General features: G+C 46.6%; 2 protein-coding genes and 1 long non-coding RNA gene across 8 annotated transcripts; 2 read left to right on the top strand and 1 right to left on the bottom strand.

Moving 5' to 3' along the window:
* Positions 1–25,771: 25,771 nt before the first annotated feature.
* Positions 25,772–30,048, bottom strand: LOC310696971 (uncharacterized protein). The gene is made up of 3 exons (XM_083483211.1): positions 29,809–30,048; positions 29,653–29,692; positions 25,772–28,614 (listed from the first exon to the last, which is right to left on the bottom strand). The coding sequence occupies exons 1-3, from the start codon at positions 30,028–30,030 to the stop codon at positions 28,109–28,111; spliced, it is 768 nt and encodes a 255-aa protein (XP_083339337.1). The 5' UTR covers positions 30,031–30,048; the 3' UTR covers positions 25,772–28,108.
* Positions 30,049–42,233: 12,185 nt separating this feature from the next.
* On the top strand, positions 42,234–76,996 carry LOC310697015. Of its 6 annotated transcripts, none has more exons than XR_014520844.1 (2): positions 42,234–42,425; positions 74,727–76,996. It is a non-coding gene; the product is annotated as an uncharacterized lncRNA (long non-coding RNA). The 6 variants fall into 6 exon arrangements; XR_014520845.1 differs by lacking the exon at positions 42,234–42,425 and adding an exon at positions 68,637–68,664; XR_014520846.1 differs by lacking the exon at positions 42,234–42,425 and adding an exon at positions 71,497–71,819.
* Positions 76,997–101,904: 24,908 nt separating this feature from the next.
* LOC310696956 (phospholipid phosphatase 3-like) lies at positions 101,905–142,592 on the top strand. The gene is made up of 6 exons (XM_083483188.1): positions 101,905–103,128; positions 125,344–125,501; positions 127,227–127,507; positions 131,305–131,362; positions 138,338–138,514; positions 141,685–142,592. The coding sequence occupies exons 1-6, from the start codon at positions 102,930–102,932 to the stop codon at positions 141,784–141,786; spliced, it is 975 nt and encodes a 324-aa protein (XP_083339314.1). The 5' UTR covers positions 101,905–102,929; the 3' UTR covers positions 141,787–142,592.
* The last annotated feature ends 891 nt before the right edge of the window (positions 142,593–143,483 follow it).

Raw genomic sequence — 143,483 nt, 5'->3', positions numbered from 1 at the left:
TTCGGAGTCGCAGCAGGAGCATGACGGACACGTCAAGGAAGTGCTGAGCAGGCTAAAGCAACATAGGCTCTACGCCAAGCTGGAGAAGTGCCAATTTGACGTGCCGGAGGTGGATTTTCTGGGCTACAAGCTGTCTGACAAGGGGCTCGCCATGGACAGCGCCAAGGTTCGAGCGGTGTTGGATTGGAAGAGTCCGCGCAACCGGAAGGAGGTCCAACGGTTTGTCGGCTTTGCGAACTTCTATCGCAAGTTTATCAAGGGCTTCGCGATGCAGACAGCGGCCATCACTGACACGCTTAGCTCCAAGAAGAAGAAGTTCGTTTGGACAGCGCAGGCGGAGCAGTCCTTTCAGGCACTCAAGCGTCTCTTCGCGTCGGAAGAGCAGCTGCTTCATGTCAACCCCAGCAAGCCGATGAGGGTGGAGACAGACGCCTCGGACAGAGCCGTGGGGGCGGTCCTGTTGCAGAAAGACCCGCAGGGGGTGTGGCGACCGGGAGCGTTTTACTCCAGGAAGCTCAGCAAGTCCGAACAGAACTACACCATCTGGGACAGGGAGTTGCTGGCCATTCACGCAGCGTTCAAGGCGTGGAGGCACTTTCTGATCGGCGCCAAGCACACGGTGCAGGTTTGCACGGACCACAAGAATCTAGAGCACTGGCGCACGGCACAGTTCCTGAACCAGAGGCAGATACGTTGGGCTGAGTTCTTTGCAAACTTCGACTTCCGAATAGAGTATGTCCCGGGGGACACCAACATCATGGCAGACGCTCTCTCCCGTAAGCCACAGTATCTGGAGGACGCAACGCCAGCGGCCGCCATGCACATCTTCGCACCAGCAGTGTGGGCGTGCGCCGCGGCGACCATGGACCTAGAGGCGGTGCGACGTGCGTTGCAGGAGGACTCCTTCGCACAAGCAAAGATGGCAGAGGTGCAAAGGGGCAAGGCAGCGGCCGACGGTTTCCGGCTACGAGATGGATTGCTCATCCGAAAAGGGGCCATCTACGTGCCGGGAGACGAACTTCGAGCCAAGGTGCTGCAGCAGCTGCACGACGCGCCCACGGCCGGGCACTTTGGCAAGGAGAAGACGGTGGAATTAGTAGCCAGGGATTTCTGGTGGCCTGGAATGAGAGGGGAGGTCGCAGACTACGTGGCGAGGTGCGACACCTGCCAGAGGGCCAAACCAGTGCACAAACCGCCGGCCGGACTGTTGGAACCGCTGCAAACTCCGGTCGAACCTTGGGAAAGGGTGGCTCTGGACTTTGTCACGGATCTGCCCAGCTCAAGGGGCAAGACGGCAGTGCTGGTGGTGGTGGACCTGTTTTCCAAGATGGCGCATTTCATTCCGTGTGCGAAGGTGGCCACGGCGGAGCAAACCGCCAAACTGTTCATAGACCACGTGTTCAAGGTTCATGGTCTGCCACGGTCTATTCTGTCCGACCGGGGGCGGCAGTTCATCTCGAATTTCTGGCAGAAGCTGATGGGCTTCCTGAACGTCAAGATCAACCTGGCGTCGGCGAGACACCCGCAGACCAACGGGCAAGCGGAGCGGGTCAATGCCATCATGCAGCAGTACCTGAGATGTTATGCAAATCAACAGCCTGCGACGTGGGTGGATTACCTACCGCTTGCCGAGTTCGCCTACAACAACACGAAGCACGTGTCCACGGGGGTCACGCCGTTCTTCGCCAACAACGGGAGGCACCCCAGAACCTTCCCGGGACTGGAAAGAATGGGGGAGGGGGAGCCGCAGACAGCAGATGCGTTCGCGTCGGAGCTGCAGGAGGTCCACGATCAGCTGAGGCGCCACCTGGAGCTGGCCAAGCACGCATACAAGGTACAAGCAGACAAGCACAGAAGGGTTGGAGAAGAGCTCCACGTGGGAGACTGGGTTTGGTTAGCAGCCCACGCAGTGCCGGCCAGGTCGTTGGCCAAGAAGAAACTAGGGCATAAGCAACTGGGGCCCTACCAAGTCGAAGAGCAGGTCAACCCGGTAGCTTTCAGACTGGCACTTCCGGAGGGTTCCAGAATGCATCCGGTATTCCACAGATCGGTGCTCACTCCCTACAAGGCACCGCACAGGTTCCAGGAACCCGGAACAGCGCCGAGTCCGGTCAGAGACAGAACAGGGCACGCGGAAGTGGCACAGAAGGAGCGCATCAACGAAGTCACTGAGATTTTGGACTCCAGATGGGGGGAAGAGGGGGTAGAATACTTTCTCGCCAAGGAGGGCACCCCGGCCAGTGCGAACAGCTGGGTGCCGGGCTACGCCTTGGACGAACCTCTCCTCAAAGACGAGTTTCATGCCCTCTTTCCCCATAGACCTATGCCAGCAGAATATTTTGACGACTGGCTTTTCACGCCCACACTTTCGGCCAGCACTTTCCGGGGGTTCGACTCGGACGAGGACCCGACACAAGACGTCCGTTCCCCGGAGGGGTCACCCTCGGGATCTGCATCAGAACCCTCGTATTGGTGGGACGATAGGCCAGAGGAGCAGTGGCGCAGACGGTGGCTGGAAGGCCCAGGACGAGCAACACCGACAGGAGGAAGTGAGGGAGAGACGGACATGGACGTTTTCGGGGACGACCCTGGTTTCGAGCACGGCGGCACAGAGATGGAAGCGGAGGTGACTGTCGTCGACGAGAGCGGGGAGGAAGACCCGGGAGACTTCAGATGGAGGCCTGCCACGGGAAGCGACCGATACCCGACGTTCGTCCCTTTGCAACAGCAGCCCCCAGCTCCAGCACCGGAAGGAGGGGAGGGGGGAATGGGGGGCTTCGAGGGGGGGATGGATGTCAGGGGTTTAGGAGCAGAAGCACGGGCAAGGGAGGAAACAGAGAGCGAAGGGGAGGAGGCAGAAGAAAAGATGAGTGACGACGACGACCCGAGATCTCCTAGTCTTTCCAGTGAATCAGAGGATTCACAGAAAGGAGCACCAGTGGCGAGGGCAAGGGGGGAGTCTAGGGGGGCACCCCAGGAAGACAGAGCCAGAGAGGACTCAGGGGGGAGCAGCTGGAAATCGGGACCAGCGTCACCGCCAGGAAGCAGGGAAGAGGAAGGGAGCCAGGGGGGAAGCGCTGGCAGCTCACCACAGGAGGGAGGACATGAGTCAGGAGTGGCCACACCTCCACAGGAGGGAGGACATGAGTCGGGGATGGCCACACCTCCATCGGGGAGCGAAGAAACGGTTGAGAGGAAAGTGGAAGGTTGGGCGCGCGCGCCAAGTTCAAATGCAGAGGAAGGCGGCGCAGTAAGCAGCCCCGAAAGAGAGCCAGGTCCTAAAGCCCGGCGCAAGGAGGCAGGAGGGTCTGGGTCAGCGTCAGAAGAATCCCGGAAGGAAGAAGCCCCGGGGGGTAGAGGGACCCAGAGGAGGACAGTCAGGAGGAAAAGGTGGAGCAAGGCTAGGATATTAAGTTGGTGCACACAGGGCGGAGACTCAGACGGAGCTTCGCCGACCTAGCTACTAGGCGTAGAGTTGCGCGCAGCAGCGTGAGAATGGAAACTGTAATTCAATAAAGACTTTTACTTAATGACCGCTGGCTAGCGTGATCCTCTGTGAGCTAGGATCTTCAAGCAGCTCTGACAATTATTATTATTATTATCCAAACAATGGGCATCATAATGCTAAGGGTCCGTTCTTCACCTGGAGCTTAGACTGGAGGAGGATGAACAAGGGTATAAAAGCCACCAGTAGGTCCTGGGGCTCACATCCCTGCTGGGCTGAGCAGAACAAATCATCATGAAAGATCTCTTCAGCCATCACAGCTCATAATAATAATAATAATAATAATAATAATAATAATAATAATAATTTATTATTTGTACCCAGCCCATCTGGCTGGGTTTCCCCAGCCACTCTGGGCGGCTTCCAACAAAGATGAAAAATACACTAAAATGTCACATATTAAAAACTTCCCTGAACAGGGCTGCCTTCAGATGTCTTCTGAATGTCAGGTAGTTGTTTATCGCTTTGACATCTGATGGGAGGGCGTTCCACAGGGCGGGTGCCACTACCGAGAAGGCCCTCTGCCTGGTTCCCTGTAACTTGGCCTCTCGCAGTGAGGGAACCGCCAGAAGGCTCTGGGAGCTGGACCTCAGTGTCCGGGCAGAACGATGGGGGTGGAGATGCTCCTTCAGGTATACTGGACCGAGGCCGTTTAGGGCTTTAAAGGTCAGCACCAACACTTTGAATTGTGCTCGGAAATGTACTGGGAGCCAATGTAGGTCTTTCAAGACCGGTGTTATATGGTCTTGGCGGCTCATAGTTTGCAGTGGGCAGCAAGCCAGGGCAGAAACTAGTCACCAAAACCAAGACTGCATCCTGGAATCCTTTGCAATGCGAGACAAGTTTCCCTCGCCGAATTTGGGGGCTGCCGCTCCAGTTTCCACCAGCAGGTGATAGATTAGTGGTCACAGCAAAGAAGAGCAAGAGGATGTGGGGAAAGCCACCAACTTTCAGCCCGTCTCCTTTCACCATCATACACCCACTAAGAAAAAGAAAAGAAAAGAAAACGGTGCGGTTTGAGCACAGAAAACTTTGTTCCTCTTCTTTGTCATGGGATTTACTAAAGACGGATTCTTTTCTTGATTTAGAGCAGCTGGGAAGTTCCACTAAGCAAAGATGGGTCAGTCACATTCCTCATGAGGTTGGTTTTTTTTTTGGGGGGGGGTCACCAGAATATTCCTGCAAATAATTCCCGTGACCAAATAAAATAAAACAAATGAGATGATAAAGTTAAATCTGGGCTATATTGTTTGATGCTACAGGTGCAGGTTCATATAACTAAATGTTCCTTCCAAATAAAAAATAAGTAATATCCCTGCCACCCCCCCCCCCCGCAAAAGAATGTGCATATCAGAGACAGTGCAGTTTTATCCTAAGCTTTTTCCTGACGAGCTGGTTTTATATTTGCAGTGAACTTCTTGTCTCTGGAGGAACATTTCCTCATGTGAGCTTCCGCCGGCAATCTGAAGTGGTACGGTCCTGTCACAAAGCTGGGCCTGTTGTCTTATAGCTGTCAACTTACAGATTTGAAAATAAGGGACCAGCAGCCTTGAAAATAAGGGACCAGCAGCCAAAATAAGGGAGACCTGCAGCCTCACCTTTTCCAGGCATTCCAGTCTTCCTGTCCTCCTGCAGTCTGGTCAAACTCTTGCTGGTAGCTTCAAGAACACTGTCCAACCAACTTTGTAACCAGAGGTTCAACTGAATCACATGCACCACAAGGCCTATGCAGCCTCAACTTAAGATGGCTCCCCAGCCTGGCTTTGCACTGCAAAGTTTGCAGCAGCACAGGCAACAAAATGGCGTAGAGCATTCAAACCCCCCCTCAGCTTGCATTAACTAGCCACACACAAGTCATGCAAGCTCCACCCCACAGTCGTTCTTAAACTTCTTATTGGGTGAGCAACACAGTTGGAGCCTCCCTCCTCTCTGGCCGGCAGGGAGGGAGGGAGCGGAGCTGCTTCCTTTGAAAATTAAGGGACATCATTTAAGGGACATCCATCAATAAGGGACAGCAGGGGGACATGGCGCTGGAATAAGGGATTGTCCCTTCAAATAAGGGACACTTGACAGCTATGTGTTGTCTCCTAGCAGGGCAGGTGTGGATATTATAGAAATTATGGAACTAATCCTGAGTTCACGGCAGGTAAGCCAGAGGTCTATAGTTGCCACGATGGTGATTCTGGTCTTGAGATTGACTTTTGAAAGTCCTCCAGCAAACAAAAGTTTAAAATGCTAGGAAGCAGCCTTGAGAGGCTCCATCAGGCTTATGGCAGTGGTGGTGAGTTTATCCCTGTGTGCACATTAATGTTTTACTTGCATTCATGAAAGCTATATTAGGTATTATAATGAGAGCAATGATCAGTATTACTGTTACTAGTGCAGACCCTGTGGCAGCAATAGGCCAGGTGGGATTCTGTTCTTTTTTTAATAAATTTTATTTTAAAAGTTTTCGCATACATTATTATTTGCATTAGTCCACAAACAATGTCAGCACAGTAGTACATCAGGTTAAGAACTTAATTCGTTCTGGAGGTCCGTTCTTAACCTGAAACTGTTCTTAACCTGAGGTACCTCTTTAATGGGGCCTCCCACTGCGCCGCCACTACACGATTTCTGTTCTCATCCTGAAGCAATGTTCTTAACCTGAGGTACTAATTCTGGGTTTGCGGAGTCTGTAACCTGAAGTGTCTGCAACCCGAGGTACCACTGCTCACATGAGGAAATGTTCCTCCAGAGACAAGAAGTTCTTCCAACCCCCAGGCTTCCCCCCCCCACCTGTCTCCCCGGTTTCCAATAATTATGTCTTCTCTTTTCTGCGTCTAAATACCTTAATCCAAACTATTAAATTTCCTTTTGAATTTCCTTTGTCATATTATATTACAAGTGCCAGTCCAATCCTGCTAACGTTTTTAGATGTTTGCAGTGCTCCTTCACATATTCTATAAAGTTAATCCATTCTTTTTTAAATTTATTGTCCTCTTGGCGTTTAATCTTCCCGGTCAATTTTGCCATTTCAGCATAATCCATCAGTTTCAATACCATTCTTCTTTTGATGGTGTTCTTTCTTCTTTCCATCCCTGGGCATACAACATTTTTGCTGCTGTCGTTGCATACGTTCGACTTCCAAGGTACGACTGTATTTGATTGAAATGCCTCCTGGAACAACAACCCCCCAAAAAGGTCTTCAGTACTGAGAGCAGAACACATGGCCATCGACATCAGTGACAGGCAACTGACTCACCGCAGACAAACAAAAGTGTTTCTTCGAATAGCAGATAACTTGTGGTGTTCACTCCTGCGTGATATAGTGATGGTCATCAGCTTAGATGCCTTTACAAGCTGATTAGACAGATTTGTGGATCCATGACTCATGGCTAAGTGTCACGAGGGCTATATGAAATCTCCAGCATCAATGGCAGTAAGCCAGTAAATAACATCTGTTGGGGAGAAGTAACTGCGGGTGGCTGCTATATTGCCTTAATGCTCTACTTCTTGGAAGCATCCGCTTGGGAACTGTGGGCAAGAGGAGGCTGAACAACATGGAATTGACCCAGAAGGTTTATTGCTTTTACTTTTTTTTTTTACCTTTTACCTTATTGCTTAGCAGTCTGGTCACTGCATTTGGGTGGATCCACTCTGGGTGGATCTCAACATATTATAAAGAAAATAATAAAACATTAAACATTAGAAAACTTTCCTATACAGGGCTGCCTTCAGATGGCATGAGGGTTGGATAACTCCATACCCTTCAACATTTCTCTGATAAAAATAGGGACGCGGGTGGCACTGTGGTCTAAACCAGTGTTTCCCAACCGGTGTTCCGCGGCACACTAGTGTGCCGTGAGAGGTTGGCTGGTGTGCCGTGGGAGGGAGGCGGGCGAGTCGGGCGGTGAGAGGCGGCGGCGGCGAGGATCCGCGTCGAGCCGGGGGCGGCTCCGCGGTGGTGGTGCCGAGGTTTCTCTCTCCATTCTCCCCTCACACACACACACACAGGAAGATCAGCTGACAGGACCCAGCCAATGGGGCGGCGGCGGGGCAGCGCGTGCAAAAGGGAGGAGCGCGAGACAGCGGACGAGGAGGAGGCCGGCATGTCCGGGCAGCAGCAGCAACAACAGCAGCAGCAACTCCCGGCGACGGCTCCTCAAGCCCCGGGCAACCCTACTCCCTCACCGGCCTCGGCCGCCCTCCTGCTCCACCCGCCGCCGCCTCCCCCGCCGCCGCCGGCCACCTCGGCCCCGCCGCCGCCCCCTCCTCCGCCCGCTATCGCCGCCACCACCACAACAGCCGCCGCCGCCTCAGCTGCCGCCGTCCCTCAGTCCCTCGCTTTGCTGCGCTGCCTCCTCCCCCCCCACCCCCAAAGCTTGGAGGTTCCCCGGCAAGGGGGAGGGGGAAAAAATGAAAACTTTCACTTTCGTGCGTCCCTCCCGGCGTGACGCTGCGCGCTGACGTCACGGGGCTGTAATGGTGGTGTGCCGCGAGATTTTTTTCATCAAACAAGTGTGCCTTTGCCCAAAAAAGGTTGGGAAACACTGGTCTAAACCACTGAGCCTTGGGCTTGCCGATTAAAAGTTCGGCGGTTCGAATCCTCACGACGGGGTGAGCTCCCGTTGCTCAGTCCCAGCTCCTGCCAACCTAGCAGTTCGAAAGCTCATCAAAGTGCAAGTAGATTAATAGGTACCGCTCTGGTGGGAGGGTAAACGGTGTTTCCGTGTGCTGCTCTGGTTTGCCAGAAGTGGCTTGGTCATGCTGGCTACATGACCCAGAAGCTGTCTGCGGACAAACACCGGCTCCCTCAGCCTATAGAGCGAGATGAGCGCCGCAACCGCAGAGTCAGTCACGACTGGACCTAATGGTCAGGGGTCCCTTTACCTTTACCTTTACCTAAGGAAAAGCGGGGCATTCTGGGATCAAGTCAGAAACTGGGGCTGCTTCTGTAAATCTGAGACTATCCCTGGAAAATCAGGACATTTGGAGGGTCTGCTGGAGTTCCTGGTCACTTTTTAAAGGCAGCCCCACGTTTAATACATTATGACCAAAGGCTGTGTCCTCAGGCATGCCATGGTCAACATCAGCATTTGGGGCAGGTGGGGTCAGCTAACCCACCCTGTCCCCATTATACCACCTCTCACATAAGGCCAGTCTGAGACATGCCACTTATTCCACCAAATTCAAGGCTAGGGTTTTCTGAAGCAAAAGATGCCAGAGGTTCACGGGTGCTGGAGCCCCAAAACCTTTAAAAACAAAAAACACAAAAACTCAGTCCCTGAAATGGGTGGGGCAAAGTGGCAGTTAGGTGGCTTTAACCCTTTATGTGGTAGCTCAGTACACTGTGGTCTCCACAAAATGAGCCAGGTGGGTTCGGGTTTTCTCCAACTCGAAGCTAAATACAGTGGTACCTTGGTTCTCAAATTTAATCTGTTCCAGAAGTCCGTTCCAAAACCAAAGCATTCCAAAACCAAGGCATGCTTTCCCATAGAAAGTACAAAACAGATTAATCTATTCCAGACTTTTAAAAACAACCCTTAAAACAGCAATTTAACATGAATTTTACTATCTAACAAGACAACTGATTGATAAAATGAAAGCAATAATCAATTTACTGTACTAGAAAATAAATAAGACAGTATCGTAGATGATAAAAATTAAAATTATTATTTTTCCTTACCAGCGCTGGTGATAGTCATTGTTTGGATGGGGGGCTTTTATCCATTTCCACAGTCACACAGTCAATCAATCAGTAGCTGAACTGGGTTCCACACAGTCACAAAAACGAATGAACCGAAAAAGCCTCAAAAACAGAAAAGTAAAATAAATAGCAAAAACAAAAGTGCCAAACTTAATCCATTCCAGAAGCCCTTTTGACTTCTGAAATGTTTGAAAACCAAGGCGCAGCTTCTGATTGGTGCAGGCGCCCTGGAAACAATCGATGACAGTCGCATCGGACATTCGGCTTCTGAAAAACATTCGAAAACCAGAACACTTACTTCCGGGTTTTTGGCGTTTGAAAACCAAGGCATTTGAGTATCAAGGCGTTTGAGAATCAAGGTACCACTGTATTGAATTTGCAAAACAAAAGTAGCACAGCCGCCATAAAGTGCTTCACTTTTACGTTGTGGCACGGGTGTGTTTGTAGGTTTAGTGCAATGTATTGTGAACATCACTATTGGGACCAATTCCTCCTTTCCTTATGGCTAACATGCCTTGCCCAAGTGCTAAATCATAAGAGGTAAATACAACGTGCACACTGATAGTTTGTGGTAGGATTCATATGAAACCAGCAGTTTATTTTAAGTGCAATTCTGCAACGAGACACTAGAGGGGCTCTTAGCTGCACAGCAGCCATAGGAGTTTGGCACTAAGAAATCCACTCCAAATGGACAAGGCCGGAGCTTCATGCTCTGGCGCCGGGGGCAGAGAGCAGGCGGGGGCGTGGCTGGCGCGTGTCCCGGGGCGTGGCACCCAGCACGGGGGGGGGCAGCTGGGGGCGGTATGCTCCCCCGCCCCCCTTCTTCCACCAGTGCAAACAGATCTCCCCTTGGGCTGCAATTGCATTTACTGGGTCCAAAACCCTATCTAAACAGTTATGGGAGAACAGTGTTATAAGAAGAAGAAAAACTGCTTCTTTATCCCTTATGAGGTATCCAAGAGCCCTCATAGATTCTTTATGTAGGTTTGCTATCGGTAGGAGGAAACAACAGAGGCCAACCAGAAAATATTGAGAAGCAAAGCAGCTAGTAAGCCTAATCTTTGGCCACCTCATGAGAAGAGAAGGCTCCCTGGAAAAGACCCTGATGTTGGGAAAGATGGAGGGCACAAGGAGAAGGGGACGACAGAGGACGAGATGGTTGGACAGTGTTCTCGAAGCTACTGACATGAGTTTGACCAAACTGTGGGAGGCAGTGGAAGACAGGAGTGCCTGGCGTGCTCTGGTCCATGGGGTCACGAAGAGTCGGACACGACTAAACAGCTAAACAACAAATCCCTTAAAGAGGGCACATATTGCGGTGAGACCTGGCAAACCGACACCCCGGGTGGGTACGATTGGTCAGCCACAACACCCGATTGGTAGGTCCCTCCGAAGCTGGGTACAATCTGGCCAATGGGAGGCAGTCCAAATGGTTCAAGGGACCTATTTATGCCCATGCGCGTGACCCAGAGCTTCCTCTTTCGGCGCTTGCATTCAGAACACCCGCCCACCTCTCCCTACTTTTAGGGCTTTGCGCTTGACCTTGCTGTCATTGGGACAGGGGCATGGCAGGAATTTTCCCCAACTGGCTGATTGGCTGTTGCCATTTGGGTTTCGCCTGCAACGTAGCAAATCATCACAACTTGTAAGGTTGCGGATAGAATCTGGTTCAGGTGATAGGGATGGGAGAACGCTCTCGCCATCCCTATGTGAAGGGTATTCCATTAAAGGAATCCAGGGATGGTGTGGTCAACCCCTGAGAGGGGGTTGTGCCCGTGCCTGAGTCCAGGGGGACATTTGGTTGGCGGAGTTAGCCCATTCCCGGCTTTCCACTTTTCCAGGTGTTCACCCTTGGCTGACCTATGCTGGAACCCTGGGTCAGCGCTACCTGTATGGCAGGGAGCTAGTAGAACCAGAGCCTATGCAACCAGTCACTTTCTGTAATCAATAAAGTTGTGGCCTAAATTCTGCCAAAATCCAAACCAAAATTTTGAGTCATGTGTCAATTTATTTAGGGGGGAGGTTTCAGGGTCTGAACATGCAAAAGCCTGATCTTTATTAAACTGTTGCAACAGGGAAGGAGGAGAGGAGCCCAGAACATTGGTGTGCAAGCTCCTATATAGACTTTTGAAATTGCCTACCCTGTAGCTCAAGACCACCCCCCAAAACATCATACATACATCACAGAAAGAGGTGGTCCCCAGCAGAAATTTGAGTGTGTTGCTTCTCTCCTGTCTGCTAGGATACCTGATAATGCCATATTTGATTGCCTTTTCTGTGTAGCCTGGCCATTCCTTTGAGATGGTTAATAGCTCCCTGAATCTCTTGTGCATATTGATAGTGTGCTCAGTTTAACAGATACTTGCCAGACTGTATTTACAGAGAAGTGTAAGCCCCTACAGTCCAAAGACAACTGGAAAGCTTTTCCCATTTCCTTCCTTCTCGCAGAGAAATATTTGAGGTTGATTTGAGAGAGTCTAAATGGCTTCAGGATTGTTCTCCTGTACTGTTTCAGACACGTGGTTTATATACTTATGTCTGTGTTTGCCTTGTACATTTATGAACATTTATTTTTTATATACAAGATCTTAGAATTCCTATAACAACAGGAAATTTTCATTTCACAAATCACTCCTCCTGAATGCTGAAATACAAATATTCATAAAAGAATCTTGTGGTGTTTCAAAGACACACACACACACACACACACACACACACGTCTGCTACCTGGGGAGAGCAGTTCATGCACCAGATGAAGTGGGTACTAGTTCGCAAAAGCGCATGCTACAATAAATATGCTTGTCTTTGTGAGTGTATGCACAGTGATGGCCAAACTTGGCCCTCCAGCTGTTTTGGGACTACAATTCCTATCATCCCTGACCACGGGTCCTGTTAGCTAGGGATGATGGGAGTTATAATCCCAAAACAGCTGGAAGGCCAAGTTTGGCCATCACTGGTATGCATGCTTATTTAAGAGACTGGCATGGCTAGCACTCTGTAAAATATATATTAGGGTCTTCAAATGCCCAAATGTTTGATATCTATATTGTTCTCTTTGTCACTGAATGCTAAGGAAATTTTACGGGAGAATAATTCATCTCTCTCAGAGACTATTGTTCTCCCTTCTCCCCAAGCAACTTTATAATTATTACAGTAGGCGTTTTTTCTTTCCCCCCGTCTGTGGACCTGTGATGCAATAATAATATTTTTGCACCACACCACGTGCTGGGAAAGAAAAACCTCAGTGCTTTTTCTTTTCCTAAACTCAGTGGGTGTCTAATGGTAAGAGGGGACTGGCTGAAAGTCGCTGGCCTCTCCACATCCTCTTTCTATTCTTTGACACGACCAAAGACTAAATATATTGCCTGCTGGTGGAAACCAGAGCAGCAGAAAAGAAGCGGCAAGTCAGACCCGTCTGATACACATACACACTGCCAAATGATGAACACAAAAGCTGTTGTTGTTGTGTTGTTGTGTTACTGTTTTTATTTTGATTTTATATATTGTGATCTTTTCTGTGAACCGCCCTGAGACCTCCAGGTATGGGGTGGTATATATGGTAAATTAAATTACAAAGAATAAGAATAAGGATTTAATCTCTTGGTCCCTAAGTGGCTTTCTGGCAGGATGGACTGAACTCAGATGCACAACAAAGGACTATTGAGTGCATCCTGGATTTAGATGGAGAAACAGCAAAGCCTCTTTTGTCCTGGATGATGCCCCATCCATGCAAACCAAAGGGCTGGGTGATTTTCTTCGCCCCTGCCCACCAGGGAAGCAGTGGCGTAGCGTGGGTTGTCAGCACCCGGGGCAAGGCAAGTAATTTGCGCCCCCTAACCCGTGGATTTGCGCCCCCTAACCCTAACCCCCAGATGTTGCGCCCGGTGCGGCCGGGGCCCCCCCTGCACCCCCCACGCTACGCCACTGCAGGGAAGTGAGCTCCAGGACCTCTCAGCAACTGGGATTTAGGTGAGCTATTCTCACTCCTCATAAGATGGGCCCAGAAAATCCAACTGGCTGCTGAAGCCATATAACGGAGTCTGTGGTGGGCATTTAGAGGCAGCGAGCCTGCAGTCCTCACATGGCCGGTTCTGACTGACAGCGCCAAAATGCTGGTGCATTGCATTCTAGCCCCACAAACTGGATCCCAGGGCGTGTGTTGCCACTATTTTGCTTGAGCCCGAAGTGGCATTTCAGATATTGCTCACGGTGATCCAAAACATGTGCTGAATTGGAGCAGATGTCAGTCAGGTTTTCAGTGGACTGTCCACAACCTGAAAAAACGCAAGCTGTAGCGGACGCAACATAAGGTATGACTGAACTGCTCAAGGAGCCATGCCTAGGAAGCATGAGATAAGCAGAAAACATCTTGGCCTCGTGCTTTCTAGGCGTGGGAGAAGTCTCTGTGGATCATTTATAATCTTGCATTTGCGATCTTCCATGTGTTTGATGTTTTGAGTTTTGCTATATGGTCTGCTTGTCAAATGCTTTCCAAACATCTATGCAAGTAGACGAGAGAAGCGCGCATATGCACACATGCCGTGCTGCTGAACAGAATCAATGCGCTGGGGGGGGGGGGAACACGCCTATCTCTGCAACTGTTTTTGACCAGATTAGTTTATCCTGTTGTTGTTGTTGGCATCTGACCACTTATGAATCTGGAAATGTCTTGGAAGGAAAAACCCATCAGAATGATTGAAAATCTTTGCTGAGATCCCCCACCACAAATACCAAGCCGATTCCTCACATTTTTCAGCCCACCCATTTCCAGTGAAGTGCTGTACTAAAAACAATCAATTTACAACAGATGGTCAAGCATTTAAACAAATTAGTTAAATGAAGAGCTCATCTTTCTTTATTTCTTTATTGCATAACTTGAAGCCATTGTTTCCTGGGGTTCCTATGCCCTTTTAAAATGTGGGGTTTTTTGGGGGGTGTTATTGGGTTGTTGTTTTCATTTTAATTACGTATTTATATATGATTTTATATTTTGATTGTGTTCTGTGAGCCATCATGAGACCTCCGGGTATAGGTTGGCATACAAATTCAATAAATAATAATAAATAAATAATATAATTACTTTTTATTTTTGAGTGACAGGTTGCTAAAGTTTAAAGCCATGTGTTTTAGATCAGGCATGTCCAGTTCCCGAGAGACTGTGATCTACTCCCACTATGAAAAAACTGGCAGTGATCTACCCATTGGATTGACCAAAGTTGTTGAGCTTTTTGGGGGAAGCCAAACTTGTTGAGATATTTTTTTGTTAGTTTGTTTTTGAGAGATTGATCAGGATCACGCAATCGACCAGGATCGACTGGGTCCCCCAGTAGATCACAACCAGTCCCCCCAGTAGATCACAACCAGTAGATCACAACCCTGGTCCCCCAGTAGATCGCAACCAGTAGATCGCAATCGACCTGTTGGACATGCCTGTTTTAGGGAATGGTTCTCAACACCTTTCCAGAACGTTGGGAGCATAGCTGTCAACTTACAGATTTGAAAATAAGGGACCAGCAGCCTCGAAAATAAGGGATCAGCAGCCAAAATAAGGGATCAACAATTACTTGGATAAAATACATATTTTGTTGTGTGCAAATGGCTTTAGATACCTATTAGGTCCATAAATTACCATATAGCATATATGGTACAAAAAAAGCAACAATTTGTTGTTGACAAAGGACAGCTGGACATAGAAAGGGCCCCATTACCTTCAGGAGCTTATTTAAGGGACATCATCAATAAGGGACAGCAGCGGGACATGGCACTGGGATAAGGGACTGTCCCGCCAAATAAGGGACGCTTGACAGCTATGGTTGGGAGGTGGGTGGTAACAGTGTTAACCAAGGTGGGATTTCCCCCAGATTTGCTTACCTCCCTTGCAAGTTATCTCTGCCTGGATATTATGGTGGGAGTGCTACAGGCACTGGGCAATCTGAGCATCTCTCACTCCTGTTTTTCAGCAGCCCCATTTTGGCTACAATCCTGTAGGCATTCACCATCTGAGTTTGGGGACGACAGAGCAAAAGTGGTACATTGATCTTTTCTGTCAGTTTACACGTGAACTAGGCAGTTATAATGGAACTGCCATGCTATGCATCTTTCAGTCCACATACCGTAATGGGGTTTCTGAAAAAAATTGAACTGGAAAACAATCTCAGTTTTTTTAAAAAATATATGCAACTAATGCGCTAGTAAGTTTTCAGTTTACATTGGAACATTTTTCTGGTGCTCTAGACAATGATCTAATTTAGCATGCTTATTCTGCTTGTTTATTCTTGACAAGAAAGCTGCCAAGCTTGCTTAATATTGTATTTGCAATAAGCATCTATTCATTGTCACTAATGGATTGATGAAATGGATTTTTTTCCACAGAAACACAAAGCACTAAAAAACCTCTTGCACATAAACTCACCACCACTATGGCCCATATGATAACTTCATCCATTTGTAACCCTCCCATGATCTGCCACTGCTTATTTGTATTTTTTTTTAATTGTAGGTAAGAGAAAGATGGAAGAGCAGCACAATCTCAACAGATGTAGTTACAGATAGGTAGCCGTGTTGGTCTGCCATAGTCAAAATAAAAAAATTCCTTCCAGTAGCACCTTCAAGACCAACTAAGTTAGTTCTTGGTATGAGCTTTCGTGTGCATGCACAAGTATGCATGCACACGAAAGCTCATACCAAGAACTAACTTAGTTGGTCTTTAAGGTGCTACTGGAAGGAATTTTTTTATTTCAACAGATGTAAACACTCTTAGTTCTTCATGTCCATCTTTTTGAAGAGGCATGGTTTTGATATGGGCAGTGAACAAAGTGGGGAATGAACTTATCTCGGCTCAGCACAGATTCACTAGAACCTTTATGGTGGGCACCTGTTTTTTAAAAATAAAAAAATTGATGTTTTCATTGGTGCTAAAACACATTGCTACATATTTCTAATACTAAAATTTTGACAAAATAGTACATAAGTGAAATGCTGATTTTTCAAAACAAAAACAAGAACACTTGTTAGGCACTATCCAATGTTTGCCCTGCTCCTACAAGAAGTTTCGACCTGCAGTTCTGATCCAAAGCAAACATTAAACATTCCGGACTGGATTTAACTAAGGAGCTGTGCTAGTAGGTGAAGCGTCAGTGGGTTCCCACGAGGCAAGACACAGTGATAACAGCAATAACTTTTGTTGAACTAACAGAACTGGACAACAGGGGCAAAGCAACTGCTTATATACATTTCTGCAAGCCTGGGCCATTCCCACTCCCAACGTAATTGGCTGTCTAAACTTCCAAACTGTGAATCATGGGCCCAAATCCTGAAATGTTCTGTGATTGGATCTCATGTATTGAATCAGAACATAGGAGCTCAAAATTCTTAGTCCAGACTCAAGCTCAGGCAAACACAGACCACTGAATACATAACAGTAGGGGCCAGAGATTTCCCTCCCTCTCTTCTCCCAAGTCCTAGCTAATCAATGGTGGGCCAGGGGGTGTCCTGGAGAAGCCCTAGAAAAGTTTGCAGTGGGAGAAGAGATCATACAGTCAGGTAAGCCAAAACGCTTCTACAGGCGAAACAATAAACAGTGTCATGTGGACTCCACCCTGTTTTTCACATTTTGTGGGTAGCGTTTGGCAATCACACTTAAATGAATAAATGCATAGCACCAAAGAAATGATTTTTAAAAAATGATCTCATTAATCCACGCTCCCTTTTCTTTTCAAAGGGTAGCTCGGATTAATGGGGCCTCCCCCACCCACAGCAGCTCTGTCACGCGAAATATAGCGAGGTGGCCCTGCAGAAATAGCCCTGATCATGTGGAAAGTTCGTTGCAACTCCACTTGCAGCTTATAGCAGAACGACTATTTATTTGTCCAGAAACAGCCCACTATGCAGGTGTGCCAGCCTTAACTTTTAGAGACAAGGGGCTGAAACCTGACACACTTCAGGGCACGACTATTGCGTGTTAACACGTTGCAAAAAGTGTGTGTGTGTGTGTGTGTGTGTGTGTGTGAAATCCCCAGCATTTCCCCACAAGGCAAAATAGGGACAAAATAATGACACTGTTTTATAACAGGTTGAAACCAGAAAGCAGGGGGACTCCCCCTAGATAAGCTCCAAATAGAAAGCACCAGCAAAAACTAGAGTTTTTGGTTCGGCTCACTGTCATCCAAGCTGAAACCCTAAACTTTTTCTTTCCTTGCCCACCAACACAGAGCTGGAGGAAAAGCTCACCCCTCCCTGTCTTCCACAGGCTTGCCCTATGAATGGCTTCCCGGATGAGTTGGTGATTGGCCATCACCAACCTTGGTTCCCCTTAACAGCTTGTTGTTGTTTAGTCATGTCCAACTCTTTGTGACCCCACGGACCAGAGCACGCCAGGCACTCCTGTCTTCCCCTGCCTCCCGCAGTTTGGTCAAACTCATGCTGGTAGCTTCGAGAACACCATCCAACCATCTCGTCCTCTTCTCCTTGTGCTCTCCATCTTTCCCAACATCAGGGTCTTTTCCAGGGAGTCTTCTCTTCTCATGAAGTGGCCAAAGTATTGGAGCCTCAGCTTCACGATCTGTCCTTCCAGTGAGCCCTAAGGGCTGATTTCCTTCAGAATGGATAAGTTTAATCTTCTTGCAGTCCATGGGACTCTCAAGAGTCTCCACCAGCACCATAATTCAAAAGTATCAGTTCTTCAGCGATCAGCCTTCTTTATGGCCCAGCTCTCACTTCCATACAGCACTACTGGGAGAACCATAGCTTTAACTATGGTTTATCTCTAATGGCTTATCTCCTGGCAATGCCCTGGTGCAGAAAAAGGTGGGCCTACTTTCTTTACACTGCAGGACCCAATGCCCGTCATCTTAATGCTCACAGCACTTATCAAACCCTGGCACCCAAGAATCTAGAGAGGAGCAGGGCACCTGCAACCGAGGGAAGTCAGGGCAGCCACAAACCCGTAGCAATATTATTTATGACGACCATTTGTTATTCCCACCTTTCATAAGGGCATAAGGATAGTTCTGCTGGATCAGACCAGTGCCCCATCTAGCCCAGCAGCCTCTTATTCTCACAGTTACCAATCAGACGCTCTTGGGAAGCCTGCAAGCTGGATGCAAGGGCAACAGCAATCTCCCCTCCTGTGTTTCCAGAAACTGGAATTCAGACATCTAGCACCTCTGGCTGTGAAAGCAGTCACCATGCCTTGTCCTCCATGATTTTGTCTAAACTTCTTTTAAAGCCACCCAAATTGCTGCCCGTTGGTGCCTCCTGCAACAGTGAGTTTCATAGTGTGATGGCCTGGGATTCGGATTCAGATGCTGAATCTGAGGAATCCCAGCCTGCGCAGGATCCCCCGCCTCCAGAACCAGCTGAGCCGGGGTTGGGGCATGAGCCTGAAGGGCCCTCACCTGTGCTGGATCCTCAGGTGCAGGCACCAGCTGAGTCTGCTCTGGCTCCCGAGTTGATGGAGGACCCATTGCCTGCAGGTGCTCCACTCTCAGCCCTGTCAGGGGAAGCTGAGGTTGCCTCTGGGTCCAGTAACCCTCCAGCCTCTCCTGAGCTGCCGAGGCTCAGGACAGAGAGGCGGAGGGAACTAAGTTCCCGCAGAAGGAGTGCTCGCCTCCAGGCCAGGAGAGGCGAGTCACCTGAGGATCAGGGCCGCCCTATGCCTCGGGGCAGGTAAAAGCCAGCCAGCTCCAGTCCCAAGTTGCAGGAGCAACGTTGGTGGTTGTCAGTTCCTGCCTGCACCCAGCTTCGACTTTTACGGATTACCTTCATATTGCTTCATCGACCGTGGACTGGACTTGGACCTTGCCTCTTGTTTAACCCCCGGGACCAGCACACATAGTTTCACTAGGCACTGTGTGAAAAACCTCTTTCTTTGGTCTGGCCTGAATCTTCCAACCTTCAACTTCCTTATATGTCTCCAAGCTCTGATGTTATGAGAGAGGGAGAAAAACTTCTCTTTATCTAGTTCTGTCTAAAAAGGTAAAGGACCCCTGGATGGTTAAGTGTGGCACTCATCTCGCTTTCAGGCTGAGGGAGCCTGCGTTTGTCCACAGACAGCTTTCCAGGTCATGTGGCCAGCATGACTAAACTGCTTCTGGCGCAACGGAACACCGTGACAGAAACCAGAGCGCACGGAAACGCCATTTACCTTCCTACCGGAGCGGTACCTATTTATCTACTTGTGCTGGCATGCTTTTGAACTGCTAGGTTGGCAGGAGCTGGGACCAAGCAACGGGATCTCACCCCGTCATGGGGATTCGGACCGCCAACCTTCCAATTGGCAAGCCCTATCTGTTTATCACATCACCTCTTTCTTATTTTTTCTCTAAACTAAAAAGCCCCAGGCGCTGTAATCTTTCCCCATAGGGAAGTCCTTGATCATTTTCGTTCCTCTTTTCCAAACCTTTTCCAACTCTGCAATATCCTTTTTGAGGTGAGGTGACCAGAAATGTATGTGGTTGCATTATAGATTTGTGCAACGGCATTATGATATCAGCGGTTTCACTTTCACTTCCTTTCCGAATGATTCCTAGCATGAAATAGGTCTTTTCCCACAGCTGCCACACACCAGATTGACATCTCTATTGACCTATCAAGAAGGTCTGCAGCCATCACATCTGGTTTGACCTCGAGGAAGTAAACCTCAATTGGAGCTGAAAATTGATTTGCTTCCAATAAGTCACTTCCAAATTTGCTTCTCTCAATTCTGAAGTCAAATACACTCAAGGGATCCCCCCCCCTGACCATTTCCCAAATATTGCAGAGTATCTGATATTTGACTTCAGTATTTGGGGGTCTATATGCAACTGATATGCAGCAGCTGTCTGGGACTGTATTTAATATCTGACAGCATTTGATACAGTGCTGTGGCACTGGGCATTTGATAACTGACAACTTAAAACATTGCATATTTGTTTTTTTGGTTCTCTCTTTCCCCTTCTCTCCATTTCCTTTCCTGCATTTACAGAGACATGACAAGGAATTGGGTGTGTGTGGCTGAATATATTGTTCCTAATTTGTTGGGGGTTAGCCTGCATGCCTGAGCCCCCTTCTAATTCCTGGCTGCAGCACAGAATCAATGCCTGGAACAGCCAGGCTAGCTTCTTAGTGCGGTAATGGCCCTCAGAGTTTGGGCCATTAAGGTAAGAAAGGAAGTGGCTCTGTGGCAGACTACAAATGGGTGAGCCCCCTCTCCCTTTCTCATAGTTAGAAAGACAAAGGCCAGAGCTGAGAGTTGAGTTATGTGAGCTAGAAGCTGGCAGGCTGCAGGCTGGGCAGCTGGGAGGCAGAGTGATGCCTGATTTCTGCTGGAATCCAAGGCTGTGGCTATGGAAGAAGCAAGACCCTCTTGAGATGTTAATGGTGGGACCTCCCTCCGTCATAGGCTCAGGTGGTATATATATGAAAATAAACCATATACAGTGGTACCTCGGGTTACATACGCTTCAGGTTACATACGCTTCAGGTTACAGACTCTGCTAACCCAGAAATAGTGCTTCAGGTTAAGAACTTTGCTTCAGGATGAGAACAGAGATGGTGCTCCGGCGGCGCGGCAGCAGCAGGAGGCCCCATTAGCTAAAGTGGTGCTTCAGGTTAAGAACAGTTTCAGGTTAAGTACGGACCTCCGGAAAGAATTAAGTACTTAACCTGAGGTACCACTGTATCATAAAGACATCCTGGGTAAGTCTTGGGGTGTTTAAAATGGAAACTCTGAATTTTCATTTATGGTTTTCAATCTTGCAAGGGGACCCCAGTGGCGCTGTGGTCTAAACCACTGAGCCTCTTGGGCTTGCCGATCAGAAGGTCAGTGGTTGAATCCCCGCGACAGGCTGAGCTCCTGTTGCTCTGTCCCAGCTTCTGGGAAGGTAAATGGCGTTTCCGTGCACTCTGGTTTCCGTCCTGGTGTTCCATTGCACCAGAAGCGGTTTAGTCCTGCTGGCCACATGGCCCGGAAAGCTTTCTGTGGACAAACGCCGGCTCCCTTGGCCTGAAAAGCGAGATGAGCGCTGCACCCCATTGTTGCCTTTGACTGGACTTAACCTTCCAGGGGTCCTTTACCTTTTTTATATGTGAAAATAAACCATATATCACAAAGACACCCTGGGTAAGTCTTGGAATGTTTAAAATGGAAACTCTAAATTTTCATTTCCGGCTTTCAATTGTGCAAGCCACTGACACATAAGACTCAAGCTTCTACATTGGTCGGCAAGGAAAAACAATGAAATTCACTTTCCAAATGGACAAACAGATGCAGAGATGAACGGAAACGGAGTCGGTGGCTAGGCAGAGAGCTGCACTGTGTGGTGGCAGCTCAGGGGCTTTAACATGTGAGCAACCTTCCAAGCATCACTGCTGGCTGCAGCAACGCAGAGGAAATAATAATAGGCTTCTGAGCTCGAGAAAAAAACAGCAGCTGCTGAATGATAAGGTGGCCAAGATGCTTTTTCAAAATGATCCCCAGCAGGGATGTGGTTTTCTCAGTTTCATTATGCTACACCGACTTTCCTCCCTATTGTTTGTGAGTGGGGAGTTGGCAGCAGTGATGCAGACTGAAGCATCAATTTCCACTGTAGTGGATGGAAGCACTGGCCTAATCCTTCCACCCTCTCTGTGCAAGTTTGCAGCTGCAGAGGAGCAAACGCAGCGGCTTTTTCCAAACAGTTGCCACTAAATGAAGAAACAAATCGTCAAGCGATGATCTCAGACTTGGTGGTGCACAAGCTGTAATGACTTACGCGGCAAACCTTCAAAAGGCATTTATTGTGAATTATACTGAGGCAATTAAGCAACCGTGCCAGACTTTTACTGTTAAATGCTTCAGAAATATTGCTGAGTGCACATTTTCAGATATGCAGCCCATTCCTGTGAATGCTTACTTGGAAGTAAGTTCCTCTGAGTCCAATAAGGCTTGCTATCAAGTAAGTACAAAGGATCACAATGTGAAGCATTAAGATACACCCCCATACATTGTTATGATGGTAGTATTCTTTTTTTAAATGCCCATTGATCTGTTCTGTGTGTCTGTCTTGGGACACAGCAACATCAGTAAACCCCCCCAAAAAAACGCCCCCCCAACTGCTTTAAGTGAAACCAGGTGGCGCTGTAGTGTTTTGTCTTTCAGCAACGTGATTTCCCATTAGGAGGTTTACAACGCGTTTTCCTGAAACATTTTCCTGATGTGTCTAGATCCAGCCTTGATTATGATTTTTATCTATGCATTGTTTTATCTTTATTAGCAAAGTGTCTGGATAATCTTACTGAGGGATGAAACCAGCCAATGTACTGGGGGTTTTGGCCTTAAATAATAATAATAATAATAATAATAATAATAATAATAATAATAATAATTATTATTATTATTATTATTATTATTATTATTATTATTATTATTACCCCACCCTTCCCAGTTCAGAAAACCGGGCTCAGGGCGGCTAACAACAAATTTAAAACACTTAATTGTGAGACAAAAAGACCAGCATAAAATACAGTATAAAAGCACATTTTTGCACATTTATTGCAACCTGGTAGCTGACAGGCTGAAGGAAGCCCCCAAACCCACTTTATCCAGCCTCTGGCATTCCTACCAAAAATATTTTGCAGTGTAGAGATTCTACTTCAATGTTCACACTTGTGAACATTGTTCACACTTGTTCTCTATTGGATTTTTGACATAATATGTTTGTGTGTAACACTTTGCCTGAACACATGTTCTCTAAAACGGCAGCCCCATGACACCAAATTCTTTGGGGAACTGAGACTTCCTAGCCCCCACTGAATGGACTCTGGAGAATAGAGTGGTCCTTGGAATAAAGACATTGGCCATACCTTTCTTACATACAACCTTGACCATCCATTTTCTGTGACAGATTGCAGCTTTTCACACACATTTTTCAAATAAAAAATAGCTATTTCTAGCAGACGGCTTTATAAACACAAAGGCAGTGATGGCATGCAAAGTTAGGAATTTATCGCAAAATAAGGAAAGCGGCTCCAAACACTTGATTCATAGCACATCAGTAAAGGTTCCTTTGCATTGAGTCTTTGAGAAAGCCAGGTAAGTACTAACAGAAGCAGCCTTGTATCTTTGATACTTCTGTGGTTGTGGCGATCACAGTGGTTCTTTTATTTTAGCATTTCCCTGCCATGTGCTATCAGGGCAGGAATACAGGGGTGCTGATGTTGCTCTGAAATTGCTTGCTTCTTCAGGTAAAGTTGATGCATCTGCCAGCTGTTCTGGTCTATTTCCAAGTTTAATGAGAAAATCAGTTTATGCCAAACATGACTTTAATACTGGCAGCAAAGTATTGATTTGAGGCCTTAGCAGGATACACATTCTGCTACAGCTGCAGCAAACAGGCTGAGGTCTAATCCTTTATCCGGCCCGCACATGTCAGAGCAGATGAGCAATGAGAAACAATACTAGATGAGGGTTTCATTTTTGTTAGATAATGCTAGGTAATTCTTCTGCCACTGCCACCGACTCAGGCTAAGCTCACACTACTGTTTACTGTGTACCCACTGCATTTCTGGTGTGGGGTTTATAATCCATGTCCCCAGGAAGTTATCCAAAATGCATGCATACACTGTACCTCATTATGAAATACTGTTTGGTGTGTTGTTTCTTAAACCAGCTTCACATCAACTGGAGTCCTTAAGCCATTCCTAATTCATCTCTAGCCAAGGTATGCACACCTTTGCAAAGGGTGAAGACAACTTCACCCCATCAATTCCCCCTGGTGTGTACACTAATAGGACTGAATCTGACACTAATGAAGCCATGCGGATTTGAGCAGATGGGGTGGGGGAAGCGCTGTGAAATATATACAAAAACAAATTCACCAGCACTCTAAGGCAGCAATGTGAGCACATCCTCACTCTCCCTCCTCCAGGAGTGTGTAGTTGGCAAGGTTGTCAAACAGGAGGAGGAGGAGCTGTCCATTTGCTCACCTGTGTATCCTCACAGTTTAAGGGTGCCCATTCTGGGCATCTTGTCCAAGGGTTTCCAGTGCCCTAAGCTTTGCACTGAGATGATATGTGAAGCAAAAGAAGAGGGTGACTAACTGTGAAACAGACTGAGGTTTTGATCTATGGTTTTGGGTTATCAAACTGAGTAAGAGTTGAGTGTAGGAAATGCTATTGTCAGCACTTGGTAAGGGGAAAAGTGGTTTAGATTAGGGACTCAGTAAAACTGAATACACACAAGGGACATTTTCAAAGCCCCCAAATCGCCCTCGCAAGCTGTTATCTCTGATGGTGATTATTAACACCTCTAACCCAACCATAGCTGTCAACCTTCCCTTTTTTTGTGGGAAATTCCCTTATTCCAGCGCCGTTTCCCGCTGCTTCCCACTGCTATCCCGGATTGTTAGATATCCCGTAGACTGTCCCCGGGGCAGGTGAGGCTGCTGATCCCTTATTTTTGAGGCTGCTGATCCCTTATTTTCAAATCTGAAAGTTGACAGCTATGAACACAACACGTCTCCCCAAATGTTTCCGTGGGTCTGGGGACATTGCCTTGACTGATTGTTACGTCTCCTGTAGGAAATGAATGGATGCCAGGAGTTGTAAAAGGATGAAGGACTCATTTTGCTTCTGGTGTCAATTTCCTGGACCACACCTGAGCAGAGCGTGAATCGATGGACAGGCCTATTGCATAATGCCAACTTTTAGCCTTTTCTAAATGAGCAGTAACAAACAAAAACGTCAACATCTCCCGATGCGTTACACGTTGCAGAGTTACAGAGATTTTAAATTCACAGGTTTCTAAATTTCTTCTGTTGTCAAATGAGCCTCCCCAACTTGGGGAAAACTCATGTAATGTGTGAGAACTCAAGAGATTGGTGCTGCCTTGTTAGACATAAACTGGGTGAAACTTCAAGAAGCATGCAGTGGACCAGTGAAATTTTGTGTATACGCTCCCCTGTTGCACCTAGAAAGGTGAAAAGTTCTGTTGAGCCTTACATCCCTTTGAATGCGCACATCTGTGCCCATGTGTGCATGAATAGTCCCTCTAGTGCAGAGATGGGGAACCAGTGGCCCTCCAGATGTTGCTGAAGTGGCTTGCATCAAAGCTGGCCATGGGGCTGATGGAACACGAAGTTCCACCGTATGCTGGGGAGAGAGAAGAATACACCCTCTGCTCCATTTTGTGTGTTTTTTCTTTTGTATTTTATACCATATGAACTTCAGAAGCAGTTAAGCACTCTTGAAATCAGTGGTCTTCAGAATACTTGTGCGGCCATATTCTGGAATTGCTCAGGCACAAGAAAATTTTGCATTAATACTTTAGATATTCCAAGGGAAATGGGTGGCTATGAAATAGCATTAGATCAAAATCTAGTGTTAGCAATTTTTACAGGAAACCTGTGACCTGGAATTTTGAATGTTACCAACTGGTCCAAAAGGTATTGTCACAAAATGGTCATTTACTGAATGAAATGCTAGCCATATTAATGAAAATATATAGGTACAACAATGAAACTGAGAAAACTATGTAAGATGTAAAGAAAAAGACAAAAATGATAAATTAACCAGTTTTTATTTATTCAATACCCAAGGGATAAATAAAATTTAAAAATACAAACTTTTTCTCTATGTTCCTTAATATACATTTGAATGGTAATAATAACAATAATAATAATCAGAGTTTATTTGATATGCAGTTTCAAAGAAATGAGGGGCTTTAAAAATAGCACCTTGAAATGGTCTTAACTTCACCATTTATTTATGTATTTACAAAATGCACAGCTAACTTCTCTATTAAAAAGATAGCCCTCTTTTTAAATAATAAAAAGGAATTGCACTAAAACAGGCAAAAAAAATCCTATTAAAAAGAAAAGGCTGCCCAATTGGCCCTAAAAAAAGCCTGCCAGAAATAAAAACACTTGAACCAGCTCAAGGAAAACAAAACAAAACAAAATACTGTATACAGCAGCAACATCAAACATACCTCAGCAGAAATGAAATGTTAACGTTCAATAGTCTCATGTAAGCCAGGCTCTGACTGTTAAGTGCAGGAATTTATTAATTTTATTAATTTATTTAATTTGTATACCACCCTATATCTGCAGGTCTCAGGGCAATTCACAGGATAAAATGAGAAATGAAGAACCTATGGCCCTCTAGATGCTAAATTCTTGGTGCATTTTACAACCCTTGATCCTAATATAGGATCAAGACAGACAGATCATATCCCTTCAACAGAGTTTCCTAAAAAAAATATTATAACAGGATTTTCTCAGAATTACTACTGGCAGTACATTTGACTCATGTATCTGAGATGTGGGTGTTTATCCACAGCAGCCTTGAAAACACACATACAATAGTTGTGATTTTTCTTTCTAAACTAGCCAGCTAAAATGCATGTATCCTGCATTTTCAAGCCGGCCATGAAGAAATCTACTCTCCTCCCTCCTCCCATGGCCTAGCACAGAGACCATGATGCTGGCCTGATCTGTCTCTCCTCTGTCAGCCCACTCAGCTGCTTGAGAGGAATTCTGTGTACTTGCTTACCTGAAACATCTAGTTGCCTGTGGCCTCTGGAGACTGATAAGCAGAGATGCTTTGGAGAGAAGAGTATTGGGCAAGTAGAAAGGCAGGAAAGCAAGCCTTCAAGACTGCAGAGGTATATCCAGATACACTCTTACAGGTGTGCAGGCTTAAGACACTGGTGTATGCAACTACTTTGCCATATATTAAATACAATTCAAAATAAAATACAAAGATTAAATATGTCAATAAAATACACTGTTGCAACATCAAGAAACATAAATAAAATATAAATTAGGTATGTTTCCCACCCCCCATTTTCTAGTCTGGATCTGGGCTATTAATTAGTGCTGGATATTTTCAGGGTGTTTTGTGGGATGGAAGAGAAAGCAAATCACTAATGTGCTCCTTTAGTACTTTTGTTTTCAGTGCTTTCACTGTCCAGAACACAGGTGAATGCAAAAATTCATCAAAGAAGAGATCTAAGTCACTAACTAGGAAGGAATGGGCAAAATGGACTGGGAACAGAAAGCGCAGTCATTAACATGCAGGCAGCAAGGGTCTCCGTGAACCTCAGCATCTCTTTGGAAGCTGGGCAGAGACTAAGCAGAGGGTGTGGAGCCAGCCACCCAAGCAAACAAACAACCAACCAACCAACCAAACAAACAAACAAACGGATGTATAAAGGTTTTGATAGTGTTTTCAGGAGCAACTTGTCAGAGATCCACCCATACCGTCTGAGGCAGAAGGAAAGGGAATGGTTTGTTTGGGATCTCCTGGAAGCCAGCATGCAACAAACTGAGTGACCAGCACCAGAGGCAACCAGGACCGCTGCAACCTCCAAATGAGAAGAATCACAGAACTGTAGAGCTGAAAGGGACCTCCAAAGGTCATCTAGTCCCACCCCATGAAGGAATCACAGCTAAAGACATGTCACTCTGGAAAGCAATATCAGGATGGGGTAAAGACAGGCACACATCTGCTGGTGTAGATCTCATGAGTTGCATAATATTATTCCGGAATTGCTGCCTGACTGAAATCTGTCACATATTCAACATGATTTTAGCTACTTCGTACAGTAGATTAAGATATAAATCTAATAAGAATGAAAGGATCTTCAAGGGTCAGCAAGCCCAACCTCATTCTCAGGAGCGGATTCCCAAAACCAGTGCTAGCAGCAAAGCTTGCCCCCTTTTCTTCCCAATCACACATAGTGATTGCCCCACAGTGAAACACAGGCACGACATGTGCCAATTATCCACACATTGTCCCAGTTACCACACAGATCCATGCATTTCACAGCAGCACTTGGAACAGTCTTGAATGTCAAGTTTCCCACTGAAGTTCTGGTCCTGGTTCTCTCCAGACCCTGTAATCTGCATGAGCCTGCACACAGTTACAGCTGTCATTTTTGATCCAGAGGAATTGTCTCAAGCGTTGTCTGAAAGTTCTTGAGCACCCTTCTCCATTCCACACACCGAAGAACGGCATTTGATTCCAGTTTCTTCTGAAATAGGCTCTGCAGGAACCTGGGAGATACCAAAAAAGTTACCCTTGGGACTAAGGGTCCAGCTCTTGTATATGTTACTTGCCATTAATTCCACGGAAAGTTTATCATTCTCTTTCAGTTGATAAGATGAGACATCCATGAAAACTGTGACTGCAGTTTCCTTTGTATGTGCTGTAGCAGGGTAACTCAACGGGAGGGTCAGAATACGGAAAGAGTGTCCGTCACGATGGCCATGGATGATGAGGCTGATATTCACCTTCTCTTTAACATTAGATAACTGGTGTGAAATATTCATCTGGGCATAGATGCTGTACAAGCCATCATACTTAATTCCCAGTCTTGAAGAATTGTATTCAAATATTGAGCTACATATTGTTCCGTCAACTTTACAATCCCACCAGTTCAGTTGCCTGTTCCTTAAGCGTGCTGTAAAAAGAGAGGAATCAAGTGGGAACATCTGTCACACCACAGCAACCAGTTCCTTTGCATCATCCCAGCAGGAACTCAAGAGACCCACCCACCAGTTTCCTTGGAGTCTCATAGAAGACTTATTTCTTGTATTTATAAGATTCTTTATCAACCTTTCACCTGTACAAAGCTTCCTGGGCAAGTTACATGAATGCAGTAACCAGAATAGTATAAATTCAGCAGAAGAGGCAATTCCCTCAACACAAAATACCTTATGGAGCTGTACAATGTACACATTCAACGCTGTACGATGAAGGCAGTGCCGGATTTACGTATAAGCTAACCAAGCTATAGCTTAGGGCCCTACTCTTTTGGGGGCCCAAAAAAATTTAAAGGGGAAAAAATTGGATCCACACTTCCAAAATATAAGATAAACAACAAATAAAATAAAACCTACATACACCAACAGTGTTTTGTGTTGTGTAGGCTCTGATTTGTTATGTGCAAATGACTTTAGATAATTAGGTCCATAAATGACCATATAGCATATATTCAACACAAAAACAGCAACAATTTGTTGTTGACAAAGGACAGCTGGACATATAAAGGGCCCCATTATCTTCAGTAGCTTAGGACCTCATCAAACCGAAATCTGGCCCTGGATGAAGGTGCTAGGCGCACCATTTAGGGGCTGCCACAGAGAAAACTCTCTCCCAGGCTGCCGTTCTCTGTACTTCTGAGAACTGCAGAGCCTCCTTTGCAGATCTTTGTAGCTAAGAAGGTTGGTAGGAATGAAGGCAGTCTTTCAGATGTTTGGAGCCCCAAATAATCAAGGGCTTCAAACACTCCTGTGAACACATTAAATCAGGCCTGGAAACAAAACTGGCAACCAGTGTAGCTGTTCTAAAACAGGGGTTATTCTATGCGCTCCAAAGGGATCCCTGGCCCCTGCATTTTGAACCACCTTCTCTACAGTCCTAGTGTGTGACCCCGATCCCACAAGGCCTTCTTTCTGGACTCCAAGTGAGCACTCGTGTTCCGGGAAGGGATACTTACTTGTACCTTCGCTGATCTTAAAGACGAGGCGAGTACAATTCTGAAAAAGAAAAGAGAAGTCTGGCGTTAGATGCGACGGAGCAGCAGAAATGGGGAAAGGCTTGTTTTAGCGTTGGCCGCCTCGCGCGGGGTTGGAAGAGATGAGCTTAAGGGTACCTTCCCATGTTGCGATTTCTCAGAGCCAGAAGGCACTGGCGTCGGCGGCATCGGGGCCTGCAGCGCCCGCGGCGGCTCCTGCGCCCGACGCGCCAGGACCGTGGCGAGCGCCGCCAGCGAGGCAACCAGGGCGCACACGGCCAGCAGCAGAGCGCACCGCACGGCGAGCGAAGCGCGCCACACGCCGCGCCGACAGCTCTCGCTCTCCCCGGGGACATCCATCGCGCCGACCGCTGCCCAATTCCCTCGCCTGCCGGCCCGGCTCTGTTTAAGTATAGCCGCCTGCCCGCTCCGCCCCGCGCTGTCGACGGGACATCCCTGAAAAGGGGCCGGCACAGCTTGTCAGCAGCGACGAGGAGAAAACCTGTTCCTGTTGGAATTCCCTCAGCTATTAAGAGTGAAAGAGCTTTTTTGGGTACTCTTTTTTTTTTTAGTTTAGTTTAGTTTTTTTTTTGGTACTCTATTAGTTTAGTAGGGGGACGCGGGTGGCGCTGTGATTAAAACCACTATGCTGCTTGGACTTGCCGATCGGAAGGTCGGCGGTTCGAATCCCTGCGACGGGGTGAGCTCCCGTTGCCCAGTCCCTGCTCCTGCTAACCTAGCAGTTCGAAAGCACGTCAAAGTGCAAGTAGATAAATAGGTACCACTCCGGCGGGAAGGTAAGCGGCTTTTCCGTGCGCTGCTCTGGTTTCGCCAGAAGCGGCTTAGTCATGCTGGCCACATGACCCGGAAGCTGTATGCTGGCTCCCTTGGCCAATAAAACGAGATGAGCACCGCAACCCCAGAGTCCGTCACGACTGGACCTAATGGTCAGGGGTCCCTTTACCTTTACCTATTAGTTTAGTTTAGTTGTCGGGGTTGGAGTAGAGAACCCTGAGGGCTCCTCCAACGATTACGATGCTACGATTTTTTTGCATTTTGTTTCTCTCCTTCCTGGTTTGTTATCTCCGCCCCCTCCTCGCCCCATTGTTTGTTAAATGTTGGTCGCTCTCAGTGCCAGATTTACATATAAGCTAAACAAGCTATAGTTTAGGGCCCCACTCTCTTGGGGGCCCCACAAAAAATTAAAGGTGAAGAAAAATGGATGTACAGTGGTACCTCCAGTTGCGAAAGGGATCTGTTCCGAAGTCCTGTTTGCAACGTGAAAAGCCCGCAACCTGAAGTGCCATATCTGCGCATGGGCATGGCACGATTTGGCTCTTGTGCGCAAGCGCGAAGCGCGATTTAGCGCTACTGCACATGCATGAGCGGCGAAACCTGGAAGTAACCCTTTCTGGTACTTCTGGGTCGCCGCAGGACGCAACCTGAAAAAACGTAACATGAAGCAGATGTAACATGAGATATGACTGTACATTTCCAAAATATAAGATAAAAAACAAATAAAATAAAACTTACATACAGCAACAGTGTTTTGTGTTGTGTAGGCTTCTATTTGTTATGTGCAAATGGCTTTAGATACCTATTAGGTCCATAAATTACCATGTAGCATATATTCAACACAAAAAACGTCAACAATTTGTTGTTGACAAAGGACAGCTGGACATATAAAGGGCCTCATTACCTTCAGTAGCTTAGGGCCTCATCAAGCCTAAATTCAGCCCTAGTTACTCGCCTGATTCAAACCCACCTGTAGCCAGAGTGGGACCCCATGTTAATTCACAAAGGATCACTTTGATCTTCCTTGGTTGAAGCACGATACAGCCAGCCGGATATATTGTTGCCCTCACCCCAGGGGTTTGGTTTCCTTGCAAAGAAGGTCACTGGAGATTGTGGTGTCTTTAGGATGTACTGTATGGTTCCACCAGGGCTGGTGCCAGGCTAGTTTGTGCATTAGGCATGGCTACCTACTTGCATACATACCCCCCAACCCCCGCTAACTTCAGTTTTTAAAAGTTGACAGAATGGATTGCGTAAACTATCAAGGCATCTCTCTATTAGCTGCGACCAGCAAAATTCTTGTAAGAATCTTAGCAAACCATCTCTTAACAATATCTGAGGCGACCCTTCCTGAATTCCAAAATGGTTTTAGACCTTCTGGGGGACAGTGGACATGATTTTCACCGCTCAACAGCTTCATGAAAAATGTAGAGAGCAATACCAACCCCTGTATATGGCATTCAATAAGGCTTTGTCACTGTAAATCATAATGCCCTGTGGACTGTCCTTCTGAAAATTGGCTGCCCAGATAAATTTGTGAGCGTCATTTGGATCCTCCATGATAATATGACAGCAACCATCGCAGATAACAATGGCTCTCAAAATGAACTATTCACATGGGGATCAGGTGTTAAACAAGCAGTGTTATCACCCCAACTCTATTCATTATTTTCATTGCCATGATCCTACACTTTGTTGAAGGGAAACTCCCACTAGAGTAGAAATGACGTATCGAACAGATGGAAAACTCTTTAATCTGAGCAGGCTGAAAGCAAAGAGTAAGGTTACCGTAATTCTGTCATAGATCATCAGTATGCTGATGACAGCGTAGTGTGCGCACACTCAGAGGATGACCTCCAAACCATCCTAAATATCTTCGCAGAAACTTATGAAAAGCTTGACCTATCACCCAACATCCAAAAAAACCCAAAGTGCTGCACCAACAAGTACAAAATAACCCCTCTGCAGTACCACAAATCCAACTCAACAGTGTAACGTTGGAAAATGCACATGACGTCTCCTACCTGGACAGCTATCTTTACACAAGGGCCAACATTGATGCCGAAATATACGGGGACTTCCGGGTTGGCGCCTCCGGTAATGGCGGAATTCCTCTGATCGGGAGAAATTTGCCCCGTGGGAATCTGGGTCTGGCCGCCACGGCGAAGGCGGAGACCCGCAAAAAATCACAGGCGGGAGAAGCCTGTGAGCGTGGGATTCGGCGGGCACCCTTTGCGCCTCCCCTACTCGCGGGGAAACCCGGTTTCGAGCGATGTGGGGTGAGCGGCGCGGTGCTTCGAATCGTCTGCTTCTTCCACGGAGCAAAGCCGCATAGCTGTTGCCGGAGAGCGCTGACTTTTTCCTGTGGACAATTTGACTTTAAAGTAATTACCCGTGAGTAGAGCTGATGTGGGAGAATTGGATTTTTAAACGTTTAATTTGGTATCGAAACGGGGAGGTTCAACACAGGAAGTCCGCCTTCCCCTTTTGTAAATAGACTGAAGCAAGAAGGCTGCAAGCTGAAGTCTTGGAAAGCCTTTTGTAAAAGATTAAATTTCCATCGGTAAAGAACATTAAACTCCCCCTTGGAGGCAGGAGAAGAGGGGGAGAAGTTGTGGACTGAGTACGCCTGCAGGAGAGAGTGAAGAGAGCTAAAATACCGCTGCTCTGACCCTGGAAACGGGCTGCCAGCAGGACTGATGTTTTTTGGAATGTTCATTGACAGCGTTTAAAATGTTCATTGACAGCTAGTTAAATAAGAGAAATACATTGTTTCCACTGTCTCCGGCTGCTGTTATAAAGGAGTAAAAGTAACTGAAAACTGAAACTAACTTTCGATTGTTTAAACTGTGTTTAAAAGAGGACATTATTGACTAATATAAATAGAAACTGTTTCCCCCTAGTGGAAGTCTTTGAAACTGGTTGCTTTATAAGAGCTGGGCTAGGGGAATTTCCAGCTGTAAGATAAAAAACTGTGAGACTCTGGGACTGACCTTGAATCCTTTAAGTGTTATGGCAAATGGAAAGGAAAAAACAGACCAGTCAACTGCTGAAAAAACATTAAGGTCTGGGAGGACTTGGCAGCAACCCAGGAGAGGCTCAACAACAGGCCTCCCTGCTTCTTCTGCTGCTGCTTCTGCACCAGTACACTCAAAACCAAGAGGAATGTCGACAGAAGAGGCCTTAGCGGTTGCATTAAATAAGATAAATGACTCACTGGAACAGCTTAACAAGAAAGTGGATGTTACAACTATTAAAATATTAAAATCGACTTAAATACAGAAAGTATGAATAATCTGAGACAAAAGGTGAACACCAATACAGAAACCATCCAGAAATTGATACAGGAATCTACTTTGACACGGCAGACTGCGGAGGAAGCCAGGGAGAAAGCAGCTGCTGCTGAATGTCCAGCCCTACAGAGGCAACTTGATGAACATAAGTTGACGCTTGCTATGATTGAACCTAGAGAAAAACAGATGAATCTGAGGATTAGAGCCCTACCTGAATTGGAGAAAAGCTTGACAGACTTTCGCACACAGGAATTTGCTGACTTTTGGATTTGGGTCAAGAAGAGTTTAGAATTGTGAGGGCCTTCAGACTTGGAAGAGGAGGGAGAAAAGAGAAGAATAGATTCTTTCACCTTTGGTGGACATGCCCAAGGATTAAGATCTTCTGGGAGATGATATATAACGAAATGAAAAAGGTATTTAAATATACCTTCCTGAAGAAACCAGAGGCCTTTCTCCTGGGCATGGTCGGCCAACTGGTGTCAAAGAAGGATAGAACCTTTTTTGTTTGTTTTCATTTATGTATGCAACAACAGCAGCAAGAATACTCATCGCGAAGTATGGGAAGACACAAGATTTACCCACCCGGGAAGAATGGCAGATGAAGTTGATGGGCTATATGGAACTGGCGGAAATGACTGGCAAAATCTGAGACCAGGGAGAAGAGTCGGTGGAAGAAAACCGGAAAAAGTTTAAAGACTATTGACAGAAATACTGTAAAATTAATGAATGTTAGGAAAATGTTGGAATGAAGTTATATGGCTTTAGTAGAAATGTTATAAGGAATTAAGTATAAATAGATTAATAGGGTATTAAAGGAAAAAATAAGGTTAGAATGTGTTAAGATAATTATAGGATAGAAAACAGAGGAAGATGGAAAGGAATTGCTGAAACAAATTAACAGAAGTGGAATACAAAAAGGGAGACGTGAGGAGGTCGTTGAAATAAGTGAATGAAAGATAAGATATTGAAACTGTTTGATGTGTTTTAAACTGTTTTTGTTTTGTTTTGTTAGTCTAATGTGTTAGTGTTATGTGTCAGTGTTAGTTATGTAGTGTTTTTGTATTGTATTGTTATTGTATTGTCAATTTTTTTTGGTAGTGTTTAAATTGTTGGAAAAGTAATAAATATTATTTTTAAAAACAACAACATTGATGCCGAAATTCAGCATCATCTGAGCTCTGTGAGTGCAGCTTTTTCTGGACTGAAGTGCAGAGTGTTTGAAGATCAGAACATTCACAGGGAAACCAAAATGCTTGTTTACAAAGCTATTGTACTACCAACCTTACTGTATGCTTGTGAAACATGGATCACTTATAAACACCATCTCCAACTCCTTGAAAGATTCCATCAACAGTTTCTCCAAAAAAATTTACACATCACTTGGGAAGACAGGCAAACTAATGCCAGTGTACTGGAAGAAGCAAAGATCACCAGTGTCGAAGCAGTGATTCTTCAACATCAACTTTGTTGGACTGGCCATGTTGTTCAGATGCCCAATTATTGCCTTCCAAAGCAACTACTCTATTCTGAACTTAAAAATGGAAAGTGTAATGCTGGTGGTCAACAAAAGAGGTTTAAAGGCTTTTTCAATGCAAATCTTAAAAAAAAATGTAGTATAAACCCTGACAACTGGGAAACACTGGCCTGCGAGCAAGCCAATTGGAGAACAGCATTTGGCAAACTGTGGAAGGACGTGTGGATCCAGAACTGGTCTTCACAGTCACTTATGGACTCACTGTTAAAACCGTGTTCTTGAAAGACACTCTTACTTGTCTATGAGTGATCACCAGAGAAGAAGGTAAGCAAAGGGGTGGGGGCTGCAGTATAGGACAGGAGGTGGCGTGAAAATGCAGGGGTGGTCTGTGTGCAATGGAGGGTTGAGCAAGGTTTGGAGGAGGATAGAGTGAAGGTGAAAATGCAGGAGCAAAGCGGGTTGCAGAAAAGGAGGGAGTAGGAAGCATGGGAATGTGGGCAGAGATGAAAGCAAGGGCATGAAAGGATCTGAAGAAGAGGGAATGGCATCTTCAGAGTTGCACAGAAACTGGAAAGGGTGCTTACTATTTGCAATGTGTAGAAGAAGATGCAAGAAGTTATCAGGAGAGTGGTTTGAGGGAGCGAGGGTGGCACAAAAGGAGTGGGGAGGCCTGGATGCGGAAGTGAAAACAGGGCAGAGCAGGACTGGAGAACAGAAAGAAGTAGTGTTGGCAAGGTCAGGAGTGAGCTTAGTGGTTGCATCGGGTGGGAAGGGGAACTGCAGGAGGTTAATGCGGGAAGAAGAATGGCAGGCGTTGCAGCAGTTCAGGGTTCGCAGAAGCACAGTCCTGACTAAGTAAAACCAGGACTGGTGCTATCATGAGGTCTACTAGACCTTGGATGCAGACCTCAGAGGGGTGCAGTACTGACCTTTGAGGGGCACAGTTTTATACAGAATAGTTTTTGTTATATCTGTGCTGTGGACTTAAAGCAGTAGCTCAAAGATTTCCAAAGTCCATGCCACCACCAGAGGTACTTATCCTTATACTATATAAATACTATGACATAAACTCTTGGATAGTGTCAGTGGCCAGTGGCTAAGTGCTGGATCTCTTGAGCTTTTTTCTATCCACCAGGTGTTCTTTAGTTCTCTGGTTCTTCTTTGAACCTCAGCCTTAGCGTTGGCATAGGTTTTTTTCTTAGTGGCACAGTTTTGCCAGATCTGAAAGGCCTTCCTTTCTTGTCAATAATGCATCCAATCTCACTGTCATTCTCATCAAACCAGTCCTGGTGTTTCTTGGTTCGGTATCCAATAGTTTGTTCACAGGCTGCAATAATGGATGTTTTTAGCTTGGTCCAGTGTTCTCTGACGTTATCAGGAAATTCCGGAAGCAGATGGTCCTTAAGAGTTGTTTGGAAGCGGATTGGACTCCTGCCGATCGAGAAGCATGGGTACCCCCACAAAAAGAATTTATAATTTGGCAAACAATTGGATTATATGATATGTATTGTTATAATTTGTATTACTTGGTTTGATGTTTAATTTGGTAATACGAAACTTAATAAAAATTATTTGGGGGGGGGGAGAGTTGTTTGGAAGCAATTCCGCTTAATAGGATCTTGAAGGGCTTGAGTGTTCATTTTGTGCCTTGGTTTCATACCTTGAAGCCTCTGTTGAGGTTTAATCTTGATAGCCATCATGGAGCATATTAATCAGTGATCTATCCAGCAGTCAGGAGCACTTGTCATAGCTCTGGTAAGGAGCACATCACAGCAAATCCACTCCACTTCCCAGTGGGGAGGAGTTGCAGTGGACCACGTGGCCACCCACTCCCCTCCAGGGGCAGGGGACGAAGTCCTGCGTCCCCTAGAGGTCCCAGCCATGTCATTCGCCTGCCAGCCAATCCACTGGCGTGAGCCGGAGAGCTTCCTCTGTATACAGATTTCAAATGGAAAGGCTCAATAAATGATAATGACGGGGGGAAGCTATCCAAAAGAACAAGAAGTTTGCAACCTACACCCATCACCCCCCCCCCACAATTTTTCTCTTAACAGGAAAGCCACAAATTCTCCAGAGGGAAGCCAGAGCACAGGTAAGGTGAGTTTACATCCTGGGACCCATTGCCAGGTTTCCACCATCTCTTTACGTAGGAAGCTGAGGAAAGTAGTGAGACTCTTTTTCGGCCAGACAGATAAGGAATTCACCACAGAGCAGGGGTGGGGAGATTGTGGCCCTTCACAGGCGCCCATTCCTCCTGACCATTGACAGTGCTGGCTGGGTCCGATGGGAGTTGCAGTTCAAAGCGCGGTATGGTTGTTCAGGTGCTGTCGCAGAACATTTGAAGAAAAAGGAGGTGAACTGTGGAGGGACAGAAATCCTCGGTGCATAGCAAGCTTCACCAACCGTTTTGGACCAGTGGGCACACTTTGTCGGAATCTCCGCTATGACCGAGCTGGAAAAGCTCATCCTCCGGTCGAGTCCTTCGGAATTGCCTCCGATGATGATTAAAGACCTGAGCCTCTGATAAGGCTCCAGGCGCGTTCCCTCATTACGCAGAGTAGCCAGCATCAGGGAAGGACGAGAAATGTATGAGCTACATTGCTACGTTTTATTTCTAACTACGCAGACAGAAAAGAAATATACGTGCTCTCTCTGTGAAAGCAGAGAGCAACTGAAAACAAAGGAACAGGAAACCAGTAAAACATCACGCCCGTCTCCTGTCTTCCGTGAGACTTCCAACAGCCTGGAATCTCTGGAATGCAAAACAGAGTCTTGTGACTCCGAGCGCTGCACAGGGGCACAAACAGAAACCAACACACTTCAGATTTTGAGAGAGCGTTGTGGGCACCTGTCACAAAATGGCTGTCCTGGCGGCATAGCATAACACAACATTGGAGAGAGTGCTCACATTGCTGCATCTCCTTCCCACACCTGGAGACAACTTCCGGGAAAGTTAACATGGGAAGCTGGCTGTGTCTTGCCAGTCCTGATGGCGGGGATACAGCTGTTAATGGCAGAAGTACCCTGTTTCCCCCAATGCCAACCCTAAACTAAAGCATTGGCTGCATTCAAAGATGTGTCTGTTATGAGTATGCATTTACCCCATAGCTGTCAACATTTCCCTTTTTGTAAGGGAAATTCCCTTATTCCAAATAGGATTCTTTGCAAGAAAAGGGAAAAGTTGACAGCTATGGTTTACCCTCAGCCTACAAGAAGTATGCACAGCAGAGGAATAAAGAAAGGTTGGTTTATTGCAAGAAATGAAGGCGGCAGAGCATAGCAATGCTGCTTTCAGTCAGTCAAGTTACAATCCAATCAGGCAGCAAATTACACAATATACACACCTTGATCAAAAGAGTAAAAAGGATCCCTGTCTAGCCCCAAAAAGACAATTGAGCATGACAGTTTGCCACAGACCCTCACTGAAAGACAAGTGAGAGAGGGAGGGGGAAAGTGGTATACACAGGGCCTTTTTTCAGTCAGAATTCACCCAAATTCAGTTCCAGCACCTCTCAGGTGGACGCCATTGCCATTAGAAGGGAACAAGGGAGGTGTTCATGGTGACTTCTGGCAGTAGTTTTTCTAGACAAAAATAGCACTGGGAAGCTCAAAATCAAAAAAATGAAGATCATGGCCACTGGTCCCATCACCTCCTGGCAAATAGCAGGGGAAGAAATGGAGGCAGTGAGAGATTTTACTTTCTTGGGCTCCATGATCACTGCAGATGGTGACAGCAGTCACGAAATTAAAAGGGCCTGCTTCTTGGGAGAAAAGCAATGGCAAACCTAAACAGCATCTTAAAAAGCAGAGACATCACCTTGCCAACAAAGGTCCGTATAGTTAAAGCTATGGTTTTCCCAGTAGTGATGTGTGGAAGTGAGAGCTGGACCATAAAGAAGGCTGATCGCCGAAGAATTGATGCTTTTGAATTATGGTGCTGGAGGAGACTTTTGAGAGTCCCATGGATTCCCATGATTTCTGAAGAAAATCAGCCCTGAGTGCTCACTGGAAGGACAGATCCTGAAGCTGAGGCTCCAGTACTTTGGCCACCTCATGAGAAGAGAAGACTCCCTGGAAAAGACCCTGATGTTGGGAAAGAGAAGGGGACGACAGAGGACGAGATGGTTGGATATAGTTCTCGAAGCTACCAGCATGAGTTTGACCAAACTGTGGGAGGCAGTAGAAGACAGGAGTGTCTGGCATGCTCTGGTCCATGGGGTCACGAAGAGTCGGACACGACTAAACGACTAAACAACAACAATACCTGTCCTGAAGCAAACAGTGACACTGCTTCCTTGTGAGTGTCAAGGAAATAAACAACAATCTGACTTTTAGAAGACATCTGAAGGCAGCCCTGTTTAGGGGAGTTTTTAATGTCTGAAGTTTTATTGTATTTTTAATATTTGGTTGGAAGCCTCCCAGAGTGGCTGGGAAAACCCAGTCAGATGGGCGGGCTATAATTTAGTAGTAGTAGTAGTAGTAGTAGTAGTAGTAGTAGTAGTATTGGAGTGAAAAGGGATCCATTGTTGGAGCTTTGAGAGCTACAGAGTTTAATAGTTTAATAACTATTATGAATCAATATTACGAATCCCCTTTCCCCTGGGGAAAGGGGAGAGGTTCTTTTTGAATGAATAAGTGGGATACTGTAACACCTTTATTTCATTGTTTATTTTCTACAAGTTCTTATCTGTTTGCTATTTTATTGACCTTACCCAGTTTGTCGTTGAATCAATGTGACCCTAGTGAGACATGACTCAGGTTCCTAAGTTCTGAGTTTACCTTCAGAGGAAGATTTTATTGTCTATGCAGACCCTCTACAGCAGGCATAGGCAAACTCGGCCCTCCAGATATTTTGGAACTACAACTCCCATCATCCCTAGCTAACAGGACCAGTGGTCAGGGATGATGGGAGCTGTAGTCCCAAAACATCTGGAGGGCCGAATTTGCCTATGCCTGCTCTACAGGATGTGGTAATTAAAGTTTGCATATAACATTGGATTACTGTTCTGATCTTTAAGCATTGAGTTTTTAATTCGTGTCTTCCAGAATATATTTAAGATCCGGGTAAGCACCAGGGTCAAGAGAGTTCATTGAGGGGCTCTATTTTATTCCAAGTTATGCCAGCTTTACTTATCCCATGATCTACAGATGTAAACCACAAAAAAATCAGATTGGCAGTCACTTTTGTAGTAGTATTTGCAGAAAATAACTTCTAAGCAGTACCTGATCTCAGATGAATCTACCACAGGAAAGGTGCATTCTGAGTTATATCCATCTCTTTGCGGAGGTAATATCAGCTTGGCATATACCGTATTCACTGGATGTGACAATAAATTATAGGGAGATTTGCAAGAAAGATAAAGCAGTGCCTAAAGTGCAATAGAAAATGGTGACACTTTTGTGATGGGAATGTTGACTATCCATCTGATGCAAGGTTTGCAGAGTTAGAAAGATATATATGCTTGATTTACAAATCAATTACCGAGCTTGTGTTTAGATGAACTGTGCTGCTTCCTGTATGCAAAACAAGAAGCTCAAGCCGAGCAACTTCCTTCTTTGTTGGAATTACGATTCAAAGTAGGACTTTAACTTCAATCTACCCACAAGCGTAGATCAAACAACAGAGATAATATCTCCTACTATACTTTTCAAGTATGAGCTTTGCATTTTGCTATATTGCACTTCAGATATTTCCAATGTTTCTTTGAATATGAAGCTTATATAGCCACAGAGCTTTAAAAAAAACTTGCTGCACAGTTTAATAATTTAAAGCACTAATGTCAGCATTAGCAAACAACTTGAATGCAACCCACGTCTCTGTCTGCACTTATATTTTATTGTCACCAAGAGCCTGAGCTCAACATGCAAACTGCACCTGGTTTCACCATAAAGTATTATAGTAATAAATAATCGTAATACTTAGCCTTTGAACTTTTAGGACGTTCACAGTGTTTCGCACCCACTACCTTGCAGTCCTTGCATCAATCCTGCAAGGCAGCTCAGTATTATTATTTCCAATGTGAGATGAACTGAGAATAAGAAATAATAATTCAGTGATTAAGGCCACCTATTGAATTCCTGTTAGTGGTGAGATTTCTACCAGGAACTTCCTGATTTATAGTTCAGTCTTTTACCCCCTTTAGGCTACCGTATTTTGCGCCCTATAGGACACTCCGGCCCATAGGACGCACCTAGTTTTTTGGGGGGGAAATAAAGAAAAAAAAATTATTTCCCCCCCAGGTGCGGGGCTGGAAGAACCAGGTCGGGGAACAGTGGGAAGGCACGCTCTGCCTCCCCGCTGTCCCCCGAGCTTGTGGGGCTGGCGATGGGGAGAAGTGCGCTGATCCCGGGACTGCAGGCAGCTCTGCGCCGCCATCCCGAGTGGGGCGGGACTTAGCGCCCCGCTCAGGATGGCGGCGCAGATCTGCCTGCAGTCCCGGCACGGCAGGCAGCTCTGTGCCGCCATCCCGAGCGGGGCGGGCTTCGCCTCCGGCTCCCGGTGGCCGCGCAGAGCTGCGCTGATCCCCGGACGGCAGGCAGCTCTGCACCGCCATCCGGAGCGGGGCGGGACTTAGCGCCCCGCTCCCGATGGCCGCGCAGAGCTGCGCTGAGCCGGGGACTGCAGGCAGCTCTGCGCAACCCTCGGAGCCGGTCTCCCGAGGGTTGCGTAGAGCTTCCTGAAGCCTGGAGAGCGAGAGGGGTCGGTGCGCACCGACCCCTCTCGCTCTCCAGGCTTCAGCAAAAGCCTGCATTCGCCCCATAGGACGCACCCAGATTTCCCCTTCATTTTTGGAGGGGAAAAAGTGCGTCCTATAGGGCGAAAAATACAGTATATTACTGTGCTATCACTGCACCTCTTGCCCAGTACTTGTGGATGCCAAAATAGCCTTCCTTTTCTTGCTATTTTTTCAAAAGATGCCTCAGCATCATAGTTTGGGAATCACTGATATAGAGACTTTTTCTGTATCTTCTACCCTCCTAATCTTTGCTGGGAACTAACTTCCTTTTGGGGCTTCCTTTTTAGAGTCACGTTGTCTCTGAATCTCCTAAGATCTCACCACAACAGATCTCTGAAGATGCACAGAAAACAGAGGAGAGGCAGCAAGTGAGTAATCCTATTATAGTATGGAATGGATATACAGTGGTACCTTAACTCTCAAACAACTTGGAACCCAAATACTGCAAACCCAGAAGTAAGTGTTCCGGTTTGCAAACTTTTTTTTGAAGCCGAACGTGCTCCGTTTCGAGTGTTACGCTTCCAGTTTGAGTGCTACACTTCTGTTTTGAGTGTTACACTGAGGTCTGCCTGTTTTTGCTATTTATTTTGCCTCCATCCATTCTTCTCTGACTGATCATGGACTTAGGGGGACTCAGAGTCCCATGGGGAGTTGGGCAGCGAAAGCTAAACCCCAATTTTGACATCAGGGCCATGGACAGGCCACCTCTGCTTTGACGTTTTGTTGGTTTTGGTGAAGTTAGTAAAGGTAAAGGGACCCCTGACCATTAGGTCCAGTCGTGACCGACTCTGGGGTTGTGGCGCTCCTCTCGCTTTATTGGCTGAGGGAGCCAGTGTACAGCTTCCAAGTCATGTGGCCAGCATGACTAAGCCGCTTCTGGCAAACCAGAGCAGCGCACGGAAACGCCATTTACCTTCCCGCCGGAGTGGTACCTATTTATCTACTTGCACTTTGACGTGCTTTTGAACTGCTAGGTTGGCAGGAGCAGGGACCGAGCAACGGGAGCTCACCCCATTGCGGGGATTCGAACTGCTGACTTTCTGATCGGCAAGTCCTAGACTGTGTGGTTTAACCCACAGCGCCACCCATGTCCCTTTATTTGCTGAAGTTAAGTGCATGCTAATCTGTCTCACTGTGAGTTTTCAAGGTGCTTTAAAGCAACTAAGGTGGCAACGAGAGAATTATCAATGAGAGTAGGCAGGTTGGTGAGCAGAGCAAATGGGGGCATAGCTGTCAACTTTTCCCTTTTCTTGTGAGGAATCCTATTCAGAATAAGGGAATTTCCCTTAAAAAAAGGGAAACGTTGACAGCTATGATTGGGGGCCGGGGGGCGGGGCAGAGCCTCCCTAGATGGAAATCAAAGATTCAGTTTTGTTTATATGAACTGTGCTGCTTCCTGTATGCAAGTCAAAACACTCCAGCTTATTACTCATGATCGAAAATGCTGAGTATGTAACAAGATTTCAGTCTACTCACAAACACGACCAGCCCGCCCCGAGGTGGATTGAGGCAGTGGAATTCAGTGGGGTGAATTCCCCTACCCAGCGGTGGAGCGTGTCTTCATGTGACGCCGCTTTGTGAGGCTGCAATGATCCCAGCCTTGCAGAGCAGCTCGGGGCAGGTGGTGTGAGAAGGAAGCAAAGCGGGTTCTCCTTCAGGGAAAGCACATGTTGTGGTGGGGGCAACCATGACACCCCCTGTTGCTGGGCGGGTTAGTATGGATGGCCACAATTTTAATAGGGCACCTCCAATTGTTGCTGGGGAGAATTTAATGTTGCAAAATTGTTTGATTGATGGGGTTGCTATTTATTCCCCATGCGGAGCGTTGAGCTCCCTCTTTTCACTGCACACATCGGATTACCCGCCCACCCTCCCTATATTTAGGGTTTGTTTGTGCGGACCTTGCTATACCTGTCATGGGGTCGTCTGCTTCGGAGCAGGGGCCTGGTAGGAATTTTTACCATTTGGCTGATTGGCTGGTACCATGTGGTTTTTGCTTACTGCGTAACAAATCGTCACAACTTGTAAGGTTGCGGTTAAAGGTAAAAGTAAAGGGACCCCTGACCATTAGGTCCAGTCGTGACCGACTCTGGGATTGCGGCGCTCATCTCGCTTTATTGGCCGGGGGGGCCGGCGTACAGCTTCCGGGTCACGTGGCCAGCATGACTAAGCCGCTTCTGGCGAACCAGAGCAGTGCACGGAAACGCTGTTTACCTTCCCGCTGGAACGGTACCTATTTATCTACTTGCACTGGTGTGCTTTTGAACTGCTAGGTTGGCAGGAGCTGGGACCGAACAACGGGAGCTCACCCCGTTGCGGGGATTCGAACTGCCGACCTTCTGATCGGCAAGCCCTAGGCTCTGTGGTTTAACCCACATTGGTTAATTTTGTTTGGTGGAGGGGATGTGGTTGGCTGTGCCTGCCCCTCCAGTCCTGCTGCTGCAAGGGTATTCCAGTAAAGGAATCCAGGGGCTCGCCATGCTCTTGTCCAAGCCCCTGGCAAGGGGCTAGGGCCACGCAAGAGCCTCTGGGAGCATTTGGGGAGTGGAGAGAGCCTGGTGCCCAGCTCAATTTTCTCCCCAGAAATGTTTACCCTTACTGACTTCCACAGGCTTGCGGTTGTCAGTTCTGTTCCTACCTCTATGTGGAACAAATAGTCGCTAACCAATGCCTAAGCAACCACTCACATACTGTAATTCAATAAAGTGCCTGGGGTCATAGACCTGGCAGTCCCACGCCCCACGCTACACCCCTAACCCCCCACCCAGCCCCTGCTGGAGAAGTGAGGAGAATCAGTAATGGCAGCAGATTCCGGGGAGGTCTCCTGGAAATTTTGCGATACAGTGGTACCCTGGGTTAAGTACTTAATCCGTTTCGGAGGTCCGTTCTTAACCTGAAACTGTTCTTAACCTGAAGCACCACTTCAGCTAATGGGGCCTCCTGCTGCCACTGCGCCGCCGGAGCATGATTTCTGTTCTCATCCTGAAGCAAAGTTCTTAACCTGAGGTACTATTTCTGGGTTAGCGGAGTCTGTAACCTGAAGTGTCTTTAACCTGAAGCGTCTGTAACCCGAGGTACCACTGTACTTAACAATGGCAGTGCTCACTGTCAAGCATCGTTCCATACTTTTGTCCAAATTGAAACAATCTCTCCCAAAGTGTTTGCCTTCTAGGAGTAAAACACAGCGGAATTAATACTGCAAGTTGCATACCCAGGACTGCCTGAATTGTCCTCGTGGTGCCTTTCTTTCTGCTCCCCAACTGCATGCAGGTAGAGGACTTTCTTTACAGAGACTGCAAAATGGGCTTAGTCGACGGTGTTGAAATCTACAGAAGGCATCAATGGAGGGGAAATGAATCCTGGAGACCCCATCTAATGAGCTTCATGTAAATGAAAGGTTGCTGGGGAAAATATTTCACAATGTGGGTGACATGTGGGGAGGCAATGGACATTATTTAAAAAAATGTTACTTTTTTTAAAAAAGACAAGCAAGACTGCCATTTCTTCCCTAATGCTTTCGGTGCAGTGAGTGGTGGTTGGTAATTTCCAACGGACCCCCTTTCCTCCCTCTTGTGTCTCTGCACGTGTCTTCATATCTAGTGAATGAATGAATGAATGAATGAATTTACTTTATTACGGTCACAGACCAGCATAAGCAAAGCATCTAAATAAATAGTATAACAGTATGAGTCTAAGCAAATAATTACTAAATAAATGGGAGCAAGAACCAAACGTAGCTTAAAGCATATACATAGAATACTTAATTAAGCATAAATAAAGGATGGATAAAAACTGATAAGAAATTTTTAAAAGACCAATTAAAACAGCTATATGGGGTGCGGATCTAACAATATCGGCCTTCAATTTAGGACTGCATTGTAGCATAGACCATCCTTCAACAAATATCAATCATGGCAACGACTAAATATGTGACTTCTGGCTTTCGTCCTATAGTAACAGGGAGATGTTGTGTTTTTTCTGAACGCCCAGGAAACTTACCGTATTTTTTGCTCTATAAGACGCACTTTTCCCCTCCTAAAAAGTAAGGGGAAATGTGTGTGTGTCTTATGGAGCAAATGCAGGCTGTGCGGCTATCCCAGAAGCCAGAACAGCAAGAGGCTATCCCATAAGCCAGATCCCTCTTGCTGTTCTAGCTTCTGGCTTAGCCACGCGAAGCCTCCTCAGGACAGCGGGGAGCCTTCATCCCGCTGCCTTGCGGAGGCTTCGCACGGCTATCCCTGGCTTTTGCGGGAGGTGGGGGAAGGGACAGAGCACACACCTCTGTCCCTTCCCCACCCTCCCAGAAAAGCCCCCAAGAGCTGCGCTCCCTTTAAAGAGCGTACGGCTCTTGGCTGGCTTTTGTGGGTAGCGGCCCATCAGTCCCTTCTCCCTCCTCGGGGAAAAGCCCCCAAGAGCTGCAAACACACTCCGCGCGCTCTTTAAAGGGAGCGTGGCTCTTGGCTGGCTTTTGCGGGGGGAAGGGACAGAGGGCAGCTTAGCCACGCGCAGCCTCTTCCGGGCAGGGGGAGCTTTCATCCCACTGCCAGCGGCTATCCCAGAAGCCAGAACAGCAAGAGGCTGTTGTGACGTGGGGTTTGTGATTTCAGCTCTCTTGACATAATATGCTGGAGACAGTTCTCTAGTAACACTTCTTTATTAAAGCAAACAAGACTGAAGACTGAGGAGGGAAAAGTCACATCTACAGGGACAGGGGACCAGCCAGAAAGGATACATCTTGGAGGGAACAATATCAGGCAATCACAGCCCTGCCTCCTGGAGGAAACCAACAAGACAGAGGATCCAAATACAGCAGCTCAAATGAACCAACAGCAGCTGCACCCCTCGAAACCAAAAGGCAGCTACCCCACCCTAATGCAAATACAGACAATAATAATACAGATATAAAATCCTTTGACTCAATACACAACAGAGGCTATCCCAGAAGCCAGATCCCTCTTGCTGTTCTGGCTTCTGGGATTCAGAATAATTTTTTTTCTTGTTTTCCATCTCCAAAAACAAGGCGCGTCTTATGGTCTGGTGCGTCTTATAGAGCGGAAAATACAATATATAAGATGGGTTGGATAAACCTAGTTCAAATGTCTATATAATACTGGCAATGAAGAAGGGCAGGCTCTGTTGTTTCCTGGTGCCCAGAGCCACAAGGGCGTTTCCTCTCCTCGTAAGGTATCTTCCCATATCGGCTTCCTGAATGGCTGAAGGGAGGGCCTGACAACGGGCCAAAGTGGAAGCCCTTCATTGTTTTGGTATTTCGAGGTTAGCTGTGTATGGCATTTGGGAAGTCAGGTATCTTCTAGTTTCGCTAATTAAAAATTTTGGGGACCTGGCTAGGTCTGCCTGTCTCTCTGTATCTACCACACACTGTTTAATGTTGTTTTTTGCTTGTTTGCGCCCCGTGCTAAGTAAGATCTGTGGATTGAATCCTAGAGTTGTTGTTATATTTTCCACAGCTCGTTTCCATGTCAACTGAAATTCGTCTTCAGTTGTCAGGGAAGCAAGGCTGCTCGGAAGGAAGGCTAGCCTCAGCCAGTAATTAAGAGTGGTGAGCCACACTCTGGGCTTGATTCTTATGAATCAAGTTTTGAGGTGTCTCTGCCCCTCCTCAGTTTTTTGTGTTCCAGAACTGCCTTTGCTAACGCCACTTTCATTGTCATCTATCACAGCTGTAATGACAGAACAGTTGCTCTCTCGGGACTATGTGTTCCGATAAGATGGATGACTGATCATTTATTTTGATGCAAAGCAGCTGTGGGTGATTTCAGGCGGTGCAGAGAAACAGTGGAAGGAAAAAGGAAGGGGATTGTTGTTTAGTTGTTTAGTCGTGTCCAACCCTTCGTGACCCCATGGACCAGAGCACGCCAGGCACTTCTGTCCTCCACTGCCTCCTGCAGTTTGGTCCAACTCATGCTGGTAGCTTCGAGAACACCATCCATCCATCTCGTCCTCTGTCGTCCCCTTCTCCTTGTGCCCTCCATCTTTCCCAACATCAGGGTCTTTTCCAGGGAGTCTTCTCTTCTCATGAGGTGGCCAAAGTATTGGAGCCTCAGCTTCAGGATCTGTCCTTCCAGTGAGCACTCAGGGCTGATTTCCTTCAGAATGGAGAGGTTTGTTCTTCTTGCAGTCCATGGGACTCTCAAGAGTCTCCTCCAGCACCATAATTCAAAAAGGAAGGGGATATCGACAACTATTTCCCTGCTTAGAGTTGCCCCACTCAAGCTGTTTTTCTCTCTAATGGGAAAGAGATACAGAGGTCCCGAACCAATTTCCCTCATCAGTGGGAAGGCAAAATGGTGGGAGATTTTGAGCAGAGAAACACAGGCAGAAAAGATTTCCCTCAATCTGAAACCATCAGTGTTTCTGCTTGCCATTTTAAGCATAAAAAATGGGAAAACTATTGCATGCCAAGGCACCCGAGCCACAAAGTGTCAAGCAGAACAATGGAACACACTGACCCAAAGTATTTTGGTTTATGGGTTCAAATAGGCCACAACTTTATTGGTTACAGATGTGAGCGGTTTGGCTTAGGCGTTGGGGTGAAGCCAGGCTACACAGTGGTACCTCAGGTTAAGTACTTAATTTGTTCTGGAGGTCCGTACTTAACCTGAAATTGTTCTTAACCTGAAGCACCACTTCAGGCTAATGGGGCCTCCCGCTGCTGCCACGCCGCCGGAGCACAATTTCTGTTCTCATCCTGAAGCAAAGTTCTTAACCTGAAGCACTATTTCTGGGTTAGCGGAGTCTGTAAGCTGAAGCGTATGTAACATGAAGCGCATGTAACCCAAGGTACCACTGTATCTTGACTCCTGTTTGTCTTCAGGGAGTCCCCTTAAGGGTAAACCACCAATAGGGGTTGCCCTATGACATACATCAAATAGGGGCACCCCGAGAGGTCCCCGTAGGGGCTGTGACATGACCATAGCCCACGTCCAGGCTTCGGACAGGAGTCACACCCCGGAACCCTTTAACACAGTGATGGCCAAACTTGGCCCTCCAGCTGTTTTGGGACTACAACTTCCATCATCCCTAGCTAACCAGTGGTCAGGGGTGATGGGAATTGTAGTCCCAAAACAGGTGGAGGGCCAAGTTTGGCCATCACTGCTTTAACAGGATACCCTTACCGAGGAGGGATAGGCAAAGGCTACAACCTCCCCTCCATCCAAACAAAGACCTAACCTCACAAAAGTTATGATGATTGCACAAGGTAGGCGAAAACCAAATGGCAGGTGCCAATTTGCCAAGTGGGAAAATTCCTACCTGGCCCCAACAATATGGCGACCAACAAGTGTCCATTTCAAGGCCATATCAGAGCAAAGTATGGAAAGACGGTGGTTGGGTTGGGTGATCTGGCAATGGAGTGAGAGAGTGGGTACCGGCCGGCCGTGCCATGGTTAAATTGCCCGTGGCCACACCCACCCTGACCGCTGATTGGCTGGGACTGTCCTACAGAGGGCAGAACCCCAGCGACGATGGATGACGATGCAGCTGGCGTGACGCAGGGGAGAGGCTCCGCCCCTTTGGCTGGTAAACTGTTGAGACCCGGCTGCCCAGCCGCAACTCTGCCTGCCAGGAAAAGGTGAGCGGACTTACAAGACAGTGTAGTGTGATTGACAATATTGAATTAAATCTTATGGCCATAAATGCAATTTATTTTTTGGCTGCAACAGGCTAACATGGCTTCACCTCTTGGTAATAAGGTACCGGTAATTAATAAATTATCACCTAACCAACAGTATTAAATTTTTTAACAATTCAAATAATTTTAAATATTTTATACTATGTGGCTGAGCAAGTGAGTTTAGCAAAGTTTGTTACACACACAATTTATTTTGGTTTCAGGCTAGCAATTCTCGTTAAACAGAACGGGACTTGCTTTTGAGAAAAACATGTGGAGGATTGTCATTGCCATGAACGCCATTCCTATTTTACTGCTGTATTTTAGCCACAAACCCACCCAGAAGGGTGATGCAAACTGATGTAACCCGTTGCAAGATCCACATTTGGCTCAGGCCCCTGTCTAAGAACAAGATTTGAGAAAGGGTTTTCGTAATCTTGCGTCCCACGATGAATGCGGTTTTGTCTTTCTTATAAGTTCATTCCCACTATCATAGCTTGTGGTCAGTGAATATCCCGTATGCATAAACGCAAAGGTTTCATTGCGCAATTGCTTTGTGTTCCAGCCGCCTTCTTTGTTTTTCTCCACTGTGGAAAGCTAAATTCTTATGTCAAAATCAATATCGCAATAGTTCTGTCAATGTAAGCGTTTCAGTTTGTGTGATGAAATGGCTTGCGACTCCTTCCCCTGTGTTCTGTTCTGGGTGTTCTGCAGATCCGAACCCCCCGGCACAGCTGATTTTGGAGGTAGGGTGAGGAGAAGGGAATGTTCTATTGTGCTAGTGGGACTTGGTGCGCTGGCTCCCTCTATCTCAGGGGTCAGCAAACTTTCAGCAGGGGGCCGGTCCACTGTCCCTCAGACCTTGTGGGGGGCCGCAAATATTTTTTCGGGGGGAAATGAACAAATTCCTATGTCCCACAAATAACGCAGAGATGCATTTTAAATAAAAGGACACATTCCACTCTTGTAAAAACACACTGGTTCCCGGAAGGTCTGTGGGCCAGATTTAGAAGGTGATTGGGCCAAATCCGGCCCCTGGGCCTTAAATTGCCTACCTATGCCCTATCTAGTAGTTGAAAGCAGCAGGGAGTGGGATTGCCTTCACACACGAGCTCCATCTATTGCAGGGGTTGGCAACCTAAGGCCCATGGGCCACAAGCAGCCCATGGGGATCGTTTAACTGGCCCATGGACCCCCGCTGCCCACTCCCGTGCGCTGCACTAAACTGGCACAGAGCAGAGCGGGGACCGCTTTTCGCGATGCTGGCCGGCTTCCCATAAACTGCAGGAAGCTCCTGCAGCCCATGGGAAGCTGCACACGCCTCCTCCATGCTGGAAGGAGCGCCGGAAATAGCATTTGCGCATGTATGCGCGTGCACACACACACTCCAGCCACCTCGGCATCTGCGGGACCATGAACCGGCCCAAGCCACAAAACCTTTGCCAGCCCCTGGTCTATTGCAATAGTTTAGGGAAGCTTTTAATGTTTGATGCATTACTGTCTTTTAATATTTTGTTGGAAGCCGCCCAGAGTGGCTGGGGAATAAATATTAGTAGTAGTAGTAGTAATATTACTCTATGAATCACAATGTACCCTCCATTCTCCTGGGATTCCAGTGCAAGAAAGGATTTAATTTTGAGAAGTACTTTCTAGGAAGAATGACATTAGGGGAAAGAGGGTTTTCCTTCTGTTCCCAGCCCTGCCCTGTCTGGCTAGCAGGCAGCCAGTTACTGGCATTGCTCTCATCTGAGCTATTGCTTGAGACTCCCATTGGAATTCTACATCAGGGGCTTGTTTCAGCTGTGGGAGAGAGATGCCATCTCAGGACATACTAAACCCTAAGGAAACCATTCCTGGGGAGAGGCAGTCTTCTGCTGGTGCTGCTTCTCCTTCTCATCCCACAGAGAGTGGGAAAGAGTGTACATTCTTTCATATGTGGTGGACCTGAAAAGGGCAAAAGAATATTGGGAAATAATTCATAATGAATTGAAAAAAGTGTTTAAAAGCACTTTTCAAAAAACAACAACCCTGAGTCCTTTTTGTTGGGGATAATTCAGACGGAAATTCCCAGGTGTCAAAAAAGGTTATTTATGTATGCCACTACTGCGGCCCATGTTTTGTTTGAAGCTGTTGAGCAGTGAAAATCATGTCCACTGTCCCACTAGAAGGTCGGAAACCATTTTGGAATTCAGGAAAGGTATCCTCGGCCTCCACTATGGACACACTGTTAAGACCATATTCATGGAAGACAATCTTACTCGGCTATGAGTGATTGCCAAAGAAGAAAAGAAACTAGAAAGGTCCATGTGTGCCACTTGCTCTGATGCTGGTGCTGCGATTGATGTTCATGAAAACGATAATATCCTAGAACAGGGTAGCCACCAGGACCGGCAAGGGGAAGAACAGGTGTTGTGACACAGCTGCTGATTTGAAATTGCTTCCCAGAGAGGCAGCTAGTCAGAGCAGAGGTTTTCAACCTTTCTGAATCCTTGGCTCCCTTGACTAACCACATTCTTTCTGTGACCCCCCCCCCCCGGTGGGATACTTACGTGGGGATTCTATTCCAGGTGACCATGTGCATCACCAGGCCCCCGGCCTTATTCAACTTATATATAAATGACATGGTCAAATACCTAACATCCCCGGAGTTTCATGCCCCCAAACTGGCCGAAAAACCAATTTCAGTACTCCTCTATGCGGACGATGCGGTTCTCTTATCACGAACTAAAGTAGGCCTCAAAAGGCTACTAAGAGAATTCTCAGCCTACTGCAGGAGAGGTTAACTGGTGGTTAATCACCAAAAAACCAAAGTCATGGTCTTCGCTGGGAGACACAGACATCATAGATAGGAGATGGACAATCAGCGAATAGAACAGGTCAAAATCTTCAAATACCTCGGAGTAGTTTTCCAGTCAACAGGGGCCTGGGAGGCCCATCATAAATATGCTAGGGAAAAAGCATCTCAAAGCGCCAAAATACTGTCTCGTTTTTACTTTACGAAAGGGGACAGACATATCCCAGCAGCTCTGGAGGTCTTTCAAGCAAAACCCTTGGCGCAGTTACTCTACGGGGCCCAAATCTGGATGGGAAATCATTGCCGCACACTTGAAACGGTCCAAGTCTAAATTCTTAAGACAGATTCTAGCCGTTCCATCATGTGCACCAAATGCGGCCCTACGGCTGGAGACTGGCCTCCTCTCCGTCGAAACCCGAACCTGGTTAAGAACATTTAACTATTGGCTTTGCTTAAATTTAAACCCATCCGGACTACTACCTCTAGTAGCACGAGATGCTCATAGAGGTCGGTGCTCCAAAGTAGTGCATCAAAAACTACTTATATGTGGCCTCCAAGCACAGCATCTCCTGAAAATGGGTCTCCCCAAGGCAAAAACTATTATTGATCAGCGCATGAAGGATATTGAGCAGCAGAATAATCTGGCCTATATTAAGAAATTTAGTGCTTGGGGTACGCTTATCTGCCCCCCTCCCACTTTGATTTTCGGGCACCTTATTTGTCTACCTTAACCATTCCAAAATTCAGACGGGCCTTTACACTGGCAAGACTAAATATGTTACCCTCAGCTGTTCTTGAAGGTAGATATCAAAAAAATTCATTCAAGAACTGGCTCTGCCCCTGTGGAGCTGGCTACGTAGAGACTGTGTCACACGTTCTCTTGTCTTGCTCCCTATATAAAGATCTCAGGGACGAGACCATCACGCCACTCCTATCTGCCATCCCGGGCCACTCTTGTGAAGCCAAACTGTTCTCACTCCTAGCCGACCAGAACAGCTCGACAACAGAGAAGGTTGCCAAATTTATCGAGAGAGCAATGAGACTGAGAGCTGCTATCTGAATGACATTAGTGTTGTCACCCGGATTCCTCGCCTAGGATCTTATTATTATTATCATTATGTTTTACTACTATTATTTTATTACCTCTGCCAAGTTTTAAGTATTGAGATTATTAATTTATCTGCATCTGGTTATTATTATCTTTCTCCCTGTCCTGACCATCCCTCCGAGGTTATATTTAATATTTATAATCTTGCAATTGGGCTGGTCTATTTACTTAACCGACCTGGAACAATCTACCAGAGAAAAGGCCGCCGCCCATGGGACAGAGGGTCATTGATGAATGATAATCCAGTTTTTACCTAAGGTTTTAATAGGTCATAAGATTTTATGGTATCTATATTTGTAATGTATTCTTGTCGATGTTTGTCCTTCGATGCTTTGGCCTGTCGGCTACGCAAATTAAGTCTATTGAAATCTATTGCATCACCAGGATGCGTGTAAGTGGGGACTCCCCCTGTCTTGCCTAATTCCACCCAGGTTTTCAGTATGTGTGCAAGTGGAACACATATTCTAATTGTGCAGGAGTGGGAATTTCCCTGTTTCGCTTTTTACTAGTGCTTGACAAACTAAAGTATCTTTCCATATCACTGTGTTTCAAATTTAAGTGTGGGACCTGGGTGCAAGAAATTATAGAAGCAGAAGGAATAAAATAGCAGGCAACGTCAGGCCAAAACAGACATCAGTTGGTCATGGTTTCCGGCAGTCAGAGGAGAATGTCATCAGCGTTGACACCTGCCTTGATTTTACAGTTTTATATCTTATTTTTTTAATCCAAATTGTTTTATTTATTGCAAAGTCTTTTGTTAGGGAGCATGCAAATAATGGCAGCAAATAAATGTTTATTATTTGGTAATCCTGAATCAAATCCTTTGGTATGTTTCCTTTGATCCTTGATACAGATGCTGAAAGCTTATACCAAGAACAAGCGTAGTTGGTCTCTAAGGTGCTACTGGACAATTTTTATTTTTTTTAATATATTTTGACAGATGCTGAAGTTATTTGGCAGGAAATGAAGAGAGGGCAGGTAGCACTGAATCATTATATTTTCCTTCATGCTTACCTGACCAGGTGTCTGACTATGACTCTGAAGCATGTATCCTTCAAGGAAGATGCTGAAGCATATGTAACCTGAAGTGTATATAACCCGAGGTACCACTGTAAAAAAAAAAATCCAATTTAAATCCAAAAAAATCTGATTTAAATAAAAGAAGATCCGATTATTATTTTTTTAAATCACTGATTTTTATCCACCCTGATCATGTATAACACTGTTAACATTTATGAGGAAGCAGGTTGTTTAGCCATGTCAATTGCTCAGAGCCAGAGGCTCCAGCCCACAGCATGCAAATGGTGCCAGCTGGCCACTCCATGCCTCCTAGGGCAAAAAAGCATCTCTCCTCTCCTCCATTGGCATGCATTAATGTTGACCTCAAGGCAGCTTTCCCTTGTAATGCCCTCTTCAAAGCAGAACTGGATGAAGGATGTTTGGCTTTATAAGTTTTTGATTTGAGTTTCTACTGAAATGAGGCTGCATTTTAATGTTGCATTTTAATGTTGTTTTTAAGTTGTATTTTAATCAATTGTTTTTATATCTGGTGTTAGCTGCCCTGAGCCCGGTCTTGGCTGCGGAGGGTGGGGTATAAATAAAATTTATTATTATTATTATTATTATTATTATTATTATTATTATTATTATTATTGCTTGGCTTTATAAAAACAAATGAGCACTTCAGAAGAGGACGGATGGCCCCTCGGTCTGGAAAGGAGGGATTCTTGGTAGGTTGTCCACAACACTTTTGGCTTTGAGTTGCTCTTCCTTACATTCTGTGGAGCCATCCTCTTACCTGTCTTGCTGTGGGCCCATGTTAGTCTTTGCTCTTTCCCTTTAACTCCCCTCCCTCTATCTGTCCTAGAACCAAGGGAGAAAACAAACAGTCATGTCTCTCCATGAAGTTGTCGAAGGCTCAGTTGCAGGACCTGAGACAGCAACTCTTGTGCAGAGACACTACCAAGTACCACTGCTGCTTGGTAAGACCCCTTGCCACCTGCAGCTTTCAGCGTGCTTTGTTCAGAAGGCACAGCAATGTGGACTTTATTAGGCGTGCTATATTATGAATGTGGAATAGATATTAACTTAGGTTATGCACAAAGGCACCATTATTTGGTTCACCACTAGAAGCTTTTTCTAGAAGAGAGGTGACAGATAAAGAAAATTTGTTAACCTATCAAGAGTTGTTAGAGTGGAGCCAAGGAGATTGTAAAATTAAAATAAGGGAATAATTAATAGTGGAAAGTTCTAACTTCCAGCAGTTTTCTCATTTACAATCAGTAGATAAATTCAAGTTGTATAAAAAGCATTGGGGGCACGGAATAAAGTAAGATGGATTTTGAAATAAAATTGTGTAATGATGAACATGTTACATCAAAAAAATTATAAAATTTTGTTGAAATTTGAAATGGAAGAGGAACATGTTGAAGAATGCATGATTAAATAGGCAATATAATATAATATCCAGATGGAACATATGTGGGCTAAAGAGTTAAAATACACATTGTGTTGTGATTTAAAAGAGAATTTCCTCTCATAACATTTTATTAATTTCAGCAATAACAAAAACAAAACAAACAATAAAAACAAAAACAAAACAAAATAGATTGACTTCCTCCTATTCCCTTCCTTGGTTCCATTGTATATCAATGTGCTACATGTCCATTCATTATAAAGTTTTAACCATTTGAATTACTTAATGTCTATTCATAATAAAATTACAAGTATTCTTAAAACCCTGCCAGAGTATTAAGCTGTGTACATTGCTTCTGTATATGTGCAATAAAGTCCTTCCATTTGTCCTTAAATTCGTTGAAGAAGAGTCTGGATACACATAATATTTGTTGAAGAGGAGTCTGGATATACATAATAGCTGCCTTGCTTACCCTTCTGCAATCTACAAACTGTATGCAGTTGTTTGTTCAGGAGTCTTTCTCCCTCTTTCATAGTACAGTCATACCATGGAAGTCTAACAGAATCCATTCCGGAAGTCCTTTCGACTTCCATAATGTTTGAAAACGAAAGCACGGCTTCTGATTGGCTGCAGGAAGCCCCGTCGGACATTCGGCTTCCAAAAATAGCTCGCAAACCGGAACAGTCACTTCCGGGTTTGCGGCGTTCGGGAGCCAAAATGTTTGAGAACTAAGCTGTTTGAAAACCAAGGTATGTCTCTACTAGAAACAGGAGCTATCCAATGAAGCTGAATTGTGGGAAAGCCAGGACAGGCAAAAGAAGTGAAGGCGTCTAACTGTAGGTGCCAAATATCTCCCTACCCCAGGGTATTTATAAAATAGTTCTTAGTTTCTTTCATTTTGCCTTTCATCTGGAAATGAATTCTCTCTCTCTCTCTCTCTCTCTCTCTCTCTCTCTCTCTCTCTCTCTCTCTCTTACAAAGATCAGCTGTTTGCTTTGATTTTCAGTAAGATCATGGGTGGACCAGACAAATACACTGTTATTTCTACTTATAAGAGACTGATTTTCTGGCACTCGTAATGGAAGAACATTTTAAACTCAAATAAAGTCCTGTCTTCTCTAGTAGAGTGGGGAGTGTATGTGTAGAGACAGATGATGAAGAGGGAAGAGTCATTCTGCTTGCATTATGGTTTGCTTTATAATTTCCTGAAGCTAATAATTATTCCTGCATCTTAGAATGCCTTTGAACATGTGCAGAATTCACAAGCTGCCCCCATATACATATGGAATTAGGATAGATTAAAGAATATGACATCTAGAGAAACTAATCCCATTACTTTTCTCCTGAGAGCCAGCGTGGTGTAGTGGTTAAGAGCGGTGGATTCATAATCTGGTGAACCGGGTTCAATTCCCCACTCCTCCACATGCAGCTGCTGGGTGACCTTGGGCTGGTCACACTTCTCTGAAGTCTCTCTGCCTCACTCACCTCACAGAGTGTTTGTTGTGGGGGAGGAAGGGAAAGGAGAATGTTAGCCGCTTTGAGACTCCTTCGGGTACTGATAAAGCGGGATATCAAATCCAAACTCTTCTTCTTCTCTTCTTCCCTCAACGTATAAGTGGATGGAATTGCAGTGATACATCAAAAACGGGAAAATCTACAGTGACTTCCATCTTACCATTATTATTTGTTATCAGTTAAATTTATTCTAGGCTGCATAACATTTAAATTTACATAGATTGTGCATGGGATGCAATTATGGGGAAATTCTAATCCTGCCATGCTCAATAGGAAACAACAACAAAACATTGGACAGGACATGAAAATAGAAAGCTTTTGAGTAAAAGCGCAGGAATCAATAACCCCCCCCCCAAACCTTCAACCCCACACTGCACCTGTTGGTTCAGCGACTGAATTTTATTGTGGGGGAAAGTAAAATCTGGGTTTTGAAAACCGTGGGACAAAACAGAAAACACTAATGTGTGTGTGTGTGTGTGTGTACACACACACACCCCAGTACCACTTGATTGTCTAAAAAAACCCAGTGTTTACAAAAATATATATCTTTACAAAAAAAAAAATCTTTTAAAATATACAGAAAGTTAAAACTACAATAGAATAGACTAAAATGAATTAGAACTTAGAAAAGGATGTTGTGATTACTAAGACCCAGCATGGGTTTCTCAAAAACAAGTTGTGTCAGATGAATCTCATTCCTTTAAAAAAAAGAAAACATGGTTACAAGTTTGGTGGATCAGGGGGCTGCTATGGATGTAGTGTATCTTAATTTCAGTAAGGCTTTTGAAGAATTACCCCTTGATATTCTTTTGGAGGGGACGCAGGCGGCGCTGTGGGTTAAACCACAGAGCCTAGGACTTGCCGATCAGAAGGTCGGCGGTTCGAATCCCTGCGATGGGGTGAGCTCCCGTTGCTTGGTCCCTGCTCCTGCCAACCTAGCAGTTCGAAAGCACATCAAAGTGCAAGTAGATAAATAGGTACCGCTCCGGTGGGAAGGTAAACGGCGTTTCCGTGCGCTGCTCTGGTTCGCCAGAAGCGGTTTAGTCATGCTGGCCACATGACCCGGAAGCTGTACGCCGGCTCCCTCGGCCAATAAAGCTGCAACCCCAGAATCGGTCACGACTGGACCTAATGGTCAGGGGTCCCTTTTATTCTTATAGAGAAGCTGGAAAATGTGGGCTGGGTGAGGTAACAGTTAGAAGGATTTGTAGCTGCTTGACTGACTGAACCCAAAGAGTTCATTAATGGCTCATCATCATTCTCAGAAGAGGGCAACCAAGATGATAAAGGTAAGGTAACCAAGCCTTATGAGGAATGATTGAGGGAGATGGGTATGTTTAGCCTGGATAAGAGGCATATGAGACCCATCTTCAAATTTCTAAAGAGCTGTCACATGGAAGAAGGAGCAAGCCGAGCCAATGGATTCAAATTTCAAGAAAGGAGATTCTGAGTAAACATTAGGAAGCTCTTTCTGATGTGGAACAGGCCCCCTTGGAAGGTCTTGGACTCCTTCACTGGAGGTTTTTAAGCAGAGGTTGGGTGGTCATCAGTCAGGGATTCGTAAGCTGTGGTTCCTGCATTGCAGGGGATTGGACCAGATGACTCTTGGGATCCCTTCCAATGCTACAATTCTGTGAAACTGATTTAGTATGAAAGAATATGATTCTCTGAGGAATTCCTGAGCACAGGGTTGGTTGTTGTGTTTTACAGCATCAGAACTTAGATGAACTCACGGTCTTTCGACACATTGAGCGGTTCATGGTTTCCTCAAGTTCTCTTTGTTTCAGTTGCCAAATTTCCAACAGATGTGCTTCATTTTGCTATTGTTTGATAACTGGAAGTCAGAAACTCTTGCAAAATGATTACACATCTCCAAGAGATATGCCAATAGATTCAAATCTACCTTCTGCCAAGGTTGTTGTAATAAGAATAAGTGGATGGGACGTAGGTAGCACTGTGGTCTAAGCCACTGAGCCTCTTGGGCTTGCCGTTCAGAAGGTCAGCAGTTCGAATCCCGGCGATGGAAGAAGAAGAAGAAGAGTTTGGATTTGGTATCCCACTTTATCACTACCCGAAGGAGTCTCAAAGCGGCTAACAATCTCCTTTCCCTTCCTCCCCCACAACAAACACTCTGTGAGGTGAGTGGGGCTGAGAGACTTCAGAGAAGTGTGACTAGCCCAAGGTCACCCAGCAGCTGCATGTGGAGGAGCGGAGACGCGAACCCGGTTCCCCAGATTACAAGTCCACCGCTCTTAACCACTACACCACACTGGCTCTCAGTGAGTGAGCTCCTGTTGCTCTGTCCCAGCTCCTGCCAACCTAGCAGTTCAAAAGCATACCAGTGCAAGTAGATAAATAGGTACCACTGCATCGGGAAGGTAACTGGCGTTTCCATGCACTCTGGTTTCCGTCACAGTGTTCTATTGCGCCAGAAGGGGTTTAGTCATGCTGGCCACATGACCCAGAAAGCTGTCTGTGGACAAACGCCGCCTCCCTTGGCCTGAAAGCGAGATGAGCACCACAACCCCATAGTCACCTTTGACTGGACTTAACCATCCAGGGGTCCTTTACCTTTACCTTTTTACATAGTAAGAATAAAACCATGGTGACAGGTAAGGCTCTTCAAAACATTGCCAAATAGGACATCCCCTCAAATATTTTCATATATAAAATATTTAGTATGGTTGGAGCTTTAGTTATATAGTTCTATCTAGGAGTAAGTCCCAATAAACCCTACGGGGATTACATCTGAGTATAAACTATATAGCATTGTGCTGGCACTCCTCACTCAAATTTCAGCAAAATCCGCCAATCTCACAGTTGTTGTTGTTGTTGTTGTTGTTGTTGTTGTTGTTGTTGTTGTGGTCATCTCCCTCCAAGTGCCTGGAATTTCCTTTCAACAGAAATTATTCCCCACCCTCACCCCCTATCAACACACATGGGTGGTTTTCAATGCTAGTTCTGTTCAGATCCACTGAAGTTATTATACATGATCCACTTAAGTTCATTAATTTCAGTGGGTTTTCTCTGAGAGGGCCTTAGTTGAATACTAAGTTAAATACAGTGGTGCCCCGCAAGACGAATACCTCGCAAGACGGAAAACTCGCTAGACGAAAGAGTTTTCCGTTTTGGAGGTGCTTCGCAAAACAAATCTCCTATGGGCTTGCTTCGCAAGATGACAATGTCTTGCGAGTTCCTGCTGGTTTTTTTCCCTCCCCCCCCCTTTTTCTAAGCCACTAAGCCGCTTATCAGCTGATCCGATCAGCAGATAAGCCACTAAAAGCTGCTAATAGCGCTACTAGCGCTAATCTGCTAATCCCTCAATGGGCTTGCTTCGCAAGACGAAAAAACCGCTAGACGAAGAGAATCACAGAACAGATTCTTTTCGTCTTGCGAGGCACCACTGTAATCCAAACCTAAATGAAATGCTCAAAAAATGGTAAGGAAAACAGCATAGGATAAGCTTGCAGTTTCATAGAAGCAGAATCTTAGAATTTTAGAGTTGGAAGGGGCCGCCGAGGCTCATCTCGTCCAACCCCCTGCAATTTAGGAATCTCAGCTAAAGCTAAAGGAGCCAGTGTGGCGTGGTGGTTAAGAGCAGTAGACTCGTAGTCTGGTGAACCGGCTTCGTGTCTCCACTCCTCCACATGCAGCTGCTGGATGACCTTGGGCCAGTCACACTTCTCTGAAGTCTCTCAGCCCCACTCACCTCACAGAGTGTTTGTTGTGGGGGAGGAAGGGAAAGGAGAATGTTAGCTGCTTTGAGACTCCTTTGAGTAGTGATAAAGCGGGATATCAAATCCAAACTCTTCTTCTGACAGATGGCCACCCAACCTCTGCTTTAAAAGCTCCAAGGAAGGAGGGTCCCCAACCTCTTGAGGGAGTCTGTTCCACTGTCAGCTCCTATTGTCAGAAAGTTTTTTCCATATGTTTAATCCAACAGTTTCGACAGAAGCCTCCAGAGCTCTCTCGCCTCATCAGAAAAGTAGGTTCCTTACGCAAGCAAATGTCCACTTTTTTCTCACATCCATCTCTGCAAAGGAGGAACGCTGGGCTCTGCATGAATTTTTCTCACCCGAGTTTTGCGACAGAAGAAAAATAAAACTCCCTCCCCCCCCCCCTTACCTCAATTTCAGAGGAGGGATGGCAAAAATGTCAACGGTTTGGGCCCTGTCCCAGGGGCTGGGCAATAACTGCTCCACCCAACCCTCTCCCCTCTGACTCCTTCCCTCCAGAGCAGGGGAAATACTCTAAGTCAAGCCACATCAAGCCATCTTTTCTACTTTGAATAATAAAAGCCATTATGCCAGATAAAATCTATATCCCTCCCTGAATGTGATTGCAATCTTTTCTGGCATTTTTGGTAGTGAATACAGAGCAGCAGGTGGAAAAGAGGAACCAGAAAGCAAAGGAATTTCATGGGCATTTTCCAAGAAAGCAGAAATTCCTCTGAGTCACACAGGATGGAGTTTCCTTCTGACAACGGTGAAAAGAGCACCTAAATCTCCACTTCACTTCTGGTCTGCTGCAGTTACCTCAAAGTAGAATCTATGTACGGGTGAGGAATTTGTCCAGACTTGCCAACCGCAGGAGCTACCAAATTCTGAATCAGGGGTTTTCATCCACCTGCTCAGAAACTAAAGGGACTTGCCAAATACTGTACAACTGAGTGCAGTAACGGATATAGTAGGCGCACTGCTCATTTCAAAGCATCGAGGGATGGAAAAGTTTCATAATAATTTTTGCACACACACACACACAAATACACACACATGACTCGCCAGTCAGAAAGAGGAGAGTGAGAGACACTATAAAAACTGATTTACCCCTTCTTCAGAAATAAACTTTGGGGAATTCCTCCAGCTAATTCATTCAAATGTTATTATGGAGTTGTTGTGACATTGTTTTTCAAAACAATTTTGTAGCTGAGGACCTTAAAAACTGCATGAGCAATTTTTATCATAAACTGTCATCATCAGTGAAATCCAGGTATTTTTTAAAAAGTTATTTTGCTGAAATAGTGATGCCATTTTTTGTACTCTGGGGTTCTAAAGAACTGCTGTGTTGAACTCATCTCCTTGTTAAAAGTCCTTTGGTTTATCTTTTTTTCTTTTTCTTTTTCCTCCAACCCTCTGCCATTGTTTACAATGACAATTTTCATCTCAGTGTTGCCACCCCTGCTCTACTCAAATTTCTGTTGAGTAAAAGGAGGGACACTGTTTAAAAAGGGAAAGTTTGACTGTATTCAAATTGCTCTTAGCATTTCAGTCTTCTTAAAGATACAGATTATTCAGTCTGCTAACTGTTGGTGGGCCATATCACCTGGTCACAGTCTCCCCAATATGCTGAGATGATGATGATTACAGTGGTGCCCCACAAGACGAATGCCTCGCAAGACAAAAAACTCGCTAGACGAAAGGTTTTTTTGTTCGCGATTTGCCTCGCAAGACGAATTCCCCTATGGGCTTGCTTCGCAAGACGAAAACGTCTTGTGACTTTGTTAAACCGTTTAAACCGTGCTTCGCAAGACGAAAAATTCGCTAGACGGCAAAAATTGCGGAACGAATTAATTTTGTCTTGCGGGGCACCACTGTAATTGAATTTACAGTGGTGCCCCGCAAGACGAATGCCTCGCAAGACAAAAAACTCGCTAGACGAAAGGTTTTTTTGTTCGCGATTTGCCTCACAAGACGAATTCCCCTATGGGCTTGCTTCGCAAGACGAAAACGTCTTGCGACTTTGTTAAACCGTTTAAACCGTGCTTCGCAAGACGAAAAATTCGCTAGACGGCAAAAATTGCGGAACGAATTAATTTCGTCTTGCGGGGCACCACTGTATATACTGCCCTACAACTGGAGGTGTCAGGGTGGTTCACAGAATAAAACCAAAATATAAAACCACAAAATACATAATCAGAATAAAAACAACCCAATAACCCCCCACCCAAAAAAACACATTTGAAAAGGGCCTAAGATCCACACAACATTTAAAGTAAGACAATTAACAAACCTGCACGAGAGCCATTAGCTGGAAAGACCACAATCTCAGAAATATGCAGCAAAATTTATTTATTGGCAACCAAATTGGCCATGTGCCAATTTGGCCAAGTATTTGCATCTTCCAGACAGTCAAACTAAATGACCCAATGCAGTTCACAAACAACGTAGTTCTGTTCCAAAGTTGCTGGAGTACTGAAGTTAGCCTTCTCGTGTACCCAGATATATTCTGGATCCTTCAAGCTCAGCCGGGCCAGGTCCTTCACCGATTTTGTTTGCGTGGCTGAGAAAAACAGAGTCTGGCACATCTGAGAAAGGTTTTCTATGATTGCGCTCATCTACCACCTCATTTGCAGTGATCTGGGAGTAGCTCTGCTGCAGCCTGGCAATGCCTGCCTTCCCCACCTCCCAAGCGGGGCACTTCTTCTTTTGGGGCTGCTGGCGCAGCCGGTCCATGTGCTTGGCGTAGTTCCTCCAGCTGTTGAAGGTGTGTACCGGGCCCGGGCTGGGCCCACCGAGGATCCCCCCAGCTTTTTTCCATTTCCTCAATTCAGCAGGCTGCAATTCCTGCTGTTACACAGGGCAGCGAAGTGATGAGCAGGCTTCAAAGTTCACATCCCACCCTACAGAAATGGGGAAGACCCATTTATCCATGTTTCCAGAGGTGGTGTGCACCCAGGGGTGGGGCTAGCCGACCGCAGGGCGCATCCCAGAGGGGAGCCCCCTGCCGTGAGCGTCCCAGGGGGTGCCGCCCGCAGCAAGCGGCAATTGTCCCGGGGGGTGTGTGCTGCCCACGGCGAGCAGTGAGCAGCCCGGGGGGGGGGTGCGGTGTAGCTATGTCACCCTCCCCCAGGGATGAAAAAGGGAGCCAGTTGTTATTTGGGCAGTGTGGGATAGAGAGACAGAGAGGGATAGAGAGGGATAGCAGTTGCATTGGAAGTAAGCATGGACACCGCAGGGGCTTGAACCCCGTCCTGGGAACCGGGAGTACCAACCACCAGTGTCTTTTCCTTTTTTTTGAACAATGCAACAAGGGGAAAAGCAAAACCTGAGAGAACATTCTGTGAATGTTCTCTCAGGGGGGGGGGGAACCTTAAGATGTTAAGTAGAGCTCTGTGGAGAGTCCTGTGGAGAGAGCAGAAAAGAAAATGGGAAAACACAATGGAGATTTTCTCCCTAGCCAAGCAAGGCATGCTCTGGGAAGCCTGATTAGAAGAAGAGCTGGAACAAAAGGAAAGAAGAAGTGTTGCAGAAGTACTGCAGGTGAGCCTTTTCTTATCACCATGACTTCTGGGACCCTCCAGCAAGAGGGGTTCATTTGAGGCTTCATTTGAGGGTTGGGAGCTCTTTGGAGAGACCTGTGGAGAGACCAGCAGAAAAGAAAATGGGAAAAAGGAGAGGCCAATACAAAAAACATGGTCTTGGGGAAAAAGACCACTGAGTGGTGGAATGTGAACTTACCTAAAGCAGCACAGCCCAAATGCAGGTGACTCTCACTTCAGTTACAGTGAACTCTTGAAAACTTGAAGGGCTGCAACAAAAGAAGAAGTGTTTCTCCTACCTGCAGGTGAGCCTCATTGTGGTGACCCAGAATAGGGCCTCTTCTGACAACTCAGTCATCGCAACCTGACACAATGAGTTGCAGACGGAACACCATATTCTTCCTAGTCAAGCAAGGAATACTCACCTAAATGTCCTTCAGTCATGGAATACCATTTTGACTGCCATTTTTGATTGAAGCTGGATTAGCCATTGATCTAGAGGGGCACAACAGAGAAATGAGATGCAGACTTCAATCTCTGCCATTAAGCTTGGGGTGGAAAGATTGCTCAGTGGTCACCCTTTTGTTTGTCCATTTGAGATACGACCTCATGTTTCTGAGATCTAGAGCAGTGTTTCCCAAACGTTTTTGGGCAACGGCACACCTGTTTACCGGAAAAAAATCTCGCGGCACACCACCATTAAAGCCCCGCCCCGTGACGTCAGCGCGCAGCGTCACGCCGGGAGGGACGCACAAAAGTTAAAGTTTTTTCCCTCCCCGCGAAGCAACGAAAGAGGGCGCCTCAACACCGGGAGGTGGGCAGGGAGCGGGGGGAGCGGCCAGACGGGCTCCGCTGGGGGACTTTCGGCTGCCGGAGGCGGGGAAGGGGCGGCTGCAGCGGACCCGGAAGTGGTTGTGCCCATCGGGGGCGGTGGGAGCGCGCCGTGCGGGTTGGTGGGTGGGGGAAGGAGAGGAAGAGGAGGGGGCGGCGGCGGCCGGACGGATCCGCGCAGGGACGGCGCGCGAGCCGGGAGGAGGCGCGAAGAAGGAGGCAAGGCGAGAGCAGCGCGGCTCGGGATGCATTCGGACTGCCGGCTGCTGCGCCCGAGACGCGGGGTATGGTGAGCAGCCCGGAGCGCCCGCTCCCCCGGGGGACCCGGCCGGCGCTGGCCTCCCTCCTCCTCCTCCTGTTGCTGCTCAGGCGGGACGCGGCGGCGCAGAAAGGTGCGTGCGGGAGCCCCGCCGGGAGGGGAGGGACCAGAGCCTTCCCGCCTTTCTTGCTTGGCGCCCACCCAAAAGCCCGCCGGGTTTTCGCGCCTTCCTCCAGTAGGCCGGCCGAAGCGAGCGGCGATGGGATGTGGGAGCTCGCTCGCTCGCCGCCCCGCGTGTGCTCGCCGCCGCCGCCCCGCCTCTCGCCGCCCGACTCGCCCGTCTCCCTCCCACGGAACACAAGGCAATGTTCGGCGGCACACTAGTGTGCCGCGGAACACCGGTTGGGAAACACTGATCTAGAGTCACTGGTTTGTCCCCAGCCACCTTCTACCACTCCTACAGAAAATGTGTTTTTTAAAAAACAAAACATCTTTTCTTACCACCATGACTTCTGCCCATGCCTCCTCTAAACACACACACACACACACACACAGACGTCACTTCCAAGCCCATCATTTTCATGCTTGCATTGGATTCCTCTCCTTCCGCGACTCCCCACCCCCCACCTTCAGATTGTAACACCCCCATAACCTCCTCTGTGTGTAATAGGGATCCTCATCTTGGATGGAGAAGCCATGCCTCTTGATTTTAAAGCTCTAGCCAACCCCCCCCCCCGCCCTCTTGCCACTAGGTTCCATCGACAGATGGGTTCCCCGCCCCTGCCTCTTTGAGCCACTGGGAGCCAGCTAGGCGCGCCCGCCATCCTGCCCCACTTCAAATATTGGTCCTTTATAGGGAAGGATTTCCTCTACTTGAGTGTCTGATTGTGTGTGTGATGGACGCTCCTAATGGCTCAAAGGGGCAGGGAAACCTGGTGTGTGTGTGTGTGTTTGTGTGAACCTTCAAGTGTTGTTGAGCTACAACTCCCATCACCCCTGACCACTGATCCTAGTAGCTAGAGACGGTGGGAGTTGTAGTGCAAACAACATTTGGGGATCCAAGTTTGAGAAAGGCACACATCTGTATAAGCGCACGCACACACACACATTCACAGTTCTCTTTTCTGAACCTGTTAAAAAACATTCCTATTTAGACAAATCTACCCAGATGCTTAGAAAGTTGCATTAATTTTAATATGCTTTATTATTTTAACTTTCGTGTGTTTTAAAGTACGGTGGTAATTTTTGCTTGCTTTTAGTGGCTTATCCATTGTAAAACACTTTGGGGGGTTTTACAATCAAGCGGTGTATAAATTTGATAAAATAAATGAACTCAAACAAACATATGTAGGGCAGTATTTTGTCTTATAGAATCATAGAATGGTAGAGTTGGGAGGAATCCTAAAGTCATCTAATCCAGCCTCCTGCAATGTGGGTGGGGGGTGGGGAGAAAACGTAATATTTCATAATAGATGCCTGTTGTTTTAACTATATAATTGTTAACTAGATTTTAGTAAATCTTACTCAGCAGCATAAGTAGGAATGCCAAGCAGAAACTAACAAGTATTATTCTTAATGATATTTGAATGAACAAGCACATTTTTAATCTAGAATGGAATACTTTAAAGTTAATCCAGTCACTAATAGGATGAATGGAGGGTGGGGTAGGGAGAAGGAGACCAAGACAACTTCCCAACCAAGTGGATGTCAAGCCTGTTTTAACCTTTTAACCCGTCTGAAATTTTGTTCCTTTGTTTTTATTTGATAAAATATGTCTGACCCAAAGAGTGCATTTTTAAAAAAGAAAGAAAGAGAGAAAGAAAGTAAGAATACCAAATTGTTTCGTAGAACTTTGCACTCTTATATAGGGTAAAGTCACCCTCCCTGGAGTGCTGCTTCTTGGTATTATTCTTCAGGTCAGATGCTGGAAATTGCAGGTGGGGCCACCAACAAGTAATTGGTTAAGAACACAATATCCAAATAATTTCATCAAAATAATCCACTGTTTGTATGGATTGCGTTTTTGTTGTAAACTGCTTTGAGAGCCTTTTTGGCAGAAAAGTATGGTGGAAATAAAAAAAAAGAGATGTCAGCAGTTTGTTGTTTAACTCTTGAAACAGGTCTACTTTCATGGGAATTAACTACCTCCCGCCTTCTCCTCCCCCCCCCCAAAAAAAACCCCAACAGCTATAGGTATCAGGGCTGAAATAAGAGCTGGAAATCATGAGGACCTGTGAACTTGAAAACTTTGCTCTCCTTTCCTCTTGATTACTAGTGTTAGTGGCCCAAAAAAGCACATTCCTAAAGCAATTTCTACTATTTCACATTGCTGTTGTTATACTCATCGTCATTAATGACACAGCCTTTACCAACAGGTCCCAGAGTGGGTTACAATTTAAAATTCAAATTTTTAAACAGTTAAAACAGTTAACAATCAACGGAATAGAGTGGGCCCTGAAAACCCACATCTCCAAGGTTCATCTCCATCTTTTGCCCAAAGCCACACACATATCTGTGAGGAGGGAATTCCACAATTTAGGGGATTCCACAGAGAATACCATCTTCTGGGCCACCCCCACCCCCGAATCGGGAGGGCTGTGAAACTCCCAAGAGCTTCTCCTCTGCTGACCTTAACACCTGTGAGGTTTTGCAGGGAAGGAAGAGGTCTTTCAGCTGTGTGGGGCCTAAGTTACCGTATTTTTCGCTCTATAACACGCACCCGACCATAACACGCACATAGTTTGTAGAGGAGGAAAATCCGTAGGCATGCCACCCGTAGGCATTCCCTCCATAACACGCACAGACATTTCCCCTTACTTTCTAGGAGGAAAAAAGTGAGTGTTATGGTGCAAAAAATACGGTATTTAGGGCTTAAAACACTCTAGTGAGTACAAGAAATACGAGCCAGAAATGAACTGGCAGTCAATGCAGCTCTTAGAACAGGGCCTATATGAGGTTATGTTCAGACTTTATTTTCATACAATCCAGTCTGAGGGAGTGCATGGTTCTGGGACAGTTAGCTTAGCACAGTATTTAAGTGTGCTCTGTAGCATTCTGTTCAAAAGGACATAGTGAATCATCATCATCATCATCATCATCATTATTATTATTTAAATTTATTGGTCTTTTCTACCATGGTAATTCAAAGCAACTTTCAATATATGTACCTACAAGCACATACATTGAAAGCAGCATGAAAGAAAAAATAAAGGAAAATCCTATTTTTAAAAGGCAGGATTAAAACATTCCACCCACTCAAGGCCAAAGATAATTGAGAAGCAAAGGCCTGGTTAAAAATGATTTTTATATAATGATGGTGCCAGAACATTCCACAAACGGAGTCACCACCGAAAAGGTCCATTCTCACATTGCCACCCTCCAGATCTTCCGGCTCTCTTTGGCAGAGGGGGGAGGGGGGAGGAGGCAGGATCTGCACCCAGATCGCCTGAATGGCTCTCTTTGACAGATTTTAATTTCAATGTGTGTGGGGGGGGGGTGAGACAAAAAAAGTCCACACCGGGTACCACCTGCCCTTGCTGCGCTGAGGCATCAGATCAAGGCCTGCATTTTAAAATGAGCTTAAAAATATATTTGCAAATGTTTGTATGTTTTATGCCAGGCATAAAGCAGCTGGCTGGGTGCTTTGGCAGATGTTTATCTTCCTAAACAGGGCCCCTCTGATCTATAGCAGTGCCTCGGGGTTGTAAAAGGAAATTACAGGCTGGGAGCAAAAGGTCACACTGACCATACAAATTACAGAATACAATCAAGCTGCAAAAACACTAATTAAGAGTTGGTAAATAGTAAAATTTATTGTAATACCATGTGCCTCCCATTAGACTTGAGCCACATCTTCCTAAGGATAAAGGGCAAGAGCTAATAGAAACAGCAACTGGCTTGAAAGGGGAGTTGTAAATTGAAGAAGTTGCTTTTAGAAACAGCAGCTGGCTTGAAAGGGGGGTGTAGATCTAAGGGGTTGCTTTTGGAAACTGTTTTTATTAAAGTTCCTTTTTACTTTGAAAAGGCCTTTCCTTCTAAAAATCTATCTATGTTATGTATGAAATATACTGGCTTAAAAATGTAATTATGCAAAGGATTTAGAAAGTAAGAAATGTTAGATTCTTATGTTAGATTCTTATTTCATTGATGGTGTGTGAGAAGGTGAACCCAAGATCTCTGTTTAAGATAAAAATTAAAACCATTAGCCATCTGTTTTGGAGTGAATAGGGCAATAGGGCAATGATGATCTGATAATTAAGGTGCCTGGTCGAGGCAAATGTAAGATATATGGCTACTTGTCTGCCATTTATGGATAGAAGGAAATATAGCTCTTTGTCTCCCATAAAAGGTAATAGGAAATGGGTGTATCTTTTATGATTGGTTCTAGCAAACAGCCAATAGGAATTTCAACCAGGCTGATTGGACAGAGGCAGCCAAAGGAGGAGCAAGGGGGCTGGGCTGAGGGAATATAAGTGCTGGCCATCAGGGCTGGAGTGGGCAGAGCTTTGGTAACCATATACCACTGTGTCTCTCATTTATTTGTCTGACAAATAAATTATTATTTTAATTTCTCTATTGCTGCGTTGAATATTTCATTCCAGCTAAGCGTTAACCACAAGCAGGGTGCTACAGCGCCACTGGTCCACAATTGACTGTCCCTCTTTGATTAGGATTAATTCTTCTTTGGTCTTCTATTTTCTTTCCGTTTCCATTTGGTTTACAAATTATTGCCTCTCCTAATACTTTTTAGAAAGATACCATATATGTGTATGTATATGTATATGTATATGTACAGTGGTGCCTCGCAAGACGAAATTAATCCGTTCCGCGAGTCTCTTCGTCTAGCGGTTTTTTCGTCTTGCGAAGCAACCCTATTAGCGGCTTAGCGCTATTAGCGGTTTAGCGGCTATTAAAGGCTTAGTGGCTATTAAAGGTCTAGCGGCTATTAAAGGATTAGCGGATTAGCGGCTGAAAGGGTATTAGCGGCTTAGCGGCTTAGAAAAAGGGGGGGAGCAAAAAAAATCGGAACACTTGCAAGACGTTTTCGTCTTGCAAAGCAAGCCCATAGGGAAAATCGTCTTGCGAAGCAGCTCAAAAACGGAAAACCCTTTCGTCTAGTGGGTTTTCCGTCTTGCGAGGCATTCATCTTGCGGAGCACCACTGTATATGTATATGTATATAAATGTTTGTGTGTGTGTGTGCTCACATGTGAAAAACTTGTAGCTCTTTTTGAAGTTATAAACAGTAATGTTTCAGTAGAATAAAAAAATCTTTAAAAATCTAACCTAAACTGTTTTCAGTTGTGTTTACAAACCTGTTTCACCTTCATCAGCCGGGTCTCTTTCCTAATCCCTCGGCCCCTTAACTCCTTCAGCTTTGACCAGTGAGAGGGCTAACACCGGTAGTATAGCCAGGGACAGGCTCACTCACTGGACTGTGACTTGCTCCCTCCACCACCTGTTGGTCATAATGACACATAAAAAAGTCCCTTGCAGCATTAATCCAGTGGGTGCAAATGTCTTCATTTTCAGCATGCAATCATTGCAGGGCTTGGGTGAGAAATTAGTATTTTCTTCCCACATAAATACATTCTGGATATAAATAAGTGTGTTTCACACTGCTCCTTTCATCAGCTGGTATTTCCTTAGCTGGTATTTCTTCCCTTTTCCTAGCCGCAGTCGTGGCAAGACTAAAGAGTTTCTTCTTTCCTCTTGGCAGCTCTGGCCCTGAACTCCCCTTCCCGGCCCCCTCCTTCGCCTGCCAGCCAATCCGCTGGCTGGGGGGGCGTGGCCGGGCCCCATTTAAACCGAGGCGCGAGCCGGAGAGCTTCCTCCAACTGCCGGCTTCTGCCTTCCTCGGTCTCCCTTGCTTGGCTCCCTTTGCCGCTGCGGGGAGAGCTGCTGCTGCCCCAACCCCCGAGCTACAGCGGAGAGCAGATCTGGGGGCGCCCTTATAGCCGCTCTGCCGCTGCCGCGGGAGGGAGAGCCGCCCATTGGAGCCATCATTACACCCCCTTCTACTCTTAGGTTGCCCAGCTGTGTGAGTGAAGGGCAAGGGGCTGCTTCGTGGCTCTGCGCAGCCACTGGGACCTTTTCTCAGACCTAAGAGTGTGTGTGTCCGTGTCCCGCCTTCCCTGCATCCCATATAGTCCATTTGCTCCCATTTCCTCGCTTGGCCTCCTGGGCGCCTGTCGGTCTTTGCTTGCTCTGGGAGAGCGAAGTGGGTTAATTTCGCGGAGCTTTATGGGGGGGGGGGAGGCAGTTGATTTCCTTCCGTGAAAGTCAACCCTCTCTTCGCCCACCGGCTTTTGCTGTGTTATTCTGCCGGCTGCAGGGCTTCCTCATAGCGAGCTTCCCTTCCTTTCCTGACAGTTAACCTCTGGGCGAGGTATAAGTAATTTATTATTATTATTATTTCTTCGCCCACCGGCTTCTGCTGTCCTGAGGCGTCCGTGTTGTTTTTGGCCACGTGGGTTTCATTACAAGCTCTGTTTACGGTTTACCGTTTACGGTTAACGGTTACGGCGGCCATTTTTGAAGTGGGCAAACGACCTATATTCTGCAGGTCTGCGAAGCTTGGCTGTGGGCCGCCATTTGGTCGCAGTCGTGGTCCGAGGGCGACCCATCAAAGTCTGCTAAACACGTAGTCGCATTCAGCTGCAGCACTAGTAGCAGCCGTGTTAAAACTGCATTTTGGCTCGGTTTTCTTGTGCTTAAGGCTTTGGCTGGGGGAAATTTTGCGCCGCTGTGCGGGATTGTCAGGTCTTCTTGCTGCATTGGCCCCTAGTGAGCCGCTTCCATTATGAGTAATTGTGTGCTGAAGTTGATTTATTTACTTAATTTTGATTAAATATCACTTTTTTATTTTTACACAATTAAAATTGATTTCCAGAATTTTGATTCTAAGTGAAGCTTTAAAGCATAATTAATACTAATATAAATAATAAATTTGAAATAAAAATAAAAGAAACAAATACATGTAAGTCTGCGCTTCACTGCATTGTCCCTCTGTATTTGAATCTGGTTACTTTGCTTATGTGGTTAGCACCAATCATGTGGGTTGCTGTTTTGTTCGGGTGTTTTGCATTCAGTACAGAGGAATCCTTTTAGTGGTGCAGCAAGAAAACTGCTGGCACACTTGCAAAGCTAAGCAGCACCCTGGATGGTTTCAGGTTGGATGGGGCACCACATTTGGTCTTCAGACCTGATTTAGAGGATGTAATTGAAGGTTAACTAATACAACAGCTGGTTCATTTTATCACTTGAGTTCCTGGGGTGGGCTCACTTTATCAGGCTGTGGTGTGTTTAAGAAGCGTTTAGTGGATCAAAACGCCTCAGCTTAGTTAAATCACTTAGAATTTTTATTGCTTAATTTGGTCTAGCACTAATCACTGTTACAGGCACTCAGGATATTGGCAGTCGAATCATTTGAAGATTGCTTCAGTTCATATTGTAACTGCCTGGTCAATAATTCTGAGCCAAGCTTGCCTGTGCATCTGGTTCAGAACCAATGAGGGCAACAGGTTTTTTCTGTGGTACTTCTAGAACTGTGGTTGGGGTTGTCTCATGGCTCCCAAGAAGAACCAGGCATCTGCTGCTGCCCGCACTGGGTTGAAATGTGCTCCGGCTACCAGGGCCCGGTCCCAGTCAGCCCAGTAAGGAAGGGGTTCCTCACTTGCAGGGCAGGCAGGAGGGCCATTGGAGTCAGCATTGGCAGGTATGGCAAAAGACCCACGGGCAATGCGCCAGTTTTTTGCTGAATTGGATACCTTGATGCAGCAGTTTAGGCATGAGGACGTGAGCCAAGATGCAGACCCTGAGTCTACCCCTGATTTTATTCCTGACACTGCAGCCAGTGCTTCCAGTGGGTCTCAGACCAGCGATGAGTCTGAGGAGCTGCCTGGTACGTCCCAGGCTCCCTCTATTTAGTGATATGCAGCTTTCCGGCTCGGCATCTCGGCCTACGTCTTCTGCACCCTAGCCCCGGAGTAACACGCCCTCCACTGCATCGCACCCGTGTCGCACGAGAGTCTTCCAATGCTCAGCATGGGGCGGCAGAACAGTCATGGCGCACAGGCGCTAGGGTCACCTGATCCACAGGCAAGACAGCTTCTCCTCCTTCCCAATCGTCCTCTGGGCGGCAGCCCTCTTTAGCATCGCTCTTGACTTATTTCCTCAATCTCCTTCCCTCCCTCCCTATTTTCAGGTCTCAAATTTGGCCTTGCTATGGACCTCGGTTAGTTGCCATTGAGGGGCCTGGTAGGAATTTTTCCACTTGGCAAATTGGCATGGGCCATTTGGTTTTTGCCTATCTCGTAGTAATAATCACAACTTTGTAAGGTTTGGCGGTTAGGCATTGGTTTATCTTATGATAGAGGAAGGGTGGTGTGGCCATCACCTGCCCCTTCAATCTTAAAGGTATTCCGTTAATGGAATCCGGGGGTGTGGACCTTGTCCGAAGTCCAGGACTAGGCTCACCCTACAGAAAAATAGGAATACCTATTTATCGTGTTTCCAAAGGTGCTGTGCACCGGGGGTGGGGCTAGCCACCTGTGGGGGCACCGCCAGAATTGAGCAGTTAGCGTCCCAGGGGGGTGCTGCCCGCGGTGAACATTTCGTTACTTCTGCGTCGCCGTGGAGTGCAACCCGAAAGTGCTCAGCCAGAAGCAACTTCAACCCGAGATATGACTGTACTTAACTTGAGGCTCATGCCTCAAGTTTATTAAAAATCTTTGCATCCTATATCTACTCAAGTATTTTTATCTCCCCTTCAGCAGATGTAGACCAAGTCTGATGCATCATAAAGGCTACAATCCTACATACACTTAGCTGGGAATAGGTCCCTTTGAACCAATTTGGGTTTACTCCAGAGTAGATAAGCATAGGGTTGCATTGGAAATCCCTCTGTTGACACTTTTTATTTCAAAAATATCTTTTTAATTTGCAGGCTTGCCACGTGACCTCCAAAAACAGACTCACCGTTATGAGAAAGCACATCAAATCTAGCCTTGAAACAGAGGCCTCCTTGCACAATAGTTGGGTTGTACCTGCCAATCTGAAAGCAAGCAAACATAGACACTTAACTTTCTAAGTTGCCAGAACACCTGTCATCAAAGTTGCATCTGCACCTGCATCACACAAAGTTGTCAACAAAGTTGCATCTGCCACGGTCTCTCCTCAATTCTCCTTGCTTCATGATCCACCATTTACTGACAGAAGATTGGTAAGCAATTGATCATGAATTGTTAAAAAACAAAAAAACATAAACACCACCCTACATAGCAAGCTCCACAGCATGTTTCCCCCATAAGGTCACTTTGTCTGTTACCTTTGCAGGGAGAATTGCTCCTCCAGTAGTGTCTGGAATGCAGACAGACAAGGTGCATAGAGAGACTTCTCACACCAGTGAGTGGGAACGCTAGGAGGAGAAGCAGGCACTGGATTCAGCCGACCTAGACACACACCAGTGATGCATCAAGTGAGCATCTTCCCAGCAACAGCACATTGACGTGGTGCTTGAAATGGCCCTTTGGTCCAATGGTGGAGTTAAGAATCAAGCTCCGTCACTGAAGTCACCCCCCTCCCATGCTAATACTTTGGCTTAAGAAAAAGGGAGCCAGTCGTTATTTGGGCAATGTAGGATAGAGAGGGATAGCAGTTGCATTGGAAGAAAGCATGGACACTGCAGGGGCTTGAACTCTGTCCTGGGAACCAGGAGTACCAACCACCAGTGTCTTTTGCTTTTTTTTGAGCAATGCAACAAGGGGAAAAGCAAAACCTGAGAGAACATTCACGGGGGGGGGCGACCTTAAGATGTTAAGAAGAGCTCTGTGGAGAGAGCAACAGAAAAGGAAATGGGAAAAAGGAGAGACCAATACAAAAAACATTGTCTTGAAAAAAGACCACTGAGTGGTGGAATGTGAACTTACCTAAAGCAGCACAGCCCAAATGCAGGTGACTCTCACTTGATGTACAGTGAACTCTTGAAAACTTGAAGGAAAGAGGAGCTGGAACAAAAGAAGTGTTCTCTCACCAGGTGAGCCACCTTGTGGTAACATGGAATAGGGCCTCTTCTGACAACTCAGTCACCGCAACCCGATAAGAGTTTTGGCACAATGAGTTGCAGACAGAACACAGTAGAGATTTTCTCCCTAGCCAAGAAAGGCATACTCTGGGAAGCCTGAAGGAAAGAAGAAATGGAACAATAGAAGAAGTGTTCTCCTACCTGCAGGTGAACCTTTTCTTACCACCATGATTTCTGGGATGCGGCTGGAAGAGCTGGCTTCATTTGAGGGTTGGGAGCTCTTTGGAGTTACCTGTGAAGAGACCACCAGAAAAGAAAACGGGGGAAAGGAGAGACCAATACAAAAAACATTGTCTTGAAGAAAGACCACTGAGTGGTGGAATGTGAACTTACCGAAAGCAGCACAGCCCAAATGTAGGTGACTCTCACTTCAGGTACAGTGAACTCTGGGAAACTTGAAGAGCTGAAACAAAAGAAGTGTTCCCCTACCTGCAGGTGAGCCTCATTGTGGTGACATGGAATAGGGCATTTTCTGACAACTCAGTCACCTCAACCTGAAAGAGTCTTAGCACAATGAGTTGCAGACGGAACACAATAGAGATTTTCTCCCTAGCCAAGCAAGGCATACTCTGGGAAGCCTGAAGGAAAGAAGAGATGGAACAAAAGAAGGGTTCTACCTGTGAGATACCTGTGAAGAGACCACCAGAAAAGAAAACGGGGAAAAGGAGAGACCAATACAAAAATCATGTTCTTGGGGAAAAAAGACCACTGAGTGGTGGAATATGAACTTACCTAAAGCAGAACATTCCAAATGCAGCTGACTCTCACTTCAGGTACAGTCACCGCAACCTGAAAGAGTCTTTGCACAATGTGTTGCATACAGAACACAATAAGAGACTTTCTCCCTAGCCTAGGGAGGCATACTGACCTAAATGTCCTTCAGTCATGGAATGCCATTTTGACTGCCATTTTTGTTTGAAGCTGGATGAGCCTTTGATCTAAAGGGGCACAACAGAGAGATGAGATTCAGACTTAAATCTCTGCCATTAAGCTTTGTATGAAAGAAGGAAGACTGTTCACCCTTTTGTTTATCCATCTGAGGGTGACATTGTGTCCTGCGGATCCCATTCTTGGTCTGCGATCTAGAGTCGCTAGTTTCTCCCCAGCCACCTTCCACCAATCCTACAGAAAATCCCCCCCCCCCCAAAAAGCTTTTCTTACCACCATGACTTCTGGGACTCTGCTGGAGGAGCTGGCTTCATTTGAGGGTTGCGAGCTATTTGGAGAGACCTTTGAAGACACCACCACAAACAAAAATGGGAAAAAGGAGAGACCGATACAAAAAAAATTGTCTTGAGAAAAGGCCACTGAGTGGTAGAATGTGAACTTACCTAAAGCAGCACAGCCCAAATGCAGGTGACTCTCACTTCAGGTACAGTGAACTCTGGGAAGTGTGAAGGAAAGAGGAGCTGGAGCAAAAGGAGTGTTCTACCTGCAGGCGAGCCTCATTGTAGTGACACGGAATAGGGCTTCTTCTGACGATTCAGTCACCGCAACCTGAAAGAGTCTTAGCACAAAGAGTCGCAGATGGAACACAATAGAGATTTCCTGTCTAGCCTGAGATCCAGAAACCCTAGTTTGCCCTACCAGCAGGTGAACCTCATTGTGGTAACACAAAATAGGACCTGTAGTGGCACCCTGATGGCAGAAGTTCCTTCGATTGGAAGCACAGATGATGACCACATTGGTTTTTCAAGTTCTCTTCTGAAAAAAAATGATTGAATGAACAGGATTGCTCAGTACAGGCCCCTTGGGAACCTTCATTTGTATTTTATGTGTTACTACATTTATAGCCTACCTTTCGTCCAATGAGCTGAAGGTGGTGTGATGGTTGTATCGTGACCAAGAAGAGCCTTAGCAGAAAGAGCTGCGGATGGAACACAATATAAATTTTCTTTCCAGCGAAGCAAGAGATGCTCGCCTAGATGCCATTAATTCAGAATGCATCTGTATTGTTCCTATCATTATGATCTAGCATTCAGACATCACTTGTTAGGTATTTGTGTGTGCTGCCACCTCTGAAAAGTCAAGAGTATTTGATAGTTACCTTCCTTCAACAAGTGAGATGTTAAAGGCAAAACAAGCAATTAGTTAGATCTAGTTTTTAAATCGTTATTTTAAAAGTATCACCTTGAAAACGGAAGTACTGGAGATGATCCAAGGTTTAATATTATAGAGTCAATGCTGTGTGAGCTATGAACTAAATAGCTTTTCCTAGAAGTTGCTTAACAAAAATAAAACAATTTTTAAAATCCAAAAACATGGTTGCAGCGTATGAAATTTTCAGTGAAACTGTAGGCTGTAATGAGAGTTATTGAGTTATTGCAGTCACAGCCACATTGTGTACTGGTGATGGTTTTGCCTGCCCTGTTTGCATTGTTACCTTTTGAGGTCCATTTCCCATATTTTACATAATTTTCTGCACAGGTGGTATAATGGTCCCCTTCTATTTCATCCTCACAACAACCCTGTGAGGTAGGTTAGGCTAAGAGGCAGTGACTGGCCCAACGTCACCCAGGAAGAGCTTTCCTCAGAGAAATACACTTTCACGCAGGGTCCTGGAGTTGCTACGTCCCTGAGTAGTTGCTCTGCATTTCCTCCTCCACAGGAGCCAAAGACAAACCACCTCTTTCTTATCATTGCCATCAGCAGCTTCATCCTCCAAATGCCTTCTTTGCTTTTCCACACTGGAATTGGCAAAGTCACCTTCAATTTGCTTGTGGTTTTTCTCTTCCTAAAATGTGGGCATGTTTGGGACCTTATGGATTTAGAAACAGCTCAAGGAACAAAAAAAACCCTGAACAATATTTTGGTGCCCGTCTTCTGCAGTTCCCCCATAGCTTCAAATTAGGTAAAATACTCTGACCCGTGATGAGTGCATTTTGCTGTTGCTGCAGCTTCTGCTGCTATTTGCGGCACTTGCTATTCCCCAAAATCTTGGCACACTCATCCCAAGAGAGTCTTACAGATGCTAGATGCCACTCTCAGGGCTAGTTAGTTTGAAAAGTAAACAAAACTTGATTTATCCCTTTCATATTCCTTCATTTTCTCTTGGCTGCTCCAGTTGTCACGTTTTTTTTTTTGTTTTTTTTTGTTTTTTTTGGTGCTTATCCTTAAAATCTTCATCTTGGGATTTTTCTGAATTTTCAGTTTAGATTTTACTTGGCTAAGCTTTCTTTTGGGGACTTTTGTTCTCATCCTGAAGCAAAGTTCTTAACCCGAGGTACAATTTCTGGGTTAGCGGAGTCTGTAACCTGAAGCATCTGTAACCCAGGTACCACTGTAATCAAAACCTTTCTAACTAAATGAAATTTTATCTTCCCACAAAGAAAAGAGGTGCAGAAATGTGCAAAGAGGAAAAACAAGAGCCAAAGAATGATTTGCCCACACACAACACTTGATACTGCTTCTTCTTTTCTCTGCCATCCCTTCTTACAAACAACCCTTCATCTCATGCGCTGCCAGGTTTTTTAAAATTCTGGGTCATTGCAATCTTTATGAACATTCCATAACACCTCAGCAGTAGAGCCAATGGGTAAGGAAGGCTGTATGTGTTTGCTTACATACCCAGATGTGTCTCATTGCAACCTCAATCAAACCAGCTCTGCAGAGATGCTTTCCTGAGAAAGAGGCTCAAGGCTGCCACTATCATTTATATTAGGGCTGAGCTACATAGTATGTTGGGGACGCAGGTGGTGCTGTGGGTTAAACCACAGAGCCTAGGACTTGCCGATCAGAAGGTCAGTAGTTCGAATCCCCACGACGGGGTGAGCTCCTGTTGCTTGGTCCCTGCTCCTGCCAACCTAGCAGTTCGAAAGCACAAAGTGCAAGTAGATAAATAGGTACCGCTCTGGTGGGGAGGTAAACAGCGTTTCCGTGCACTGCTCTGGTTCGCCAGAAGCGGCTTAGTCATGCTGGCCACATGACCCGGAAGCGAGATGAGCGCCGCAACCCCAGAGTTGGCCACAATTGGACCTAATGGTCAGGGGTCCCTTTACCTTTACCTTACATAGTATGTTATTCACATACTTTAAAAAAGAAGTGTGCATAGACGAAACATTTTTATTTTGTAGAACAGAGCAGCCATGGAGGGGTGATTTTTCACTAGTCTGCGAATATATTAGGTTTATGGATGCTTATTTTTCAAAACAAAATTGGCCAGTTTAAGTGATCTTCCCGTCCTCTTCTGACCTTCGGCCACTCTGGCTGGGACTGTTGGGCAACTGCCAACAACATCTGTAAGGCCACTATTTTCCCATCCCAGTGTCTTTGACCTGCAGCTCCTGATAGACATGCGTTTACTTAGCTAAGATTTCAAATTGTGACCGCAGAATAAATTCTTTAATAGGCCTACAAATGAAGACATTGTGCACTGTAGCCTGTACTGCCCTTATTATATTCCTTGTGCTTCTTCCCCACCCCCTACCCCATTACTGTCAGGCACCTTGAATGTTTGTCATCAGGCAGAAAGGTAAAATGAAAATATTTCAGATAAAACAAATACATAAAACAAATACACAAACGCCTTATCAACTTCTCCCCTGCCTGAAGATATTCCATTTCAAAATACACATTTCCCCACGATCAACAGCAATGTGCCATTTTTGTCATGTGGAAAAGACAGGGAAGAACAGGCCAAATCTATGCAACGACGTTTTCTTAGAGGGGAACAGCCAGGGGTTTAGGAGGCACTGCCCCAGCACATGTCACGAGAGGCCTTCACCTCACTTTGCTGGTCCTGGAAGGGATGAAGCCTTTGCCTCCAGCATGGATCAACCAGCTTAAATCTGCCCTTGAAGCAGCTCCTTGGCATCTGAAAATAAAAGGTATGGCTCAGACTTAAAGCAGCACACCAGCCATCAGCTTTTCTCTGGTTCTTAATGACCACAATGGCAATTTGAAAGAGGTGTTCCCGCTCCCCTGAGCTTGCCTTAAGTGAAGGCAGAACTGGCACAGATAAGATGATAAGATTTTTCACTCATTGTTTGACATTTGGCCAAGGTTAATTGTGTGTTTCCCCTTTAGTGGTTAGCTACCATTGCCTCATCACTTACTGAGATGATCTTTCCAAATATAACCACATATAGCTGCAGCAGAGGGAACGAAGTTAAGCGGGGTTCCCATCCGCTTTTCCGAGAAACCAGCTCCATCAGAGTCCTCTCTCCTATCAACAGTCATCTAACAGCAGCCATTCTCGGTGATCTCAGTGGCTCAGAGTGTCCATTGCCAACTTCAGATGGAGCATTGCTCTCCCCCTCGTCCCTCCCAACCCCTTTTCCTTTTGTGCCACGCCTTTTAGAGTGCAAACCTGAAGACAAGGGCTGTCTTGCTTTTGACCTTTGTAAGCCACTCAGAGCATGGGAGGGGGGCTTGAAGAGTAAGGCAAATATGCTCCCCCCCCCCAAAAAAAATTTATTCCATGTTCTCAAGACAGGCACCCAAGTCTGCATAGTTTATATGCTCAAACGCACTAATATATACATACTATGTAAATCACGTAAGGGCATCATGCAATGTGTGTGGGGAAAACACCACTTGACAGCTTATGAATGAGCCCTCACCATCCACTGAAGGGAGTGGATTGACATTGTGAACTGGTGTCATTCATTATAGAGGCAGCAGATGTACAGTGGTGCCTCGCAAGACGAAATTAATTCGTTCCGCGAGTTTTTTCGTCTAGCGAATTTTTCGTCTTGCGAAGCACGAAATCCCATAGGAATACATTGAAATTCAATTAATGCGTTCCTATGGTCAAAAAAAGTCCAAACAAGGCCAAATTTGGTACAACAAGAGTTTATTAAGTGCTCTTTAAAGTCACACATACTGTAAAGAGCATTTCAAAAATTGAAGGAACAATAAATTCAAAAATTGAAGGAACAATAAAAATCATAAAAATTCAGAAAAAAACCACACAAGCTTCCAGAGTCTTGCAAACCCTTCCTCAACTGCTCCCCCAGCCACCCACCACACAGAAATTCAAATCCAGATTTTTTTTAAAAAAAACAGCAGAGTGGCCCAATGGTCACAGAAAATCATAAAAATGCAGATTACACACACACAAGCTTCCAGATTCTTGCAAACCCCTCCTCAACTGTTCCCCCCGCCACCCACCACACAGAAATTCAAACCCAGATTTTTTTTTTTAAAAAAAGCAGAGTGGCCCAATGGTCACAAAAAATCATAAAAATGCAGAAAAAAACACACAAGCTTCCAGATTCTTGCAAACCCCTCCCCAACACCAAGTCCTTGAATTCCAAACACCCCAACCCAAAATCCAAAAAACCCCCAAAAAGTTTTAAAAGTTTAACTTACCAAATGGCTGCAAAAGAAGTTTTGGAAAAGCTTCAAAAATCACCAAAGTCTTCAAAAACCTCAAAAAAGGCTACCACACCGCGTGCTATGGGTTGCTCCTCGAAGTCAAGTCGCAACTGCACCTCTTCAAGCAATGCACCCTGTATTACTGTAACGGTTTTAAGAAAAAGGAAACAAACTTGCAAGATGTTTTTGTCTTGCGAAGCAAGCCCATAGGGAAATTCGTCTTGCGAAGCAGCTCAAAAAACGCAAAACCCTTTCGTCTAGCGAGTTTTTCGTCTTGTGAGGCATTCGTCTTGCGGGGCACCACTATATTAAGTTAAATCTGGCAAAAGGTAACAGTTTTTGTTTTTTTCTTTTACAAGCGACGAAAGAGCTCTGAGCAGCTCCACAGCACCATCTACTGTGTTGATAATGAATAACACCAATTCACAATGTCAATCCACTCCATTCATAAGCTGTCAAGCGGTGTTCCCCACACACACTGCATGATGCCCTTGCATCATCTCTACATAGTACAGTGGTACCTTGGTTCTCAAACTTAATCCATTCTGGAAGTCCATTCCAAAACCAAAATGTTCCAAAACCAAGGCATACTTTCCCATAGAAAGCAATTCAAAATGAATCATAGAATCATAGAGTTGGAAGAGACCACAAGGGCCATCGAGTCCAACCCCCTGCCAAGCAGGAAACACCATCAGAGCACTCCTGACATATGGTTGTCAAGCCTCTGCTTAAAGACCTCCAAAGTAGGAGACTCCACCACACTCCTTGGCAGCAAATTCCACTATCGAACAGCTCTTACTGTCAGGAAGTTCTTCCTAATGTTTAGGTGGAATCTTCTTTCTTGTAGTTTGGATCCATTGCTCCGTGTCCGCTTCTCTGGAGCAGCAGAAAACAACCTTTTCCCCTCCTCTATGTGACATCCTTTTATATATTTGAACATGGCTATCATATCGCCCCTTAACCTCCTCTTCTCCAGGCTAAACATGCCCAGCTCCCTTAGCCGTTCCTCATAAGGCATCGTTTCCAGGCCTTTGACCATTTTGGTTGCCCTCCTCTGGACACGTTCCAGTTTGTCAGTGTCCTTCTTGAATTGTGGTGCCCAGAACTGGACACAGTACTCCAGGTGAGGTCTGACCAGAGCAGAATACAGTGGCACTATTACTTCCCTTGATCTAGATGCTATACTCCTATTGATGCAGCCCAGAATTGCATTGGCTTTTTTAGCTGCCGCGTCACACTGTTGGCTCATGTCAAGTTTGTGGTCAACCAAGACTCCTAGATCCTTTTCACATGTACTGCTCTCAAGCCAGGTGTCACCCATCTTGTATTTGTGCCTCTCATTTTTTTTGCCCAAGTGCAATACTTTACATTTCTCCCTGTTAAAATTCATCTTGTTTGCTTTTGCCCAGTTCTCTAATCTGTCAAGGTCGTTTTGAAGTGTGATCCTATCCTCTAGGGTGTTAGCCACCCCTCCCAGTTTGGTGTCATCTGCAAATTTGATCAGGATGCCCTTGAGTCCATCATCCAAGTCGTTGATAAAGATGTTGAATAAGACCGGGCCCAAGACAGAACCCTGTGGCACCCCACTAGTCACTCTTCATGGATTAATCCGTTCCAGACTTTCAAAAACAACCCTTAAAACAGCAATTTAACATGAATTTTACTATCTAACAAGACCGTTGATCCATAAAATGAAAGCAATAAAAAATGCACTTCAGTCACACAATCAATCAGTAGCTGAACTGGGTTCCACACAGTCACAAAACCAAAAAAAAGCCGCAAAAACAGACAGACCTCAGCGTATCAATCAAATTGGAAGCATAACACTCAAAACGGAGCATGTTCACAAATCGGAACACTTCTGGGTTTGCAGTGTTTGGGTTCCAAGTTGTTTGAGTACCAAGGCGTTTGAGAACCAAGGTACCACTGTATGTAAATAAGCCAAAGAATCCACTGTAGGTAAAACAATAAAGTTTATTATTTAGACAAGGAATAAGGTGATGATTTAAGTCTATATATTCTATACGTTGTTAAGCTACAAAAAAAATTCCAAAAAGTCTTGGACTCTCTTGAGATGCTCCTTTGATACTACCTTTTCACATTCCTAAGGATGTGTTGCCCACTGTTTGTTCCTGCAAAAGACAATAATAAGTACCGTAATTGTTAGCATGTTATCGATATTAGGATGTAAGAAAAAACAAAAACAGGAACTGGCAGAAAGACATTTTTGAGGCAACAGGCTGAAACCCATCCATGCCTGACTCTCCTTTTGTCTCTCCGTTTTAAGGGTTGTAAAGGTAAAGGGACCCCTGACCATCAGGTCCAGTCATGGCCGACTCAGGGGTTGCGGCGCTCATCTCGCTTTATTGGCCAAGGGAGCCAGCGTACAGCTTCTGGGTCATGTGGCCCACATGACTAAGCCTCTTCTGGTGAACCAGAGCAGCACACAGAAACGCCGTTTACCTTCCCGCTGGAGTGGTACCTATTTATCTACTTGCAATTCATGCTTTCGAACTGCTAGGTTGGCAGGAGCAGGGACCAATCAACGGGAGCTCACCCCGTCGCAGGGATTCGAACCACCGACCTTCTGATTAGCAAGCCCTAGGCTCTGTGTTTTAACCCACAGCACCACCCGCATCCCTAATGGTTGTATAAATGCTAAATAAAAACCCACAGACACTTGAGGAGGTGTCAATGACTTACCTGTAACCTGTGAAACTTACCTGTAACTATCCAATGTCCCTCCTTTCTATGACGTATTTCTGATGTATGACTGATGTTCTTGCAGGCCAGGCCGCGGGGAGATCCGACTCAAAAGGTATAAAAATTCTGGTTTCCTTTTGTTCTTGGATCTCCTCCCTTCTGTGTGTAGGGACCCTGTTGCAACGGCTTATTTTCTATTAGGGCGCGGGTGGTGCTGTGGTCTAAACCACTGAGCCTATTGGGCTTGCTGATTGGAAGGTTGGCGGTTTGAATCCCCGCATCGGGGTGAACTCCCGTTTCTCTGTCCCAGCTCCTGCCAACCTAGCAGTTCGAAAGCATGCCAGTGCAAGTAGATAAACAGGTACCACTGCGGCGGGAAGGTAAATGACATTTTTGTGCGCTCTGGCACTCGTCACGGTCCTCCGTGCACCAGTAGTGGTTTAGTCCTGCTGGCCACATGACCTGGAAAGCTGTCTGTGGACAAACACCAGCTCCCTCAGCCTGAAAGCAAGATGAGCATCACAACCCCATAGTTGCCTTTGACTAGACTTAGCCATCCAGGGTTCCTTTACTGTTTACCTTTTAATTTATTTTAATAAAGATTTGGTTTATTAGCTGCCTACCTTTCAGATACTCTTCTTGGCCTCTGTTTCTTCTCTCCAACCAATAGAGACTTTCCTGAGGGAGTCTATATGGGGCTCTAGAAACCCCATAAGGGAGATAGAGGTTTTTTCTTCTTCTTATAACACTACATTTAACATAGATAAGAGACATCAAAATTACAGCCTGCTCCAGTTTATAAACTAAGAGAAAGGCATGTTAAACAAATGGGCAGCAGAGGGCGCTCAGCCTCCACCTGGTCTATTTTTAAATGCTTAAAGTCAGGTATGATTTAATTTAGTTACAGTGGTGCCTCGCAAGACGAAAAGAATCCGTTCTGTGATTCTGTTCGTCTAGCGGTTTTTTCGTCTTGCGAAGCAAGCCCATTGATGGATTAGCGCTATTAGCGGCTTTTAGCGGCTTATCTGCTGATCGGATCAGCTGATAAGCAGCTTAGCGGCTTAGAAAAAGGGGGGGGAGGGGAAAAAACCAGCAGGAACTCGCAAGACATTGTCGTCTTGCGAAGCAAGCCCATAGGAGATTCGTTTTGCGAAGCACCTCCAAAACGGAAAACCCTTTTGTCTAGTGGGTTCTCCGTCTTGCGAGGCATTCGTCTTGCGGGGCACCACTGTAGTTAGTTAGGTATGATTTAATTGGTCACAGGTTCAGCCTAGGTACAGAGCACACAAGCATGGACTTTATTTCTGACATTTTATAATGTCAAACTCTTATAAATCCAGATAGTTCCAGTGCTTACATGGCAAAATCAGAACTATTGGTATTGACTTGGAACTCTTTCAAGTGTGCAATATATTTATTATAATATTCAAATCGGATTAAGGGACATTGAAAAACAAAACATTGAGTCAACTGTAAATAAAATTTGCTCCCCCAAATTTTATGGTTTAAATCCGACAAATAACAGGGTCACTTATATTTCAAAATTAATAATTGCAGTCCAATGCAGGGCCTTTTACGTTAGCCCAACTGAATGTTTCCCCTCAGCTATTGTCAAGGGCAGATATTTAAGCATCCCCAGATGTTTTTTGAATGTGCCGGGCACAGTAGAACATATTCTTTTCTACTGTCCATTGTACAACCAGCTACACAAACACGTCCTATCCCCTTTTCTGGGTAGTCTAACATCATGGAATAATGAAACTATCAGTTTCTATCTGTCTGACATTAACCCAGAAGTAACTGCAACGGTGGCTTGCAAGAGTTTTTATCAATAGTATCTCTTAGAGTGGTGAATGGCACTATTTAGCGGGAGGAAACCCCAATGAAAATCCTCATTATTGCATATTTTTACATGGCTGTTTATTTGTATATATTTAAAAATTTTATACATGGACATTTTTATGATGGCTTATATTTGTAATGCCTAATAAAGGTTTGGCAAAGTAAATAAGTAAGACAACATTCCTTTTTGCCCCATGTAAAGTGCCCTCTGCTTTTAGGTTGGCCAGTCTGGAGAATTTCCCACGAGCTTCAAAAATGGAATAAGTCACATCAGGGAAGAGAGAGGGCAAAAAGTGGTACAGTACATTGGGCACCTGTGCAGCAATTGAAACGTACCAGCAGACAAGAGTCTGGAAGAGAATGGGCTAGACTCATGTTAAGTTCTGAAATGATCAGTATGATTCTGCTCATGCCTTCCTTAAGGAAAATCTTTTCCCCAGTAGCTGGATTGTCAGCGTTTTAAGGTATTATTAGTTGAAGCAGTGCCAGATTTACACATAAACTAAACAAGCTATGGGGACGCGGGTGGCGCTGTGGGTTAAACCACAGAGCCTAGGACTTGCTGATCAGAAGGTCGGTGGTTCGAATCCCCGCGACGGGGGTTCAGTTCCAGCTCCTGCCAACCTAGCAGTTCGAAAGCACATCAAAGTAGATAAATAGGTACCGCTCCGGCGGGAAGGTAAACAGCGTTTCCGTGCGCTGCTCTGGTTCGCCAGAAGCGGTTTAGTCATGCTGGCCACATGACCCGGAAGCTGTACACCGGCTCCCTCGGCCAATAAAGTGAGATGAGCGCCGCAACCCCAGAGTTGGCCACGACTGGACCTAATGGTCAGGGGTCCCTTTACCTTTAAACAAGCTATAGCTTAGGGCCCAACTCTCTTGGGGCCCCCAAAAAAATGTAAAGGAAAAAAAACTGCATGTACATTTCCGAAATATAAGATAAAAAACAAATAAAATAAAACCTACATACAACAACAACAGTGTTTTGTGTTGTATAGGCTCCTATGATGTAAGTAATGGGTCCCGCCTGCTAGCCTGCTCCCTAAAATATCATTGCTTTGCTCATTCCTATACAGTGGTGCCTCGCAAGATGAAAATAATCCGTTCTGTGATTCTCTTCGTCTAGTGGTTTTTTCGTCTTGCGAAGCAAGCCCATTGACGGATTAGCGGATTAGCGCTATTAGCGGCTTTTAGCGGCTTATCATCTTATCGGATCAGCTGATAAGCGGCTTAGCGGCTTAGAAAAAGGGGGGAGGGGAAAAAACCCACAGGAACTCGCAAGACATTTTCGTCTTGCGAAGCAAGCCCATAGGAGATTCGTTTTGCAAAGCACCTCCAAAACGGAAACTCTTTCGTCTAGCGAGTTTTCCGTCTTGCGAGGCATTCGTCTTGCGGGGCACCACTGTATATAGAGTACCTATCCTATTTTGTTATGTGCAAATGACTTTAGATACCTATTGGGTCCATAAATGACCATATAGCATATATTCAACACAAAAACAGGGACAATTTGTTGTTGACAAAGGACAGCTGGACATATAAAGGGCCCCATTACCTTCAGTAGCTTAGGTCCACATCAAACCTAAATCTGGCCCTAAGTTGAAGCAAGGCGAGCTCGGCTCCACCATTGAGAAAAACTCTGAAGCAGGTGTTTTTGCTGCTTAAGGTTGGTGGGACGAGGCAATAGCTTCTTTCACATGCTCTTTTGGGCAAGACTGCAATGCCCGTCACTTACAAAGTCTACAAATGCCACAAGAAATATTCTTCTGTTAAAGGTGCCACAGGACTCTCTCTAGCAGGCAGGCATGCCAAACTCCATAACTCTTTGTTTGCTTATTTAAAACCCTTCGGCAACTTCAAAACCAGAAAAGGACCATCAGCAATGCAGAATGCAAGTAAGAGGAGGAGATTAAATAAATCACAGCAATTAAATACATCTGGAGCAGGCAAACCCTAAGCAGGTAATTAAATCCCATAAAACTCTGCTGGAATAGGAAAGTTTTCAATTGATGTTAATTATACTAAATTATTGTTAACTGATGTTAATTATTTTAAATGTATCCATTTAAAATTAACTACTGCCTGAGGCAAAGCTTTGGGGGGGGGGCAGAGGGTGGCACAGTCTCCAGATCAAAGGTGACCCGTGATGCGGCAAAAATACAATCATGGGAGATTGCAAGGTAGGAGTTGATTGTGATTAAAACCACTGAAATGAAATAACTTAAAGCAGGATGGGGCCAGGAACTTCCTGCAGGACTGGGAGCACTCTGTGCTCGAAAGGACAAATTCTGTGCTAAGGTAACCCAAATTCTGCATCAGGAAATGCTGAATTCTGCATCCGGCATATATTGTACACATCGGGCATGTTTTCCAGTTTTGCATAACCTGCATTGTTTATTGTCTGCATAGTTTATTCTGCCTCCGTTTCTTCCAGGAAGAGGAAAGGAGCAATTCAGGGCACCAGAACTCCCACCACCACCAGGCTAGCCACTGGAAAGCTTACTTAGTTACATCCCTGGCATCTGGGGTTCTCCCAAGCATTGCCCACAGCCTTTCTTTTTTTAAATGATATTAGAAATTTAAAAATTACAAAAAAGGAGAAAAGAAAACAGCAAAAAATTCAACACGACATACATTACAATACGTAAAAAAGGAAAAAAGAATATAAAAACATAAAAACCAATACAACAATAAAAACACACATCCAATATTCCATTTCTTTATCTTTCATTTGCTTGTTTCATCGACCTCCTCACACTTCCCTTTTTGTATTCTAGTTTAGTTTATTATTTCAGCAAATTCTTTCCATCTTTCTCAATTTTTGTTTAATTTATCTTAACGATCTAACATATTAATTCACTCAGCAAATCCTGCTATCTTTCACTATGTTCTGTCATTCAATTTACCTTAATCTATTTTAACCTTATATTACCATAAAATACCTTAAAGCTTAAAACTTAATAATTATTTATACATAACTCCTTATATCATTTCTACTAAAGCCAAATAGTTTCATTCCAACATTTTCCTAATACTCATTAATTTTACGCTAATTCTCAAAATAATTTTTTTTTATAAAAAAAACTTTCTTCCAATCTTCATCCAACGTCTCTTCTTCCTGGTCTCGGGTTATGTCAGTCCTTACTGTCCATTCCATCTAGTCCATCAACCTGGTGCTCTTGTGCCCGAGGCTCTTAAGTCTCTTCCATGTCCCTTCTGCAGATCATCTTCTTTCTCATTGAGGAATAGGTCTTGGGGAGACTCCAACCCAAACATATCTCCATCTCCCCTCAGCAGATCAGCCCATTCCCCACAGTCCCATTCCCCACAGTCAGCACTGTAGTCCAGAAAGTATTTAAATGCATGTTTCAAAGACCCTCCAAAATTAAAAGCCCCCACAACTCCAGACCCCCCCCCCCGGCCCACTCCAGATTCAGTCTTCAAGAACAGCGGCTTATGCTCCTGCAGGGCCTCGGGTCTCTCCATTTGTATTACTTGAGATTCAGCAGCAACCTCCTCTATTATCTTCTGCACTTGCCCTGTCAAAACAAGTTCCTGAGTTGGTTCCTGAATAGTTTCTATATGAGTATTTGCCGTTTGTCCAAAGTTTTTGACTGCAACAGTCATCAAATCCATCTTCTCATGCATCTGCTCCAACAAAGCGCTTGTCTTGCAAAGAGCAAACACCAAAACTTCTTCTAAACACATTTTTATACAAGGTCAGAGTCTTCTCACGATCCTAATCTCGCAGCTGTGAAATCCCCAGATCGGTTCCAGCAACAATTTAACAAGCTCCCTCTAGAGGAGACAATTTCTATTTGTATCCATCTTTTGTAAGCAGGTCCAACAACAACAAAAAAAGTTGAAAGTAACTTTTGTTGTTGTTGTTGGACCTGTTTTTCAAATATTTTGTATCTTTTGAGTGCAAAAGGCAACATTGGAATCAATTTGTTTCTCTTTTTAACTATCTGTCAAAAGACGTTCCATTCACAGTTAATGAACTTCCCCAAAGATTTCTGTCTCTGACACCCCGTTCCCAGGTTTGAGATGGTAGAAATTTATCTTTCTTTACTCTCTCTCCTGCAGGCTTGAACAATCAAAATCCCCCCCCCTTTTCTCCTGCTTCCAAGAGGGGTTTTGATGGTTATAACTGAAGGAAATTTAGTCCTTTATATACGACTTTCCAGACTTTAGCTTGCAAATTTTTGCTTCAATCTATTTACAAAAACGGGAGGCGGACTTCCTGTTTAGAGCCTTCCCGCTTCAGTGCCAAATTAAAATGTTTCTTAATCTAATTTTCCGTTTTACTCATGGGTACTTGTTTAGAGTCCAATTGTCCACAGGAAAAAGTCAGCGCTCTCCGGCAACGGCTGTGCAGCTTCGCTCCGTAAAAGTAGCAGTCGATTCAAAACACCGCACCACTCACCCCACGTCGCTTCGGATCCCCGAAAAAGGGTTTCCCCGCGAGTAGGGGAGGCGCTCCTGGTGTCAGCCGAATCCCACGTTCCCAGGCTTCCTCAGCCTGGGATTTTTGAAGGGTCTTTGTCTTCGCCGCGGCGGCAAGACCCGATTTTCACGGAGCGGGTTCCTCCCAGTCAGAGGAACTCCGCCATTGCCGATGGCGCTAACCCGGAAGTCCGCCCACAGCCTTTCAAGTACCGTATTTTCCCCTCTATAACACACAGATTTTTTCTCCTAAAAAGTAAGGGGAAATGTCTATGCGTGTTATTGAGCGAATGTGTGGTCCCTGGAGCCGACTGGCACGAGTGCATCACACATTTTCTTCGAGGGTCGTCTTCGTTGCGGTCAGCAGAAGCCAGGGAAGTGCTTGCTAGGAGGTTTGGCCACTCTGCAGCACGACTATGTGTTTGCTAGTGTGTCTGCTTTGTGAGTGTGTGGTTGCCTGTGTGTTTGTTCGCTAGCGTGGGTGCTTGGAGGGAGTGAGAGAGTGACTGACTGCTGCATCTTCTGCAATTTGCCTTTTAAAAAATTGGAAGCAGCGGGGCAGTAAAAACCACCTCCGGAAGCCCCATTTTTCCCTTCTAAGGCTGCAGCTTGGCTTTGGGAGCCCTGAACCCCTGCCTTGTTCTTGAGGGATCTTTGAGGTTTTCCCTTTAGCTTTAACCCAGCCCCCTTATTTTACCAGTTTATCCTCATTCTCGGTGTGGTAAACTGATTGCAGGCAGCCACACGTGCGTTGGAGCCTCCCGAGAGAGAAAGCTGTTGCTTTCCTGCATTCTGCCTCAGGGTCTTACTGCCCACCCTCTTTTGTTTCGTTACTGTGTTTGCTCAAACGGAACAAAGAGCAGAGAAAACCCCTCCCCTCCAGGCAAGCAGTGGGGAAAGCAGAGTGTCCTTCCTTCTACCGTAATTCCTCTCCCTGCTCCGGTGCTGCTGCTGCTGCCTCTAGGGACTCGCAGGCAACATGCAGGTGGGGGGGGGGGAGAGAGAGAGAGAGAGAGAGAGAGAGAGAGCGCTAGGTGGCTGGGGGAACTTTTGCCTTCCTTTCCTCCCTCCGGTAAAACCCCTCTCCTGCATTCTTAGCCAGCTGCTTCTCCGCACACCCCTCTCGGTGCTCCTTGTCCCTTCTATGTTTTTCCTTCCCTCCCCACTTAAAACGTGGTTACAAAGCATGGATCCACATGGATCCTCAGGATCTTTGCATTGGGTCACCCCAAATTCACCATCAGATCACATAGCATATCCATGGCTACAGCCTGCACCAAAAAAATCACGCACCCATTGTGGGCTGGGGCTGCAATGGTACAAAAATGTGGTTACAAAGCACAGATCCGCATGGATTCTCAGGATTTTTGCATTGGGCTACCCCAAACTCACCGTCAAATCACATGTCTGTGGCCACAGCATGAAGCACAAAAATGATACATCCACTGTTTCATTCAGATTTTTTTTCTTGTTTTCCTCCTCTAAAAACTATGTGCGTGTTATGGTCAGGTGCATGTTATCGAGCGAAAAATACGGTATCTTCTTCTTTGGCAATCAATCGTAGCCAAGTAATATTGTCTTCCAAAACAGGGTTTTAGCAGTGAGTCTATAAGTGACTGTGGAGGCCAATTATGGATCCACATGTCCTTCCACAGCGGGGACCTAGGTTTCCGGGAGGGAGTTAATCACAGTGAGGGTTTGCCAAGCATCCCTTCCTCTTAGCACGTTTCTCCCTTTCATCCTGAGTTCGAGTGTCTTCAAAGCCCATGACACCTTTGGTAAAGGCTGTTCTCCAATTGGAGTGCTCGCAGGCCAGTGTTTCCCAGTTGCTGGTGTTTATACTACATTTCTTTAGATTTGCCTTGAGAGAGTCTTTAAACCTCTTTTGTTGACCACCAACATTCCGCTTTCCATTTTTAAGTTCGGAATAGAGTAGTTGCTTTGGAAGACAATAATTAGGCACCCGAACAACATGACCAGTCAACGAAGTAGATGTTGAAGAACCATTGCTTCGACACTGGTGATCTTTGCTTCTTCCAGTACACTGGTATCAGTTCGTCTGTCTTCCCAAGTGATGTGTAAAAATTTCCAGAGACACCGTTGATGGAATCTTTCAAGGAGTTGGAGATGGTGTTTATAAGTGGTCCATGTTTCACAAGCATACAGTAAGGTTGGTAGTATAATAGCTTTGTAAACAAACATTTTGGTTTCCCTGCGAATGTCCTGGTCCTCAAACACAGCACTGCACTTCAACTGGGAGAAAGCTGGACTTGCAGAGCTCAGGTGATGCTGGATTTCGGCATCAAAGTCAGCCCAGGTAGTAAAAGTGATGTAAGTTTGATATAAGTTGTTTATTTTAAAGTTATTGTGACTTTTATATTGGATCAGATTGTTACTATTAATGTTTGATGTTTTATTATGTTTTTATGTCTTGGAAGCCGCTCAGAGTGGCTTGGGCAACCCAGCCGGATGGGTGAGGTATAAATGAAATATTATTATTATTAGGCAGAATGTGTATCTTTCATATTTCATGCCTCAGGCATCAAACTGTCTAAGTTCCAAGTCTGAACTTTTCCAGAATGAGTTGCACCTCTGCTGTTGATCTGAATAGCCAAAGTTTTCTCCTTTGGCAGCAATGGAACTCATTCATTCAGGAAACCACTGGGTGTCCTTGTGTTTATTTTCAATCTGTTTCTGCTACTGTATAATAGTTGTCCTGTGGTTTGGAAGTTCCAGCTCAACTTGGCTCCCTTGGGAAGAATTGTTCCACTACTACACCATCCGCACAAACCAGACTGTTATTGTAGGGTTTTGCCCACAAACCCTACAAGCACTGTTTTTGGTTGCGTGCAGCAGGAGGAGAGCGCAAAATATGGTTTGAAGCTCAACATCAAAAAACGAAGATCGTGGCCACTGGTCCCATCACCTCCTGGCAAATAGCAGGGGAAGAAATGGAGGCAGTAAGAGATTTTACTTTCTTAGGCTCCATGATGGTGACAGCAGCAACGAAATTAAAAGACGCCTGCTTCTTGGGAGAAAAGCAATGACAAACCTAGACAGCATCTTAAAAAGTAGAGACATCACCTTCCAACAAAGGTCCGTATAGTAAAAGTTATGGTTTTCCCAGTAGTGATGTATGAAAGTGAGAGCTGGACCATAAAGAAGGCTGATCGCCAAAGAATTGATGCTTTTGAATTATGGTGCTCGAGGAGACTCTTGAGAGTCCCATGGACTGCAAGAAGATCAAACGCATCCATTCTTAAGGAAATCAGCCCTGAGTGCTCACTGGAAGGACAGATCCTGAAGCTGAGGCTCCAGTACTTTGGCCACCTCATGAGAAGAGAAGACTCCCTGGAAAAAGACCCTGATGTTGGGAAAGATGGAGGGCACAAGGAGAAGGGGATGACAGAGGACGAGATGGTTGGACAGTGTTCTCGAAGCTACCAGCATGAGTTTGACCAAACTGCGGGAGGCAGTGGAAGACAGGAGTGCCTGGCGTGCTCTGGTCCATGGGGTCACAAAGAGTCGGACACGACTAAACAACAACAACAACAAGCAGGAGGATAGGGCAACATATTACAATGGCGCATTTTACAAAATAAAAATATTCTGCTTCAATTTCTTCCTCGTTGCACATACTGCCAAAACATTCCTTTGACATTCCTGCAAAATGCAAAAATTTGCAGAGTTTCTTCTCTGTCCACAAGCTGGCACTGTTTTGCATCCTGTTTGATTCTCTGTGCAGGAAGGAGAGTGGATAGCTGGATGTAGAATTCCAGTCCTTTCCTCAGCCTGACTCAACATCACCCCCAAAAGGGCAGAATGAGACAGCTGCACCAGGCTGCAGATTTTGGGCCGCAAATTGTTAGTTATTTAACCCAAGGGTCCCGACTCTACAATTGATTCTATGATTCTATGGACCACCTGAAAACTGAGTGTCTTGGTGGCTCGCTTAATGATTTCCCCACCTGTTGCAATTGTAATGCATGCTAAATGCTGTGTGGGTTTTTTATTGCTTCTTTCATTTCTTATACAGCAGTGCCTCAGTTTAAGAACAGCCCTGTTTATGAACTATTCAGTTTACAAGCTCCACAAAACCGGAAGTAGTGTCCTGGTTTGCGAACTCTACCTCGGTCTAAGAACGGAAGCCAAATGGTGGAAGGGCACCAGCGGCGGGAGGCCTCATTAGGGAAATACTGTATATTGTATTTCCTTGCATTACATTTTGAATTCCATAGAATTAAGTGAATTAAGTGTCCTGAGTCAGCCTTCTGAGCCCATCTGGGCGATCTCAGTCATATTATCCTATGCCTACAGAAATACCCCAAATCAGTTTTCAAATTCATTGGTAATTCTACCTACCAGGGAAGCAATATGGAGACATGATTTCTTCCTCAATGCAGAAACACTGGTCTGCCAAATAGCTATCAGACCTTCCTCCTGGAAAGTTCACGTTAAAGTAAATCATGTGGATCAGAATTCTCCCATGTTGTAGAGATAACAAGCATAAAATCATTACTCATGAAGTCCTGTTCCCTCCCCTGATCCATCTCTAAAGAAACAGAATGCTACAGAGCAAAAGGCATTTGAGTATCATTAGCAAATTCCAATTACCCTCCCAGGTAATATAAAAGTGTTGTCATTTTTGTTGTTAAACTATACTTTTCTATGCAGCTCACATGCATAAAATGCTAACATGCAATTAAAATAACAATACAGCGGTACTTTGGTTCTCAAACTTAATCCATTCTGGAAGTCCGTTCGACTCCCGAAACTGTTTGAAAACTAAGGTGTGGCTTCCAATTGGCTGAAGGAGCTTCCTGCACACAAGCAGAAGCTGTGTCAGACATTCGGCTTCTGAAAAACATTTGAAAACCGGAACACTCACTTCTGGGTTTTTGGCGTTTGGGACCTGATTTGTTCAACAACTAAATCGTTCAAGAACCAAGGTACCCCGGTATCCTAAAATAAAAACTTGCAGCAAAGAAACTCCAGCAGAGAGAATAAGGTCAAAGTAAATAAAAAATGTACAGCCACATGAAACAGTAAAAAGTAAAATGTTACTAACTGGGACCGTTTTTATGAAGTCTTGGTGCAGGAATGACCAGGCAAGCCTCTGCAGGGAGGCTATTCTACAGTGGTGCCATCACTGAGAAGGCCATCTCTCTGGTACGTTTACCTTCCCACTGCAGTGGTACCTATTTATCTACTTGCACTGCCGTGCTTTCAAGCTGCTAGGTGGGCAGGAGCTGGGACAGAGCAACAGGAGCTCACCCCGTCGCAGGGATTTGAACCGCTGACCTTCTGATTGGCAAGCCCAAGAGGCTCAGTGGTTTACACCACAGCTCCACCCACATTCTACTCTGGAGTAAGACTATGGGAGCCAGCTGTACATCATCTAGCCTAATGAGAGGACCCTTCCCCTCTGAACTGCATTCAATGGTAAAAAGAGGTGTGGGATATAGCTATTAATGATAAATTAACATGTGCCATTAAGGTAAGATGAGGAATATGCAGGAGAAATGATTTTGAGGAGATGTGGAAGGTGTTTGTAGAATTTGTACTGTTAAAACAGAAAGGGGTCAAACCATTGCAAGAGGGGTTGAAATTTTGGGAGGTTGGATAGTTACAATGGAATTTTCTCAGTGGTGGGGTGTACATTTTTATTCTTATTTATTTATGATTATTACTTTGTTAAAATAAAATAAGTTTAAAAAAGAGTCAATTAAAATGTTTTTTATTTTAATGAACTGCATTCAAGTCAGGCTCCTTGGAATGTAGGAAGACCAGTACCAGAAACTTTATTGTCAGTTAAGTTGTGTTTTGTTTTGCATTTACGTACATAAACCTAGAGGGACGCGGGTGGCGCTGTGGGTAAAACCTCAGTGCCTAGGACTTGCCGATCGTATGGTCGGCGGTTCGAATGCCTGGGCGGGGTGAGCTCCCGTCTTTCGGTCCCAGCTCCTGCCCACCTAGCAGTTCGAAAGCACCCCTAAGTGCAAGTAGATAAATAGGTACCGCTTTCTAGGGGGGAGGTAAACGGCGTTTCCGCGTGCTGCGCTGGTGCAGGCTCGCCAGAGCAGCTTCGTCACGCTGGCCACGTGACCCGGAAGTGTCTCCGGACAGCGCTGGCTCCCGGCCTATAGAGTGAGATGAGCGCACAACCCTAGAGTCGGACACGACTGGCCCGTACGGGCAGGGGTACCTTTACCTTTACATAAACCTAGACCAGTTTTCTTAAAAATAATTATAATATTATTTATAATATAATTTTATTATTTGAACCCTGCCCACCTGACTGGCTTGCTCCAGCCACTCTGGATTGCTTCCAACATATACAAAACCATAATAGAACATTACACATTAAAAAGCTTCCCTATTTAGAAATTGTTGGTTTTTGGCCTTTTATATACCGTATTTTTCGCCCCATAAGACGCACTTTTTCCTCTCCAAAAATGAAGAGGAAATCGGGGTGCGTCTTATGGGGCGAATGCCTGCAAGCCTCGCGCGCCTGGAAGGAGCTCCCACCGGGTGCGCGAGGCTTGGGGCGGCAGCCTGTCGCCCGAAGCACGGGGAGCCCTCGGGAGGGCTCCCCCTGCTTCGGGCGAGTGTCTGCAAGCCTTGCGCACCCGGCAGGAGGTCCCACCGGGTGTGCGAGGCTTGGGGCGGCAGCCTGTCGCCCGAAGCACGGGGAGCCCTCGGGAGGGCTCCCCCTGCTTCGGGCGAGTGTCTGCAAGCCTCGCGCACCCGGCAGGAGGTCCCACCGGGTGCGCGAGGCTTGGGGCGGCAGCGGACTGCTTGCGCGCACCTAGAAGCTTGGGGCGCTCAGCACGCCCCAAGCTTCTAGGTGCGCGCAAGCAGTCCGCTGCCGCCCCAAGCTTCGCGCACCCGGTGGGACCTCCTGCCGGGTGCGTGAGGCTTGGGGCGGCAGCGGACTGCTAGCTTCTAGGTGCGCGCAAGCAGTCCGCTGCCGCCCCAAGCCTCGCGCACCCGGTGGGACCTCCTGCCGGGTGCGCGAGGCTTGGGGCGGCAGCGGACTGCTAGCTTCTAGGTGCGCGCAAGCAGTCCGCTGCGGCCCCAAGCCTCGCGCACCCGGTGGGACCTCCTGCCGGGTGCGCGAGGCTTGGGGCGGCAGCGGACTGCTAGCTTCTAGGTGCGCGCAAGCAGTCCGCTGCGGCCCCAAGCCTCGCGCACCCGGTGGGACCTCCTGCCGGGTGCGCGAGGCTTGGGGCGGCAGCGGACTGCTAGCTTCTAGGTGCGCGCAAGCAGTCCGCTGCGGCCCCAAGCCTCGCGCACCCGGTGGGACCTCCTGCCGGGTGCGCGAGGCTTGGGGCGGCAGCGGACTGCTTGCGCGCACCTAGAAACTTGGGGCGCGCTGAGCTCAGCACGCCCCAAGCTCCTGGTATAGCGCAGCGATCCGCTAGCCCTGGGAGAGCCCCGCGGCTCTCCCAGGGCTAGCGGACTGCTTGCCGGCACGCAGAAGCTTGGGGCGCGCTGACCTCAGCTTGCCCCAAGCTTCTGGATTAGCGCAGGGGTCCGCTAGCCCTGGGAGAGGCGCCCGGCTCTCCCACGCTAGCGGAGACCTTGCCGGCACGCAGAGGCTTGGGGCGCGCTGAGCTCCGCACGCCCCAAGCTCCTGGTGTAGCGCAGCGCACCTGGGGGGGAAATAATTTTTTTTCCTTTATTTCCCCCCCAAAAATCTAGGTGCGTCTTATGGGCCGGTGCGTCTTATGGGGCGAAAAATACGGTATATATAATTTACTGATGTGCTCTGTATTTCATATATTTGCATTTTTGGAAAGTTTGCTGTGAGCCAGTTTGGGAAAGTGACATATAAGCAAACTCAATCAATGGTATACAGCATGGGTAGACAAACTAAGGCCCGGGGGCCAGATCCAGCCCAATCGCCTTCTAAATCCGGCCCGCGGACGTTCCGGGAATCAGCGTGTTTTTACATGAGTAGAATGTGTGCTTTTATTTAAAATGCATCTCTGGGTTATTTGTGGGGCATAGGAATTCGTTCATCCCCCCCCCCAAAAAAAAATATAGTCCGGCCCCCACAAGGTCTGAGGGACAGTGGAAAAAGTTTGCTGACCCCTGGTATACAGTATAAGCCTAAGGTGATAAAAGGTGATCTGATCTACAAAGGCCACTTGGTCCTGTAACGACAGGACTGGATCAACAAGCACCCCAAACTGGGAATCAGATCCTTACACAGGATGCAACCTGCTCTAGAACAGGGAAGAAGAAGAAGAAGAAGAGTTTGGATTTGATATCCCGCTTTATCACTACCCGAAGGAGTCTCAAAACAGCTAACAATCTCCTTTCCCTTCTTCCGCCACAACAAACACTCTGTGAGGTGAGTGGGGCTGAGAGACTTCAAAGAAGTGTGACCGGCCCAAGGTCACCCAGCAGCTGCATGTGGAGGAGCAGAGACACAAACCCGGTTCCCCAGATTACGAGTCTATCACTCTTAACCACTACACCACACTGGGTCTCTAGGGATAGGCAGAAGGTAGCTTGGAATTACTTCCAGAACTCAGTGCGGCTTGCGGTAGATTGGCAAGGATTTCTACCCTCTTGTTAAACAGCAACAACACATACAGACAAAATTAAGCCGCCAGAATGAAGAAAACGGGGGAAGGAAAAGGATTGCTGCTTTAGTGCAATGGGTATCCTCTATCATCATACTGGTGAGGAACTGCCATCATTTTGCCCGACATCATTTGGTCTTACTACCAGCCTCTGGATTTGGCCATTTTGGGTAAAAAACATTCACCTTTCTCAAGCTGGAATTCAGCTGATGTAGCTTCATTAATGTGTGACCCCGAAATTCCGGACCCCACCCAATTGATGCCAAAGTTTGGTGCTAATTTTGTGCCACAAACCCGTTTTGTGCCACCCCCCCCCCCAATCAAGCAATTGACACATCAAATTGGGGTCACAGGTTAACGCCAACTGACTTCAAACATGTCACATGTGGGAAAGCTCCGGGACCCCCTTCTAAATCCAAAGAGTGCATTCTTTATTCTTTCGTTACAGCTGTCGCTTAAATTGGGTGCTTTTAAAAACTAGTGCCTTTTTCTAACACCCATGGCAACAGAAATATGCACCAGCGTCAAAAAGTCCAGAATTCTCGCCTCTTTCCCCCAGCCTTTGATACCTGGGACATGTGCTCTCAGGACACACACACACCTCAAAAAAATTTCCGCGACTGCAATTTGTTTCAGGGAAGATTCTGGAGCAGATCATTAAGCAAACAGTCTGTGAGCACCTAGAAAGGAATGCTGTGATCACCAATAGTCAGCATGGATTTCTGAAAAATAAGTCATGTCAGACTAACCTGATCTCGTTTTTTGACAGAATTACAAGCCTGGTAGATGAAGGGAACGCAGTGGATGTAGCCTACCTTGATTTCAGCAAGGCATTTGACAAGGTACCCCATGATATTCTTGTAAAGAAGCTGGTAAAATGCGGTCTTGACTATGCTACCATTCAGTGGATTTGTAACCGGCTGACCGAACCCAAAGGGTGCTCATCAATGGTTCCTCTTCATCCTGGAGAAGAGTGACTAGTGGGGTGCCACAGGGTTCTGTCTTGGGCCCGGTCTTATTCAACATCTTTATCAACGACTTGGATGATGGACTCAAGGGCATCCTGATCAAATTTGCAGATGACACCAAACTGGGAGGGGTGGCTAACACCCCAGAGGACAGGATCACACTTCAAAACGACCTTGACAGATTAGAGAACTGGGCCAAAACAAACAAGATGAATTTTAACAGGGAGAAATGTAAAGTATTGCACTTGGGCAAAAAAAATGAGAGGCACAAATACAAGATGGGTGACACCTGGCTTGAGAGCAGTACATGTGAAAAGGATCTAGGAGTCTTGGTTGACCACAAACTTGACATGAGCCAACAGTGTGACGCGGCAGCTAAAAAAGCCAATGCAATTCTGGGCTGCATCAATAGGAGTATAGCATCTAGATCAAGGGAAGTAATAGTGCCACTGTATTCTGCTCTGGTCAGACCTCACCTGGAGTACTGTGTCCAGTTCTGGGCACCACAGTTCAAGAAGGACACTGACAAACTGGAACGTGTCCAGAGGAGGGCAACCAAAATGGTCAAAGGCCTGGAAACGATGCTTTATGAGGAACGGCTAAGGGAGCTGGGCATGTTTAGCCTGGAGAAGAGGAGGTTAAGGGGTGATATGATAGCCATGTTCAAATATATAAAAGGATGTCACATAGAGGAGGGAGAAAGGTTGTTTTCTGCTGCTCCAGAGAAGCGGACACGGAGCAATGGAGCCAAACTACAAGAAAGAAGATTCCACCTGAACATTAGGAAGAACCTCCTGACAGTAAGAGCTGTTCGACAGTGGAATTTGCTGCCAAGGAGTGTGGTGGAGTCTCCTCTTTTGGAGGTCTTTAAGCAGAGGCTTGACAACCATATGTCAGGAGTGCTCTGATGGTGTTTCCTGCTTGGCAGGGGGTTGGACTCGGTGGCCCTTGTGGTCTCTTCCAACTCTATGATTCTATGTTCTTAATACTGAATTTTAACTTGTAACCCGCTTTGGGACCCACTGATGAAGTTTAGCACGCTACACCTCACGGTCCACAGCGTGGACTGTGCGGAGGCCCAGACTAGGACAGCACTTTTGTCCTGGGGGGCGGGGCGGGGGGGAGAACTTCCCCAGTTGCAGCTTCCCCCTTCTACCCTACCAACACAGTTTTCCCAAGGCAGCGAGAAATGGCTGGGATTCCCCCTGGCTTTTACGCAGAGCCTTCTCCCTCCGGCCTCGGACGTGGCAGCACAACTGAGAGCCAACGACTCGGCTGGCTTTCGTCGGGAGCAGCTCCGATTGAACCCGAGGAGCTCGCTTCCAAGTCGATGCGGCTTGGATCCCATCCGGCTTCCTTTTCCCTGGACGGAGCGGGGCTGCGCCGGGAGGAGCGACCAGAGCGGGGCTGGCCGGACCAGGCCAGGCTGGAAGAGGGCGGTGGGCGAGACCCACTTCGCTTCTGGCTCCGGGCCTGGAGGAGCGACGCCCAGGCGAGTCTCTGCCCCGAGGCAGCTGCTGCCGCTGCAGCCACCGCCCCCGAACACGCTCCGCCCCTCGACGGGACGCTCTCGCTCCGCCCCATCGAGTTGCCCGAGCATTTCGGGGGCGGGGGGACCCGGAGGAAAGCTTCGCCCAGCGCCTCCGGGGCCGGCGAGCGCGGGGTTGGCTCTCCCTCCGCCGCCCGTCCGCCCCGTCGTGCCGGACTTTGGCCCCGCTCCTTGGCCCCGCCTCGTGGGGAGAGGCGCCAGGGGTCCTTTCCAAGTGGCCCCGGCCCGAGGCTGCTGCGCTCTCGTGCGCTCTCGTGCGCCCTGAGCGCCACCGGAGCTGCTCTTTGTTCCAGCGCTGATGCCGAGGCGAGGAAACTTTGTTTGTTTGTTTGTTTGCGCTCCTTGCCAGGCGGCCCGCCCCTCCCCCCCTCCTTCGATCCCTGAGAAGATCCGGATTGCAGAGGACTTCCAGGAGCCGACGGGAGCCCCTGCCCCACCCTGGCGCTCCAGGTCCTGTTTTCTGCCCTCTCCAGCCGCTCTCACCAGGGACTAGAAGACTTGGCGTCTTCCTCCCCGGTGACTGAACCCCAGCGCGGCTCTGCTCTCCTCCCCCAGGGACCCGAGGCTCCGGAGTGGGTTTGAACCGCATGGACTAACGAGCTGGATCCCGCCCGATCCCGCAGCGGCAGGTTGCTCTGCAAAGATCATGCAAAAAGATCCCGACGCGCTCCTCCACGCCCTGTCCCGGCAGCCGCTCAGCGCGGAGCCTCTGGCTTGGCCTCGCCACCAGGGCGACGTCCAGGTGACGGTGCGGAGGCCCAGATCCCGAGCTGGGGACTTCGCTGCTCCCAGGGCTGCGCTGAGGAAGACCTTGGTGGCTGTGGATGTCGTGTGCCTGCTCGTGGGTGAGTGGGGCGCGGAGGGGCTGGGACTTTACTGGCCAGGTAACCAGGAAAGTGGGAATTTGCCAATTAGCTTTCTCGAGATGAATCCAGGCAAAGGTTTCTCTTAATCCCCCTAATTAGTGATTTGCAATTGCTTAATTTTTTTGTTTGTGTTGGCGTCTTATGGCCTGTCGCTCATTTCACCTTCTGGTTATTTGCACATCTGGTAATGCAGCCTGGAGCAATATTAAGATCACCAGGCAGCCAGTGCTCATTTCTCCAGCGTTTCACAGAATCATGGAGCTAGAAGGCACCCTGAGGATCATTTAGTCCAACCCCCTCCAATGCAGGAATCTTTTGCCCAACATGGGGATCTAACCTACAACCCTGATATTAAGAGTCTGACTGATGCCAATTCTGCAAGCTGGAAGGGTCTATCTAAATCGGAACATGTGCAGCCCAACACTCTGCTCAAATATTATTGTATTATTGGAGCACTTTGCTTTGATCCTTGGCAATCACTGCAAGGGACATTAAAGGTAAAGGGACCCCTGACCGTTAGGTCCAGTCGTGGACGACTCTGGGGTTGCAGCACTCATCTCGCTTTAAAGGCCGAGGGAGCCGGCGTACAGCTTCCAGGTCATGCGGCCAGCATGACTGAGCCGCTTCTGGCGAACCAGAGCAGCGCATGGAAACACCGTTTACCTTCCCACTGGAGTGGTACCTATTTATCTACTTGCACTTTGACGTGCTTTCTAACTGCTAGGTTGGCAGGAGCAGGGACCGAGCAACGGGAGCTCACCCCGTTGCGGGGATTCGAACCACTGACCTTCTGATCGGCAAGCCCTAGGCTCTGTGGTTTAACCCACAGCGCCACCCGCAAGGGACATTAAGCCTCCATATATTCAGCCCAGCCAGTACAGGAATACCTTAATCTCTTTTCCACTGAGAATCAAGTTTAAGACACTAACAGCAGCATAGTTCTTTCTTTACCCTTTTGACCAGTGCTTTGAGTTGTTGAGCCAGAGGCTGCTGTTGAGATCCCAGCTAAGGAGTAATAATAATAATAATAATAATAATAATAATAATAATAATAATATATTATTATACCCCACCCATCTGGCTGTGCTTCCTCCAGCCACTCAGGGACCATACTGGATACCTGGAAGCCATGTGGAGGATTTAAGGAATTGTAGCAGTGGCATTTCTTGTCTGGCTCTTTAATTCCAGATGCCATTGCATGATTCCTGATGGGGAACTGCTATGATTAAAACATCCTGGCTGGCTGGCGCGCGCGCACGCACGCACACACACACACACATACACACCTTTGCATTGGAAGCTCTTCAGCTTTTATTCCTGACTTTTGGCCCTGTTCCTCCCTGGACGACTTTTAGCAACACATTGCAAAGATGTGCACATGGAAGAACCCAAGGCACCTGGTTTGTGATCAGAGGTGACCTTGCTTTGAGTCAAGGTGAGGAGGCTGCCTTCAGGGCAGAACTACGCATGAGAAGGAGCCCATACAGCTTTCCTGGTTAATGATAATACAGAGGAGGGGTCATCTTCAGAGGAGATCTGGTGGGTGGAAGGGCAGGGCTTCCTGCTTCCTCAAACCCACTGGTTTTCCCAAACCGCCCCTCCCCTTCTTTCCCCAGTCAGGCATATTTCTGGTCATGGGTCATGGGGGAGAACTGGTGAGTGGAGAAGGGTTAATTACCCCTGAAATCTGTGCTTTTGTAAGGAATCACAGGGTTGTTATAACATCTAGTTTCTCCCTTAGATGTTGGATTTTCAGATGCCTGGCCCATGGGGCACAGTTGCTCTATTAAGCCCTGGTGTAATCAGTAATAATAATAATAATAATAATAATAATAATAATAATAATAAATGTATTACTTATACCCCATCTATCTGGATGGTCCTCCCCAGCTACTCAAGGCGGCTCTCAACAGAATATTTAAAACACAATAAAACATCAAACATTAGAAGTTTCCCTAAACAGGGCTGCCTTCAGATGTCTTCTAAAAGTCAGATAGTTATTTATTTCCTTGATGGGAGGGCATTCTACAGGGCAGGTGCCACTACCGAGAAGGCCCTCTGGTTCCCTGTAACTTCACTTCTTGCAGTGAGGGAACCACCAGAAGGCCCTCGGCGCTGGATTTCAGTGTCCGGGCTGAACGACGGGGGTGGAGAGGCTCCTTCAGGTATAGTGGGCCGAGGCCATTTAGGGCTTTAAAGGTCAGCACCAACACTTTGAATTGTGCTCGGAAACGTACTGGGAGCCAATGTAGGTCTTTCAGGACCGGTGTTATATGGTCTTGGCGGCCGCTCCCAGTCACCAGTCTAGCTGCTGCGTTCTGGATTAATTGTAGTTTCTGGGTCACCTTCAAAGGTAGCCCCATGTAGAGAACATTGCAGTAGTCCAAGCAGGAGATAACTAGAGCATGCACCACTCTGGCGAGGCAGTCTGCGGGCAGGTAATAAACCTATGGTCAGAGTTTAATGAAATGTCATGCTGGAGTCATTGCCCTAGTGCACCCAGTCACCCTATCTTACTTTTAGCTTGCTCTGTGTGGTTTAATGCAAATGTTGGTTTCCGATTCAGCTAAGTATGGAGAAAGGCAAGTAGCTTTGGGGGTTCAAAACTCAACCCCTAGAAACCTAATCCAGCAACTCTTCTGCCTTCTGCCATTCCCCCAGGCACAGCCCATTTGTTCCCTAATCATTGCTCCAAAACCTCAGGGCTAGAAACTTACTTGGTTGCAGTTTAATTAAAACTGATTCTCCCAGGGAACTCAATTCTATCCCCCAATACCAGATTTGGGGTTTATACAACCCCTTAATTACCTGCTGGATGGTGTTGATGAATACATAAGGGAGTTGAGGGGAAACTTGAGAAGGCACCTTGATCAAGGGGCTGGGCTCAGAAGCGGGAAACGCAAGTTCAAATCCCTGCTCAGCCAGAGAACTCTTGCTCCCGTCTCTTTACATCGTTTTCTGGCCAGGTTCCCAACTGGAAGTAGCTTGGAAGTAGAGGAGGGAGGAGGTGTCAGGAGGGAAGCATTTGAGAATTGAGACTGATGGGAAGTGGAAGCCACTGGGGTAGGAAACCATAGCTCTAGCGCAGGGGTCAGCAAACTTTTTCAGCAGGGGGCTGGTCCACTGTCTCTCAGACCTTGTGGGGGGCCGGACTATATTTTGAAGGGGGGAAAAGAATGAATTCCTATGCCCCACAAATAACCCAGAGGTGCATTTCAAATAAAAGGACACAGTCTACTCATGTAAAAACACACTAATTCCTGGGCAGTCTGCGGGCCGGATTTAGAAGGCGATTGGGCCAGATCCGGCCCCCGGGCCTTAGGTTGCCTACCCATGCTCTAGCCCAGGGGTCAGCAAACTTTGTCAGCAGGGGGCTGGTCCACTGTCCCTCAGACCTTGGGGGGGCAGACTATATTTTGGGGGGGGAGGAATGAACAAATTCCTATGCCCCACAAATAACCCAGAGATGCATTTTAAATTAAAGCACACATTATGCTCATGTAAAAACACCAGGCAGACCCCACATTTTAAATAAAAGGACACAGTCTACTCATGTAAAAACACGCTGATTCCCCGACTGTCTGCAGGCCGGATTTAGAAGGTGATTGGGCCGGATCCGGCCCCCGGGCCGTAGGTTGCCTACCCCTGCTCTAGCCGCTAGTAGGACAGGGGACAGGGTGGCCCCATTCATTCCCCACCTCTTCTACAGCAAGGGCAAGAGTCTTCTGCTGTAGAACAAACAAAGCTGATGCAGTGTGTCGTGGAAGAACCAACGTCTGTCTTCTTTCATGCTTCCCTGGTTATTCTGGCCCGGATGTCACCAATATGCCACTCTGTGGGTGTCTGCAGAGGCCTTCCGCATTGTCCATAGGTTGCCTTTCCCTTTCCTCTGATGAAATTAGGCCTTTCAGGGGCTAATGCAATAGGTTGGGTGCGAGGTGTTTGGTGTGGTGCCCATAACAGTTTCTGCAGTTTGCAAATGAGCCCATGGGCCCCAAAAGAGGGAAACGTGAGTTACCTGAAATATTTACTGGATATCTCTCCTTTTTTTATATAACAATTTATTGATTTAACAAAAAACAAGAACAATACAGTGGTGCCTTGCAAGACGAAAAGAATCCGTTCTGTGATTCTCTTCATCTAGCAGTTTTTTCGTCTTGCGAAGCAAACCCATTGACGGATTAGCACTATTAGCGGCTTTTAGCGGCTTATCTGCTGATCGGATCAGCTGATAAGCGGCTTAGCGGCTTAGAAAAAGGGGGGGAGGAAAAAAACCCCGCAGGAACTCACAAGGCATTGTCGTCTTGCGAAGCAAGCCTATAGGAAATTCGTTTTGCGAAGCACCTCCAAAACGGAAAACTCGTTCGTCTAGCGAGTTTTCCGTCTTGCGAGGCATTCGTCTTGCGGGGCACCACTGTACAGTGGTACCTCTGGATGCGAACGGGATCCATTCTGGAGCCCTGTTCGCATCCAGAAGCGAACGCTATCTGCGTCTGCGCGGGTCGCGATTTACCGCTTCTGCATGTGCGCGTGACATCATTTTGACCATCTGCGCGTGTGCTAGTGGCGAAACCTGGAAGTAGCGCGCTCCATTACTTCCGAGTCACCGCAGCGCACAACCCGAAAATACTTATCCTGAAGCTACTTCAACCCAAGGTATGACTGTACAAAAACAAAGCAAAACAAAACAAATTGACTTCCCTTTAGTCCCTTCCTTGGTTCCATAATTTATCAATATACTGCATGTCCATTGTTCAGTTTGAAACCTTATTTAAATTACTTATTATCCATTCATAACAAAATTACAAGTAATTAAAAAACCCTGCTAATGTATTAACTGTGCACAATGCTTCTGTATATATGCAACAAACACCTTCCACTCTTCCTTAAATTCATTGTCATCTCTTCCTCTTAGTTTCATTGTCAGTTCTGCCATTTCAGCATATTCCATTTAATTAACTTGCCAATCTTCTTTAGCTGGGACTCCTTCTTCTTTCCAGCGTTGTGCTAATAATGTCCGTGCAGCTGTAGTTGGATACATAAATAAATTCTTTTGTGATTTTGGTAGATCCACTCCTATAATACCTAATACAGGGGTCGGCAACCCACGGCTCCGGAGCCACATGTGGCTCTTTTACATCTTTGCTGCGGCTCCGGGGCAGATACTAGCGAGGGGAGGAGGTGCATTGTGCGCCCCAACACTCCCCACTGTGGCGGGCGCTGTACTGGCTGTGACGTCGCATGGGGGCGGTGCCTGCGTTAGTCACGCACCGTCCCGACATCACCTTCCCGCCCACTGTCAGATTGTGGCTCCGGAGATATATTTGTTTTAAATGTCACAATGGTTTTGCGGCTCCCAGTTGTTGTTTTTTCTTCGGAAACGGGTCCAAGTGGCTCTTTTTGTCTTAAAGGTTGCAGACCCCTGACCTAATAGGAAAGCTTCTGGTTTTTTTTTAACAAAGTTTATTTTAAACATCTTCTTTTCATTATATATCATTTCCCAGTATTTCTTTACGATTTTACAGTCCCACCACATGTGGAAAAATGTCCCTTTACTGGATATCTCAAAAGGATATCCTCTCCAGCCCAGCATCCTGTTTTCCACAGTGGCCAACCAGAGGCCTAAGAGAAGATCATGATCATATAATACATTTGATGGTTTGTTGTTTTTTGTTGTTTGTTTTTGTGTTTAAAAACACATTATTTTGAGGTAAAAACACCTGAAAAATCAGTTAGTCTGTTGCATTATAAGCTGTAGCTGTAGCAGAGGGAAAGGGGGAGAAGAGAAGAAAGGAGAGGAACTGCTTGTACCATCGCTGCCATGGTAAGGTTATCTGTTTCCATAAAGTTCAAGGAAGCCTTGTGTCTCAGTGGGCTTCTGTCTATAAAGGCAAGCATTTACCGTATTTTTTTGCTCTATAAGACTCACTTTTTCCCTCCTAAAAAGTGAGGGGAAATGTGTGTGCGTCTTATGGAGCGAATGCAGGCTGCGCAGCTATCCCAGAAGCCAGAACAGAGGAGGGATTGCTGCTTTCCCTGTGCAGCGATCCCTCTTGCTGTTCTGGCTTCTGAGATTCAGAATATTTTTTTTCTTGTTTTCCTCCTCCAAAAACTAAGTGCGTCTTGTGGTCTGGTGCGAAAAATATGGTATATAGTTCTTTAAGGTGTTCAAATGGCTTAACGTCAACTAGATTTTTTAAAAAAAATCTTTTAACAAACCTGTAAGTTAGATCAACTGTGTTATACCCAGTTTGCAGATACAGCAACTGAGGCTGAGAAAGTAGATTGCCTAAGGGCATCCTATTAGTTCATGGCGGACGAAGTAAGATCCTTAATTGCTGGCTGTAGATGTTTAAGGGCAGAGGGTTCACCTCATTCCAGTGCCATAATAATAGTACAAGTGTTGTTAACCAGGGTTTGAAATTAGCAGGCGCATTTTGCGCCTAAAGATTCTCCATTTGCATGCACCTCAAAAAGTCTGGGTGCCATTTTTTGTGCCTGGCTGACACTCAAGGATTACTGAAATGAATGTGCTTTGAAGCCTCAAAGTACATTCTAAGGATAAGCAATATGTTAAGGAGTTTAACAATAAAGGGTAGAGTGTTTTGAAAACTGAAGTATGGTACCAATATTTTTATTGTAAACACCAAATTAAACATGTATTAACCATTTATGTTAAAAAAGTGATATTCACAATGTGTCACTTATGTGAATTATGTATTAGTTCATGCTTATCAAAATAATAAATAAAATGTGTTGCTGATACCCCCCTCTCCAAATGGTGACTACTGTATTTTTTGCACCATAACACTCACTTTTTTCTTCCTAGAAAGTAAGGGGAAATGTCTGTGCGTGTTATGGAGCGAATGCCTGCGGGTGGTGGTGGGGATCTGCTGCAGTCATGAGCAGAGGATCCATGGTTCCCCTTCCTTCCCTCCTCCGTGGTTACAAAGCATGGATCCACATGGATCCTCAGGATTTTTGCATTGGGCTACTCCAAACTCACTGTCAGATCACATGTCTGTGGCCACAGCATGAACCACAAAAATCATATATTCACTATTTCGTTTAGAATATTTTTTTTCTTGTTTTCCTCCTCTAAAAACTATGTGCGTGTTATGGTCTGGTGCGTGTTATAGAGCGAAAAATACGGTAGATATTCTGTTTTGGCACCCACAACTCAGGTCCCAGGAGCCATTTGGCTCCTAGCTTTTCTATCCCAGTTTCTAACACTGTTGTTAACGTTTAAATGTGGCCATATCCCTGCGAAAGAAGCTGAGTAGATTGGCTGTGCTCTGTTTGCATAGAAACCCCTAGATCCTTTCTCCCTCACTTAGCTATTGCTAAGGCAATATGTATTCAGTGCTTTAAAAAAAAAAAGTCAAAGTTCCGCACCAGAAATGTCTGGATTCTGTAACCTGGGAATATACAAATTAAGCAAAATGTGGCTCGGTTTTCAAACGTAATCTGTTCCGGAAGGCCGTTTGACTTCCAAAACATTCAAAAACTGAAAGAGGAAGCCTCAATTCGATAGGTAAGCTCAAAACGGAAGCTGCGTAGCACGTTCAGCTTCCAAAAATCGTTCGAAAACCAAAGCAATTATTTCCGGGTTTTCGGCGTTCAGCTTCCAAAGTGTTCGTCAACGGAGCCGTTCGAGAACCAAGGTTCCACTGTATATTTTTTTCCCTTGGTTTTAATGTATCGATGTGGTTTTGGTTTTGTTTCTTTGGTTGCAAGTCACTTTGAGTTGCCTTGGGCAAGAAAAAGCAACTGACAAATGTAATAAATAATAAGTTGGCAAATTTTGCATGGTTCGTAATCATCTAGTAGGCAAAAGGGACACACAAGAGGCGTTCTCAGACCCCTGGAAAGCCCAATGGAAACTCACTTGGTGTCTGAAATTCCTCTGAACTTTTAAGTGCCGGGTGGGGAGAATATGAAGAGGAGTTACTTAGGGCTCCCATTTTTTGCCCCATCACCTAATTCTCCGCTTATGTGCAACATGACGGAATTTCACAGTGCCCAGCCCTTGGCACTGCGAGCCTCTGAAGGGCTAGAAATGCCAGGAGCAAAACTATCCTATTAGAGGGGGAGGAGTTGTCCCTTGACACTGATCCTTGGGTGCCAGTCCTGTGAGCTGCTGCCTCTATGCAGCCGTGCCATCAGGGCAGGACTTAGCAGAATGCACTCGCTATGTTTTGAACCAAGGGAAGTACCGTATTTTTCGCTCTATAAGATGCACCAGACCATAAGACGCACCTAGTCTTTGGAGGAGGTAAACAAGGGAAAAAAATATTCTGAATCCCAGAAGCCAGAACAGCAAGAGGGATCTGGCTTCTGGGATAGCCTCTTGCTGTTCTGGCTTCTGGGATAGCCACGCGAAGCCTCTTCCGGGCAGGCTAAGCCAGGATGAAGGCTTCCCCTGCCCGGAAGAGGCTTCGCGCGGCTATCCCATAAGCCAGGACAGCAAGCAGGATCGCGGCGCAGTGATCCCTCTTGCTGTCTTGGCTTATGGGATAGCTGCGCGAAGCCTCTCCTGGGCAGTGGGATGAAGGCTCCCGCAAGAGCCGCGCTCCCTTTAAAGAGCTTGCGGAGTGTGTGTGTGGCTCTTGGGGGCTTTTCCCTGAGGAGGGGGTAGGGCTGCCCTTCTCCCTCCTCAGGGAAAAGCCCCCAAGAGCCGCACACACACTCCATGCGGCTCTTTAAAGGGAGCACTGAGCAGAGCCTTCTGCCTGCATTTGCTCCATAAGACGCACACACATTTTCCCTGAATTTTTAGGAGGGGGAAAGTGCGTCATAGAGTGAAAAATACGGTGATACACAAGCCCTTCCCATCTGAGGAAGGAGCCCTGCAAGGCCACTTGAAGTAAGCTGTGACCATGCACAGTCCTGCTGACAGGAGCTTCCAACCAAAACTGCAAACCCAGATTTCAGCAGCGGTGTGATGGCCTGGGACTCGGGCTCAGACTCGGAACCAAAGGAGTCTCAGTCTGCACCAGATCCTTTGCCTCAGGTATCATCTGAACCGAGTCAGGGGCCTGAGCCTGCCCTGGCTCCAGATGCGGGGATTACCTCGTTGCCTTCAGCTGGGCCATCACTTACAGCTGCTCCACTACCGGTTTGGTCAGGGGAGGCTGAGCCGGTCCCTGGGTCTAGTAACCCACCGACATCTCCCAAGCTGCAGAGACTAAGGTCTGAGAGAAGGAGAGACCTGAGTACTCGCAGGAGGAGTGCTCGCCTTCGGGCGAAACAGGGAGGTGAGTCGCCGGGGGATCAAGACCGGCCGTTACACCGACAAAGATAAAAGGCTGTCGGACCTTGTCCCAGGTTGCGGGAGCAATATTGCTGTATGCTAGATCCTGCCTGAGATCCTGTACCTGTCCTTGCCTGGTTTCCTGCCTTGTGTCCTGCCTTGACCCTGTCAGACTGACTCCTAGTGGAACCTTCAGATTCTGGACCGGACATGGATCACGGTTCTCGGGTTACCCCCAGGCCCATCACAAGTGGTCAGCTGCAACCGAGAGTTCCCAGTGAGATTTGTAGGGATCCACTGGAGATCTCTGATTGGGAGCTACCAAGTGAAGCCACTTGGTATTTGACACCAGCTTTAAAAGGTGCCACCTACAGTCCCTGTTGCCAAGGAACAATCAAGAGCTCATTTACACTTTCCCAGCCAGCCACATCTTTTATATGCCTATTGTCTTTGTCCATGGAGTTTTCTTGGCAGGGATGCTGGAGTGGCTTGCCGGTTCCTGCTCCAGGTGGATCACGTTTAGTCAAAACTCTCCACTATGACCTGTCCATCTTGGGTGGCCCTGGACGGCATAGCTCATAGCTTCTCTGAGTTATTCAAGCCCCTTCACCACGACAAGGCAGTGCTTTTTCTTGGGTTCCATGATGGTGACAGCAGCCATGAAATTAAAAGACGCCTGCTCCTTGGGAGAAAAGCAACGACAAACCTAGGCAGCATCTTGAAAAGCAGAGACATCACCTTGCCAACAAATGTCCATATAGTTAAAGCTATGGTTTTCCCAGTAGTGATGTATGGAAGTGAGAGCTGGACCATAAAGAAGGCTGATCGCCGAAGAATTGATGCTTTTGAATTTATGGTGCTGGAGGAGACTCTTGAGAGTCCCATGGCCTGCAAGAAGATCAAACCTCTCCATTCTGAAGGAAATCAGCCCTGAGTGCTCACTGGAAGGACAGATCCTGAAGCTGAGGCTCCGATACTCTGGGCACCTCATGAGAAGAGAAGACTCCCTGGGAAAGACCCTGATGTTGGGAAAGATTGAGGGCACAAGGAGAAGGGGATGACAGAGGATGAGATGGTTGGACAGTGTTTTTGAAGCTACCAACATGAGTTTGACCAAACTGCGGGAGGCAGTGGAAGACAGGAGTGCCTGGTGTGCTCTGGTCCATGGGGTCACAAAGAGTCGGACACGACTCAACGACAGCCACATCTTTACCTGTCCCATAAGATCTGTGTGACAGGCTGATAGGGTGTGGTTTGGGGGGAAACAGCCTTGCAGACCAAATTAGGGTCCCTGACAGGCCTGATCCAGGGGTCAGATATCTGTTTCCTTGAGAGTTAAAGGCATGGTAATTAATTTTGGACCTGGTGAGTTACTGGTGCCATCCTGCTTCTCAGTTTCTTGGCATATCTGTTGTGTGTAGGCAGGTATGTGGGGAAACTGTTTTGAAATACAGTTTGGGGTTCATGCCTAAAGTTGTCTTATCTGCTTTTGTGATGGTAGCCTGTCGTTCCCACAGGATTCCTGATTCAATTCCCTGCACACATTTTTGGGGAGAGGCTCATAGCTCACAGGTAGAGTGTGTCCCTTGCACAGAGGCCTATAGTTCATATCCTTTGCATCGCCAGTTAAAAGGATCTTGAAAAGCAAGGCTGGGGTAGACGATTGCCTGGAGAGCTGTTGCTTGCCAGAGCAGGCAGTACCAAGCCAGCTGGACCAAATCAGTGGTTTGGTATAGTTCATTGTTTATTTATTGAAAGTACAGTGGAGCCTCTACTTACAACCATAATCTGTTCCGAAGGTCCAGTTATAACTAGAAATGTCCATAAGTAGAGGCGCACTTTTCCATAGAAAGTAATGGAAAAGTGAATTGATCCATTCTAGACAATGAAAAACACCCCCGCCCAATAAAGTGTCAAATCAAGATGTGGATAATATGGAAACAACGAGGAGAGTTAGGACTGAGATGTGGAGAAATGCTTCAGAGATCCAGACCGTGGGGAGCTCTGAAAAATTAATAATTATAATTTGGACTATAATTTGGTCTTTTTTATTTTAGTTTGTTATTTTAATTGGAGTATCATGATTGGATATATTAATTGGATGTTTTTTATTGGAAAATCAATAAAAATGATTTTAAAAAGAAAAACACCTCCTAAAACAGCATTTTAACTTGGATTTTACTGTCTAACGAGACCATAGATCCATAAAATGAAGGCAATAATCAATGTATTGTACTATAAAATAAATAAGACAGTATTGAAGATGAAAAAAAAACACTTTTTTTCCCTTACGTGCGCTGAGGGTGGGTGGGCTTACCTGGCTACAAGCTGGGGGTGGGGCAAGGGTCAGTAAAGAGCTGATTCACTTTGGCCAGGGTCACTTTTTTTTCTTGCCAGGCCAGGTTCTTCTCTGGACTTCCTCAGGTTAGTTCCTCGGTGGGGTTTGGGGCTGCAGTGGGCCCTGTTGTGCCTCTTGCAAGCAGCACCTCTTCCACAGCTTTGGAGGTGGGATGGGGGCCCTCTCCCTGGCAGCAGGAGCCTCAGTGTTGCCCTGCAGCCGGCCAGGCGAGCTCCGGGCTGCTGGTAAGGCCTCTGTTCATATTGAGAGGAAAGTTCATAAGTTGAAGCACCCACTGAAGGTCGTAACTGGAATCGTACATAAGTAGAGCCCTACGTAAGTCGAGATTTCACTGTATGTATAGTCCACCTTTCAGGGCAATGCCCAAGCAAGTGACATACTCTAGAGAGAAGATAAACTTGTTACGTCAAAATAGTATACAGCACTAAGAGGCAGCTCTTTGGTACTGTAGGCCTCAATGGAGCTATAGGATTTTGTTATAGAAAAAAGAGCAGTTGGGGAGAGAAATAACTCAGAATCACATAGCCTACAGCTCCTGCTCATCTTGATGAGACTTTTTCAGAACTTCTTAGCAGGTTGTACAGGTGGAAGCAGTGTTAGAAACTCAGGTATTTAAGCTAGGCGCCAAATGACTCCTTACACCAAGGCTACAGTTGCCAAAATGGAAAGTCTAGTTACCTTTTGGGTAAGGTTACCAGATTTTTTTCAATGAATCCGGGGACACTTTTCAACATCAATAGATTTTGTATGGGGACTAATTTGTAAATCTGGGGACTGTCCCTGGGAAACAGGGATGTCTGGTAACGTTACTTTTGGAGCAAGACGTCTCTAAAGTCTTATTTTTCAAAGGACTGACTGACTGCGATTGATTATCTGGCTAGTTCAGATGACAACCTTGAGCTCGGTTAAGAGCTTTGAGAACTGAAAGAAGAAAACTCTATCCAGGGACAGTCCACGTATATATTGGGCTATTCCTCTCTCTTTTTCTTAATGGTGACACAGACCATTCATAACATAGGAATACTCTTCACAACTGTGAGCAGGGCACTGGGGTGGAGTAAGTGAAGACAAGCAGCAACAATTAACTATAACATTGTTCACTGCTCCTGCCCGGGCTGCACAGGAAAAGCATAGTTCCTGAAATTCATTCTGATTGTACGTAACTGATAAAATTCTACAGGATGTAGTATTAGTGTGTGAAAGCAGCCAAAATCCAATGACCTCCAGGTATGCACCTCCGGATGGGGGAGATGTCAGGCACAACCCTGATGCCCAGGCATCTTCACTGGGTCACAAGTGGTTGATAGCCAGGTGAAAATGCACCTAGCGCCTGACTAATTTCTAACATTGGGTGGAAGGCATGACTTGTAGCTTGTAGCTTCCCCCAGGAAGAAGGGCCGTCTCTCTGCCCTGAGGAAACTTGGGAGTTTAGCGAGTTTCCCATCCTTACCTTTGTTGGTGATGCACTGTGGGGTGGGCAGCCGTAGTATGGACCCTGCAGGATGGGAATCCATATTGGAATCCATTGGTACCTTGGGTTAAGAACTTACCGTATTTTTCGCTCTGTAGGACGTACCTGACTATAGGACGCAGCTTGTTTTAGAGGGGGAGAACAAGAAAAAAAATTCTCCCCCTCTCTGCACAGCGCCCCTTCAGCAAAGCGGCAGGAGAAACAGAGCCCCTTCCATTTCTCCTCCCGCTTAGCTGAAGGGGCACTGCACCTTAGCTGAAGGGGCACCTACCCTTCAGCGAAAGGAACCCAAAGCCTGGAGAGCGAGAGGGGGTCGGTGTGCACCAACCCCTCTCACTCTCCAGGCTTCAGTAATGGCAACCCGAAGCCTCCGGAGAGCGGCGGGAGCGCTCCCACTGCGCTTCGGAGGCTTCGCGTTGCTGTCGCTGAAGCCAAGGAGCCTGCATTCGCTCCATAAGACGCACACACATTTCCCCTTAATTTTTGGAGGGGAAAATGTGCGTCTTATAGAGCGAAAAATACGGTAATTCGTTCTAGAGGTCCGTTCTTAACCTGAAACTGTTCTTAACCTTAGGTATCACTTTAGCTAATGGGGCCCACCACACTGCCGCCATGCGATTTCTGTTCTCATCCTGAAGCAAATTTCTTAACCCGAGGTACTATTTCTGGGTTAGTGGAGTCTGTAACCTGAAGCATATGTAACCTGAAGCGTCTGTAACCCGAGGTACCACTGTACAGCACTGGGACATGTGCTCCGCAAACCTAGACAGAGAACCCGGGGAGCAGGTTTGCCTTAAGGTTGCAGAGGAAGGGCAATCTGAAGGCAGAACTTGATTGCAGGAAAATGTTTCAGGGATGGGTCCGATTGATTTGCAGTCTGGCAAGAACAAGGGCTTAGGGAAGCAGCTGGCTGGCAGGCAGGCAACCTGGTAGCATTGGCATTAGGGAGATCGGGTGGCCATGGAACTGGCTGGTGCAGAGGCAGCCAGGAAGAGGTGGAGTGATAAATCTCAGCCCAGGGGGGAAATGTGGTCCTTCAGGGTTCTCCACCTGGTCCTCAGGATTCTATCTAGGCCACGCCCACTTGCCAGGCCACACCCCTCACCAACCCACCTCAAGTGTCAGGAATGTGTCTTTTAGCTGAGGTGTTGCCCTGCTTACTTGCCTGGATGGAGAGGTGAGGCTTAAAGGGTAAAGGTAAAGGGACTCCTGACCATTAGGTCTAGTCATGACCGACTCTGGGGTTGCGGCGCTCATCTCGCTTTATTGGCCAAGGGAGCCGGCATACAGCTTCTGGGTGATGTGGCCAGCATGACTAAGCTGCTTCTGGCGAACCAGAGCAGTGCACGGAAACACCGTTTACCTTCCCGCTAGAGCGGTACCTATTTATCTACTTGCACTCTATGCTTTTGAACTGCTAGGTTGGCAGGAGCAGGGACCGAACAACGGGAGCTCACCTTGTCATGGGGATTCGAACCTTCTGATCGGCTAGTCCTAGGCTCTGTGGTTTAACCCACAGCACCACTCGCGTCTCTTTTGAGGCTTACAATAATACAAATCTTTATTACGGTCATAGACCAGCATTTAAAATCTAAAAAGCGCTTTAGAAAGCTAAAAAGTATTAAAACACAAGGTGAATATAAAAGTCTATAAGAATTTAAAAGAAGCTAAAAGAATCCAAAAGAACGCTCAGGAACATTGGGCAGGTGTGGAAAAGCGCAAAAGGCTGATATATAAAGGCTTTAACTATCATTTACAGAGCACTCTGATATGTTCATCAAAACTGATTTGTGGCACAGGGCATCTTATGAATCTTGAGCGCTGCTGTGCGGAACAGAGCAACACTGTACGTTACAGCAGGATCAGTACCCAAGAACAGCAGGGAGGTGTAAAATTGTCCCGTACTTATGAAGTAATGGGGAAATAAGGCTAGTACGAATTGGGAAGCAGGCCTTGACATTTTGAGGATTGAAATGTGTGATACTGTGGAAAAGTAATTTATTGATTACATGAAATTTATATATTTTTCGATTGTTTGAAAACAAACAAAACAAATCCTCAAAGCAGTATACAAAACAAGAAAATCCAGGGAAAAATTACAGCAATACTTTTTAAAAAAAATACAAAAAGTTAAAGTGGTAAAAGAGTTTAAAATCCACACCAGCATTTCTAAGCATCTGGGCAGGCTTGCCTAAACAGGAATGTTTTTAGCATGTGCCGGAAATGAATAGAGCGAAGGCGCCTGCGTGATGTGAACCAGGCGGGGAGTTCCAGAGTATGGATCGCGCTTTCACATTGCTGTTAATCTTGTCCTCATTTGCCCCCCTCCCCCAGTTGAGGAAGAGAGTACAGTGGTACCTTGGTTCCTGAACTCAATCTACTCTGGAAGTCCGTTCGGCTTCCAAAACGTTTGCAAACCAAGGGGCAGCTTCTGATTGGCCCCGGAAACAACGCTGAACGCCAAAACGGACGTTCGGCTTCCAAAAATCATTTGCAAACCAGAACACTTCTGGGGTTGCGGTGTTTGGGAGCCTATTTTCGGGAGCCAAGGTGCCACTGTAGAGGGCTAGCCAAGCGAGGCTGGCATCTGCTTCTTCCTCCTTGTTCAGAGTGTGGACCACTGGGGAATAAAGCCATGGTGGAGCAGGAATTTTGGTTGGTGGGAAGTAGACTGTGGGACAAACAAAGCTTCCATCAAGTGTCTCTCCCCAATGGGTCACAGAGTAAGAGGCTCCTGGTTTTTTTAGCCCCGGTGGTCCAGCTCGCCTGCTTTGCCCCCTGCCTGGCAGTGTTCCCAACCCCTGTGGGCATCCCCTCGCCTCCTTCCAGGCCCAGCCCTGTTTTTCTATCCCTCCCCCCCTCCCCTTGCACTGAGGAAGCACCACAGGTTGAGTCTTGCTCGCCTGGGTGTTTCTGTGGGAGGGGGCCAGGCAGGCTGCCACTTGTTCAGATCAGGAGCAACACCCAGCAGAAGAACGCCAGAGGAATGTCGCCGAGGGCACAGAGCAGGTCCCTTTGGCACGAAGCAGCTCCATCCAGGAGACTGAGCCGTAACAGGCAGCTGCATGGCAGGGATGGGAACTCTAGCGTGAAGGTTTGCAGTCACGCAGAGCAACAGCGAAAGAAGTCAAAGGATGGCAGTTCCAGATCCGCGGCTCATGGTGCCAACTGGGTGCTTCGTGCCTCGTGGTCCCTGGCACCCAGTCACTGGGCCTCTCCCTCTCTGGACCCCAACACCTGAGCCCTTTGCTCTGGGCAGCTGACCAAGCAACGCAGTGTGAATGTCTCAGTGCAGCCAAGAGCCCTGTATATTAATAGCTCTCTCCAAGTGCCAGGGAATCTCTGCATGCATTGAGAGGGCCGAGGCACCATATAAGGTGAGATGGGTAGTGATTATTCCAAGGAAGAGGGCTATTGTGGGAAGCTGGAAAGTTTATTGTGAGATGACGAGCAAGGCCTTTTTTATTTTTATAAGGGGGGGGGATATATTTGTAAAAGTTAATCATAATAAATAAATGGAAGACGAGTACAGCCTACAGTCGTACCTTGGAAGTTGAACGGAAGCCGTTCCGGAAGTTCGTTCGACTTCCAAAACGTTCAGAAACCAAAGCGCGGCTTCCGATTGGCTGCAGGAAGTTCCTGCAGCCAATCTGAAGCCATGTCGGATGTTCGAATTCTGGGGTTACGGCGTTTGGGAGCCAAAACATCTGAGTACCAAGGCGTTTGGGAGCCAAGGTACGACTGTACATGTATTCTTGGTTCTTGTGCTGAGGTACGTTTTTTCAGATTTCTCGTCTGTACAGTTCTAAGCAACATCTGGAGAGCCACAGGTTCTAAAAGAAAGTGTGGTGATCTTTAGTCTGTCCACAGATCTCCCAGCTGCAAGCTGATAAGAAAATGGATGTGGCTCTCTTGTCGCTCCAGGGCTGACCTGCCCACCAGGCAAGGTGAGGCAGTTGGATCAGGGCGGCAGGCTCTCAATACCTGGAAGAGGTGGCAGATCTGCCTCCTGAGCTTATTGGCCACCTCCTCCTCATGCCCACTGGTGCCATCCTTCTGCTGCATCTTCCACTGTGCCCACCCCCGTGTGTGCCCACCGTTGCCGCTGGGTGGCAGTGGGCAGGTGCGCAAGGTGGGTGCAGAGGTATGGTATGCAGCAGAGGAGATGAGGGCATTTTCTGTTTGGCCACTAGCAGCCAAATGGCCATTGCTGAACCTGCCATAAATATACAGTATTTTTCGCTCCATAAGACGCACCTGACTATAAGACGCACCTAGTTTTTAGAGGGGGAACGCAAGAAATTTGTTTTTTTTTTTAAAGGGAGTGCTGAGCAGAGCTTGTATGCATCCCAGGCTCTGCTCAGCGCTCCCTTTTAAAGCATTTTTTTTCTTGCATTCCCCCTCTAAAAGCCAGTCAGTCCCTTCTCCCTCCTCGGGGAAAAGTCCCCAAGAGCCACGCGGAGTGTGTGTGCGGCTCTTGGGGGCTTTTCCCGCCTGCCTCCTGCCTGCATTCGCTCCATAAGACGCACTTTTTCCCTCCTAAAAAGTAAGGGGAAATGTGTGTGCGCCTTATGGAGCGAAAAATACGGTAATTCCTTCTGGGTTGAGAGCTCATTCACTCCATGGCTTTCTCTGAAGGGACGTGCTCTGGTAAGCAGGCCACTCCAAGGAGGCAAGGCCCATGTTTCTCTGGTGTCTCTGGCTGGAGCAGACACTGATCCACCCCAGATCTGTGGCTCAGGTCCTTGAGCTCTTTGTGTCGGTTGCTTTGCCCTAAATTTAGCCCTCTTCCTTCTCCCCTCTGCAAACCTTCACGTCCATCTCGCTGCCCCTGAGAAGGGCAGAATGGCAGGAGTCCAACGGATTCCGCTGGAAACCCAGAGCCTTCTCAAAGAGCTCTTTGCATGTGCCGAGCTCAGCGGATGCCAAAAGGCTTGGCTGTTTGACAGAGAACCCTGATTGTCTTGGCCTATGGCGGTCTTCGCCTTGGCGTCTCCTGCGGCACAGCTGTCTGTGCAACTTGACCCTTGCTGGACCACTCACACCCTACAGGGACCTTCTTGCTTTTTAAAAACCTTTCGTTTGTCTCCTCCTCTTCCAGGGAGGCTAAAGTAGAGAGAGCAACTTCTAGGGAGGCTAAAGTAGAGAGAGCAACTTGCTCAAGGCCCGGCCGCTCAACTTCTTGGTCACACATGGGAATTTGGCTGAGGTTTCCCACTCCCATACTCTAGTACAAAGGTTTTCAAGTCCATAGCTCCCTTGACCAACTCCATTCTTTCTGCAGCACCCCTGTGGGACTCAGGAGCCCAGTTCTGTCACCCCTTCCCTACAGAGCTAGCAGCCTCTCACCCTTTTTCAAACACCCTCCCTCAAAGCGGCTAACATTCTCCTTTCCCTTCCTCCCCCACAACAAACACTCTGTTTGGTGAGTGAGGCTGAGAGACTTCAGAGAAGTGTGACTGGCCCAAGGTCACCCAGCAGCTGCATGTGGAGGAGCGGGGAAGCGAACCTGGTTCACCAGATTACGAGTCCACTGCTCTTAACCACTACACCACACTGGCTCCCACCACACTGGAGAGTTTGTATCAATAAACAGCTGCTGCAACAAACGCCAGCCTTTGGGAGGCAGAGATGCAAGAGGGCATCAAAGGAGGGAGGGAAGAAAAGAGGGACAGAGGCCAGTGTTGCCCGCGGCACCCCTGACCATCATTCAAGGCACCCCAGGGTGCCATGGCACACTGGTTGAAAACCACTGCTCTAGTGACTCAGTTTCATGACTGCTTCTTGTTGTGTTGTTCTTCCATCTGTAGCACCCATGCAGTAGCTGAGAAGGGAGTTGGGTCTGCATGCCTTATATGTTGGAAGGGGGGGGGTCCAAGCAAGTCCTTTCCACCCATGCTGACCCCCTCCCATCCATCTGGCAGGTGGAGTCAGAGTCAGTTACTAGGGCATGGCTGGGGAGCCTTTGGGCCTTCCAGATATAGCTGGACTACAACTCCCATCATCCTTGAGCAGGGGTCAGCAAACATTTTCAGCAGGGGGCCGGTTCACTGTCCCTCAGACCTTGTGGGGGACCGGAAAGGGGGGAAAAGAATTCCTATGCCCCACAAATAACCCAGAGATGCATTTTAAATAAAAGGACACATTCTACTCATGTAAAAACACGCTGATTCCTGGACCATCCGTGGGTCGGATTTAGAAGGCAATTGGGCCGGATCCAGACCCCAGGCCTTAGTTTGCCTACCCATGTCCTTGAGCTGGGCTGAGGCTGATGGGAGTTCAGGTCCAACAATACCTTGAAGGGCTACCAGGTCCCCCACGTAGGGAACCCAAAAAAAGTAGTATTACTTGGTGGCAGGAATAAAGAACGTGCATTGTCCCCAAAGAACGGTTTGATCCAAAATGTGTTGGGCTGCAGCTTTCTTTCTTTCTTTCTTTCTTTCTTTCTTTCTTTCTTTCTTTCTTTTTACAATAACCCACTGAAACGCACATGCAGAGGTTATACTTCCAATTAACAGTTCCAGCGACAGACAACTGATGCCAGGGAGGGAGTGTGTTCCCGCAGTTGGGGCAGGTCCCTGCTATGCCAGTCCATTTGGTTTCCTTGCTAGTTGCAGAGGAAGCAAAATCTCTTCCCCCATAGCTAGCATGATAATCAAGTCAGCCGATGGAGGAGAAACAGATTGCTCTTCCACCATCTCCCCATCTCCGTCTTGTTGAAAGGCATTTCCCACTTCCGGCCTCTTGATTCCTTGCCGACCATGGAGGGAAGGGGGCTTCTGCTGTTCCCTGCTGGCTGCTAACCTCTTAAAAGGCTTGTAAATATTTTTTGCAGGCTAGTTATTTTGTGTGCTTATTCACAAGACTGCAGAGGGATATGGAAAGTGCCGCAGAGAAGCAGACTTGGGCTCCCCTTGCAAATGTTGCTTTATGAAAAGCAAGCATTACACCAGGCAGATCCATGGAGGAGTCTGTTGCCGTGAAAGCAACATGGAACCTCCACAGTATAGGCAGTATACCCCTGAATCCCAGATGAGGGAGGTAAAGGTAAAGGGACCCCTGACCATTAGGTCCAGTCGTGGCCGACTCTGGGGTTGCGGTTCTCATCTCGCTTTATTGGCCGAGGGAGTCAGCGTACAGCTTCCAGGTCATGTGGCCAGCATGACTAAGCCGCTTCTGGTGAACGCCGTTTACCTTCCCGCCACAGCGGTACCTATTTATCTACTTGCACTTTGACATGCTTTTGAACTGCTAGGTTGGCAGGAGCAGGGACCGAGCAACGGGAGCTCACCCCGTTGCGGGGTTTCGAACCGCCGACCTTCTGATCGGCAAGTCCTAGCAAATGTTGCCTATCATCTTCAGTGTATGTGGAAACGTCAAGTAGGTGTTTGGCACTGAGAAAGCTTTTGCCATGTATATGAGCCAATGGGGTCATTTCTAACAGTTCTTCCTGGGTTCTTAAGTGTTGCACAAGTGTTCCTGCTTGTGGAAACTGGTGATCCCTCAGGGTGTGGTGGGGAGTTCGTTATGCCAAGGCCCTAGTGTTAATTAGGACAAATGACACACATTGTGTCCCATGGGCCAAGCTCTTGGGCAGAAAGAGCTGCGGCTGAAACACCTTGTTCCATGTTTGCCCCAGGGCTTCTAATGTGCCTGGGTTCACATTCCAGTCCCCAGTGTGTGGCAGACATCACTTGTTTCTTTTGCCAGGGGATTTGATGGAATGGATGGAAAAACCTATTTTTGTGGACCATTTCACTCCTGTCAGTCAAATCTGCTTCCTTCCCACAGCTGCCTCCCAGAAGTCTTCCTAGTTGCAAACCACTGGGGCTAAATCTGCTTTGTTCGAAGAGCACGAGACCCTTTGTCTCAGGGTTGTGGGTTTAAAGAGATTCCTGCATTGGAGATGATTGGGCTAGAAGCTGCTAGATGACCCTCGTGGTCTGCTACAACTATGATTGCCTGGAGACCCCATCCACTGAGAATCAAAGCAAGTCCCCGGTTTGCATAGCTCCATCCTGGGTTCTGTTTTTTTGCTCATGCTACAGTAGGATAATCGTGGGATGCGGGTGGCACTATGGTCTAAACCACAGAGCCTAGAGCTTGCCGATCAGAAGGTCGGCGGTTCAAATCCCCATGATGGGACGAGCCCCTGTTGCTCAGTCCCTGCTCCTGCCAACCTAGCAGTTCGAAAGCACGCAGTGCAAGTAGATAAATAGGTACCACTTTGGCAGGAAGGTAAACGGTGTTTCCGTGCACTGCTCTGGTTTGCTAGAAGCGGCTTAGTCCTGCTGGCCACATGACCCGGAAGCTGTGGACAAACGCCGGCTCCCTTGGCCAGTAAAGCGAGATGAGTGCCACAACCCCAGAGTAATCCACGACTGGACCTAACGGTCAGGGGTCCCTTTACCTTTACAGTAGGATAATAATAATATTATTATAATTTATTATTTATACCCCGCCCACCTGGGCGGCTCCCATCATCATCATCATCATCATAAATGCAATAAAACATCAAACATTAAAAACTTCCCTAAACAGAGCTGCCTTCAGATGTCTTCTAAAAGTCAGATAGTTGTTTATTTCCTTAACATCTGAAGGGAAGGCGCCAATACCAAGAAGGCCCTCAGAGCTGGACCTCAGTGTTTGAGCTGAACGATGGGAGTGGAGATTCTCCTTCAGGTATACTGGGCCGTGGCCATTTAGGGCTTTGAAGGTCAGCACCAACACTTTGAATTGTGCTTGGAAACATACTGGGAGCCAATGTAGATCTTTCAGGACCGGTGTTATATGGTCTCGGCGGCTGCTCCCAGTCACCAGTCTAGCTGCCGCATTCTGGATTAGTTGTAGTTTCCGGGTCACCTTCAAAGGTAGCCCCACGTAGAGCACATTGCAGAGTCCAAGCAGGAGATAACTGCTCTGGTGAGACAGATGGGATGCTGGTGACTAGCATTACGTAGGTAGGTAGGGAGATCTGTAATCTACAAAACGCTGGGCTTTGCAGTCCCAGCTCAGCCCTCGGCCTCCAGCCTTGGCCACCACAGCTGTGGATCTCAGAACCCTTCCCTCTCCCTGACCTGCTCTTTCTCTTGCCCGCTTCCTTGGCTGCAGCATCCATCCCGTTCTTCATCTGCGAGGTTGGCCTTGTTTCCCCTATGCGCCGCGGCTTCTTCTGCAACGACAGCAGCATCAGGTACCCGCTGCAGCGGGCTGAGACCGTCAGCGACTCTGTGCTCATCTCCGTGGGAATCCTCATTGCCTGTCTAGTGGTGAGTCTTTCAGGGGAATGAGGGAGGGAACCATGCCCTTTTGTCCTTTAACATCCTGTGCCGTGCCTTGTTCCTGGCAGCAAAACACCACCCACCCGACCATAGCATTTTGCTGATTTGTCTTCTTGCATGCATTTATTGCATGCCTTTCCACCCCAGGTTCCTCTGAAGAGCTCAGGGTATACAGGACCCTCTCCCCTCTCCCCACCAGACCCCCTTCTAGAACATCACATCACCTGTATCCTGATGCCACATGATATTCCCTTACGGTTCCTTGCAGGGGCCCTTCTTCTGTTTTCCTCCAGCACAGATGACTCTCCATCTCCATTTCATGCAGCATGCTGTCAGGGGCCATGCTGAGGAGGCTGCACTTGAGGAGGAATGGATCCTGAATCTTCCCAGGAGCAGTGGGACAGTATAGATTTGGAACAGTGGTTGGCAGAGGGATAGTTCAGAAGGCAGAAGCTGGGAAGTACTTGATGGGGAACAGCTAGGAGAAGAAGCACTGGGAGAGAGAGCGTTAACAGACTCACTTTTCTGGAAAGCGTCCGCCCACTCAGCCCAAGGTCAAGGAGAGCAGATAAGGCGGCTGCTCAGAAAGCGCAGTGGTTGCGAGATCAGGTTACAAGGTGTGGTAGTGACGTGGGTGACTAGGGAGGAAGTGGGTGGAACCCTTAATTGGGAGCACCTTCATTCCTAGGAAATGGATTCTTTGTTCTCTCGCTATGATCATTAAAAAGGTGCGGGTGGCGCTGTGGGTTAAACCACAGAGCCTAGGACTTGCTGATCAGAAGGTCGGCAGTTCGAATCTCCGTGATGGGGTGAGTTCCCGTTGCTTGGTCCCTGCTCTTGCCAACCTAGCAGTTCGAAAACATGTCAAAGTGCAAGTAGATAAATAGGTACCGCTCCAGCGGGAAGGTAAATGGCGTTTCCATGCTCTGCTCTGATTTGCCAGAAGCGACTTAGTCATGCTGGCCACATGACCTGGAAGCTGTACACCGGCTCCCTCGGCCAATAAAGCAAGATGAGCGCCGCAACCCTAGAGTCGGCCACGACTGGACCTTAATGGTCATGGGTCCCTTTACCTTTATTATCATTAAAATTTCTAACTGGTAAGAGACTCCTTTCACTGTGTTATCTACTGCCAAAGGGGGGGACAGGAAGCTGAGTCCCTGAAACCTGACACATGCACCCCTTTCTCCAGTGCTGTAGCCAAACCTAGTTTAAAGAGGAAAGTTTCCTCCCAGCCATATTCATTTTTGATTTGGCTAGTGTGGAAGCTGTTCTCTGTGGAAGTCCATTGAACCCATTTGCTAGGTCCAGTAAAATTTTCCGTTCCTTTTGTTCTGATTGGCTAGCCCAGGGGCAGCTTCTTGATGCACAGTGCGAATCGCTGCTTGCCATTAAGAAATGTGCCCCACTGCCAGCGCTGGAATTGCTTGTGACCTTCTGTGTTCAGAGCCAGTGTGGTGTAGTGGTTAAGAGCGATAGACTCGTAATCTGGTGAACTGGGTTCGCGTCTCCGCTCCTTCACCTGCAGCCGCTGGGTGACCTTGGGCTGGTCACACTTTTCTGAAGTCTCTCAGCCCCACTCACCTCACAGAGTGTTTGTTGTGGGGGAGGAAGGGAAAGGAGAATGTTAGCCGCTTTGAGACTCCTTCGGGTAGTGATAAAGCGGTATATCAAATCCAAACTCTTATTTTTCTTTCTTTCCTTCCAACACAGATCACCCTGGGCGAAAGCTGCCGTGTGTACAGCCTGCCCCACAGCTCACGCTCCATAGTCTCCAACCGTTACGTGGCTGCCCTCTACAAGGAGATTGGGGCTTTCCTCTTTGGCTGCACCGTGGGCCAGTCACTAACCAATATGGCCAAAGTTGCTGTGGGCCGCCTCCGTCCACACTTCCTGGCCGCCTGCAGGCCTGACTTTGCTCACATCAACTGCTCTGCTGGATACCTGGAGGACTACATCTGCACTGGTGGCTCCTCAGAGGAGAACGAAGCTAGGTGTGTATGGTGACGTCTCCTCTCTCTCAAAGAGAGATGTCCTTCTGATGATGATCGTAGGGTCTGGGTCAGTTCAGCTGGGAAGAGGCAGTAAATAAAATTGTAAAGGACCCCTGGATGGTTAAGTCCAGCCAAAGGTGACTACAGTGTTGTGGTGCTCATCTGGCTTTTAGGCCGAGGGATCTGGCATTTGTCCACAGACAGCTTTCCGGGTCATGTGGCCAGCTGCCTTTCAAACTACCTGGTCCCAAACAGTTGAGGATTTTAATGTCAATTCCAACCCAGGGGAAGTTACTGAGGAACTCAGTGGAATTTAGCACAAGTCATTCTTTGCAGGTCTCAGTTAAGGGGAGGGAGTTGAGGTCATGAGATATGGCACACAGGGACACTTGGTGCCAGAATATCTGGCTACCATCTCAAGATCTGGGAAGGAGAAAGATTCTGTTGCATTAGGATAATCTGGAGAATGAGAAATAGGAAACCTGGCAGCTACGTGCAGAAACTATCACCTTTGAGTGCCAGGTGTGGGAGACAAATGTGAGAGAAGGGCTGTCACTTTCATCCCCTGTATGTTATCTACTCGGAGATATCTGAGTCGGTGTTTGGAAACTGAGCTTGGAAGCTGAACAAGTTGGGCCTTGACTTTGACCCACCTGTGCTGCTCTCCTGGGACCAGAGCCAGCCCGGCAGTGCATGTAATCCAAGCAGTCATGGGGGCAGCAAAATTTTGGGGTGCATCATAAGTGCTGTGAAGTAGCAGGTGAACTCTGGCAGGTATGCCCCATGCAGTCATTTTGAGCCAAAGGGGTAGGGAAATCTCAGATCACACAATTCGCTCCCTGTCATTTCCACTGGCACTGATCCCTGCTATACACACAGCGAGAGAGAGAGAGCAATTTGAATAGAAATGAAGAAGAGCACTTCTGTATCAGATCGAACGCCCATTTAGTCCAAAATCCTGTTCCCACAGTGGCCAACAAGATGCCTCTGGGACATCTACAGGCAGGACCTCTTGCACTGTTGTTCCCCAGAGACTCCTGCCTAGAGACATTCTGTCTCTCATCCTGTAGGCAGGTATATAGCCAATATTTACAGCCTTTTCCACCAAGGATTTGTCTAATCCCCATTTAAAGTTGTCCAGGTTGGCGGCCATCATTGCCATTTGTGTTAACAAAATCATATACAGTGGTACCTCGGGTTAAGTACTTAATTCGTTCTGGAGGTCCATACTTAACCTGAAACTGTTCTTAACCTGAAGCACCACTTTAGCTAATGGGGCCTTTTGCTGCCGCTGCGCTGCCGGAGCACGATTTCTGTTTTCATCCTGAAGCAAAGTTCTTAACCTGAAGCACTATTTCTGGGTTAGCGGAGTCTGTAACCTGAAGCGTATGTAACCTGAGGTACCACTGTACAGTCGTACAGTCATACCTTGGGTTGCGAATGTGATCCGTGCGGGAGGCACGTTTGCAACCTGCAGTGTTCGCAGCCTGAAGCGCCAGTCTGAGCATGCACGTGACGCGGTTTGGTGCCTCTCCGCATGCACGTGACGTCATTTTGCACTTCTGCACATGCACAAGCAGCGAAACCCGGAAGTAACCCGTTCCGTAACCCGAAAATGCACAACGTGCCGCGTTCGTAACCTGAGGTATGACTGTACCTTGGTTTTGGAACAGATTAGTTCCCGAACGTTTTGTCTCCCGAATGCCACAAGCCCAGAAGTGACTGTTCCTGTTTGTGAACTATTTTTTGGATGCCGAACATCTGACGGGGCTTCCGTGGCTTCTGGTTGGCTGCAGGAGCTTCCTGCAGCCAATCAGAAGCTGTGCTTTGGTTTCCAAATGTTTTGGAAGTCGAACGGACTTCCGGAACAGATTCCATTCGACTTCCAGGGTACAGCTGTACTTTTAACACTGTGGAAAGAAACATTCCCATTGATTCCTGAATCTCTCACTGTTCAACTTCACTGGATGACGTGGGTTCTAGTATTCAGAGTGTTGTCAATAAAATAAAATATAACTAGACAGTGGCTCCTTCCTAATGTAGGCTTACTTCTAGGGACAGGTGGGCTCAGGCCAGCCCATCCTTTAGTATATTTTACATTTCTTCTGTGGAAAGGGGTTTGAGCATCACTGAACAACACTGGCCTGCCTTGGATAGAGCTGAGGCAACAGATGCTCTCTCTCCCCCCCCCCCCAAAAAAAATGGCAAGGCCCAGTGTGTACGTTTATTCTCTTAGTTCTGGAGGGACTCAAGTGAAATGGATGCATCTTGGCAGAGTAGACTTGATGGGAGCAGGCCGGTGTGTTGAAGCCTGGGCTGCCTTGAATGCTTAGAAGGTGAGATGAGGGTTTTGATTTTAAAAGCTAAGGAGACACATGCAGTTGGGAGCAGTGGCGTAGCGTGGGTTGTCAGCACCCGGGGCAAGGCAAGTAATTTGTGCCCCCTAACCCGGTAGGGGCAGAGAGCTGCGAGTGCGAGCACCCCCCCAGAAGTTGCGCCCGGTGCGGCCGGCCCCCCCTGCACCCCCCACGCTACGCCACTGGTTGGGAGTGTAAAGCCCTCCCTCGCCTGCAACTCACCTCCTTCCCAGCCCCTTTCCTCCCTGCCAAGGCTCTAATAGGGATTTTATGTAGGTTTGTTATCAGCTGGCTGAGGTCATTCACCCTCAAAGGAACAGAGAGATGTTGGGAAGAGAAGCTGGGTCAAAGTTCGATATCCCTTAAAAGAACAATGTGACTTTGTAACATAGAATTTTGTCGCTAGTCACCGTTGATCTAAAACCCAAAGACTTAGATGTCTAGCTTTCACACCTTAACCAAAGACTATTTTATTTTGTTTTGTTTTGTTACAAGTACTGTAGTACCTTGGTTCTCAAATGTAATCCGTTCTGGAAGTCTGTTCCTAAACCAAAGCGTTCCAAAACCAAGGCGCACTTTCCCATAGAAAATAATGCAAAACGGATCAATCTGTTCCAGACTTTTAAAAACAACCCCTAAAACAGCAATTTAACATGAATTTTACTATCTAACGAGACCATAAAATGAAAGCATTAAACAATGTACTGCAGTCACACAATCAATCATTTGGGAGCTGAACTGGGTTCCACACAGTCACACACAAAACAAAAACAAAAACACAAAATAAATAGCAAAAACAGACAGACCTCAGCGTAACACTCTATAAACGGAAGTGTGGCTCTCAAAACGGAGCATGTTTGGCTTCTGAAAAAAGTTCGCAAACCGGAACACTTACTTCTGGGTTTGCAGTGTTTGGGTTCCAAGTTATTTAACTACCAAGGCGTTTGAGAACCAAGGTACCACTGTATATCGTGCCTTTCCGCCAAGCAGCTCAAGGTGGTCTTCCTTGCAAGAAGGAGAGCCCCTGGCCCAAATTCATGCAGTGAGCATCATGGCTGAGTACAGATTTGGGAGGGGGGAGGGGCTCTCCTTCCCTTGTCCAACACTTTAACCACTTCATTGAACCTGGGTCACCACACAGTTAATATCCAGGATCTTGGTCTTGTTGAAATGAATGGGTTAGATTGCATTTACCTCAGTGGGACTTACCCAAGCTGTTGCCCAACATTTTCCTCAGTTGAACCCTACTGCTAGGAAGTAGGAATCGAACACAGGGAAGCTGCTTTGCATAGGTGGTGTGAGGTGTCTGAAGGAACAGTGTTGTAAATAGGTTACAGGGACTGCATTGTCATGGTCTGTGAGCAGAAATCCTCTGCCGTAATAATCTAGCAGACTGCATGCTCTGTTCTTATCTAACAAAGCAATCATTTTCACTTGCAGGAAGTCATTCTACTCCGGCCATGCCTCCTTTGCCATGTATACCATGATGTACCTGGTGGTAAGTCCCTATGCGCAGTTTTACGTGGGGAAGGTCTTCGGGTGGTTGTGTTGCAGGCCACCTTGTGAGCCACAGGGTAAAAGGGGGCCTGATTCACCATGCAAGCAGCTGTGTCGCTGTCTACAGGAAACACAGCTGTTCAGAGCAGCAGCTTCGTGCCATAGGTCTGAGCTGCTTCCTGCATAATTCCAAGAAATATTTACACGGTGTGGTGAAAATAGGTTATGCGTATGAGGAGCTGCTTCATGTGGATAGTTTGTCGTGTGGAGCAGCCTCCGCCAAGTTTTGTTTGGCTGCTCGCAGGTGAGTGAATGAGACCTGACAGCTCTACCTAGCAACCCATTCTGGGCACAGTGGTACCTTGGTTTGCAAACTTAATCTGTTCCGGGAGTCTGTTCAACTCCCAAAACTGTTCAAAAACCAGGGCGCAGCTTCCGATTGGCTGCACTTGGACGTTTGGCTTCTGAAAAACTTTCGCACACCAGAACACTTACGTACTTCTGGGTTTGTTTGTTCGACAACTAAGCCGTTCAAGAACCAAGGTACCACTGTACCTGAAAATTCCACAGACTGGTGGGGAAATAATTTGGAAATAGACTCTTGGAGAAGTCTTCGTTCTCCAAAGCATCTTCTTGAAGGCCCTTTTCTGCATTCCCTTAACTGTGAATTTACATGTTATTTGTATTTGTTTATTAAAATCGTTTATATACCGCCTTTAAGTAAGAAGCTACCAATGTGGTTACATCAATATAAAAAGAAATAAATTTAACTTTGCTCCTGGACTTACATTGCCTAGATATCTTGCAGGGGCTTTCCACTCCTTCCCAGAGGAGGAGCAGAAGGAGGGTGCTCTTCAAGTATACCCAATTATCCTTGGTTTATGGGGCACCTCCCAACCCCAAACTTAAATTGGTTTAAGAGTTATTCCCTCCACCCAGACAACATCAGGAACTGTAGTTTGGAGGGGGATCTCGAACCCAAAACTTTGCATCCTCACCGAGCTACAGCTCCAAAGGTGCTGCAGGGAGACCATTCCAGCAAAAACTGATACAAAACTCTGATTAAGTTTGCAGAGTAAATATAGTTGGGATGAGAAAAATCCATGGAAGGAAGAGTCTGGCACCAAGCCAGGAAAGGCTTCCAAGAATCTCTGGAGCTTTTCCACTGAGGAAGGAAAAGGTGGCTGGCTGGGGCGGTTAATTTCCCTTGCTGACCAAACAATCTAAAATTGAATGTTAAAGAAGTAGAAGCATTAAGACAGAAATGTGGAAACTGTGGACCTCCAGACGGATTTGGGTTCCCGCCAGCCCCCGCCAGCTTTAGGGATGATGGGAGTTGTTTTCCCACAACAGCTGGAGGGTCACAGGTCCGTTCCCCCCCCCCCAAGTTGAACAGGAGAAGTGTTGCTTTTAACAACCATGTTTTCTTACATTACAGCTGTGTTTTGTTCCTAAATATTGCCGGGGGGGGGGGCGGGTCTGCTGCTACTGAAATTATAATGAAATGGTCTTCATATTGATTAGATGGAATGAGAGGGCTTGTAAGCAGATAAAGAGGTCGGAAGTGAAAACAGAAACATTTTATACTAATACGTTCCACTTGTTGACCAGGGACTGCCCCCCCCCCAAAAAAAATCTGGTCCCTGGCTGGTCCTGGTGAGTCACTGCGCCTTTTGAGGGTATTTTGGAGATACCTCTTCAGTTACGTATTAGTGGCTAATGTTAGGTTTGTTCAGGTTTTAGACCTGTCCCTTGGGTTTCTAAAACCCGCTTTTACCTGCCCAAACCTTCAGATCTTGCTCTGGGTGACTCCATCAAGCGAAGTGAGGTGGTTTTTTTGTAGCGGCTCCATAGAGAAGGGAAAACCAAGAGACTTTCAGGGCGTCTTCTCTATGGTCTTCTCAGCACCTTTTTATGCACTTAGGCTTTTGAACTGTTTTCAGTCTGTGAAATAGTATTTATTTATTTATACATGCATACATACATACATACATACATACACATCTGACTGGGTTTCAGTGGTACCTTGTTTTGCGACCAGGATCCATTCAGGAGCCCCAGCCGCTAGCCGAAAAGGACACAGGGCAAAGTGCTGCGTCTGCGCACCTGTGCGGAACAGTTTGTGCTTCTGCGCATGCGCGAGCAGCAAACCCGGAAGTAACCTGTTCCGGTACTTCCAGGTTTGCTGCAAACGTTCGCTGGAATGGACGCTAGACGAAGTGGACGTTCGCAGAGGTATTACTGTAATAATTAAAAAGCGATAAAACATCAAACATTTAAAACTTCCCTAAACAGGGCTGCCTTCAGGTGTCTTCTAAAAGTCTGGTAGTTGTTTTTCTCTTTGACATATGGTGGGAGGGCGCTTTGACAGGGTGGGTGCCACTACCGAAAAGGCCCTCTGCCTTTTTCCCTGTAATTGGCTTCTCACAGAGAGGGAACCGCCAGAAGGCCCTCGGTGCTGGACCTCAGTGTCCGGGCAGAACAATGGTGGTGGAGGCGCTCCTTCAGGTATACTGGGCCGAGGCAGTTTAGAGCTTTAAAAGTCAGCACCAACACTTTGAATTGTGCTCAGTAACATACTGGGAGCCATGGAAAGGGTATGTGCAGTCTTTGGTTGTTCTTTGCATATAAATAAACTAATTGACACCGGAGTCGTTTCTAGTGCTTGGATAAGTAAATCCATGTGCATGTTAACACCAAAGCACTGTGCTATGTTATACCATGCCATTTCATGTGCCTGGTTCAATTTGAGCTGTTGAAAACCTAATTGCCTTAAAATGATGTTAGTCTGGCATATCCTTAATTAAAAAACCAAGCACCCTCTTTGCTTTTGAATTGGTAGAGCGCTGTCTACCAGAGAGTAAATTAGTACAGCAATGGAAGAGAGCCTCCAGGGATGTCTATGGTTTCGTTTGCACTGCTCATGCAGTGGTGTTTGAGAGTAGACCTTGTATAAATTATCTTGCACATACACAATTGGATCCCTCTTTTCTTCTGTGAAATGTTGGAGGATATGCACATTTATACTAGGCTCTGGGAAGAAAGTGGAATGTGCATGATTCAGATGGAAGTGGATGGGCACCAGGAATTTTGGCTCCAGGTGAAGTTATTGGAGTCAGCAGACATACCTTTCTCTACGGCAATTTCCTGTTATGAAATGCGGAAGATGTAGATTATTATCTCCTCCTTGAGGGCTTGGGCTTAAAGGCTTAGCAGATGTGGATTTGCAGGCTCCTGTGAGCTTTTCAGTTGCAAAGCAAAGAAGGGCAGAGTGCAGCCTCAGTGACTTGTGAGAAACTGCCACTAGGGCTTCAGAAAGACCATGCGAGACCAAAATGGGACTCCAGAGTCTTTGGGGCTTTGGTTTGTGCCTCCTATTCCCAGTTTGGCTATTTTTATTTTGTTTGTTTATTATTATTTTTGTTGTTGTTGTGGCTTCTGAGAATCTGTCATGCTTTACTCTCCTATATTTAGAAGAGGGATTTGCCTGGCAACCTAACAGGGACACTTCCCCTGTGGGAGATTAGTCTGGAAACAGGGAGTGGCTGAGAGGAGGAAGCGAGATGGAGATGGAGACACAGGACCTGTCTGGCTGTCTGGTTTCCCTGAAACAGATGTGGGCAGCCTGCGGCTCCGGGCCACACGTGGTCTTTAGCCTAATTTAATCTAGCCCGCGGCCTGTTTTCATGTAGGTGTTGTTAGAGGGAAGGGGAGCGAGGAAGAAGTGGTCCTGCACAACTTTGATTCTGACCACGCTCCTCACCAGCATGCAGCTAGGACAGGATTACCTCCAAGGGAATGGGGTCCTCAACAGAAAAAAACAAAATTGCTTCCCTATGACAGGGTGCAAAAACTTACCGTACTTTTCGGTGTATAAAAGGTAAAGGGACCTCTGACCATTAGGTCCAGTCGTGGGCAACTCTGGGGTTGCGGCACTCATCTTGCTTTATTGGCTGAGGGAGCTGGCGTACAGCTTCTGGGTCATGTGGCCAGCATGACTAAGCCGCTTCTGGCGAACCAGAGCAGCGCACGGAAACGCCGTTTACCTTCCTGCCGGAGTGGTACCTATTTATCTACTTGCACTTTGACGTGCTTTCGAACTGCTAGGTTGGCAGGAGCAGGGACTGAGCAACAGGAGCTCACCCCGTCGCGGGGATTCGAACTGCCGACCTTCTGATCGGCAAGTCCTAGGCTCTGTGGTTTAACCCACAGTGCCACCCGCGTCCCCTTTCGGTGTATAAGACTAGATTTTCCCCCTTAAAAATCATGCTAAAAAGTAGGAGTTGTCTTATACATAGGTAGTGCATAGGGTGGACGTTAGATTGGTTGCTGCCGCGTCTGTGAGCGGCTATTGTATGTGTTATTGGTTGCTGCGTCAATGGGTGGTGTTGATTGGCCGATGCTGCGGTAATTGGGTGGGCGATTGGCAGCTTCTGCCAGTGTGTGGACAGATGGGAGGCAGATTTAGCAATGCGTGCAGGTGAGCAATTTTCGGCATTCCTCCCTTAAAAAAGCTCAACAACTTTTCGCCATCTCCCATTTTCTGAAATTTCAGTGCCAAAAAATAGGGGCGTCTTATAGACGGAAAAGTACAGTATTCTATTTCTATACAGTGGTACCTGTATACACACGCTTCAGGTTACATACGCTTCTAGTTACACACCCTTCTAACCCAGAAATAGTGCTTCAGGGCAGTTTGCTTCAGGATAAGAACAGAAATTGGGCTCTGGTGGCGCAGCGGCAGCGGGAGGCCCCATTAGCTAAAGTGGTGCTTCAGGTTAAGAACAGTTTCAGGTTAAGAACGGACCTCCGGAACGAATTAAGTACTTAACCCGAGGTACCATTGTAATGCCCTTCATCTGACAATCACAGGGTGGTTTACAATATAAAAACCCCAAAATATATATAATAACAAAAGAAAAACCAATCTTCTTGGACTCTAACTCACACCAGCCCAGCCTTAATAGCTAGTTATCAGAGATTATGGGAACTGTAGTTCAGCAAAATCTGGAGAGCTATAGGTATCCTCCCCTGTCCAATGAAATATCTTCAGCCACCCACGTTTGTGAAAACCGAGGTTCAGTGGGCGGCTGGCAAAATCCATTTAAAAAATGGAAAAACACGCAGTGGAAGCCATTTGACTTCCAAGGTGCGTTCAAAAACAGAAGCAATTACTTCCAGGTTTTCAGTGTTCATATTCTGAATCGTTCAGCTTCCGAGATACTTGAAAATCGAGGTTCCACTGTATACTGAATATATGCACATCTATACATGTGCGCACACAAAGTTGAATAGGAGATCAGTTTTGCAAGGTGAGAGTCAAAGGAACACACCAAGAAAACAGATTCACCGTACATCTGAAACAATGAAGCAGGCAGTTGTCTCTCTTGCTCTTCCTTCTGACAGCTCAGGACAGCATATGCGTGGGCTGTCTCCATTTATCTGTGCTGCGGCCCTGGGAGCTAGGTTTGGCAGAGAGGTACTGACCAGCCCAAGGTCATCCAATGAGATTCATGGCTGAATGGAGATCTGAACAGGGGCCTCCCCAGTCCAAATCTTCACTCTCCCTACGTGCAGCGATCACTCCCTGCCTTTTGCTCTCTTTACCTAGGGAAGCTTAAGCCACCATAAGCTTGTTATCTTTTGAGAGGCCACCAAATTCTTTGCTGGCTTTGCTGCAGCAGACTTAGTGGGGCTGCTGCTCTGTAATTTACCCGTACATTGTAGGTTGAATATCTCTACCTTCCCTTACTAAACCCGCTAATGTCCCATTCCCCTTCTGTATTCAGGAGCCTGATCCTTCCCTTTGCATGCTTCTGTTGTTTTCCTTTAAAAAAAAATGCTTTTCAGGCGTATACATTTCACTTAATTCACAATCATTTTAACATTTCAGAACTTGACTTCCTTCCCCCTCTTTCTGCGGTTCCTTAAATTTCTTTTTAATATCTTCTGCATATCCTAATTAACTTAATTTGCTCATTTATTAATCTATTTTAAATATATACTCTTATAAAACTGTAGGTTGTTACAATAATTCTGCCAATGTTCTTTTATGTTTCTAATTTATCTGTAAATATTCAATAAACCACTTCCATTCTTTTATAAAAAGTTTGTTATCTTGATTTCTTATTCTTCCGGTAAGTTCCACTGTTTCTGCGTATTCCATAAGTTTTTGTATCCATTCTTCCTTTGCTGGGACTTCTGCTTCTTTCTATTTTGGGGCGAGTAGCATTCTTGCCACTGTAGTGGCATACATGAATAAGTTTCTATACAGTTTGGGTAGTTCTGTCCCTATAATTCCCAAAAGAAAAGCTTCTGGTGTTTTTTACAAATGTTATTTTGAACATCCTTTTCAATTCATTATATATCATTTCCCAGTAAGCTGTAACCTTACTACAAGACCACCACATATGATAAAAAGAACCTTCTTTCTCTTTACATTTCCAACACTTATTTGATTTAGATTTATACATTTTTGCCAATTTACTTGGTGTTAGATAGGGCCTGTTGTTTCCAATGGACTGGGGTCCTTGTAGGTCTCTGGCTGATGTCTCAAGGTTCAAGATGTGTCTAAACCATGGGTAGGCAAACTAAGGCTCGGGGGCTGGATCCGGCCCAATCACCTTCTCAATCTGGCCCATGAACGGTCCAGGAATCAGCGTGTTTTTACATGAGTAGATCGTGTGTTTTTATTTAAAATGCATCTCTGGGTTATTTGTGGGGCCTGCCTGGTGTTTTTACATGAGTAGAATGTGCCCTTTTATTTAAAATGCATCTCTGGGTTATTTGTGGGGCATAGGAATCCGTTCATGTGTTTTTTCCTCAAAATATAGTCTGCCCCCCCCACAAGTTCTGAGGGACAGTGGACCAACCCCCTGCTGAAAAAGTTTGCTGACCCCTGATCTAAACGGATTGGCAAAACTTCCCTCAGAGGTTATCTGTGCTAACAGCCTTTTTCTGCCTCTTCTTCCCCCAGTTTTACTTGCAGGCCCGCTTCACGTGGCGAGGAGCTCGACTGCTGCGTCCATTGGTCCAGTTTGTGCTGCTGATGCTAGCATTGTACACAGGACTGACCCGCATCTCTGACTACCGGCACCATCCGTCTGATGTGGTTGTGGGGCTGCTGCAGGGGGCACTTGTGGCTTGCTGGGTGGTGAGTTCTGATTCTGCCCTTAGCTGACCCTTTCTCTTGTCTTTTGGGGGGAGGAGAGTGTCGCTCCCTGTTGAGGTGAGAGAGAGAGAGAGAGGGAGAGAGAGAGAGAGAGAGATCTGGATGCAGAATCCCAACCTTTTGACTGCTCTGCAAATCTTACTTAGCAGCTCCTCCTCTTCCAAGCGCATCAGATGGGAGAAAACAGTTTCAAACAAGCGAGCTGAGGTTCTTTGGGAGTGAAATTCTGCAACCGAAGTTCAGTTCTGTATGACTGTAGGAAGGCAAAGCATTCCTAACCAAGCCTGCTTCTAGTTCTTGCTGTGGGGATCGGTGTTTCTCGCAAACTGTATTTGTTTATGCATTAAGAACACTTACGTTGCATTTCTGTTAGGAAACATTAAGAAAAAGCCGCCTGTTTACAGGAGTGGGAAGGGCAACCACATACCTCCAGGAAGCCCACAATAAGAGCCTGAAGGCAACAAGGCCTCTCCACCATTTGTCCACCAGAAACTCATATTCAGGGATAGACTGCCTCTGAACATGGAGGGTTGATTCAGCTATGATGGCAAATAGCCAGTAACAGACATGCCCAAGAGGGATTTGTTGATTCCCCTTTTAAAGCTGGACAAGCCAGGAGCCATGCCCACATCTTGTGGCAGCAAATTGAGTCAGATATGGCTTGTGCCAAAATGTCATGCAGAACCCAGGAATGAAGATTCCTTGCTGCTAAGCTGCTAGCTTCTTTGAGTGACCCTGAGTGAGTTCTAGTATTGAGAAGAGAGGCGCTCTAATCCATCATTTCATAAATTTCAATATGCTGTCACCTTCTGTCTGCTTTTTTCTAAACTATAGTGCCCCAAACACATTAGCTTTTTCTTGTAGGGGAAAATCCCCTAAATCTCTGATTGTTCTGGCTTTTCTTTGCTAACCCCCTTTTTCTATAAAGTTGCAAGAAGCTCTGTGGTTGCAATGCTTGGCAGGTTGTGTTGCGTGTTATGCTAAGTGATGCAGAAAAATCCACTCGGATGAAGGGAGCAGGGGTTTGGTGTGAGCCGCCAGGAAATAACTAAGGATGGGCACACCCTTGCTAGCATTGTGTGCAGGCGGCCGGGAGGAAATCCTTCAATTTCCTACCCTGGCTATTGGGATCCCAGCTCCACCCATCAGCCTCCATTCAAGGAAGTATGTTGAACCCTGGAGTTGAGATTCCTAGGAGCAGGGAATAGAATCAAGGAATCTTAGCTCAGTAATCTTATTCCTCGCTGTGAAGGAGGAATGGGTTCTTAATGTTGATAGTGAGCAGCGAAGAATTATGCACACAGTACACGTACGTGGCTCACTAGTGTAATGGGATTGATGACATGAAGCTTTGAAATGTTTTTTGTGCCTAAACTGATGTCAAGGGAGGGTAGGGGCAATGTTTAATTTCTAAAAGGAAAAGTAGAGAGTCATGGAAGGATGCCCTGTTCCTTCCTAAACATTTCATTTATTTGAAAGTAGTGTAGCCAATCAAATACATTTTCTTTTACCTGATCATACGGTTTTATTTTCCATTTCCCCCCTTCCTTAAGTAACAGTTGGTCGTAGGTAATCCAGTTGCCTCTCATGTTAATCTTTTTGACACTCATAGCTTCTAGTGGGGATAGCCAGTGTGGGACTTTAGGTTCTAATAAATATCTATTCCTTTCCCACACTTCAATCAAGGGGCCTCTAAAGATGTGGCTTTCGAAACCCTTATGGACTTTCTTCTTCTCATGCCATAAGTAGGCATGCCACCCATGCCCTGTTCCTTAACGCCGTGTGTGTTGTGGACAGGCCTGTAAAACAGTTCATTATTATGACCGCTGCATTGAAAACTCTTAGCCAGGCCTTCCATGGGCTCGGCAGTGAGGATATCCTTTGAAAAACGACCAGGTTCTGTAGTGAAGTAGTCTGCGACCAGTGCCAGATTTATGTATAAGCTAAACAAGCTATAGCTTAGGGCCCCACTCTCTTGGGGGACCCCAAAATATTTAAAGGGGGAAAAACCTGGATGTTCATTTCCAAAATATAAGATAAAAAACAAATAAAATAAAACCTACATACAGCAACAGTGTTTTGTGTTGTGTTGGCTTCTACAATGTAAGTAATGAGCCCTGCCTGCTAGCCTGCAACCTGCAAGATCACTCATTTCAATTATTATTATTATTATTATTATTATTATTATTATTATTATTATTATTATTATTTGTACCCTGCCCACCTGGCTGGGTTTCTCCAGCCACTCTGGGCGGCTTCCAACAAAGATTAAAAATACATTAAAATGTCACACATTAAAAGCTTCCCTGAACAGGGCTGCCTTCAGATGTCTTCTAAATTTAGGGTGCCTCCATTCTGCATGGACTGGTTGCATGGCAACATATGCAAATGGCTTTAGGTACCTGTTAGGTCCATAAATGACCATATAGCATATATTCAACACAAAAAACAGTGACAATTTGTTGTTGACAAAGGACGGCTGGACATATACAGGGCCCCATTACCTTCAGTAGCTTAGGGCCTCATCAAACCGAAATCCGGCCCTGGCCACAACTAATAATAATAATATAATAATAATAATAATAATAATAATAATAATAATAATAATAATAATAATTTATTATTTATACCCCGCCCATCTGGCTGGGTTTCCCCAGCCACTCTAGGCGGCTTCCAAAAGAATATTAAAATACTGTGATACATTAAACATTAAAAGCTTCCCTAAACAGGGCTGCCTTCAGATGTCTTCTAAAAGTCTGGTAGTTGTTGTTCTCTTTGACATCTGCTGGGAGGGCGTTCCACAGGGAGGGCGCCACTACCGAGAAGGCCCTCTGCCTGGTTCCCTGTAACTTGGCTTCTCGCAGTGAGGGAACCGCCAGAAGGCCCTCGGTGCTGGACCTCAGTGTCCGGGTAGAACGATGGAGGTGGAGACGCTCCTCCATGTACACGGCCTTTGGTCAAGTGGGATGGAAGTCAAAATTATCTCCAGCTCACCAGGTTGGGAGAGGCTGCCTTCATGAGAATCTGTGTTCAGTCAGGACTGGCAAAGTTGTGTGCTGTGCCTGCTCCTTCTGCAGCTACCTGCCTCTTGAGAGGGTATTGGGTGAGCCTGGCTATCTCTGACGTCCTCTTTCTCTTCTCTCCGTTTTCAGGCCTTCCATGTATCCAGCATGTTTCACTGCAAGCACCAGCCTCGCCACCTGCCGCCAGTCGCCTTGGACACTCCCAGTTCAGACTGCCACACCGATTGCTAGGGCATGTTTGCTGGGGGTCAGAGACGCACTGTTGCTTGGCTGACTACAGGAGCCTTGAACTGTTGTGCCAGTTGCTTGGCACTCGCTGCCCGCATCGGCACCAGTCTGGGCAACCACTGCCTTGCCACCTTGCTAGGGGCCACTGGGGAGCTTTTGCTCACCGCCATGCCAACATCCACTGCTGCACCAGTTGCTGGAAGCACCAAGAAGAGGGAAAGGCTGTTAGGGCACCTCTGTGCCAGAGATCCCTCTGTCTTCGCAATGATGGACAGGGCACTCTCGTTTTCCCTTTGGGTTTGTACACTTGAGACCACTCCTTTATGAACTTTCCCTCTATCAAAGGATCCATCACCACTGCCACTTTGGGTTTCCTTTTAGATGATATTCTCAAGAGAAGGAAATCCCCCATCTTATTTTATTTTTTCAACACAGGAAGATCTGCCCTTCCTCCTCTCTAGTACGGGGATGATCTCACCCTTGAAACATTATGCACTCGGGCTGGCGTTGCTAGGAGAACGGCTGGTGGCTCCTTGAGAATCCAGTCTCTGCTGCGCTAGTGATGTCTCTCAGCTGCTTGAAAGGCCAAGCGATGTGTCTTGCAGAAGCCTATTCATGAAGGAATGAACCACAGGCTTGGGAGGTGGAGTTGGGAGGAAAGGGCCTGGAAAACCGTGGAGGACCTGCAAGTTCATACCAGGGCACCCTGACGCTGCCAGATACCTCCCACACTCCACCCCACCCAACGCTTCCGCTCCCCATAATGTGAAACGTGTTGTGGTTTTTTGTAATAAATGGTACTGACAATCGTCTAGATTAATAACTGACTTATGGGAGGGTAGACTGCATATGGACCTCAGAACATCCCCCCAAAGCACTGGCGGCGCCGTTTGGATCCTGTGATTCCACTGGCACAGGATTTGGTACCTGATACAGAATGAGTTCCTGAGATATTTTACCTTTCACTCAAAACAAAAAAATGGTCTTCTAGTCCTCATGGTTGTGAAGATTCAAACCCTTTCCCTCCAGATGTTCTTTCCTATCCAGTCACACCCTTCTTTGAAATCACACCAATAATGCAATTGTTTTGAGGATAAATCCTATAGGCAGGATTACAGTATAAAGCCGAATTGGGTCCTAAGGAGTGATGAGGAAATAAGTTTGTGTTTCTCAGCCAGCGAGGCATCCCCTCCTGAGGGGCTATGATGGGGGGGTGAGTCTTTCCAAAAATATATATGTTACAGTTTGAGTAAAAAACTAAAAGTTGTGAAATTTCAAATGAAAGAATTACAGGAGCCAGGTTTGAAGGGTTCTGTGGGGTTTTTATGTTGGCTGAAAGCGGGGGACATGGGTTATAAAGGGTTGAGAAATAAGGAGGAAACAGAGCAGTATCTGTGCATGATCTTCCTTGCTGCTAAGGCAAGCAATGCAACCTTACACATAGAATCATATAATGGGGGGATCACTGTAATGCTAAAAAAAAAAGAGTTTGCAGCTACCTCTTCTAAGCTGTGATGTTGAACCCAGTTTTAGAGGCTTGGTTCCACCGAAATCAGCAGCCTGAAACTTGTAGAACCAGACACAGGATTGTAGCAATCTTTTAAGTGCTGGATGCACTTCAAGCTCAACTGGTTTGCTTCTGTTCACATGCATTGTTGGAAAAAGAGAAATTTGTCACTGGGTTGCTGTTGCCTCTGATG

The sequence above is a fragment of the Podarcis liolepis genome, assembly GCF_965112155.1.
Source record: "Podarcis liolepis genome assembly, chromosome: 17".
Classification (NCBI taxonomy): Eukaryota; Metazoa; Chordata; class Lepidosauria; order Squamata; family Lacertidae; genus Podarcis; species Podarcis liolepis.
This window is presented reverse-complemented; position numbering and strand designations above follow the sequence as displayed.

What these genes read in the sequence shown, in the direction of transcription:
- LOC310696971 (XM_083483211.1), bottom strand. Translation starts at nt 30,030, where the DNA reads ATGGATGTCCCCGGGGAGAGCGAGAGCTGTCGGCGCGGCGTGTGGCGC. An exon ending in AGAAATCGCAACATGGGAAG is followed by an intron (nt 29,693 to 29,808) that starts GTACCCTTAAGC and finishes TTTCTTTTTCAG; the next exon opens with AATTGTACTCGCCTCGTCTT. An exon ending in TAAGATCAGCGAAGGTACAA is followed by an intron (nt 28,615 to 29,652) that starts GTAAGTATCCCT and finishes CTCTTTTTACAG; the next exon opens with CACGCTTAAGGAACAGGCAA.
- LOC310696956 (XM_083483188.1), top strand. Translation starts at nt 102,930, where the DNA reads ATGCAAAAAGATCCCGACGCGCTCCTCCACGCCCTGTCCCGGCAGCCG. An exon ending in TGTCGTGTGCCTGCTCGTGG is followed by an intron (nt 103,129 to 125,343) that starts GTGAGTGGGGCG and finishes CCTTGGCTGCAG; the next exon opens with CATCCATCCCGTTCTTCATC. An exon ending in TCCTCATTGCCTGTCTAGTG is followed by an intron (nt 125,502 to 127,226) that starts GTGAGTCTTTCA and finishes CTTCCAACACAG; the next exon opens with ATCACCCTGGGCGAAAGCTG.